Raw genomic sequence first — 144,179 nt, forward strand, 5'->3', positions numbered from 1 at the left:
CCGTTCCCTATAATACCTTTGCATAAACAGGGAGAAGTCAAAGTTTACATGCAGAATCTTGCATTAGCTGGTAGATCTTGGATCCACTGTATCTACCACAAACTCTTCTTCCTCAATAAAACAACAAATCCCTTGGAGTAAAAAGATCATTTCTATGTTAAGGATTTCAAAATAGGCATAAGAGGTAACCACATGTGAACCTGACAAGTTGACAATTTTCAGAAAAAGAAATACCATTTTATCATGGGATATTGCTCCAGTGAGCTTGCTATGAGAAATAATCTGAGCATTTCCGGACTGTCCCAAACCAGAATGGTTGTTCTCTGTAACGCAGAAATTGGTACAGTTGAAGCTCAAGCCTGTAGTATCCCTGACCTTTTAAAATACTTGCATGTTTATGGGCCTTTTGTTTTGCTGATATAGAAAGGGTTAAAGTATAGAGCCTATAAAAGTTCAAATAGATCATTCTCCACCTTTCCTTGAATTACCCTGATACCCATTAAAGCCTGAAGTGATTCAAGGACTCTCATCAATAGTAGAAGACTTGATTAAACAAAGACTTATAATTCTGTGTACCAGTCTCTGTAACACTCAACCCTGCCAGTTAGGAAAAACAAATGGATGAAGTTGGAGATTTGTTCCAGACTTTTGCACATTTAATAAAATCGTGATTTCAAGGTTTCCTGTGGTTCTAAATGCTAAGGCTTTATTGTCGAATGCATCCACGGACTCAAAATGGTTCACAGGAATATATTTTTTTTGCTCAGATTTCTTTAGCAAAAATGTATTTCCGGCTGTCATAGAGAGTCAGGACTTGTTTGTTATTATTTGGAAAAATCAGCAGTGCACCTGGACTGTAATGCCACAGGGGTCTCCTGAATCCCCGGCATGTTTTTCCCAACCATTACATCAGGACTTGACCTCCTGCAATTTCCCTGAAATTCTACTCTCATTGGTTCATAGATGGTCTGCTGCTGGCTCTCCCACCAGAGAATGCTCTGAATGGACTCTCTTTCCCTCTCACAGCAACTCACACTTGAGGGTCAGAAGGTTTGGATGAAAAAACTTTGACTTTAAAGGGAAAAGTCCAGTATTTAGGACATGACCTGATCACTCAAGGGATTTCTCTCTCACTTGAGAGACTAAAAGCTCTTCCAAGTTTCCCCCAGCCTACAACTAAAGGACAATTAAGAGATTTTCCTGGACTTGCAGATTTCTTGGATTCCTTGCAGATCCTGGACTCCAAGTTCTTCCCTAATGACTTTGCCCTTGCATGAACTCGCTGCGAATGCAATACCAGAGAATCGGAGAATTTACCCTGGGAGGACAGATTTGGGTGCTTTTTTCTTTTCTTTTTTTTTTTTTTTTTTGAATCTTATACGACATTTAGTTATTTATGACAGTTCTGGAGGCTGGAAAGTCCAAGATCAAAGTGAGTTCCCGGTGAGGGCTTTGCAGGTAGCTGCCTTCTCTGTCTTCAAATGAGGAGGAGGAGAAGAGGCTTCCTTCCTTTCCTCCTGAAGCCCTCTCATCACGAAGGCCCCACCCTCATGATTTCATCTAGCTCTAATTATCCTGAGAAGCCCCACCCCCCAAAGACTATCATATTGGGGGCTAGTGTCTCTGTGTTCGAATTTTGGATGGACACATTTTAATTCATAGCTATCTGATTTGTTCCGCTCCTAGTATATAATGTGTCTTACAAATCTCTATATAAATGTCTATGGATCTACATGTGTTTATGGTAGGATATTTTGGTCAACCATGGACCACAGGTATGGCAGCAGTCCATACAATTGTAAAGTTTCTAGAAAAGCCTTATCATCTCCTGATGACAGTCTGCATGAGCAGACTTGTAATCAGTTAAAGCTACCTTACTATAGCTACCCCCCTCCACATTTTAAGACTTCTGAATTATGTTGAGCCTTTTACTTTGTTAAGGAGCCTAACTAAAGGCTTTAAGTGTTCTTATTCAAGGATATGGAAAAACATAGGTTCTTGCATATGATATCTTGCAATTAGACCCAGTAGCTAAGCTAATATCACGATTGTTTAAAAGCAGTAGCTGCTGCAGCCAGATCAGCAGAGGTCTCATCTGAGCTGGCCTTAGGAAATGAACTTTTCTTGCAAGTTCTATATTCTGTGGAAAGTGTATGTCAAAGTCAGCATTTTTCAGCAGGTGACTATCATCTAATGAAACTCTTCTCCTGCTTCCATCCAATCTCTCCAGAATGTGGCAGATTTTTTTTTTTAACTCTTCTACTCTAGTCCCCTTACCTGGCAATTGTGAAGACCAAAACTGTGTATAGGTGGTATTGCTGCTATCGACCCATCACATTGATTTATAAAATGCTTTATTGGATAATCCTGAGCTAATACTTTCTGTTGATATAAAGCAATCAAATAAATATGTTTTCCTTTCTGGTACCAGGGATTAAACCCAGGAGCTCTTCACCACTAAGCCACATCCTCAGTCTTTTTAAAAGTTTTTCTTATGTTTTGAAATGGGTCTTGCTAAGTTGCTTAAAGCCTCACTAAGTTGCTGAGGCTGGCTTTGGACCTGCAATTCTCCTGCCTCAGCCTCCTGAGTCTCTGGGATTGCAGGCATGTGCCACCACACCTGGCTTGTTGATAGATCTTGGGTTAAATACACAGAATAAAAACACGAAGCAGAGTATGTTGTGACTGCTCAATGTGAACTCATAGAAAGGAAACACTTTCCCAGTTTAGGTCAGCTCAAACTTCAGAGCTTTTTGCTCCCATCTGACCTTATCATGTTGCTAAAGACAAATTAGTAAATATATACAGGGAACAGATATGATTTTAAAGTTGTTCAAAGTTTTGGTGAAACAAAGGGCCTCTTGCTTCTGGTAGGAATACCATCAAAAATGGACTCCAGGTAGATGAACTCCTTTGTGTTATCTCTTTGCCTCGACAAATTGTCACTATTAAAATTGAAGCTCACACTCATAAAAGTGAAACTGAGCAGCAAGGAAATGTCCTAGTAAACTTTCATACTAAGACAGCTAGGAATGAATGTGCTCGGGTGTGCAGTTCAAATGAACTTCATAAGACTGATTCAGATCAAATCTCTTGAGGTAATTTATTCAATAAACAATACCATAGAACTGAATTAGAAAAGCAAAATTGGCACCAAAATAAATGCAAATTTAGTACTAAGTGTGGATTTACAGAGAGTCCAGATGGTCACCTGGTCCTTAAAATCACTGGTATTAAAGGCTTTACACTGTAAAACTCATCAAATTACAAACAATCAATGGTGGAGTGATTGTTCTCAAGTTTCAAAAATGGTTTATAGCCAACCAGTGTCTGACTTTTCTAACTCATAATCTTAGAAAAATTATTATGACTTTAGGTGTTACATTTGGACCTTCCAGGCATTTGAATAGTGACATTCACCTCATTCCGTTGTCACCATCATTGGGTGATCAGTGTGTGTCTGTTTTCAGAATGTAGAGGCTTTCCCGTGCTGGATGACAAATGTCACAATAATAGCAAAACAATGTATAGAGAATGTATTTCCTTTTGGGGAATACCTGGAGAAATTTCTAGTACAGAGAAACACATTTTTCTGGGAAAATTATAAAGCAACTACATAAGGTTATAAAAGCATGATAATGGTATTACCAGTAATTATTTATTTATTTTTTATCACCCTCAGTATTCTGGAAAAGTTGAAAGAAAAATGGCATTTCATGACCAAAATTGGCAAAATTAACTGGATTAATTAATCACAAATTTTACAATGGCTTAGTTGTAATTAGATCTACCTTCAGTGTAAAGCATCAGCAGACACCCTATGTGATAATCATCCATAGGCCACCCATGCTCCTAATGACCGAACCTCATGTATCTCCTACACTTTTGACTTCTGATATGACTCCACATTGCAAGGCCAAGATACATTTTGCCAAAGTTTATTTATACCAGGTAAAAGAAGCTTTTTATGACCCACAATTCATGATCAGATTATCCATAACCCATGCATGACCTGGGGACTGGCTCATCAGGAAATATAATACTAGCAAGGGACTGCCCTTAAGACCCATTAGAGGGACAATATCAAGTTCTCCTCACCACTCATACCACAGCACAGCTTTAGGATCCTGAGTCTTGCATTTATACCTCTCATCTCAAGAGGTCCCTCCAGACTTTAGAATTGCACATGGGTTGGGAATCTTAAGGTAGGGTTAACCAGGGGGATTTTTTCTGAGAAGCAGATGGCATGTTGAATGTAGACAGCTTTCCCAAGATCACACTCAAGAACTTCCTCTTATTCTCATGAAGCTTCCATTCCTGTAGCTCTCCCATTTCTTGCTCTTCCTTTTTATCTACACATGGTCTAATAATGGTACAATTAGAATTTCACAGTCAATAGCTGATGCTGGGAGATTAACTGAATTCTGGACTTGCTGTGCTAAACCAAAATCCTTCCATGACTTTAGAGATCCATTAGACCACATGTGGCTGATTTTACCAGAACCCCAAGTGTGAACATCTTAGCTGGTCCTTTCTATAAAGTTAAATTTTTGGAACCCTTTATTCTCATTTTTTATTTTATTCTAAACCAACTATGGACTAGAATGACCAGGTTCACTGACTATATTAAAAGGAGACTATGCTGTAAAAAAAGATAACTTACACAGTGTTCTTTGCAAGAATGCCTATCTACGTATGCATTTTGGCAGCCTTCTGTTACGTGATAACTCAGCATCAATCTCTTGGTTAGAAACTGCCAAGGCCTCTATTCTGACTAATGGCTCCATAAATGAAATTGCCCAAGGAAGAGCCTTATGTGTATCCCCAAAGTACATCTTTATCTGTAAAGAATTTAACTCTCGGCCTTATGCTTGGGCCATTCCATGCCTTAATGAATGGAAGGAAAATGAAGAGGGATTTTGATGGTGCCATTGTCATTCCATAGCCAGCCAGAAGCTAAACATTGGGCCACTTCTCTAAACCTATATTTTAGTTACAAAGAAACGTACAGGAAATGTCAACCCTGGGTGGGCATCATCCCTTAAGTTCCTTTTCCCATGACTTAGAGTGAGTACAAATGAAATGATGGTCAGAAGCTTGACTTTGACAGTAGCTGCTACATCTAAGGGTATAGCTGCTCCATCAAAACCTAAATTCCTTTGCTCAAATAGGCTTAGAGAAAGGACTGCAGTGGACTATGTATTGGCTGAGAAATGTGGAGTTTGTGAGAACACCAGCACCCTCTGTTGTACCTGGATTAACACCTCTGACATTGTAGAGAGTCATTCATAGGAAATTAACAAACAGGCCACCTGATTGAGCCAGATGAATCCCCTCTGGTTCATTCTTCAATTTGTTTGACTTTTGCTGATTTGGCTCATACTCTTGTCTTTTGGTATTATCCTCCCAATAAGCATCCTTGAGATCTCTCTGGTACTCTGTATTTTCTTGAGAATCCTAATTTTGTGTTCAGGACCATCAGTGGCACACCAGATGGTTTCACTGTGATTAAAATGACAAAAACGAGATGAGCAACAAGAGGAATCTTTCTTCAATGAACTGAATGTTGCTACTTACTCATTTCAGCTGCGACAAAGAGACTAGCATGATGGTCGCAGGGAGTGGCGCTTATGCCTGGGCTTTGGTTAATCTCTCATAAAGCAGAGGCTGACCAAAAGTTAGAATAATCATTTTTTAAAAAAATACTAAAAGGGAGGCCATTAGATGGCAATGACCCTGGAGCTTTAGGTTCCTCCTCTGCAAACCAGGGCCCAATGTAAACAGTGAAGAGAAACAAGAAACTGCCAATCAGAGGCCCTCCACTAGCCTCTGACCAAGGTGTCTGTTCTGCATCAGTTGAACGCACTTTCTTTGTCTTCCCTGAATGTGAAAGCTGGTTTCCAGGCTTCTACACCAGTGTGTTTGGGACCACTCTATTTCTGGAGAGCTGCCTGGCTTGTGAACCTTTTTCCTGCTCAATTAAACTCTGTTAAATTTAACTTGTCTCATGGTTTTCCTTTTAACAGTCCTATTTAAAACCAAGGCGGGGTGCTCTGGAATTTCATTCTCTCTGACTTTTCTTTCACTGAGCATCTCAGTCAGGGTTCTGACAGAAGACAGAGAGCACACCATGGCTTTGAACAGGGAACATTTCATATAAAAAACTATCAACAACTTAGAGCTGGTTAAGTACGAAAAGAAGTTTCTATAGTCCACGGGATACCAAATTCAGGAAGAGCAGTGTTATGATTTTTGTCTGGAAGGTCCCCCCAAAAGCTCCTGTGTCAGACAATGTGGCAATGTTCAGGGATGAAAAGATTGGATCAGGAGGGCTCTGACCTCACCAGTGGATTTATCCATTTGATGTATTAATAATTTGGCTGGATTACTGGGTGGTAACCACAGGTAGATGAGATGTGAGGCTGGAAGAAGTAGGTCACTGGGGTATGGCTTTGGAGACTATATCTGTCCCTGGCCCCTTCTCTTTCTCTCTCTCTCTCTCTCTGCCTTCTGGTTGCTATGAGCTGAGCATCTTTCTCCACCACACCCTTCTGCCATGATATTCTGCCTACCTTAGACCCAGAGCAATGAAATAAACTGACCATGGATTGAGATCTATTAACAAGGGTTCCCAATAAACTTTTACTCCTCTAAGTACTTCTCTTCAGGTCTTTTGCGAGTGGTTAATACAAGCAGCCACTACCTCCGAATTTGAGGGAGAACGCCTCAGCGATCCATTCCCCCTGCCCCGTCTATATCCATAAAGATGTGGAGTCCATGGCTACTGCAAGACCATGCAGCCTGGCTGGTAGTGAAGAAATGTTTTAGAGGGCTCAGGATGGAGCTGATTGTAGGAATAGCTTCCTGGAGGGCTGAGGGTACTGGGGGTCTGGAGTCTTCACTACAGAGCAGGAAGTGCTAGAGCTGGTTTGCAGGGAGTGGCTTAAGGGGATGCAGAAAAACTTGCAGGGGAACAAAATACACCAGTATCAGCAAGGAGAGGTCCTTCCTTTGCTGTGTTTGGCAGCTGGCCAAGGAGCAAGGTTTCACAGGGTCCACTTCCAGTATCACAAAGTGGGGCAAAGAAAGCTGCATCTGTAGCTTAGAAGCTATCAAATGGATAACTGGTACATTCACTCAAACATAAATAATAGAACATGAGGTAAAAGGATCAGCAAGGTATGAAAAAATGTGCTCTAGGCTAAAGGCACAGATAAATGGGTAAGCTTTGGAATGTAACTGATTGTTCTACAATTGCTTTTATTATTTAAAAATATGCTATGGACATCTTTCCTTGTCAGTGGATTAGAGCTCCTCTTTCATAGTGTAGCTGTGAGATAGTACACTGTATGGCTGCCCAAGCATTGAATTTGCTGTCTTCTTACTCTTTTGGGGTATTTAGGTTGTTTCAAAGTTTATATTTCAACAAAAATTTAAAAAAATGCTGCAATGTACATTCTTGCTATTTTATTAAAAAATCAATGCATATGTATATAGAAAATTCTGGAAGGATATACACCAACAAATTTACTATGGCTGTCTTCAGAAGTGAGAGAGTGGAGAATGTTCGCTTTTTACTTTATTCATTGCTGTACGGTTTAAATTGCTTTTTTTTTATGGGCATGTATCTTTTTTTTTTATAATTAGAACAAACAAAGGAAAACGTGTTGCAATGTTTAAAAGAAGTGTAATTTAATTGAAATTATATACACCACTGAGATTCTGTTTCAAAGCCCAGGTGTTTGGGTGACCAACGCTCTTTCAGCTTTCTTGGAAGGAGCAACAGTTGGTAACTGTATGACAGAGTCTGATCAAAACCTACAGATATGTTTTCCTGGGCTCAGAGTCTGACATCAGAGGAGGAATATGTTTCCTCTTATTGAAGCATCATCCCTGTATTCAGGATACTGGGCTCTGGGGATGAAGGCTGAGTTGACTCCCATTTTCTCAGTTGCAGGGCAGCAGATTGGAGGGAGCGTCTTTTGTTTGTTTGGCTCCGGTTCTGACCTGAGGTTTGCCATCTCCACATCCTCTCCTGAGCCGAAGGCTGTGGACAGGAAGGAACATCCTGAGCAGCCCTCCACAGAACTCATGTGTGAAGGGCTGGCGACAGTTCTATCTCCACACTGTGAGCCTTTTAAAGTTTCATCTTTCTGAAAGGAGTATTAGATTTGAAAAGGCTTAATAATCGATCAAGAGCTCTCCAAATCCTACAGCTAAACCCCCGTTCCTTGACAAGCTGCAATAGAAATTCAGAATCAGGGCAGAGTCTGTGACCAGCTTTGAATGCAAGAGGCTTCCTTCTCTTCCCCAGGGGTGATGTGGGAAATCAGGGCTGTGTGTGTGTGTGTGTGTGTGTGTGTGTGTGTGTGTGTACATGTGTATGAGCATGTGAGAGTGTATGTGTGCACATGTGTGAATCCTGAAGGAACTAAGACAGGTGTAAACAGGTTCAGGAGCTGAGACCTTGGTCCAGTGATGCTCACCTTTGCTGGGTATGTGGGGAGGTTTCAACAACTGTGGGGTTTAGGACTTACAGGTAAAGTCTACTTTATTTCCTCTTTGAACAGACTACTGTGACATTCAGAGAAGGGGCAGACCTCCCTCCTGCACCTGGCAGGGAGAATGGACATTAGGAAAGAGGACCACAGTAGGAAGACTAAACCAAAAATCAGAGGCTTTATTATTATTATTATTATTTTAGGATAAAAAAATAACAGCTATAGACAACACAGGCAAATAATAATCATCATTTTAAGACAGCAAAGTGGGCCTTCAGGCTGCCCTTTGCTTTCTCCTCCATCCTGAAATTAGTCCTTATTGTGGGGCTTCCGGGATGAGGTCTGAGCATCCTGAGGCTACCAATAGGAAATAATCTGCCTGCTGGGTTGGACCTGTAGCCTGTGGTCTGCCCATCACCTTTGTTTGAAAAGAAAAAAAAAAGTAGAAAGAAAGAAAGAAGAGCAAGCAAGCACGCTTATTACTGTCAGAAGCATGAAGAGAGCACACTGTTCAATATAAATTAAATGTTTACTTTGGAGCCAAGTCTCCACGAGTCAGAAGATTTCAGGGATTGCCCCTGTTTACTCCTCTATGTTCTCGCATGGGTCACCGCTGATCATCTTTACAGAAACACAGCGTAATTAATGTCTGTGCACTCGCTGGACTTGGCCTTTGCAGCATAACTTAAGGGCAGCATTATTTACAGAAGATAATGGACCACCCCAGGGTGGGAAGGTGCACTGGGCAGATCGACCTTCTTCAGCAGCCAGAGGCCCCTCTGTACTGACATCTGAGAGCTCAAAGGAGGCTTTGGAGAATTCACCTGTGGAGCCTGAGACAGTAGGAAAGGTAGGTGGGGAAGGGGGTGAGCGTGGGGGTGGGGCGCTGGGGATCTGCACATGATGCACTGTTTCAGGAACCCTGGCCACAGCAGCAGCTCTGAGTCGGCTGTTTTCCCATCCTAGAGGCAAACCTTCTAGTCCCCTTTCCTGTCCCAAATTTGGCAGGCTCTTGGTTCAAGTCAGACTTAGGTTGTGCAATCAGTTTGGTTGTATTGGCTCCACCTCTCTGCTCTTCCTGGTTGGGTTTTGGGCTAAATAGTTTCTCCCCAAAATGCCCTAATTGTGATGAATCATAAACTTAAATAAGTACACTGTTTTGTCTTAAGGTTCAAAGCTCTGTGGTCTTTATTTATTTATTTTTCAGTTTGGAGACTTAGAGCCCTGTGAGATCAGACCAGCATTTTTATCTTCATTTAATAGAAATAGAGGTTCACCAAAAGGTTATGTGAAGAGCCCAATGCATAGCCAGGGATTAGCAAAGGAGAAAAGCAAAGCTGAGTCTGTCTGACACTTTAAGACCACTGTCTGTCTGTCTGGTCCAAGCAGTAATGCCCTATTACATTTCCACCGTGCTATGTGCTTTACAATCACCTTCTCCCTGCGAACCCTCAGTGGTTGTCAGTGAGAAAATCAATTCAGGAACAGCCAGTCAGCAGCAGCCTCAGGACCTCAACCCACCTCTTCTGCAAAACCGAGGGCTCTTCCTCCTCCCCTGGCTTCCTGTTGGGAAGCATGGGGGCACCCTGATTGTGTACTGACTGCATTTCCCAGAGTTGACTGGGTGGCTGTCCTGATAGTGGAGCCTCCTGCTTGAGGCTGCTGGCCTCGCACACAAGGAACATCCTGGCTGCAGAAGGCCAGGGGTGCTTTTTAGCTGATGGGGCAGTCAGGTTGTGCTGCCCCTGCCCCTGCCCCCTGAATTTGTGTGTGCCTGAGGGAAGAAAGTGGGTGCTCTGAATTAGTGGCATAAAAACTGGAAATAAGGATCATTCTGTGACATGATAATAATGATGAATGACATACATGGTTTTGGTGTGTGTGTGTGTGTGTGTGTGTGTGTGTATAAAACTCTTTATATAATTTAACATTTCCCATGAACCATGTGATTTCTTCCCATTTTACAGGGGAGGATATGATGATACTGAGGCTCAGAGAGGCTAAGTAATGACCCAGAGACACATAGTACCAGAAACAATATTTGATTATGTTTGTCCACATCTTTGTTTTTCTTGTTAACACACAGGCCAGTTTCAGGTTGCACCCTCCAGAGCCACAACTGACCCCCACCTGTTGTCACAGCACACCTATAGGGTGTGGGGTTCTCGCCAAGATAATGAATTTTCACACATAGACCTTTCCCTTCTTTGGAGGATTCCTGTACAGCCGCCAAGAGGGAGCATTCCTTCATTTTGTTACCTATATGTTGGTGGCATGAGTGGTGTGCAGGCAGAGATTTCTGAAATTGATAGGAAGGGGAGTGACACAGAACTTACCTTTTCCTTCGTTTGCCACTGAATGTTTTCAGAGTAAACAGGAGGAGCGATGATAAATATTTCAAAGCTTGGATACGAGTTTTAAAGCACCATGGCCGTACAAATCTCTTATGGGAGTACATTAAGGTGATTCATAAGAATAGAAAATTCTTCCTCGTCAGCAAGGGTTGAGCAGGACAGATCACAGTGGACACACTGTTACACCTGTTCTTAGCACTTTCAGAATTACATCTGGCATTTATTTCTAATAAGCGATAGTGAAATAGGTGAGACAGTTTATCTGTGCTATAAGATAGAAAAAAAAATTTATTTTTCTTGAAACTGCATCATTTTCTGTGGGGTTATAATAGATAAACCTCTCAGGAGAGGGACTATTCTATTAAAGGAGACAAGAGAATGTTTGCCCTGGGGTGTCAACGCAGCTTGATGACAAATCATTACAGGGGTATCTGCCTCCTTTAGGTAACCCGTACTCCAGAAATGCAAAAGGGTACTGCCATTTTCAACTTCAATTCCAGAAAGGAATTGCAGAGTTTCTAAAATATATGAGAAGGCTATTAACTATGTAGCTACTGAATGTCTCGGAAAGATTTTGCATGTGTGTGTGGGTGGTGGTGGTGGTGGGGTGGGGAGGGTGTCTTCCTTATCTTGGCCACTTCTCCTAGAAACTTCCAAACAGTGTTTCCTTTCCTTACCCTTGCTGGGCACTTGGCTCAGAATCATGCCCACCCAGTGTGGTTGATATGTACCTTTCTATGTGCTAAACTGACTTTCTGAGAAGGTCAAATGGAAGCAAACTAAATGGCCCATAATATGTCACTAGATGAATAAAGTATGATTCACCCATATGATGGAGTAATATACAATTGAAGAGGAAGACATAGGCTTGTATACAGTGATTTGAAATGACTTCTAAGATACAGTGTAAAGTATAAAATGGCAAGTTGTGAAATAGTGTACATTGTTGATTAACTTTTATGTATAAGGAGAAATCAAACACATCTTTATCCGTCTGTCTATCCATTTTAATATACTGACTATGTGTAGTAGAGATCTTCAAGGAAGCTGTATTAGTTTGCTAGGGAAGCTACAACAAAATACCGCAGATTGGGGAGTTTAAACAAAGAATTTTACCTTTTCACAGTTCAAGTTCAAGGCTGGCAGTTGAAGTTTAAGGTGTCGGTGGGGTTGGTTCATTCTGAGGCCTCTCTGCATGGCTTGCAGATGGCCTTCTTACTGTGTCCTCCCTTGGCCTTACTTTTGTACACAAGTCTGGTGTCTCCTTGAGGGTCCTAATATAATCTTTGTGTGAAATCCCAATCATATCAGAGTTGGGCTCATCCTCATCTAATCACAATCAGAAGTTCTGGAGGTCAACACACAAATGGTGGTGGTGGTATATATATTGGGAGGAACTCAGTTCTATAAAGTGTATAACGGAAGGCCGAATCCCATCAGCCACAGTTACCTTTGGGGTAGGGGTTTGTGTGTCCTATAAAGAAGTGATATAAATTTTTCATTGTGCATCTTTTAAAAGTGTCAGATTAGATCTCATTGCTAAACTCAGATTAATCCTTTTTTTTTTTTTTTTTTGGTATGTGTGTGTGTGTTTTCATACATGAACTTAGGGTAATGATGTCCATCTCATTCCACTGTCTTTCCTACCCCCATGCCTCCTCTCTTCCCCCCTGATTAATCCTTTTTAATTTTTCTTTTTGAATTAGCTCTTTATAGATAAACATAAGGGTGATCTTCACTATGGTGCATAAGGTATTTTGGTCCATGGAAGCCGCCCAGATGCCCGCCAACTTACACAATGGAGTTTTACTGAGCCATAAAGAAGAATGAGATTTATGGCATTTTCTGGTAACTGGATGGAAAGTGGAGAGCACCATGCTAAATGAAAGAAGCCAGCCTCAGAAAGCTTTCTCTCATATGTTGAACTTAGAACAAAATAAGGAAAATAAATTGGGGAGATTTCGTGAAAATAGAAGAGAGATCACACTAATCATTCCTGGTCTCAAAACAACATATTTCTGAATACTTCTGTGTATCTCCTCCCACCTGCCGACTCTGAGTGAGCCTGGTCAGCTGTGCTGTGATTGGTGGCTTCCTCCCCTTTCACGGCACCATTGCTGAAGTAAAACTCGCAGGGGTCTAATTTATTCCTGGCAAATTATATTCTTTCCCATAAGAGAAACGAGTGCCAAATCAAATATGGGCCATTTATCACCTTCTCAAAATCTTTCTTTCCTTCTCACTTCTCTATTTATAAAGTGGCTATTTAAAAATATACATTTTTTTGTGAGAACATTATTTTAAATACAATTCTGATTTTAGCTCCTGGTTACATTCTCATTTTAACCTGGTGGCCACCTATTTGTTCTCAAGCATAATTAGGATTCTGCCAGGACCCAGAGGGCACCCGTATGGAAAATGATTCCTTTTATTTTCCTAAAGAATCTCAAAATAGCTGGATGCAGTGGCCCAGACCTATAATCCCAGTGGTTCAGGAGGCTGAGACATGAGGATCGCAAGTTCAAAGCCAGCCTCAGCAACATAGTGAGGCCCTAAGTAACTTAGCGAGACCCTGTCTCAAAAGAGAAAGTAAAAAATGGGCTGGGGATGCTGCTCTGTAGTTAAATGCCCCTGGGTTTAATCCCTCAAACCCCTACTCCCCCCCCACATACAAAAAAATCACAAAATAGAGAAGGCAGAAGTTTTCCTATAATGCCCTTGACTTTCCAGTGACTGCTCATTTTACTAACATTATTTTTATCGTAAGCACTTTCATCTCCTTTAACTTGGTGTGTGGGTTACTGAGAAACACACAATGGTTCATCACCACTACCATTTGCTATATGTGAATGAGTGCATGTGTACAATGTGTGCATTATAGTGTTTTCTAATGATACTTTATAACTTTAAATAAATAGGGCCATGTTGGTATGCAAAGTCCAGATGGGCCTCTGCCTTCTGGTGATGTTATTCTTGGTACCTTCTTGTCCCTTGGTATTCAATGCCATGTGTTGCAGGTGGTGGGCTGGGGGTACCTGCTAAGTTCTGGCTGAGGGCTTTCAGTTGGCCCCAAGGGCGCACACAGCCAGTAGGCAGGGCAAGCTGGTAGGCCCTCAGTGCCCCAGCGGCTCTTCTCGAGGAATGACAGGTGGGGAGCATGCACAGCCCAGCCTCTCGGCACTTCACTGGGGACAGCTGAGCATTTGCTCTGCCCATGGTGGTGACTAGTTCCTGACACCCTCTTTACTGGTTTTCTTCTGGACTACTCAAACCAGATCCCTACTTCCTGCCATTTCCAAATGCTCCCCCATTCAACCTAACAAATAACAGTGACAAAAAAAAAAAAATACAGCTTATCATACTCTCCTGATTCCTGCTTTGGGCACATGTTTATTCTGAAACAAAAAGATGTCATACCCAGAAAAAAGAACCCGTGGGGACGGTGTCCACAGGGATGCATGCCAGACAACCAAACATCAGGACCCTGAGAGGGCCACACATTGCTCTGGAGGATGCCAGGCCACCTATGAGGAGACCCAGCTGGAGACATGTCACATGCTGTCATCTTAAGAACCCACCGGGACCTCTGTGGGGAAGATTCCACCCAAAGCCAGGTTCTTCGTCCGGCTCTTGGTGGCTTAATCCTTAACTGTAAATTTCTTCTGCTCTTTGAATTTGGCCTCCAAGTTAATTCTGTCTAAATGCAGCTTTTGTGAGGTGAACTTCTTTTTCTCTGAAGGGATATTCAGAGAGAAAAGAAAAAGGCCAAATCGGTTTTTTTTTCCTAGTTTATCTTTCCACAGTGATTTAGTCCCCTGGAAAAAGCTTAAGCTCAAATGTCATTTCTGGTTCTCATTGTGGCCCCTCTTTGAGCTGGAGGACTCGTGGGGAGGGGGTGAAGGACTCAGCCCCAAGGTCGCACAGGTGGCCTGGGTCTGGTGCCAGATCCAACCTCTCTTGCCTGCTGTGCTCTGTGAAAGCTGGGGGCTGCTATTTGGTACAGGGATTAGCCCTGGATCCTGGGGACAGGCTAACAAAGGACACCTCCTCAGGGGTCATCTGTCTCATGGTGGGGCATGCAGGGGACAACATCTGGGGTCCCACAGTTGCCCAGATGACCCTCAACAAGCTCCTGATTGCCAACTGTGAGTGCAAGACAGTACTCAGGCCACATCTAACGTCGTCCACACCTTCGTCTGGCAAACTCATCAGATGTCAGAGACACATTTCTCTAGAAACTGTCACTCAGTAGAGAGTCTCCTTGGGGAAGATGGCATTTCACAGAGAGCCAGAAAGATCCCGTAGACAGCTGGCTCATGTGGCTGAGAGCATGGTGACCTTGTAGCTGCAGGTAGGGAAGGGACCTTTATCTCTTTCTTCAGATGTTCCAATCTTTGCACACTGAGAACCCCCTTTTGTGGCTAAAAATAAACTGGATCTGGAAGTTCTGCTGCCTTGCAGTGGCTCCAACATACATGAAGGGGGATGTTGCTTCACGAGGGAGGGGCGTGAGAAGTGGCGGGTTCCAAGAGAGAATCAGAACGCCTGGCTGCTTGGGAATTTCAATCCAGATGCCTCTCCCTGCTTCTACCATATCGCACGTGGCATGCATCACTGAGAATGTGTTTTTGTGTAAAAATAAAGAAAGAAAGGGAGGGAGCTCTCACCCTGATAAGGACAAATGGCCTCTGCTGTCAGTCTGTTCGCCCTGGTCCTTTTCTGGTGCTTAGAAGCACAAGGGGGAGCCGGCAGTGTCCTCCCTCAGGAGTCCTGGGTGCATTTGTTCTTTTGAATCCAGGAGCTTAGAAACCTGCCCCTGGAGAGGCCAGCTGGGTGGCTTTCAAGGACCTTGCAGCTTTGTGCTTTCACGTGGGTGGCCTGTGCGCTTACACTTTCAAGCTGCGCTCTTGGTCGTTTTCCTTGCTGTGGTAACAAGGGGCCATCAGAAACTGGTTTAGCTTCAGCCTGTCTTTGCCATGAGTGGAAACCACACTCAGCTTCCTGTTCCATGAAAGTATGGATGTCACAAAGGGACAAAATCAACCAGAAGTCAAAAGGATTTATGTGGAGAATTCATCTGTAGTGAGCATGGGTGTTCTGTTTGGACATCTTACCACCATGAACTGCATGGTCCACATTTTCCAGGAGGGACAGGAGAGTCTAGCAACAAGGGCATGGGCCTTCCCACTTCCTGATGACTTTGGCCAAATAGCTCATCACTGTTTCTTTATCAGTGAAACAGGGACAATAATAATATCACTCCCTGGGTTGTTGTGAGGATTGAATGAGATACATATATAAAGTACTCAGAAGAGTTCTTGATACAGAAGGTAATTAACAAATGTGTGCTAATGCCAGTCTTTCTTTCAACTTCTGTTATATACGGTCATTTCATCAATTATTATTTTTTTTAATTGGTACATCTATCTCAATAACACAGAATGATGGGTTTCATTATGTCATATTCACCTATATTTAAAAATAAAATTTTATCAGTTTCACTCATCAACTAATTTATTCTCAAACAACAAGTCCATAAGGGACTATGTTCCTCCACTTCTCTGCTGGGATATCAGATGGGCGCTTCAAATTTATATTGCTCAAAACCTAACTCTTGACCTTTCCTCTATTCTTACCCATATTAGAAAATGACATCTTCATTTTTTTCCTCATTTTTTTCTCTTGTATTCTATTTGCATTTCTTCTTTCACCCCCACTACCTCTTCAACCCATCAACAAAATCCAACAGCAAAAATTTGCTGTTTTACCTTCAAAATATATCCAGGGCGAGCCACCCCTCAACACCTTCACCTCTAGCCCCTGGTCCTGGATTGTCAGAATGGTTTCCTAATTATTCTCCCAGCTTCTAACTTGTGGCATCCTCTCCCAAGTCCATTGTCAACAAAGCCTCTGATGATTTCTACTCTTAAGCTATATAGCTCTTACTATAAGCTAAGAATTCTGTTTGTGTGCAGCCCTGCTCCCCTTGCCCGAAGCACACACCTGAGTTTGTCTTTGGTATCATGATCGTCTAGCTCCTTCTCAAGCACGCCAAAGACACAGATACAAATGCCCTTGGCTGCAATGCACTTTCCGTTGCTGACCTTGGGCTGCTTCCTCACCCTTAAGAAGTCTTTGCTCTGATATCTCCTTCCCCAGGAGACCCCTGTGGCTGCCTTATTTTATACCATATCCCCGCCCTGCTTTTCATTTTCTCCTTTGCTTTACTTCTCCGAATAGCACTCACCACCATCCAGGAGACTTTATCTGTTTATTTCTGTCTCCCAAGCTAGAGGATAAGCTTAAGCATTTCCTTGCTGGGGTTGGGAGTAGAAGGAAGAATTTCTGTCTGCTTTGTTGGTTGCTGTACTTCGGCACCTGGAACAGTGGCTAGTAAGCAGGAGGTGCATCTCCAAGATTCACCGAATAGGTCGCTTCATTCATTCACATTGAGAGCCGAGGAAATTAGGTCTCAAGGAGCTAATGTATCGTAGGGCCTTGGTGGCCACGCGTGGACGTTAAAGGCATGATGTTATACATGGACAAGTAGACGGCTGGTTTGCAATCCCACCTACATCCTGGGTCTTTTTTTTAAATCATTTCATTGTGAAACCATATAATCTTATTCACACTGCTTCTATAGCGAAGGACAAGTGTTATGGATGGACCTGTGCCTTCCAAAATTCACATGTTGAAGTCCTGCCTTCAAATATGACTATGTTGAGAGATGAGGCCTTTATAGAGGTAACAAAGGTTAAGTGAGGTCATCAGGGTCTAGTCCAGTGGAACTGGTGTTCTTATATGAGAAGTGGGGACACTCCAGGCCCAGGAACGCTCAGAGGAAGCAACATGTCACAGAGAAGGAGACCCTCGGCCATCCATAGAGCAACCAAGCTCTTGACATCTCAGTCTTGGACTTCCAGGCCCCAGTACTGTGGAAAACAAACTCCTGTTGTATCTTGTTATGGAGGCCCCCGAGCACACTAAGACAGGAGGTAACAAATTTGAGAGCCTACTATGTGCTTAAAAGAAAAGGGAGGAATCCCTCAGAAAACTTGGAATAGAGCCACTATTTGACCCAGGTATTCCACTCCTCGGTTTATATCCAAAAGACTTGAAATCATCGTACTACAGTAATGCAGCCATGTCAAGGTTTATAGCAGCTCAATTCACAAGAGGTAAACTATGAAACCAATCTAATGTCCTTTAATAGATGAATGGATTTAAAATATGTGGTATATATATTCAATGGAATATTACTCAGCTTTAAAGAAGAATGAAATTATGGCATCTGCAAGTAAATGGATGGAGTAGGAGAATATCATGTTACGAATCTTGTTGTGAAGAAACCTTCTTGTGAAGAAGTGAACAAAAAAGAGAGAGAAGCACAGAGTGCAGAGAAAAGAAGACAAAGTGGCAGCTCCTCTACGTGGCTGCATTTATTGTACCCCCAAATTACATAGCTCTCGTTATCAGGACTACATTTTAACTTAGTACTTCTTTAACCCTGAGTGCTAGCTAACCAAGATAAGGTACAGGTTAATACAAACACAATGCCCCTCCTCCCCAAGGACATCACCATAGAAACTAGATAGTGCACCTGCATAGTTATCTTAATAGCTTCAGGGAGAAGCTGTGGGGCATTCCAATCATGGGAATCAGGTGCCAGTTACCCCCACAGGAGTTTGCTCTCTGGGGAATACTTCCCTGTCCAGAATACCTACAATATCATGCTAAGCGGAAAAAGCCAATCTGAAAACACTAAAGGCCCAACGTTTTCTCTATTATGCAGATGCTTATTCACAATAGGGGAAGGGGCACTAGAGAAGAATAGTGTTACCTTAGATTAAGTAGAGGAGAGTGAAGGGGGTGGGGAGGAGAGAATATGGGGATAGGAAGGGTAGTAGAATGACACAGACATTATTACTTTACGTATATATATGACTGAAAGGAGAGTGACTCACCCGAGACGGAAATTCAACCAAGAGATTTTATTGGGGGTGTGTGGGGGGGCTTGCCTGAAGGGTAAGAAAAGGAGAGGAAGAGAACAGCAGCATGAACCTGCAAGCTTCACTTAAGAAGAGTTGCTTTGGTGACATGGCGGGTGCTGATTGGCAGGGTGACTCTGGCATGGGCAAGCAGACACTGTGTCCCATGGGGATTAGTCGAGAAAACTTTTGACTTTGGTGCCCTTCGGAGACTGAGACCCAGAGGAGGGGGAGGCGTAGGGGATTATGTGATGTTCTTCTTGAGAGACAGAAACTCATCTTCAGCGGGAGAAACCCAATGTGGGAAATAAAACCAAAAGGCAAGGTCTCCCATCAGCAATGACTGCATGACCAATACGATTCTATAACATGTACAATCAGAAAAAATGAGAAATTATACTCCATCTATGTATGATATATCAAAATGCAAAACTCATTTTGTCATGTAAAATTCATTTTGTCTACTGTCCAATTAAAACAAAAAAAAAAAATCTGAGAAGGCAAGGAGAGATGTCTTCACTCTCTCTGGGAGCAAAGGTAGTTATCATAACTGAGTTGCTGTGATCCATGTAGAATGATACCACCCAGCCCCCCCCTCAAAAAATAAATAAAGAAAGAAAAAAAAAGGGAGGACTTGGAGAAATAGGTCCAAAGAGAGCTAAAGGCTAGCAGCTGCCACCCATAAGAAGAGACTGGGCTACCACACAGCAATCGTGTATTTGTGGGATCCACAGACAAGTGCCAAAGGGCTTGCAGGGTGAACTGTAGGAGGCTGCTCACAAGGTGCCCAGTGTCTTCTGTGAGCATGGCCTGGGAAACTCACAACACGTGGTGAAAGTCCAGGCCTCTGGCCATGGGTCCCTGTGTCCTGATTCTGTGATTCATGACTCTCATCCTCTGAAATGCAAGGTGGCAGGCTGTGGGCTCCTTTCCAGGGTACCCATAATGCAGTCAATATGGTATTTGTTGAAAAAGAAAATTTATTGTTTTAACAGCTGTACTTCTACTTTCTTGGATTAAAAAAAAAATTACCTGTACCCACAAATGACTTACAGGGATTGGAAAGAGTAGCTTTAAAATTCCCAACTTAAAAGATCCTCCAGGTTTTACAAAACTGCCCCAAACCACAGCATTTTTCCATTCTAACTTTCTCCTTATTCCTGGAAGGACTGGAGACGCCAACAGCAGTTTTCGGGAGCCAGAGTTTGGCTGGGATTTCAGTCAAAATTGTGCTTGTTCTTGGCAATTCCAGCAAAAACCGGTTTTCTTTGGATAGCAGCTTATCTAGGGAGAGGCAGTACCTGTGAGATTCAAAACTCTTTGCAAATTCTCATTTAATTTTCTTTAAGGTATTTGTCTTCAAAGAAAGATTTGCTTTTGAAAGGCTGCTGATGATATTGCAGAGCTAAGCTCTGTGGGTTATTTGTTTTTTAGATTGTATATAAAGTACTAACATTATTATGACACAATTACCAGTAAGTAATCATCCAATTGCCATAAACATGTCCCTCTCAAAATATTGCAAATTAATATTCATGCTTTCCTTGAATCTACCATTCTGAGCTAATATGTGCCTACATACTTTATCAAAATGCACATTTTTTTTTTCCAGTGAAGGAAAGAATTATTGTTCAGTTCTCCATCTTGAAGTATGTGAAGGCTCTTTGACTGTAGCATTAGTTTCTTTGGAAGAGAATTTTCAAGTTAGGGGACAGCCACCAATAATAAGCTATGTGATAACACATAAAGCATTTCCACTCTCTTGGAGTTGTATCATTCAAAAAGGTATTCTAACCATTCAGTCTTGTCAACTGCATGTCATATGTAATTGTGAATGTACTTCTAGGAGCTGATTGTTTAGTCACCTTTAAGGAAAGATCCTGGAATCTCACTATGAATAAATGAATAAATAAATACAGACTCTTTCTCCCAAATCTCATAAATTTACCCAAAGAAAAGTAGCCCTCAAACAAGCCATAACTTAGAAAGACAAAACTCACAAAAGTGATTGGAGAAATTGGGACTAGCAAAGCAATCCTGGGACATATTATTACATTTTAAAATTGTGAGTGTAAAAAGATTAATTTTATTGTATTTATAAATTATGATGATAATACTTATTTCTGCTAATCCAACAGATGACATCAATGACAATAAAAATATTTTATACGGAACTGAAACTTGGTTCACTCACATTGAAGTAATTTGAAAGTCCTTGGTAGACTTTTGTGCATATATATTTGTACACAGTGGTAGGCAACTGGCTCTCCTAAAACATGCTGACTGAAGCCCTAATTTATGGTTTATCTCAACTTCAGTGGGGTAAATACTCTTACTATGGGCAGTTTCAAGCTACCAAGGTGCTCATCACCAAATGCAGAGCTGGGATGTCGTACATACTGGCTTTTAGGAGTTGGTCCTACGTGTATTCAGTACACCATGCCAGTGACTGTACAACAAAATACTAAGGTTCAGAGAGGAGAGTCATGAGTCATAGGACTTTGACTCTCATAGATCTGGAATAAAGAGCAACGTACATTGTTACAATATCATACTGAAAGACAATGGCTAAAGAAGAGAGTTGGAGTTCCAGTTCCAACTCTGTTGCACATGGAACCTTAGAGTGCCAACTTGTTCTCTTTGGAGGCAGCAAATCTTTGTGGGAAGAATATGAGATTTTCAGTCAGACAGGCCTGGGCTTTGGTTTGGCTTCTGCTATGAATAGCATGACCTATGGGTACATATCTTCATTAAGTGACCTACAGGTGCTTCCACTGCTTATTCTTGGATGGTATCTGGCAGCATGTCAAATCAATGTTGTAAGGAAGGCACAATTGCAGGGTGGAGTTAGAGAGAAGCATAAGTGAAAGGTTGTCAGCACATTGAACAGTGGCCCACTTATTCCAGATGCTGAACATCCAGAATTGTTCCAGGGGAGATTTTGCATGATTGAGTTTATTCACACTCACATGTACACATGCTTTCATGATCACATTCTTTAGTACATGTTGCCCTTAGTATCACTCAACTACAATGAATCTTGTAACGGGAGTGATGGACTTGAACTTGAACTTTGGGGTCAGATTTGAGTTTGGGCTCTACTTGAGTTTGGGTCATCTTGAGTAAATCACTGACTTTCTGTGAGATTCAGTTTCCTTATCTACCACCTACCTTGTGGATAGTCAAAGGGTGTTGGTGAGTTCCTATCTATTCTCTATCATCTCTCTATCTACCTATCTACCTGTCATCTATTTATCTACCTATCAATCATCTATCAATCTATCATCTATTATCTATCTACCTACCTGCCAATCAATCATGTATTTATTATCTATCAATCTATCACCTCTCTCAACGCAGCCTCTGGAATTCAGTTTGTGCCCAATAAACTTGAGCTTCTCTTATTTTCTTGATGAGATGTGGGCCCTCCCTCTTTATTGCCTGAGGTTTGTCTTCATTTTTTTCCTCTTTCAAGTCCTCAATAAATTCGCCCTTGTGTATTCCATAACCATCAGACTGTTAAATTCTGTTAAATACTGTGCTGTATTTCCTTATGGATTGGGCATGTGTGTCTCTGCCTGAGTGTTTGTGCTCCCATGATTTCTTGTCTCAATCAGACTTCAGAGATTATATTTTATTCATTTTAGAAATGTCTTAAAATGATTCAGAAATAAATGTATCAGTTCTTATACCAAGAAATAAAACGATATTTGATTGATGTTACACTCCATAGTGGGTCAGTCAGTAAGGTGTTAACATTTCAACTCTTGGATGTATTCAAATAACAAACCATAAATTCTACATAATCTTAGTACTAGATCAAATATGCAACTCTTTTATTTATTTTTAAAATTGACACATAAAATTGTATCTATTTATATACAATGCACATATTTATATATTATATGATGCTTCAATACATGAACACACTGTATAATGTTTTAATCAGGTTAAGTGTATCTATTTATTCAAACATTCATCATTTTTTAAATCATGAAAACATACAAAATCCTTTTCTTCTAGATTTGTTGAAATATGCAATACATTATTGTTGTCTATTGCTACCCCACTGTACTGCACATCAGAACTTATTTCCCTTATATAATGATAACTTGGTACCTATGGACCCATACCTTCCTTCCCAATGGTCTCCTCAAGACTCTGATAGCCACTGTTCTATTTCTTGGGATGATACCATATCAAAACAAAGAATACTCTTTGCTCATTTGGTTCTTCATTTGACATCTCTATGCCAGCTGCCCTTTGATTATAACGTAAGTTTTATATATGAAAGGACATAAGCATGATTGGTAAGGCCATCGCACACCCTGATGCCCATTTTTTAATATTTATTTTTTAGTTATAGGTGGACATAATGTCTTTATTTTACTTTATGTGGTGCTGAGGGTTGAACTCAGTGCCTCACGCATGCTAGGCGAGCGCTATGTCTCCGAGCCACAACCCCAGCCCCTAATGTCCATTTTTACTTCATATGTGTACTTTCTGTGTTTGGAAATTAAGTATGGCCATTGAGGAAACCATAATGTAGATTTGTAGTAAGATAGTGCTATAATCAGTGGATGAATTTAGATTTCATAACTATTTGCTAATGCAAGTCAACACAGTCATCAGGAGCTATGGAAAAAGAAGTCACCTTTTTTTCCTTCAACTTGACATTTTCTTGATCAGACCTGACATCACAGAATCTCAGATGCAATATATTTTAGGAAGAATTTGGCCCCTTCAGCTAGAATGGCAAAAGGAGGGAGCCCTCATCTGAAATATCTGCCTATGATTATTCGAGGTACAGAGCTTTCTGTATGCATACCAAATGATATTATTAAGGCTAACCTTCTCACCCAGCACTTAATAGGTAATCAATTTTCACTCCCAACAGTGGAAGGTCAAAATCAAGAAGGCAATGATAAGGCGGCTCCCTTACATTTGTGAAGGGTTGTCAAGTGTGCAAAATGATCTTACATGTATTATTTCATCTAGTTTTCATAGCAACATGAATTCAGCATGAATGAGCATGCATGCCATGCATCCATGTGGAGTTATTGAACATATATCATAGATGCACATTCTATAGGCCAGCCTATGTGATAAGCACAGGGACAGAGTGTTAAGGAAGGCAGAGAAGCTTCCATTGTCTTATTTAAGTGTGGAGGAAATGGACACACTGTAGTAGGGGTCAGCCAGGGTCATAGGAGGACAATCAGTGTGTGAAATCTAGCAAAGTGGTGTGAGCCTCTGTCCATACCCACAGGTGCATGGTAAGTGGAGCTGATTTTATTTTCTTCTACTCAACTTCGATACAAAGCTCCCGTCTTCGTTTGGGGAAGTACTATAGCAGGGTTTCGGCTCTAGCTTTCCTCCTGTTTCATTTTGAAGTTCCAGAGACCTTAGGTAGCTCCATATCCTTGTGGAGAACCCTCTACCTCTGTTCATTTGTCGTCTTCCTGCAGAGGTTTCCTTGTGGTGATGTCCCCAGTGCACTACAGCCTTCCTCCTCTGGTAATCCCTCCACCTTCTTCCCTTTGTCCGCACCATGCTTCTCAGAATCCTGTTCTCAGGGAAAGCTTTATCCTCTCATATGTCTCCAACATACTTTTCCTAAGCTCCCATAATTTCTTCACTCTCGGGCTTGAGGTTGTACACAAGGATGTCCTTAATATGATTGATCTCATTCTTCTGCTGAGGCCAAGAATATAGAGCCAAACACTTTGTTGGGAAAAAAGGAAAGAGGCAAATGGATGGAGGAGCAGGTATAGGTTATTATAACAGAGTAGTCTAATGACACATCATGGAAAAACCAAGTTAGGCAAGTGCTTGGTGGAAATAGACCAACCTGTGATGAGCTTCTCTGCCTATGATGAGAGCAAGAACTACAGAGGACCCGAAATGGCCCCAAGAAGCCACTGGGTGTCTCCATGCAGTGGCAAGGAAGAGCATCTGAAATTCCAAGTTCAGCTCTACAAGACAACTTAAGGCTAGGGGAAATGTTAGCATTAGGGAAAGAATTCAAAGTGATTAATGAGATGAAGTCCTGCCTTATGGTTTGAAATTAAAATAATAAATGTGCATAGGTTTTCCAACCAATTATTAAATGGGAAAGATGAGAAGTGCCAGCGATTGAGGCCGAAGGGTAAAATGAAATAAGTAAAGGGAAACTTTATATGGAAAAAATCTGGAAACCTTTCTCACAATTGGAAACTTTCAGCTTCTGGAATGATTTCCTTCTAGAGGGAAGGAGGTCAGTTGTGCAAAAGTTTTATCAAGAGAAATACTTAACATGATATGATGTGCACATTCCAGGTTTCACCAGCTGTTTTAGAAATGTTTGGGGACACATTAATACTAATGTACTGATTGTAATGGCTTTTAATCTTCAACTGTTAGACGGTAAGGTGTCAGACTCTCTCTTACCTTCCCTCAGTTATTTTTGTAATCATTCGCAAGACAATTTCTGTGTACATTCCCAAAGGGTGAACTATGCACATGCTTTGAGTTTTTTTTCTCCCAGTCTCTACTGAATCCACTGCACTCAAGAGTTTCCCCCCAATTGCTGAGGACCACTACCACCCACCTTCACGTGGTTTCATTAAGGGGTTCATTCTCAGAGTGGGTATTAAAGGTTGAGTAGCCCAAATCTGAATATTCAAAATCCCAAGTGCTCCAAAATCTGATGTGTTTTGAGCATTGACATCACACCACAAGTGGAAAATTCCACATGTTGACCTCATGTAATGAATTGCAGTCAATGCACAGGCACCCTAAAAATACTACATAAATTACCTTCAGGTTGTCCATATAAGATGCGTATGGAAGATGAATGAATTTCACACTTAGATTTGTGTCCCATCCCCAAGATATCTCATTAGGTTTATGCAGATATTCTAATATCTGAAAGCATTTTAGATACGAAGCATTTCTGGTCCTAAGCATTTGAATAAGGACTACTCAACCTGTACTTGGCATATGAGCAGAACTTGTTAGTTCTCATCTTCCCTTCTTTTGAAACGTCTTCGTGGGGCCTCTAAGACATGACAACTTCTTAGTTTTCTTCCCACTTCACTGGTTGCTCCTTCTGTCTCTTTTGCTGGTTTCTCTTTGTCTCCCTGAATTCCTACTAAGATGGGGCATTATTTCTTGGACCACAGACATCTTAATCCGCTTGTACTCACTCCCAGGATGATAGTTCAACAATCTCCCGGCTTCCCATTTATAGCTTCAGCTGAAACTGTCCCTTGAATACTCCTGACTCAAATATCTGTCTTCTTTGTGTCTCTGCTCCGTCATATCACAGTCATCTGAAACTCTAAGTGTTCAAAGTGAACTTCTGAGCTCTATGTGCTCTCCACTGCTCGCTCTGTGTGCCTGAGTGCACGCTTACTTTCTCTCTCTCTCTCACACACCACACACCTGTTCCTCTTGCGATTTGTCCTAATTAGAAGTGAAACAATGATCATTACTCTCATGAAAACATGCAAAAGAACAAAATTCAATACTAGAGCAGATATACAAAAGAGAAAGGGAAGATAGTCAATCTTATCAATACAGAAAACCACCAAATCACACAGATGAATGGCCATAGAGGGAAAAAAAAGAACAAAGGATTCACAAAACAACCAGAAAAAAAATAGAATGTAAAAAATCTGCCTTTACTTATCAATAATGACCTTGATAATAATAACTGTAAGCAGTTAAATTCTCTAATTAAAAGATAGAGACTGGCAAAATGGATATAAGTAAAAAATAAGACCCAAAGGTATACTGCCTATAAGAAACTCACTTCACCAGGAAAGACATGTAAAGATTGAAAACGAAAGGATGGAAACTGATTTCCCATAACCAAAGGAAACCAAAAGTGAGCAGGAGTAGCTACGTTTATACCAGATAGAGGAGACTTTGATACAAAAACTGTTTAGAAGAGACAAAGAAGATCACCGTATAATGATATAGGGACAAATTCAACAAAAGGAAATAAAAACTGTAAATATATATGCACCTAATGCTGGAACACTCAATTATATAATCCAAACAGAGGTTTATTCGAGCCTTGCTGTCCCAAATCCAGTGTACTTAAAATCCATTCACTTCCTGTTACTGCTCATGGTCCTCCTTTGCTTTATTTTTCTGCATATACTTATCATCATAGGACATACGATGTGATTATTAGTTGTTAGAATAGAAGCTCTGTGACAATAAGTTGCATGTGTTACGTGGGTGTCCTTGGTTCATTGCCTGGCACATAGTAGGCTTTCAATGACTATTTGCTAAAGAAATGGAAGGACGAACGTGTCTGGGAACAATCTCTGTGTTCCTCTGCTCCTGACCCCTTATCAACTTGGCGCTCCTGATAACCCATCACAAAGGCCTTTGGTTAGTGGCCACACTGGGCTGTTGAGATCCCATGTCTGCCGGATGATCTGTGGTGGAATGGGCTGAATTATGGGATAGCAGGGGACAAGTCCTCTGAGAACCATCTAGCCACTCACCCCATGGATTATTCTGACTTCCTCAGAGGATTTTGTGAGGGGCTTCTCCAATGGAAACCTCAAACTTCCTCCTCTTTTCAGTGGATTCAAAAATAGCCCAGAGCCAGGCCCGAAGGATGGGATACAAATATCACCTTATCTCTTTCACTATTTGGGGTGCCTGAGCCAAAAAATGCCCTTTCTCCATCAGTGTGAATCAAGTGAAGCTTCTATGCTTATTGAGTCAACTTACAAACTACCTGGAGAAGTCAACCCAACCCAATATTACAGGGTCTGTATTTGCAATCTGTTAAATCTCTCATAGCATTTTGTAGCTGGACCAGCCAGACGAGATGGGAAGGTGCAGACTGGGATGGGGTCTCTGAGGCAGAGGATGAGTGAGGGATTTGTTTCTGTTACTTTCAAGGAGACAGTGCCTCTACTTCAAGACTCGACCTCGGAGCATCCTAGTTTACTAGAGACTTGCGCATCTTCTTTCCTGTTGCTCCTTCTGTCTGTTCTTTGCTCTGATCATCAGAAGATGGCAGCAGAGATCGCTGTTCCTTCTGCTTGCCTGTGATCCTCTATCTCCCATCTGCCCAGCAGGACACAAATGCTTACCGGTGGAATGTAGGGCAAAGTCCTTTGCAAAAACATATTGATTTCATTCGAGGAAGATAAATTCATAAACTGTACAACTGTATTCATCAGTTCATTTGGGGGGAATGTGATATAGGAGTTGTGCAAAAATAAAATTCCCAGTAGCAGACATCATCCGTATCTCTTCCATATGCGAAGACTGCAATGCTCACAAGAGGGAGAAAAGCTTCTGAAGCTGACAGCTGCCTTTCCAAGTATCCTTGCTTAACCCATAACCACTGTGTGGAGCCAGGCCAGGATTTCCAAGGATGCTTTTTTCCCATGTAAATCACATAGTCCAAACCTCCAGATGCACTCAAAAGACTGCATGGGCTCTGCCCACATCTCTCAGTTTATTTGTGTCATTCTGGCCCTCAGCCTTGTCTTCTGTCCTGGTTCAGAAGCTAAAGGAATCGGTTCCTGCCAGATTCTACCTAGATAATATGAACGTGTGTATGTGGGGGATAGGGGTGGGGGACATGGAATGGGGGCTTGATATTCTTTCCAAATCTCAAGGAAAACTTCACCTTGAATTTTGTTTCTTTCTCCTCCACCCTTGCCTTCCCATACCTATTGCTCTCAAAGCCCTTCAAATTATGCAAAGCTACTATTCATAAGTTATATATAATGCTCTTATGACAAGGCATTTGGAAAATTAAAATATTATCTTTAAATTGGTAACCAGTTTAGTTGCAACTTAATACTAGGGTAAATTATTTTAAAGATTGGGAATTATTATTCTACATATGAAGAAGAGGGTCAGTTGTAAATTTGGTTAATTCAACAGTGCAGTGATATCTGGACTCTGACCAGCTTTTATCTACCTTTTTTTGCATTCCTCTCATGGCTATCAGATGGCTGCCATAGCTCCAAACATAACTACTTTACATTTTAATGTCCAAAGAAAATATAAAGTTCTCTATTAATCCTGTTTCTTTATTTATCAGGAGAGGAGACTCTTTCTTCTAGGTCCCATCAGCCAGGAATGGGTCACATGACCATCACTAAATCAATCTCTAGCATGTAGGAGTGATTTGACCTGATGTTAGTTATACCAATTATAATTCTTAACCTGGTGCTAGAGCCATCTTTCCTGAGCATACTGCTGCTAATATCTGAACAATATTAGGCTTCTTTTAGCAAGAAAACAAGTGTGCAATGACTGTAGGGTAAGCAACCAGTCTGATTTGCTAGTGTCTCTGAGAAATGCAAGACTGTAGCAGCAGAGTCCTACTCAAGAGTATCCCTGGAGCATGATATGAATGGGGATGTGTGCAGGGCTTTTCATCCATACACCTGGCTGGAGCAATGGCCAGTGGTATGCCACTACAGTGAATCCCAGACAGTGGTGATGCCTTAGTTAGTGGTCACAAGCTTGGAGTCAGGTTGGAATATTGGTGACAAGGGTTTTGGGGATGAATATGGGTATGGGCCTCTCAGAATAGGTGGACTGTGAGTGTATTGGTGCACTGACCAAAGATCAGCTAAAACTAAAGGTCAACTATTAAAGAAAAGGTGTTAAACAATCAGGAGGCTATACAATACGAGTGTCAGACCCCACAAAAAACTGAGACTGACACTGAGCTCCCGATAAACCTCTGTTCCTTGGAAAAATGTCATGGAAGAGGTTGCAATTTACACTCTTCACATGCTTCCACCAGCATGACCTTATGTGGGTTTTTGAAATGCTTCATTTATCACGACGGTATTTCCCATATCTTTTGATCAATAACTCCCTTTAGAATGAAAGAACATGGTAATGATTTTATGCCCATGGAATGCATTGGTCTTATTCATACTTTATCACTCCAAAGAGTTTGACCTAGGACAGCAATAGAATGGCCAGTTAAACATTTGGTTGTAACACTGGTGGACTGCAGTTATGTCCTTCAAGAGGCTGAATATGCTCTGAACCAATATGTAAGTATATTTTCCTTTTTTATCTTAAGTCAAAATAGGTGGTTTTGGGAGCCAAGAGTAAGATGTGCTAGTGGCTAATGATCCAATAAAAAAAGTCATTCTTTCATTCCTGCAACTTGAACTCTGATACTCCAGAGGTCTTAATTCCAAAAGAAGTTTCCTTATTCCCAAAGTTATAACAAGAAACTGGAAAGTAAGATTACTACTTGGTCCTTGGGTTTCTCATGCCAGTGAACCAACAGGCAAAGAAAGGATTACTACCCTACATTGGCTGAAATGATGATCCTGGTTACTAAGTGGAGTTAGGGTTGGAGTTATATAATGGAAACAGGAAGGGTGTGCTTGAAGATTCTCTGGGGGTGCAGCTTAATGCTCTACTTCCAGTCTTAATGCTCTACTTCCAGTCTTATATGTTAATGTCAAACTATATCAATTAAGGGAGCCACAGATGCTTCAAAAATGCATCCTGAGTCACCCGGACAGATAGATTTGGTGGTGAAATAAGTAAGTTTCAAAATCATACCAAGGCCAAGCAACCAATTGTAGAAATAAGGACTATGGCTAGTGCCTATTTCCTTAGTTGCTTCACACTGACCTGCTTTGATATATTTGCATTTATTAAAAAAAGTCTCTTCCCTTTTCTTATGGTCTTTCTATCAAATATGAAGTATTAACCCATATTTTGATATGTAAGCTATGCGATATCAAAATTGGATTATATCAGTTCTGAACTAGAGAAGGAATAAATTCTATTTGGAGACAGATAAATTGGCACATGGGATGCTGTGTCTCCTCTTTAGGGAAAAGGATGCATGCATCTTCAGTTTTACAGGGAATAGTTTGCAAAGCACAAGAATTATATTGTTATTGCCTTTATTCAGAAATTAAAAATGGGTAACATCGGTGTGCGTGGCTGCTGAGGAAGCAGTCAGGTGGGTATCTGTTGTCACCTCAGCACCCTCCCCCACCTCTTCTCACCTCTCTTTTGTATCAGAGAAGCTCACAACTAAATTTCCACTATTTTGTAGTTTGGGGTTGGAATTTTCCAATCAGAGGAACTCAGACAAGCTTTGTTAGGCAGAATATAAGGAGGGGTTATTATGCTTCTGTGGCAGTTGCTATCCAAATAAATGGGAATTTACAGGAACTTAGCAGCAAGCTCTTGAGAACAACTTTCTTTGCTATTGTAGATTAAAAACTTTGGTGGGAGATTCCAGAGGACACTGAGAATCCTGGAGGCTTCTCAGGAGCCCTTGCATTCCTGGGGCTTCCAGCTGAGATTGCCTGTGGATCTCCCTTGGCTGCCCCTGACTCTTTGGTAAGCTTGATTCTCTGTGTGAGAGCTTTAATTTCTGGAACAAACAAAATAGTTTCTGTTTTCCTAATCTGATTTTGGCTTGTTTCAAAGTCTATAAAAGTTTAAGTACTGTATGAATGTGGTTACCTTGTGTGTGTGTGTGTGTGTGTGTGTGTGTGTGTACATGTGGGTGTGTGTGGGTGTGTATACATGTGGGTGTGTACACAAAATGAAAAAAAGAAACCCATAATTTTAAATTATAAAATAAACCTATCATCACTGTGAAAAATAAACAATATATAAGTATGGGAAAAGAAGTCTCTCCTATAACCTCCTCCTTTTTCTGTTCACTTCTCAGCTTTGGCCATTGTTAAAGTTTTATGATGTTTTCTGCTTTCATTATTTTCTGAAGACACATTGCTCTCTCCTTTTTGCAAAACCAAAATGTGATTGCACCATGTATATTTCTTCTAGCATTTGCTTTTCTGGACTCAGTGATGTGTCCTACCAGTCCTTCTAGGTATGCGTGTACAGGTAGATACACCTTACTCATATTAGTGTCTTTTTGAGTGGGTGGGCCTTCGCTTATTTAACCATATTTACCACTAGTGGTTACTCAAGTCTACCTCCAATATTTTCCTATCACAAATTATACCATGATGAATATTCTTATGGGTGTAGATTTGCATATCTGCATAAGAAAAAAGCTATTTAGAAGTGGACTTGTTGGGTGAGACAGGTTGCCTGTGTCACATAGTGAGCATAGTGCCACACTGTCTGAAGGAAATCTTCATTTGTGATTCATGAAGATAACTGGAATCTTATAAACAGCCCTGCAATCATACATCGGTATGGTTCCTACCAAAACCAAGGAATAAGCTTTTGAAATTGACTCCTAACAATAGACACTCCAAACCACTATCCATGCAGAGTCTGAGTTGGGAGGGGTTGAATTGCAAAGGAGAGTTCATAGCTCCCTGAAGGTCAAAGAGGCCCTAGGAGGAATAAGAATGAACTTGGCTCTGCCCTAAACTCCTCCATATTGGTTTAGTGGTGTCTGGCCAGGATGGTGATTGTATTACAGTATATCTGCCTCTAGATCCTTGTTTTCACTTAGGTTTAACCATCCTTGAGACCTTTACACCTCAAGGGTCTTTGAACTTCTCAGCTCATTAATGTGGAAGTGATCTGAATATTTAAGCATGGAAGTTTATTTGGAACAAGTGGGCACAGTCCAGTTCAGTTACTCCTGTAAGCCCCAACTGAACCAGCCAGATCCCTTGGAGAAAGCAAATATGAGCCAGGAATCTCATTAGCAGATTTTTTTTTTCCTCATTAGCACTTGTGGCCTCTTAGTAGAGTTTGGCTAGTTTCAAAGCACCTAGCTATAAGATCTAGGCTTGAAGTTAAGAAGAGTTTCCATTTGGATGGGTGGAAACTGGCAATTACTGAGTGCTTATACTGTGCCAGAGTTTATATAGATGGTCTAACTTGATTCCTATAACAACCCCGTGAGGTAGCTAGCCACACTCCTACATCCTCCCCTCTCCTGGCAAAGAGAAAACTTTAGCAGGAGACACTGAAGTTAATTTGGCTAGTGCCATCCAATCAGCCATCAGTCAGCTAGGATCCAACATGAGATCTGTCACCAGAACTAAGACACAACTCACTCACCTTACATGCTTCGGTACTGTGACTGCGGTGTGGCCCGCGGGAAAGAGATGAATAGCAAGGATGAAATCTGGGACCAACATTTAAAGTTTATGTTTGTCACCATCTTTATTGTTTCAGAAAAGTATTATCTTCCCAGGGTAAATTACCTTAATCTTTGGTAATCAGTTTGGCAGGTTTTAGAAATCTGGGCACTAATATCTTATTTATTTAAAGCAGGGTTTTTCAAACTCAGCACTATTGACATTTTGGACTGGATGAGTCTCTGTTGTATGTGTGGGTGTGTGCATGTGTGGGTGTCCTGTGTCCTGTGAGATGTTCAGGGACCCCCCAACCTCAACCCACTAGATGCCAGTAGCACTCCCCTCACATGTAGCAATCAAATATGTCTCTAGACATTGCTCCCATTCGAGAGTCACTGATTCCAAATAGAGGTAGGTCAGGAGCGGAAAAAGAGAGAAGAAATCCCCCAACGGGAAGTGAAATCCATAAAGAATTGGCAGCAAGTTCCTAGTATCCAGTTTATATGTCTAAACAGATTGGAGAGAAGGGGGACATTTTCAGTTTGAAATACAGAAAAAAAAATGGCTTACATTGACTTGTGGATCACAAATCAGAAAGATGTATGTGCAGTTAGTGAAAATGTAAATGTGTGATTCTGACAGGGACTCCAGGTAGGTGTTACAACTTCGGCTTTTCAAATTGAAATCACGACCTCTCAGAGAAGTGAACTTAGATGAATGATTTCTATGCTGAATTACTGAGCTATTTTAAATGCTCTGACAAGGTAGTGGCACAGATGTAAGGCTGCTCATAATTACACAATATGATCACTTGGATTAATGACAGGGATTTTAGACTGTTTTACTCCAGGCCTCTTGGGGGCACAAGAAACATAGCCCTTTGGGATTGCTGGCTTTTAAGGAGTCAGAACAGTAGAGTAGAAAAGGCATTGGATTTGGGAGTCCAGAGACCTAAATTCTGACCTGCAGCTGTTGCTACCAAGTTGTGTACCCTAGGACAAGTGACATGAACTACATGGGGCACACTTATATAAAAAGGAAAGAGGAAAACCAAAATCTAATCTTGCCTTCTTCTGCCTAAATGAAGATAGACTAGATTGGTTGCATCAGTAGCCTCCCACTCTTGCTCCCATAGACACACTTTCCCATATGTTATGGTTTGGACATGAGATGTCCCCAGAAGCTCATATGTGAGACAATGAAAGATGGTTCAGAGGTGAAATGATCGGGTGATGAGAGCCTTAAGCCAATCATTGAACTAATCCCCTGATGGGATTGACTGAGTGGAAACTGCGGCAGGTAGGGTGTGGCTGAAGGAGGTGGGCTTGGGGGCTTGCCTTTGGGGTATATATTTTGTATCTGGAGAGTGGAGTCTCTCTCTCTACTTTCCGATCATCAGGTGAGCTGCTTCCTTCTGTCATACTCCTCCTCCGTGATTCCCTGTCTTACCTTGAGCCCCAAGGAATGGAGCTGGCTGTCTATGGACTGAGACCTCTGAAACCATGAGCTGCCAAATAAATTTCCCTCTAAAATTGTTCTGATCAGTCTTTTAGTCACAACAGTAAAAAAGCTTACTAAAACACCATGTCTGTGGGTGTGTGTGTGTGTGTGTGTGTGTGTGTGTGTGTGTGTATACACCAGGGATTGAACCCAGGGGAGCTTAACTACTGAGTCACATCGCCAGTCCTTTTTTATATTTTCACATTTTGATATAGGGTCTCATTAAGTTGCTTAGGGCCTCGCTAAGATGCTGGGGCTGGCTTTGAACTTGTGATCCTCCTGCCTCAGCCTTCTGAGCCACTGGGATGACAGTTGTGTGCCACCACACCTGGCTGCCATGTCATTTTGTAGTCCCCCTCTCTTATCTGGAATTAGCCAGGTAGCTTGGTTTGGATGGCGTGATATTAGCAGGCTTGATACAGCAAAGGCCAGGAAAAGAACTCAAGTGTTTTTGCTTATGCTTCCCTCTGCTGTGGCTGTGGCAAGGACACATCTGCTCACCCCTGGACCAAGAGGAGAGACACATGGAGCCAAGTAGCCTCTTCATCCCACAGAGGACACCCCAGAACCCCAGACAACTGAACCCCAGCCTCTTCCCAGGTCAGCAGAAACCCCCAGGTGGACACCTGGGCTGAGTAATCAGTAGACTCTTGCTTGCCACTGTGGTTTGTGCTTAGTTGTATACAGCACCATGGTGGCTGATACGGTGGGAGACCATCACCCTAGGAGAAATGAGTCTGTATCCAGGAAAGGACCTCACTGGCCTTCCCTGAGTGGGGAAGTTGAGTCTAACCCTGCCCTAGATAGAGTCTAGAAGGGGAAGGTGAGAAAAGTTGAATTCTTACTTTATCTAAAAAAGCACGTGTGCGATTCTGAGTTCCTGGGTGAGCCTCACAGCAAGAAGATGGATGATAGAGAAGAGGGAGGAGAGGATTTGGGGGAGAGAAAAAAGACAAAACAGAGGCTGGCCTGAAGAGGACTCAGCCCTTGACAGAGGCTGCCTGACCCTCGGGTAGGCTGTGCTTTACATTGTAAGGCATAACAATCTTCATCCAATAGTTTGTTTTTCTGCAGTTGGTGCCATCATCCTGAAAGGAGCCAAACCTCAATAAAACTCAGCAACATGCATGGTTTTCACTAGTTCCCCACAGCCCAAACAGGGGATCTTAAAAACAGCACGGATCGGAATCCTGGCCTGCTGACAGCCCTTCCTGACCACACCACGCACCCTCTACCTGCTTTCTCTGCCTGTTGCAGTCGCTAGCTGGGGCTGGTCCTCAATTCCCAAAGGCCTTCCTACCGCAGTGTCTTTCCTTCGCATGCTCCCCATATCCCCCTACCTCTCACCCTGCACATGCTCTGCCCGGGTACTTCATGCTTAGTTTGCATCTCAATCTAAAAGTCAGACTTCCAGGGAGGCTTCTTTACCTAGGCTCAGAAGGGCCCTGGGTGCTCTCCCTGCTCCTCTTTTCCTCTCTCAATTCTTGCAGTCATTTGTAATTATAGGAATGTTCTTCCTGTGCACACTTGCTTCAAGGCTGTCTCCTCCTATTCAGCTGTGAACTCCAGGAGATAGAGACCCTGCTGTGTCACTTTCCTTGTAGACCTTGTGCCTAGCTCACTCCCCCGCCCCCATAGATAACTGGAACTGTTTTTAGTGGGACAACATGTATATGAACATGTTGGAGGTTCGGTGGTAATCACGGAAAGATGCCATGGTCTACAATGAACTGGGTGTGAGGAAGAGACAAGACATCTACAGCAGGAGAAAACCCCAACAGGCCTGAGTTCTCTGAGGATTGAATGAGTGAGCATTTCCTGGGAACCAGCAGAATCCATAGGGAGGACACAGGACAGAGCATCCACCCATGGGGGGCTTGTGAACTTTCTCTCAATATTATTCAGACACCCAATCCCAGAAGGCAGAGAGAAGGGGGGCTATTCAGTGCAGACATTGGGATCTCACAGGAGTTGCATTTGAACAGTGAGGATCTGGAGGGTTAAACTACACGATTGCCACCATCTCTGCCTTCCACAGGTTCCTGTTGGGCACCTGGACAGGCTGGGGGCATGGTGGAAGGGTAAACGTGGATGAGAGGGAGACTTTCATGGATTGAGTGAAAGTATGGGGAGATGAGCAGGGAACCCATCCCCCCTCCTCCAGATGGTGATGGTGAGTGCCTCTGGGCAGATGTCTGGTCCCAAGCTGATCCTTCCCTCCTTGGGGCTCTCCCTGACAGATTAACTGGCTCCTTTATTTGCCTGGTGCTCAGTGATTCCCTTTGTAAATTAAAGGAAATTCGATGGCTGCTAAATGGTGGGAATGCATTTGTAGCTTAAATATGTGATATTTAACTATGATGAATTACCCAGGCTAACGAAAGGTTGACAAACCTCAGCCGTGCGTGGCATGCTCTGAAATGAAATAGAAATCAATGAAGCAGCTAAATGCCCCCTTAAATGCCAATCCCCTTTTTAGTCAAAACCCCCTTCTGATTCTTTCATGGAAATAAATGGAAGGATTCTTCATTACATATTCATTTTCTGAATCCATTTTGCTCATTAGGTTGAAGTAAGGGGTAGGTGAGGGTTTATTAGGGAGTGAGCATATCTGATCAGCATTAAATTACTTCTGATGGCTTTATGTATCTAACAGAGTTAGCAAATTAGCTGGGTCTTTGATCTAATGGAGCCCATGTTGATGAGGACTGAGGATTTAACCCTGCATTTAACAGAATGGCGACCTGGGAGCCAGGTGGGGTGTCTAAAGAGTTTATCCTTGCTCCGTGTTCTTGTCCTTGGGGGTGTTCCTGTTTTGCTAATTGCCTTGGTTTAGGTGCCACATCAGTCCTGACTCTCAGAACATCCTCAGGACGCCTCCTGCAGGATGGTGCCTGACACCTGTGTTTCACACAACCAACACATCAGACTTCTACTCCTTTCTTCTATTTTTCAAACTCCTCAATTTCCGCCACTTGAATCCCCATCCTCCCCCAAACTGGGATTCCATGTCTGATTGCTAAAACAACTCTTTCCATGTTGTGCTGGGTTTTTCGTTTCACTCCCTCTTATGACTCACCTTGGTACTGTTTTTTTTCCTGTTCTCAGAGAGGAGAGCTTCTAAATCTAGTCGGGTGCTGTGGCCACCAGACTGTCAGGTAGGCTCTGCACCTGTCATAGTCAGGATGGAGCTGGGTATGTCAGTAGGTAATTACCATGTAATATGCATAAGTTACTCACAAGGCGTATTGGGGTGAGGAAAAGTAATGAGTGAGGGCTTCAGAGATGAGGTGACATTGGCTCTGACCTAGAAACGAGGAAAGGTGGGCCAGGTGTTAGAGTTGAGGGTGGCAGGATGGTACAAGGGCTGTTATAATGACTCCTATGGTTCTCCCTGTGCTAAAGGGCACTGTGAGTACAGGAGTCGCCCTCCCACTTCCAATGACCTCTGTGGTTTGTATCGCACCTTGAACATTGTGACTGTAGAGATGCAAACACAAGATCTTGCCCAGTGCAAGTCACAGGTCAGATGCAGGATGTATCAGGGTTATGGTAGGAAATAGCCATTTCTCAAGAGATAGTCTAACAAAGGGAATATTTGCAGGGCGAGGGAAGCAGGGTTTAGGAACTCTCAAGGGATAGAGTCTAGTGCCCAGCAATAGTGGGAAGAGCTGGAGGAGCAAACAGAGGAAACGGGGCCTAAGGAAACAAATTTCCCACAGGTGTTAGGCCATAGGTTCATTGTAGTTAATTGACTTCAGCTTCTGGAAACCGAGTTAAGAAAAAAGAGGGAGAAAATACTCTTTCAAACTTATGAGGCAGAGATGGCTGGTCCCCCACCTCGTGCACTGTACTCCATTCTTTCTTAGAATATCTTCCTAATCTTGTTTCCTGAGGCAGTGGGTTCAACTCAAGGACATCGCGTCCCCAATCTTTCTTGCTTTAAGGGGGGCTGTGAGTTGTAATTGAGAGTCATTGTGCCCCTTAAAGCAGTTCACTCGGCCAGGAAGGAGCTTCTTTTGACCCCTCATGCTTCATTGCTGTCGTCTGTGAGTTCTTCAGGACGCGTGGCTGTGTCCATCTGTGCACTTGATGCTGGAGCCTCAGCTCACTTCCATGTGTCTCTGTCGCTTTCAGCCAAATATGAATTCCAGTGGTTGCACACGTTGACCTGAGTCAGACACTCTTACAGCTTCTTGGCAGAATATGGGACCTGGCGGCAAAGTCATCTTTCTTTGATTCTTTGATCACCCTTGCATATCACTTATTGACGGTGTAAAAAGTCCATTTTCTGAACTAAAAACTGGGATTCTTCTGAAGAGCCTCAGCACACTTACACAACAAATAGGAAATAATATTTGAAGTTAGGAATGTACCAGAAACAAAACAGGCATCCCAAGATCACACATATGCTAATTCCTCAAAACAGAGTTTGTGTGACCCTTATACCTTAGAAGTTTATCCTACTGAATCTCTTGTCCAGGGATCCACCAACTACTGACCTAGGGGACACTTCCAGCCTGATGCTTTTTTTAAAAAATAAAGTTTTATTAGAATGTAGCTGTGCTCAATCCTTTTATGTTTGTCTTTGGCTCCTTCTGTGTTTCTGTGGCAGGGTTGAGCAGTTGCTGGTTTTTTGCTGAAAAATTTGCTAACAACCATTTCTTGTGTTTGGAAACTTGTGATCACTTGAAGTTTGGTTATGATTTGGCAGCTTACATTCTAGAAAATAGCAGTATGACTATTAGTGGGCTTTGTTGAGTATTTGGTTTCCTCCTCATTCTCCCTAAGAGGGGGATCGGAACATTTCAATGATGGCTCAGGGAGTTGCTGTATTTGTAACTGATAATCATTTTAAAATGTATTTTAGAGATTTTTGAGAAATGGATTATTTGGACAACAGTAGGGTATGCAGTTGCCTTGAGGCAATGCATTTGAAGGTTGTCATTTTCTACAAGGCACAGATTTGAGACAAATGTACTTGAAGAGGTGTTGGAGGAGAGGCACAGTGAACCCAATAGAGGTAAAAATTCCTTGCAGGGACTAGCACAAAGTAATCAAAGTATCTCTGATTCATTCTAACTTACCACCAATAAAATTGATTAAGTACTAAATTCTGATAGAAACCAGATTCTACCTGATGGGTGATAAAGCATTCAAGATTTCTTGATTAACTGATGAGATTTGAAGCCTGTTTATACTACTACTTTGCTGTGTTACTTTGGGTAAGTTACCCTCTCTGTGTGTCTTTCTTCTAAAAATTTGTAATATGGGAAAAATAATGGTATCTCACTGTTAGGACTATTGGAAGGATCAACTGTGATGTGAAGTCTGTCTGTCTCTCTATCTACATCTCACTTATGACAGAACCTGACACATTTTAAGTGCTAATAACAGTTAGCTATTATTATTATTTGAGTCAATTTCTTTTTAACGTCCTGAGGTCTCTGGTTTCCTTGCTAGCCCATGAAGCCAGCCCGTTTATAGGCAATGCAAGACATTTCATTAGGTAATGTAGGATATGTTCATACATTATTTATTTACGCATCAGAAACTCAATCAAGAGCATCCTGCAAGGTAAAGTCATGTTCTGGATATCCCCTCCCCATTTAAAAAAAATTACAGCTGTGTGTTTATAAAGTTGCATGTATATCTATTCATTAAACGAACCTGCAGTTTCAGTTAACTTGGGGAATAGAATATTGATTTAAACCATACTTTAGGAGGCTTATCTATCACTCTGAGCAAATAAAAACTTATATGAGATTGGATTTCATTGCATGAGACAGGAAAAAACATACTCCACTGAATACAGCTTGTTGTTGTAAGGCCAAGTTGTAGAGGTATCATCAATATATCAGGTTCCTGCTTTCACTTTTTAATGATCTCTGTCAACTCTGATAAAGATACGCTCACTTTTATTGAAGTAGAATTTACCCTGTCCCCCTCTTTCTTTTATTTAACATACCGACTATACCTTCAGCCTGTCACTATCCCGGAATTGACATATCTACCTTCAAGATTTGTTAGTGTTGGGGAATCAATATGTTTCTCACAAATTTTGTCTTTCTTTGGCTGTGGGGTTAGGCTCTCTCTGTGAGAAGTTTGACTCATTTCCTACCACTTGCCTAGAAAAGGAAGGACTGCAAACTACAAGTACCAAATTCACAGACTCCATCTTGCTTGCTCTTTGTTTCTTAGCTCACAGGCATGCAACTAGACAGTTAATGAAAAGTTTTCTTAAACTTTATCCAGTTATAGAGTCAACTGGTCCTCTGAACCCTACAAATGGTCCCCAGTATCCTTTTCCCCATTCATCCTTTAGTAATACAATCCCAGAATCCATGCTTAGGTGGTTAAGACTAGTTTCCTAGCATCCTTCAAAACTGGGGGATGTCCTCTTGACTTACTTCTGGTTTAACCGGCAGTGAGTAGAAGTGATGTCAACTTCATGTCATGTCCCCCTTTCTGGTGGCTGGAATGCAGCAACTAACAAAGCGGTCACATTAGACCACAATGTAGAAGGGGTCCATTAAGGATTCAGAACAACAGGGCAGAAGGGCTTGGATTCCTCAATGGTGCAGAGCTGACAGACTAGCCCAGGTCTAAGTAAGCTCAGCTCCCTCAGAAAGAGAACAAAACCATTGGGTTTAATCCACTGTTGCTTTAGCTCTTGCTAGAACAGTTGAACTGAAACATCCACTAATACAGATTTAGACATGGTGTACTTCTATAATAAGACACAAGTTATCAATGAGTGGCCACCATACCCATAGGCAATCTAGGGAGTTGGTGTTACTGGTAAGGATTGGCCAAATATTTGGTAAAACCATCACCTGCACATCTAAGAAGACAAACCTGTGTCAACAGAGCCTGTGATTCCAACAGAATTGGTTGGAAAAACTTAAACTGTTGGTAAGCATTGGATAATTCTTTCTGCCATTTGAAAGATCTCCAAAGAGATGAATTTGAGTGGATAAGAAAGTAGCAATAGCAAAAGTTGTTATGGTGGCCCTGCGCCTTCCTCAGGGGCTTCCTGGAGTGCTTTTTGCTAGAGCATGGGAGTCATTTCAGTTGTGAAATCAGATTCTGTGTTCCCAGAATCCATGCTTATGTAGGTTCAGGTAGCCTCCTGAAAGTCTCCATAAAGAGTAAGGAAGAGATAACAGGGGAGAACATAGAGGCCTATAAATAAATACAAGAATTTTCATTCACAAATATGAGTCTAGATGAGACTTGTGGTTATGGTTACTTAACCTTAGAGGTGTACACTTGGGGTTGAATACATCTTTAAGTTTTTAAAGAAGTTTTATGTACAAAAAAATTGCAAGCCTGGTCAGTTAATGTCAATGATCACTCAACTTCTACTGTAACCTTGGAAATTTTTATGCATCAGAAGAAGTAGACAGCAAATCTGTGTGGCCCTGAGAGAGAAGTGGAGGACAATAGACAAGGGTTTTGGTCCCAGAAAGTTAAGAACTGTCAAATAGGCCATTCATGGAAAATTTTTTCCTTCCCAGTGAGAAGGAACAGTTGTGCCAGCAAGGAGCTGCTGTGTTTTCAACGCATCCCTTTGCTCAATGAGTTTTTCCATTGCAGACTGTGCTCTACCATCGTTTGCAGGTGGCTCGGATATTGGGAATTTGTATCAGACCTAGTAAGGAGAACTGGGAGATACCCAGAACCACTAACTTTAAGCTGCATGCAGAAAGTGGGCACAACTTTAGGTTGTTTCTTTTGAGAATAATGGTAAGGTGTTCCTGTCTGGTAGAGAGAGTATGCATCAGTATTTGGTGAATAAACAGGAAAGGTTATATTAGAGAATGCTTGTTTCCTTCAGTATCTGTTGATTTTTATTGTTTTCAGAACAAGGTTTATAAGATTTACCAGGTAAAGACTATACCTCCTAACCTCCCCTGTGTCTTGAATAAGCTCTGCCCAGTGGCATATGAGTTGAGGTCCAAGGGCTAATGCTTTGTTGATGCCATCAAAAAATAAATAATAAATAATTGAATAGACATGTTCTCTCCCTCAATTTCCCTCCTCTCCCATTCTGCTGTCTGGAATATAAACATGGTGGTAGAAGCTGGGACAGCCATCATGGACCATGAGTTAGAATCTGCATGTTGGAGGTATCAAAAGTACCAGATGTGAGGTGCCTGGTTCCCTGACACTGAGGAGCCCCATGCAGCCCTGGATTGGTCTCTATGGACTCTTACATGTCAGAACAATGAGCTACTCTCATCATGGCTTCTATTGCAGTGCCTGACATGGTACTCTCACCAGGGCAACTGAATGCTATTTTTTCTAAAATAGAGATCAGAGTTGCTGACAGCTCCTCCTTCAGATTGGAGCCGTGGGAACATTAATCATGGTTTCAGAGATTCTCCTGTCTACCCCTGATTGCGACACAGCAAGTTCTGCAGCAACTATGCAGTGACTCATCCTCAGACCCCGTGGAGGTGGCAGGAAGTCTGGGGGTGTTATTGCCTGACCTCACCACAGAGAGGCTGATAGGAGTGTGTGTGTGGCTGTTCTCAGCAACTGGACCCAAACAGGCACCGTCTGTCTTAACTGCAGTGGTACCAAGAGCTGGCAGAGCTCGGGTGATCTAATTGAAAAGAGGGATGTGACCTCTACATCCTACTCAGGAATCCCTGCAGCTGCCACTGTACCTGCCAGCTGAAGAGGTCTGCCCCCTGCTCAGGTGCCATGCCAAGAAACATCATCTCCAGGTCCCCAGCACAGCTTGGATATAAGCAGTGGGTCGCTCCAGAGACACTTTCTCTGGCCACCATAACTTTGGGAAAGAGAAAATATCTCCTCTTTCAGAGCCAGGACAACTGTATTAAATTCTGTAGTGTCATCCCATGGATTTAGAGCATGACGTGTTGTTCAAGGGGAGGTCTTGGGAAGGGCATAGGATTTGGTATAAATGATTTGTATTCTGTCAAGCAAGTAGTCTAACGGTGGAGATTGAGCTCTGGAATCCATTAGCTTCCTGGGTAATTTCTGGCTCTTCACTGTGCAACCTGGAACAGGTTGCTTACACTCTCTAATGATAAACCTCAACGGTATCAACTGTAAAACAGGGATTTTGTGTTAAGCAATATTTACTTAGCTCTTATGCAGTGCCTGGTTCAGATTGAGCTCAGTAAGTGTTGGATATTATTGATTTTTTTAATATGCACTGTCCATGCATGTGACTGACTAACCATCAAATTCGGTTATGAAAAAGCTCTTGATGGGGTTAATGATCATGACTGAATGGCTGATGCTGGAGTGGGGGCAAGGAAGGAAAGTCACACAAACAAGTTTGAGATAATAACCTTAAGAGAGAAGTGGCAGAAAAGAAGTTCAAGATCAGACCACTAAAAGACCAATTCTGAGCTAAGCTTTGCTCAAAGTTCCTTTTGGGTAGGGACTTATATTCTGGTGGGGAGAGCCTTTCAATAAAGAAGTAATTATATGTAGCAGTTACTTTTGGCTAACTAACTTCTCCAAACTCCTATGGCTCCCTAATTGGTGGCCCAGATCTGCAATTTGATTTTCAGTGTGTGAGTGATTGACGCTTCACTCTGACCTTTCACTTCTGTTCCTAGAAAATGTGCTTGAATGGATCAATCTTAGGGACCTTTTGGTTAGTGCTCACGAAAGCAACCACCATGTGCTGAGTCCCTGTTCTAAGTTCTTGACAGACATTGTCATCCCTACTCATTTCAGCACTGTGGAGTTGGAAGCCAGCGCTATCACACCGTGTAGATCAAAGTTGAATCCCCAACTCAGCCCCTGTGAGCTGTGTGGCCTTGGACAAGCTGTGCATCCTCCCAAAGATCAGGGCAAAATGTGGATAATGGTACTGATGTTGGGAGGTGTTAGCAGGATTTTCCTTCTGGCTTTGTGGAGCCGCCCAGTTAACAGCCCAAATGCACTTTTAAAAGCGGGATGAGATTTGTTCTAAATGGCTAGTGGAGTCTGTTTGGAAAGTATTTGCTGGGCTTGAGAACAGGGGCAGGGACTGGGCACATGTCAAATTGCGTAGAAGCAATCAGCACTTGGGGAATGGCTAAGAGGTTGAAGGGAGAGAGAATGCAGAAGACAGCAGCACAGCATTCAGGTAAAAAGGCTCCGAAAAGGGCTAGGGATTAAAAAGCTATTAAATGGATGGAAGGTTAATAAAAACACTCTTTTGAAATAAATGGAAGATCATTCAGACAGTGAAGGAGATAATTAGAATGGGATGTGATATAATAGTGGGTAGAATTGGGAAGAGCAAACTAATGGAAGTGCCGTCAGGTTCTGAGTCCCCACCTGCCTTAATCTCACCCATGGGTGAACAGAGCCGGGAGGGATGCTGATGATTAGAATCACAGCTTGCAGGAGAGGCCTTCGAATTCTTATCCAGATTTGCAATTATGCTGCTTGTGCCTGGAGTTCAGTCTCCCTTGGTTCAGATGTGAACGCCCAAGTTCTCGTAGTCATGCACACCTGTGCAAGTGAATGAAGGGTTGCTAAGCTTTCTCTAATGCAGTTGTGTTTTGCTTTGCATTACGTGCCAGTCTGCAAGCTATTAAAATTCTACCTCAGTTCCCTAAAATATGCTGAATGTTTGTTTCTTAAGAATCAGAAAAGCAGAGAGACAGAGAGGGGGAGCAGATTCCAGATCTTACAGACCTAGATTTCCAGGTGTGGCTGTGTTGCTAAGCAGCTGTGTGGCTTTGGGAGAGTGATGCAACCTCTCTGAAATCCTCTATCTCATAGGCAACATGCTGTCTACCTGGTGGGGTTATTATTGGCTTTGAGATTACAGACAAATACCCAGCGCAGCTTATATTAGGCACTTGAAAAATATCAATTAGCTTTAAATTTAGCTGATCATAAAACACAAGGCAAAATGAGTGTTATTTGGCTTAGGATCTATTTTATTCTTTCTAGTTTTCTATACTCATTGAATACTGTAAAAAAAATGCCACTGAGTCCACCATGATTGACTCCACTCTGCCTTGGTTTCCCCATTTGTCCCTTTTACTGTCACTCAGAGACATCACGAATGAAAGTTGCAGACTTTAAAACGTTACGAAGTCCTCAGAGACATGGCACCTAGTAACAGCCTTGTTTTTAAGTGAACCGTTTTAGTGGCTGGAAACAGGTTTCTATTAAGCAAGTCCAGCTTTGACTGATTCAATCTCTTTCCTCAATGAGCACTTCCTACCATGTTCGAAGTGCAGGGTGAAGGCACATTACTTGCACATCTAGTTCAAACAAGGATGCTGAGCAGCCTGTGAGGCTGGAGATGCCTGGGGTTTCCCACCATCACAGAGCTCGGAGGGGAACAGCAGGTGTACCCTTGGAGGCCTGGCCCAGAGCCCTCTCACATGGCTGACATTCAAAGGCTCGCCTGTCCACGATGTGGTTAAGAGCCATAGTTCGGCCTGGTGAGCATCCTCTGTTTTCCAACGGGTTTTGAAAGTGCTTTTTACAGCAATACCCTTGCTCTATACAAAGCAAGAGGCCATGAGTACCACAATCAAAAGGAGGCATTGTGGGGAGACGGGAATCATACCAGCTCCCATTTCTACTGGGACCTGTGGGGAAGCAGACGCCTCTTCCCAGGGTCCTGAAGGCGTGCAGGCTCTCTGTGCAGGATAATGGATGCGTCCTGGCTGCTATCTCTTGCTATGACAGTCAGCCAATCACGTCAGTGTCATCACGCCTGATCCGCCCGTCTGTCCACATATCTACGTCTCCCTTCCTTTCCGCGGTGGGAGAAAGAAGAGCAGGAGAGCAGAGCCTCTGGCCTTCAAGTGTTTGCACAGGATGCCTGAGTGGGGTGAGGCAGTGAGATAAGGGGGATTTCAGGCTGTTTCTTCTGCTTGTGTGAATAGCACATGATTGATTTCAGAGAAAGAAATTTATTTCCCTGCAGACATATTTTTATCATTTGCTTGAATTCCTTGATGCCTCACTCACCATATGTATAGAGGAGCCGGGTCTCCTTCAGAGGGGGATGGAAGGGAAAATGGATAACACTTTAAACCTGAAAATATATATATATATATATCTATATATAAAAGGCACTGCCAGATAAAATGTTCTGTGACCTATAAGCTTTGGAACAGGTCAGAGGGATTATACGCAGGCTGACATTTAGAAATGATGAGATCTGTTGGCTGCTGCGTTTGCATGTAGCCACGCCAAAATACCTTCCAGAACTCCCTTCCAGGCGAAGCCTCCACTGAGATCCTGTCGAGGAGCAGGCACTTTAGCCCCATGGGTGAGAGCCAGGCTTAGAGGGTCACTGTGTGCCACCTCCACGGGGTGAGATGGCTTTATTTAAAGGGACACATTCAATTTAGTTAAACTCCCAAATTTATGTACTCTGAAAAAAGAAGGCTTAGGTGAGGCTAATATAAATGGAAATTATTTCAGAAAGAATGGTGGAGGGAAGGCAAAGCAGTGATGGCAGTAGGGGACGGACAGGTGGGTAGGGAAATGAATTTGAACACGGTGAGCTTCTTGGTTGTGTGTGTTAATGTGCATGTGTGCGTGTGTGCGTGCGTGTGTGTGTGTGTGTGTGTGTGTGTGTGTGTTTAGAGCTGGCTAGGATGGGTTAGTTCTGAGAAATTTGGCAATTTGGGCAATTTTCAGGACCTCTTTGTTCCCTGGTGTAAAGTAAGTGCTTAGGTAACACATCCACTGGGCTACAGGCACTTGGGCCTGCACCCTTTGAACAGGGAAATAAATAAGATAAGGCAGTTTTCAGACCATGGCTGGCTCATGGTGATTTGCACATGTGTAGACGGAGCAGCAGCTGAGCAAAATCCTCACATCAAGATTGGTTTGGGAAGGCATTTCTGCACTCATGTGTGAATACCAGGGAGTCTGACATTTGGGAATGCACTTCAAAGCACACTCCAGAGAGGCAGAGGTGTCTCTGGAATGGCTAGAGGCTGCACCGCTACTCAGATGGCTCCTTCTTCAACGGTTGTCTGCTTTTGGGGTCCTACTGGGAATAAAGCAGTTAAGACTGACCCATGGCTCATCCCCTCTTGGACTTTAGCAGAAAGAGGGCTGGGCAGTCGTTCCAGGGGCTCATCTGTACCAGAGGTCGCTGGAGCAGTGTTAGAAACCGCAACCAATGCAAGTGAGTGGAATAATGGAGAAGCCTGTGGTCGATCAGGATGAGTGCATTACTATGTGTTTTTGTTGTTCTCTATGCATTGTTTTCGTCAGCTTTTGCATCACTGTGACCAAGAGACCTAACAAGAACAACATAGGGGAGGAAAAGTGTATTTTGGCTCATGGTTTCAGAGGCCTTAGTCCACAGACTGCTGACTCCATTGTTCGGGCCCAAGGTGAGGCAGAAGGTCATGGGGAAAGGGCATGGAGGAGGAGAGCAGCTCAGGGCATGACAACAGGAAGCAGAGAGCGCTGTGCTCACCAGGGACAACATATAAAGCCCAAAGGCACACCCCAGTGACCTATCTCCTATGGCCACACCCTATTTGCCTACAGTTACCACCCAGTTAATTCATCTCCATGTATTAATCCACTGATTAAGTCACAGTTTCAGATAGGTCACAAGTCCCATATCATTATTCACTTCTGATGGTTCTGATCATCCATATCTCCCAGTCCTTTTTTTTAAAAATCTTTATATCACTTTAATTATATTTAAAATTATAAATATAATTAAAGAGATATAAAGAAATTGCTCTGCTTTCTCAAGTTTTTTTTAAAACCCATTATCTTTTCTCTTGCATCTGGGGACTGTCCTCTGTAGTGGACCATTTCCTTGATCTCTCCTGGATACTCTCCTACACCTTCCTCCTTTGCTGACTTTAATCTGCATCCTTCCATGGTGATATACCTCAACAGCCAGGATAGCAGCTTTTCTGAGTTCTGTGGGTCTTCCTACCTAACCACTACCCCTGAGGGGATCTTGGGGACCCTGATGCAGGAGGGGACACAGTTCCAGCTCTGCCCTGTGCACAGGTCTCCCGGTGGGTATCACCACCTCAGGATTTAAGCCAAAGGTCCAATTTTCTCTAGCCACTTTGTTAAACACCTTCCTCATTGACCTCTGCTGCTGGTTTTCTGTCCTTATATGTGCGGTTATTTGCCACAGAACACCTTTTGAAAGATGGATCACACTTGTGACCGTGGTCCTATAAGATTATAATGGAGCTGAAAAATTCTTATCACACAGTATGACAGCAGCCACTGTAACGTCATGATGCGATGTTTTATTCCAGTGTTTGTGGTGATGCTGGTGTACACAAACCTACTGTGCTGCTGCCAGTTGTGTAAAAGTAGAGCATGTACAATTACGAACAGTACACAGTCCTTGATAATGATGATAAATGACTACATTACTGGCTTATGCATTTACTATATTATACTTTTTAGCATTATTTTAGAGTGTACTCCTTTGACTTATATAAAAACAGAATTTACAATACAGCATTCTGGTAGCACATCTCCTGTTTACTGTGTTTCTTTGTAGTATAATTTTCTCTTGTGCTTTATTTAATATTGGGTTTTGTTCATCATGGCCTAAGGAACCATAGGCTAATATAGATAGGTTTTTATACATAAATAGGCCACACGGTCTAGGTGTGTGGTGAGCTCTATCATCTAGGTGGGGTAAGTGCCCTCCCTGTTTGTACAGTGACAGAACTGCCTGAAGACGTAGTTCTCAGAATGTATCCCTGTCATTAAGTAATGTGTGACTGTACTGTGATCTGTTTGGGAGACATGTTTCTTCTCCAGGACATTTACAGTGTCATGCTCAGGGCTGGTTTGGAAGAAACAAGCATGAGGCCCAGGAGTTATCTGGCTTACATTCCCATCTTGTTTTTCTGAGGCAGGAACATTTCATTGCCAGATGCCTGTACACCTCTCCTGGCGTGTAAGCAGCCCCCCTGACTTCTTGCTTTGCAGCTCCTGTGTCTACTGCAGATTAATCTCAGTTTCTAAGGCATGGCCATTTTTGATCAATGCCTGCGTTTTTGTCTGACCACTCTGAGCTTGGCACATAGTAGGCTTCCAGAAGATACTTGTTCATATTTTTTGTGTGAAAGCTCTTCATTCTTTCATCCTGTATTTCAAATTATCTTTCTTGTCTTTCTTCCTTGTGGAAAGGATTTTCTGATTTAATTTTGTGGTCAGAGACTTTGGAGCTGCAACGGGAAGCAACAATGTCTCTGTCTCTGCACAGGATGGACAGTTAGTCACTGACTTTAGGTGACCATTGAACTGATCGAAAACATGTTTTAAGCAGGTGCAGTGGCATGTGCCTAACATCCCAGCAACTATGGAGGCCAAAGTAGGAGGATCACAAGTTGGAGGCTAGCCTGCGCAGTTCAGTAAGACCCTGTCTCAAAATAAAAAATAAAAAAGGATGGAGAAGTAGTTGAATGGTAAAGCACTCCTGGATTCAATCCCCAGTACCAAAATAATTCTAAAAAACACACTTTAGATCACCCTATCATATATGTGTGTAAATAGACCACTGGATCCATTAATTAAACATTCATAATGAAGAAAGTGGTATTTCATCATCTTCCAGGACACATGAAAATAACCCTGCATGAAAATAACCCTCAGTTTCTCTTTTACAAATTAAAGAATGTCACTCTTATAGCCTATTGTCCACCCATGTAATCCCATTCACCATTCCTTCCTGAGCCCTCTCTGTGATTCTCTACAGCATGAGAAGCACTGACATTCACACACTGCATGTGAAGGACTAGAGTAGAAAGAGTCCTAAGCATCTCTCTTGGAAGCATGTGATGGAAACCGACAACATTAGGCTCTTAGGCAACATAGATAATTGAAAGATTTATTGCAAGGATATTTCAGAAACGTATAGAATCAAAGGAAGACTGTGGGCAATTGCTTATAAGATTTTCCCATGTGGCAACTCCAGGTCTCCTTTTTTCCTACCTCTCAAGAGTTTAGGAGCCTTTCTGGTTAGATTTCTTTTAGGTAATTTGCATAAAGAACTCAGATTGGCTGAGCTAGAGTCATGTGCCCACATTTGACTCAATCATTTCAACTAAGAATATAGCGGGATTGGATCACATGCTCCTCCCTTTGACTTTGCCTGTTACCAGAAGAGGGACAGGGCTGTAATGGGTGGCGAGGAGGGGTGGTTATTACACTTTTGACATGATAGTGGATGCTATACTCCTGATTATTTAGAGAAAGGTCAGAGTGGGTGCTTTTCTTCTTAGTGCTGTGTTGCTGACTTAGAGATCCATGTTACACAATAAATCTCATCTTCAAAGGTATAATTTGCTCTTGCCGGTTATTCTATGTGTAATATTGTCCAGGCTTGCTTTGAGTCCCTATTGAATTGCATCATATTTTGTTAAATGAGTTTCTTTTAGCCCGTCAAATACTCTTCTAAAGAACTGAAAAGAAAATGCAAATCCCCTAAAATTCCTCCAGAATGAGAATTTGATGGTCATTTAGTTTTCCCAAAAGTCCATGTTTCATGCTAAATCCATTCTTACTGCTGTCACCTGATTGTCTAAATTGGAGAAACCTGCCTGCCATTTTTCACAAGGACATTTGTGGGCGGGGGACTCAGTTAACACTCTGCTTGCTTATCACATCACTTGATTTATCTGGGGTAAAGGAGTGAGGTAGGAGTTTTGACAGGCAGTGATATCTCAGGCAGTGAGGCTCAAATACCTCTGCAAGAGGATAAAACTGTTAGCCAAACAGACCTTCTAAATACCACCAAAAAAGCAGGAATAAACCATGCAGACAGGAATAAGGCTCCCTTCCAAGCATTACAGAACCTGTCACACTCCAGCAAACTCAAAACACATACGCGAATATGTATATATCCTTTACCGTTATTAATGGTAACCAGAGAGCTAATGGTGTAAGTTTAGCATCACACAAACTCAGCTGCTGACAACTTATTTTTATAGAGCAGCCTTGAGAAATCTAACAGAGGTAAACCAAGGCGGGGGGGACAAATCATAAAGGAGGTGAGGGCACATAATTTAATCCTTGCTATTGGTACTCACTGGCTTCTAGAACTCACTTTTTTTTTTCAAGTATAAATTTTTCTGATAAAAAGAGAAGTCTAAACAGGGTTGGATAGGAGGACTAAAAAGAATACTGAAGCTTATGTGTGTGTGTGTTGGAGGTTGCGGGGTGTGGGAAGGATGCCGATTAAAGTGTTCGGTGATGATCTCCTGGAGGAGTGGGAGGTTCCCTCTTTCTGATCTGGTCACCTCTGTCCCATGAGGAAAGCAATCAAGCTGTGTTGCCAGAGTCCTAAAACATGACCTTCCAGGTTTTCTGTCAAGACCACATAAGTGCCCTGATATAGGGTTTTCCCTGCCTACGACAAAAATTACAACCCATGTTGTGCTCACATTGCAGCTCAGCCATGTGGAAAGAACACTGAACTTGGTGTCAAAGATCTGGATCAAGTGCTTGCAGTGTTCTTATTGGGCATGTGATTTAAAATCTGGGGAGCGTCCCTCCTTCCGCTGTGAAATAGGGCCAGAATAACCTCTTTCATAAAATCACCAAGAGAACTTGACGCAGCCGTGTTCAGGAAGCCACTTGTTAAGATGTCTAATGCCTTATGAACACTGGTGGTATTATTATTCGTGGTCTTTTGTTATCTCCTGGTTCAGTCTCTGATAAGGAGACACTATTGGCAAGAACTCCATTGGAACTCTGCCTGGCCGTTTACCTGTTCTTTTTCTTACTTAGTTTTATATCGTAGCTCGAAAGTGTTCCACAGGCCTATGGGAGAGTATTCTAGAATGTGAGAATGGACAAATCCTTTAGACCAAGTGAGGTGGGGCGACTGTAACTTCCCACCCCTTGGAAAAACACTGTTGATTTATTCCAGGGGTTCTTAACCAAGGATGATCTAATTCCTACTCCTACCCAGGGCACAATTAACAATGCTAATTGTAGTCCTGCTAATCATGCATATTTATGATCATCACAACTGTAACTGGCATCTACCAAAGCCAGGGGTGTTGCTAGACATTCTACAGCACATAGGACAGGCCCCAATAATAAAGAATGATTCAGTCTGAAACGTCAGTAATGGTGAGTCTGAGTAACTGCACCTTGTGTGGAGGAGAAAGCTTCCTTCCTGGGCTTCCAGATGGGTTTTGCCACTGTGAGCTTCCGGAAGGGAAGGACCGCCACCATGCCCCTATTGCATTTCCTCATTTTCTCATCATCTCTGTTATAAAATCCGTAGCATTTTGAATGCTATCCTAGATCAGGTGATATAATTTACATGTATTTCCTCTAAATTATAATGTTTAAAAATGCTATGGTTAGCTGGAAATGACTACTTCAATACTTTTCCATCTCTTGATCGTCTTTTTTAGAAATGTTTTATATCCCATATCTTTAAATAAGACCTTGCATACAAATATACTCTCTGCCTTTCTTTTTATTTTTTTTGCTATTTTAGACATGTATTTGCTTGAGATATTCTAAATCTTTTATATACTTCAAATGCAAATATGACGCCTAGAGGAAAAAAATCATGAAACCGTTATAGAGTAGCCTAGTCTCAGAAAGTATGCCACCAACAGTAACTTCCGATTTTTAAAAATTTGAAATAATTGAAACTTTATAAAATATTTGCAAGATTACTGTTGCATACCCCATATTCAGATTTCCCAATTATTACTAACATTTTATAACATTTGCTTTATCAATATCTCTCATTTCCTCTAAGCACATAAATGCACATTTTTTTTTCTGAACCACCAGAGAATAAGTTACATAAATGATTCCCAGTAACCCTATATACTTCCAAGAATATTACCTAAAAATAAATCTGGCTTCTGTATCCCTTTGACATCATTTTTTTTTAATACCAGAGATTGAACCCAGGGGCACTTACTCACTGAACCATATTCTGAGTTACTTTTGTTTTTATTTTGAGACAGGGCCTCAGTAGTTTACTTACAGTAAACTATATATACTTACAGTAAATTGCTGAGTGCTGAGGCTGGCTTTGAACCTGTGATCCTCCTCTCTCAGCCTCCCAAGCTGCTGGGATTACAGGCATGCATAAATGTGCCCTGTGACATCATTTATTTTTAGCCCTTCTTTACTTTCTGTTCCAGACTCATCTATTGCTTTCCATGCCCATCCTTGGTATCAGATATTTCTCCAGAAATTTCTGGTTTCTTTCAGTGGAGAATTGAATTTAGAAACTACAGTCTCAGATCATGGTGTGCTCATTGCCAGTGGGCTGTCTTTGTTTAGGTTCTAAAGACACACTTATATCCATATTCTGATTGAATATCAATCAATCAATCAATCATCTTACCATGAGTAGCTTACATGAACACTTTCAGTTTGACTCTAATCTCAAAGATCCCAAGGAACTTATTCTATTTTTTTTTTCCTTTTCATATTTGTGCTCCTTTCTGACAGTGAACACCTATGGTTCTCAATGTATTTACTTGTTTTCTCACCCCCAACCCCCTTCTGTACCCAGGCTCCCAACTATCCTGGCCACCCCTTAGTAGTTCTCTGGGCCACTTTGTCACTTGGCCACTTCATCACTTCTTGGCAGAGACATTTAAGAAACAATTCTCTGCTTTTAAGGGAGATTATAGATTTTCTTTCACTTTGGAAAAGGAAGGATAAGACCATGCTGAGAGGGTAGGAACTGTGGCCTCAGCCAAGGCATAGGAGACTTGATGTTCATTAGCCACATTAAATATATTAAAATACATTAAAATATTCTCTTTACAAAATAGACATGAGAGGGCATGGGAATTAAAAATAATATTTGATCTTACATTAGGTTCTGGATAAAAAATTATATAAAAGATATATTAGTATAATTGGAGAAATTTAAATATGAATTATATTAGTAGAACTATAATTATGACATATATACTTTATCATATTGCAGTTGTATGAGAGGATCTACCTTTTCTTGAGAAATGCACAGTGAGGTATTTAGGAATAAATGGAGATGATATGCACATCTTTTTCTGAAAGGGCTCAAAGGTGATATCTACATAAAAAAATGTGAGTTTGAATCCTCTTGGCAGTGGATGAACTTAAAGAAATTAATCAACTTTCCATTCTCAATTTCCTCAATTTAAAAAGGGGATGTTAATCATTACTGATTCTTGTGGTTATCTTAGAAATCAGTAAGAATATGTATACAGTACATAACTTGGTGCCAGACACCAAGTTGGGACTGAGTGAGAATTTGGCAAGTTATATACGAATGCTAGAGACCTGTGTTCCATGAGTAATTGTAACAATAACAACAACAATGCCTGTTTTTGAGAACTTGTTCCCAGTGTTGGGTCACATCTTTACAGCAACCACGTGTGTGCTTTCACTGTCGGTTAATTAGGTTATGTTCTCACACCTAGACCAAAGATAAAGGTCAGTGAGGCTGGTGAAGAGTCATAGAAAAAAGCTTTTGTTTGCACATGGAGGAGGGAAGATTCATTCTCCAAAGGAGCAAGGAATTCAGCATACAAAATAATGAACAGCCATCAAAGTTCTCAAAACAATCTTCAGGAAAATTTGGAAGATATAGTACTTCTATTGACGTGCAAAGAAAGAACATCTTTGGATAGATAACTTGTCCAAGGTCAGCCATATGTTTCCAAAGCAAAAGAGCAAGGTTCAGATCTTGCTTGGAGATTTGATTGACACATACCATGCCATCAATGGCTCTGCTATTCTTGGGACGGATTAATGTCATTAATAGTTTTAGCCTTTCTACCTCTTTTATCAGTTTACTATTTGCTGAACTCAGTGCCTCTTTTGTGCTTAGAGAGGCACAGAATCCCTTAGAGTCCTGTGGTTTTCATGTATCCGTTTTTTCCCACTTCTACAGAATTGTATTGATTGTCTTCTATATGCTGATTTAAACATAACTGAATATTACATCGTTAGGAAGACATAGTGTATCTATTTTTAATGGTATCCAATGGCTTTGTGACTTTGTAGACTTTAATGATGTCTGGGCTACAGACAGCATGGGTCTGTGCAGGCAAAGTGAAGTACGCATGTTCCCTCCTCCCCACACCTTCCTGAGCCTTATTTTCTGCTTCCTGTGCCTGAACCTCTTAGACCCCACCCACTTCTCCACCATTCAGATGCACCTCTTGGACAGCTTCCTTCATGTTTCTTTATCAGAATAAGATACTTATCAGGTGTCAGTTGGTATTGAAGTGACAGAGATAAATGCTATCTAGTGTCTACTTTGATGAGAACATAGTCTAATTAATTGTCCCCCATCATCACAGTTACATTTGACTTCTGATTGTCCTGGATATGTCTGCTCTCCCTCTGCATTTTATTTCTTTCTTTGAAGAGAGGGACAATTTTAGTTTTTCATATCATCTAGCATGGAGTGTCAGACAATGTCCTAACTTCACTTTCACTTGGTTTACATAGGAAAGTCTCTCAGTCTTCCAATTATTTATGCATTTATTCATTTATTCTGTTGCACATTTAGCTTCTATTTATTGAGACTTTACAAAATGCCCTGTGTTACTGTTCGCATTGGAAGCTAGTTGGAAGGACTGGGTAACACTTGTCACCCTATAATAATTTAGATTAGTGGTTCTTACCTAGGGACAATATTGCCCCCCTTCTCCAGGGGACATGGGGAAATGCCTGGAGATATTTGATGATCACGACTGAGGAGTGGTTCCTAGTATTTAGTGGTTAGAGGCCACAAATGCCACTTTAAAAGATCCTATAATGCACAGAATCTCTCCCCTGACCCTCCACCCACTTCAAGAATTATCTAGCCTAAAATGTCACTTGAGCTGAGGATGAGAAGCCTGATATGGATTTTTATAACTCATAAAATTGGACATGGTCCCCCATTTTAATATCAAGGATCACCTAAATCTCTCTAGAAACTGAAAACATAGAACAGAAGTTTTTTCCACCTGGAAGCTGTGAAGCTTTGATGATTTCAGTTTCTCCTCACAACACCCCTGAGAGACAGAGGACATTCCTGTTTTACTGATGAGGCAACTCCGGCTTGAAGAGGTTAAGCAACTGTCAGAAAAAAAAGTGTTCACTTTTCCTCCTTCATGAAGTATAGCAAAGAAGTTATTGAGTTTTCACGGAAAGGCTTGCTCTGGGCAGCTGGGTGTCAGCACTAGCATTTTTGGAAGAAATTCAAGTCCTCCCTGTATAGAGCTGTCAAGTCATGACTCGTCCTTAAAGGTGGGCCAAAAGTCCCCCTATAGTTTTTCAATTATGTGAGAACAACAGTTAAGGAGTTATCGATCTCCAGGGTGCACACTGGCACAAGGATGTAAGCATTAGCCAAGAAACAAGACAACTGTGGTCACTGGTAATTTTTCCTATTTCCATTTGGCCTTATGCAATTCCGGCTGCTTTTGAATCTCTCCTCCATGTCACTGTGTCCTTATCGGAATCCAAACTCTCCTCCCCTCCTAGTCTCCTGGGCACATAGATAACTCTTTTGCCCTTTGCAATCTCCACACATTTCTATATTGCTTTGTAAGGGTTTTTGCAGTTTCGTTTATGCTTAGTTTGTATTTATACACTGATTGTAAGCATCTTTGTGAGCCGATAATAAATGCTACCAAACAGCAGATATGCTCTCACAAAGAGGATCACCCTCCATTCACTGCATTCTTTCACTTACTCTATTTCAAAATAATTTATTAAGTGTCTGGTATATACCAGGTATCATGCAAAGGGAATTTATACACAAAGCTATTACTTTGCACTGGAAGACAAAAGATACAGAACCATGGGCAGATTCTATGAAATAAAGCAAGGAAATCATGTGACCTAGTACTTGCCACTCAGATAAATACTAGAGATCATTATTAGTATTCTTCCCAACACTGAGAAGGAGGCTATGAAAGTAGTTGATGTTTTGTACAAGTTTGTTGTGCGATTGAAGGAGTCTACGCTGGGACCCCAAAATAAGTGTCAAGATGCTGACAGATGTATTTGTCGTCCTTAGTGAAGAGTTTGGGTGAGCAGACATGTTTACAGATGTATCATCTATCAGCTGAGTTAGTACAGGGACTATTTGACAAGCAAATACGTGTTTACAAGTGAAGTAAACTACTGGGTCTGCATGATGAGGTGGAGCCGGATTCCAATGTCCTCAGCTCTTACACTAAGAGGCATTTGATTTAGTTGGAATCTGTCGGCCGCTATATACCAGACTCAGATTCCATGGTAGGATTCTGGAGAGTGAGATTTCCAGTATATCTTATGAGAGAGCGCCCTTGTGATAATAATAGCTCTAGTTACACATAGGGGAGTCAGGGAAGCTCAGTAAACAAGTCTGAAATGTCAGAACCCATAGTAGAAGCAATAAATTATTAAATTAGGAAGAAAAACGGTTTTACATGTACTTCCATTTGAGATGTGTTTATTCAGAGCTTATCACAAATGCAGAGGGTTGAAGGAGGACAAAACATGAGAGTCTACCTCTCCCTGACAGAAGAATCCCTGTAGCTTCATTCCATGCTGAACAACGTGGGTCTTGCCTTTGCAAGAAGGATGTGGATTGCCAAGATGGCTCATTGCCACCAAAGGCCTGCATGTCCTGCAAAATGGAGATAACAGGTCCTGGCATAATCCAAATTACGGAATGGATGTTCAAGTCAAATGATACACTCTTCATGAAAATCCTATGACTCCTGAATGAATCTATGTTATCTCATTTGAGTTATTTCCCTAGGTTATTTCCCAGACTTCCATTTCTGGTCTTAGCTCAAACTGACATGCCAAATATGCCCCTAAACAAGGTCTTCCTTTCTAAATTTTGTTTTTCTTCAGTTTTAACCTTTTCTATTAAGGGATTTTGCACAGTGTTCTTTGAGAGAAGGCTGGATTCTTTTCTCTGTCACCCAGCACATTGATCATTGGTTCCTATACTGTTCTGTGGTCCATGTATAATGCCTGACACTTAAAAGTTCTAATCTACCAATCACTGAGTAAATGAAAGAATGCATCCAATTTATTACTACTTCCTTTTCCACCTTAAATTTCAACCTGACTCATGTGTCTTTTGCATTTCCCCTACGGCTTTATTGAAGACATCATCACACCCAACCTTGATTATTGCGATGAACTCCTATCTGGGTTTCCCCTTCCTGATGGCCTTCCTCCCTATTATTATTTAATCACCTAAAATGAAGTCATGTCCCTGCTTTACTCAGAGACTCCATTAGTCACGGTTGCCTACAGAAGGATGCTAGGACTCTCACTGTGCATATGAGATCCAGGCTGTGTATGCAAAACATGACTGACTTGGGTTCAAATCCTTTTTCTCTTATTCTTCCTTCCTACCTCCCAAATTCCCATAACTCAGCTCTTGCTCCCCACCTGCAACTCTATTTCAGCTTATATCATATCTCCCAACTTCTGTAAATACTCCTCTTGATTTAAAAACTTTGTTCTCTGTATCTCTATTAATTTATTTACATAAATAGAGTATAATTTCTCATTCTTCTGGTTGTACATCATGTAGAATTTCATTGGTGGTATAATCATATTTGAAAATAGGGTTATAATGTCAGATTCATTCTATTATCCTTCTTACCCCCTTACCCATACCCTCCCTTCAGTCCCTGCTACCTAATCCAAAGTAACTCTATTTTCCCCTAGCCCTAGCTCCTTATTGTGAATTAGCATCTGCATATCCGAGAATGCATTTGGACTTTGGTTCTTTGGGATTGGCTTATTTTGCTCTGCATGATATTCTCCAGCTCCATCCATTTTCTCACAAATGCCATAATTTCATCTTATTTAAGGCAGAGTATATTTTATTATTTATATACTCTACATTTTCTTTATCCATTCATCTGTTGAAGGACACCTAGGTGGGTTCCATAGTTTAGCTATGTGAATTGAGCTTCTCTAAACATTAATGTGGCTGGGTCACTGTAGTAGGTTGATTTTAAGTCCTTTGGGTATAAACTAAGGAGTGGAATAGCTGGGTCAAATGGTGGTTCCATTCCAAGGAATTTCCGTACCACTTTCCATAATGGTTGTACCAATTTGCAGTCCCAACAGCAATGTATGCGTGAGTGTACCTTTCCCCCCACATCCTTACCAACATTTATTGTTGGTTTTATTCTTGATAATTGCCATTCTGACTAGAGTGAGATGAAATCTTAGAGTAGTTTTGATTTGCATTTCTCTAATTGCTAGATATTGAACATTTTTTCATATATTTGTTGATTGATTGTATTTCTTCTTCTGTGAAGTGTCTGTTCAGTTCCTTAGCTCATTTATGGATGGAGGGAAGGGTTTTTTTTTTGTTTGAGTGTGTGTGTGTGTGTGTGTGTGTGTGTGTATGTGTGTGTGCATGTGTGTGCATGTGTGTTAAGTTTTCTTAAGTTCTTTATATATCCTGGAGATTAGTGCTCTGAGATGCATGTGGTAAAGATTTTCTCCCATTCTTTAGATTCTTTCTTCACGTTATTGATTGTTTTCTTTGCAAGAAGAAGCTTTTTAATTTGAATCCATTCCAATTATTGATTCTTGATATTACTTCTTGCACTTTAGGGGTCTTGTTAAGGAAGTCAGATCCTAGGCCAACATGGTGAAGCTTTGGGCCTACTTTTTCTTCTATTAGGAGCTGGGTCTCTGATCTAGTGCCTAAGTATTTTATCCATTTTGTACAGGATGAGAGATAGAGCTTTAATTTCATTTTGTTACATATGGATTTCCAATTTCTCCCAGCACTATTTGTTGAAGAGACCATTTTTTTTTCTCCAGTGAATGTATTTTAGTGCCTTTGTCTAGTATGAGATAACTGTATTTTTGTGGGTTTGTCTCTGTGTCTTCTATTCTATACCACTGGTCTATGTTTCTGTTTTGGTGCCAATGCCATGCTGCTTTTGTTACTATGGCTCTGTAGTATAGTTTAAGGTCTGGTATTGTGATGCTTACAGCTTCACTCTTCTTGCTAAGAATTGCTTTGCCTATTTTGGGCCTCCTATTTTTCCAAATGAATTTCATGGTTGCTTTTCTAGGTCTCTCTGAAGAATGTCATTGGGATTTTTAAAAAAATATTTATTTTTGAGTGATAGTTGGACACAATACATTTATTTATTTATTTATTTATTTATTTATTTATTTATGGTGCTGAGGATTGAACCCAGGACCTCACATGTGCAAGGTCAGTACTCTACCGCTGAGCCACAACCCCAGCCCCTGTCATTGGGATTTTAATAGGAATTGCATTAAATCTGTATAGCTCTTTTGGTAGTGTGACCATTTTTACAATATTAATTCTGCCTATCCAAAAGCATGGGAGTCTTTCCATCTTCTAAGGTCTTCTTCAATTTCTTTCTTTAATATTCTGTAGCTTTCATTATAGAAATTGTCTACCTCTTTTGTTAGATTGATTCTCAAGTATTTTATTTTATTTTTTTTGAGGCCATTGTGAATGGGATAGCTTTCCTAATTTCTCTTTTAGTGGATTCATCACTGATGGTATAGGAATGTGTTTGATTTATGGGTGTTGATATTATATCCTCTTACTTTGCTGAGTTCCTTTATTAATTCTAGAACATTTCTGGTGGAATTTTTTGGATCTTCTAAATATAGAATCAAGTCAGTGGAAAAGAGTGATAGTCTGAGTTCTTCTTTTCCTATTCGTATCCCTTAGTGAACTTCTGCTCACCATTCAAGATCCAGCTGGATTGTTATGTCTGCCCTCTGCCTTGAAGCTGCTAGTTAATCTGTCACCCTACTTTGATTTATTGCAAAAAATGTTAAAACTTTCCATGAAAGAACTTACTGTTCATTCCATTGTTTTTTTTTCATGTTACATGAAGTCTTTACATGGTTCTATTATCAACCAAATTGATTTTGGATGAAATATCTAACAACCTCTTTGTGGCTCAGTTTCCTCATCTGTGAAGTAAAAGTAATGGTAGTAAATTATTTTAGAGTATTGTGAGGTTTAAATGCATGAATCATGGTTAGAATAGTGCCTAAAACACACCCAATAATAGCTACTTCTGTTGTATCAGTTCTCCAACAACTAAATAAGGCAAGTATTATTAACTTTATTTTTACAAATACAGATGCTGAGGTTAAGCAAGATTAAAGAACTTGACCAAAGATGTGTAACTAGTAAACGGGAGAGCAAAGATTTGACCCTGTAATCCTGAGATCCCACATACATAGTTCTGTACTTCATAGTTAGCAATATAGGGTTGCAGTAGAGGTATTTGTTTCACTATCTGGTTTCTTTATTGGAATGGACTTTTAAGGAACACTTGCTTCTGGAACATTAGTATCTGGCACAGTAGTCAGCACATAGAAAACCCATAATGAATACATGTGTGAATAAACATGATCAGTATGCCATTTAGCATTAGGATTGGCCATCAGAATTTTCCAGCAAAGTATGGTTATTTTTTTTGCTTTACCATGCACATCTATATTAGTAAATTTTCCATTGCTATAAAAAATACCTAGGCTGGGTTCTTTATATAGAAAAAAGGCTCTGGAGGTTCCAGAGCATGGTGAAGACTTGGGGTAGGTTCTGGTGGAAACACAGCGGATGCCATCATGTTGTGGGAGTATATCGAAGAGGGGAAGAGGGGGAGATCACATGGCAAGACAGGAAGTCAGAGCTTGCCTGGTGTTTCATGAGAACTATGTTAGTCCCTTCTGAAGGCTGCCCCCAGGGATCTAACAACCTCCCACTAGAATCCACTTTGTAAAAGTCCCACCACCACTTACCATCACCACACAGAATGCCAAGCTTCCAATTCTCACACCCTTTACCCTCAACCTATATCCAACCATAACAAGATCCTAAGATGGGGACCACCTTTGCAAGTAGGTGGAGCTATAAATCAGTCTGAAGTCCCTATTCCCTCCCCTGGTGGCTGCTTCTAGCATGGGCCATGAGGCATTATATGTGTCATTTGTATAATTTTTAGTCCATAACTCTAGAGGGCAAGAAATGTCACATTCTTTTATTATTTCCTTAAATCCATTTTATTCTGCTCTTAGCCTCTTATCACCTGGCTGGTGATAAATTCAATTTCAGTCATTATTGGGGTTCTCTTTGTTTCTCTGTGGGGTCTAAAGGAATCTCAGGTTAATAAGGTGTTAAAAACAAGGAGAAGCCCAGAGATCCCCTTGTCTGGGTTGTTCTTCACCTTTGCTATTGCTCCTTATATTTGTGGCTATCAGGATTTCTACTCAGAGATACTCTGCTTAGAGGCCAACTCTGGTCTGCACAGTTGCATGAGGGGATAGCTGCTTTCCTTCTTCTGCACCCTGTGCAGCCATTCTATGGCTGTGAAATGTCATGGAAATCCTCTTCCCATCCCTCTGTCAGATGCTCCAATCCTCCTTCTGGTCTGAAAGCTCCTTTCTTTAACCTTCTTTCTCCATTACCTTCAACTGATCCAGAATCACTCAGCACGATCTCCTTCTGATGGGTTTTAGAAACCCACTACGGGACTCTATATTTTTCCAGAATGTTGTAGCAGAAAGAGATGCCAATACTGGTTATTATTTCACATTGTAACAGGCTTATTTATACAGGTGCTTGCGTTGCTGTGGGCAGAGCAGGTAGCAGTCAGTAGCAAAGGGATGGAAAAAGGGAAGGAACCAATCCCTGGGAGTTTCCCTGTATCTTCCTGTCTCTCCCAGATTTCACCACCTTCTCCCTTTCTCATTCTCACATGATTCTCCTCCTCATTTTGCAGAAAGGAAGTGTGAGTTTTCTTAGACTTTTGTGACAAACCAGGCCTGAATTCTATTTCCTCTTCTCCAAAGGCTTATTGAAAAGAATAAATCATTTTTGGTCTGCATGTTACCTTTGAGTTTTCTTTTGAAATCCCACGTGTAATTTTGCAGACTCCAGAGCCTCTGGCATTTCTTATTTGGCAGCCTTCTTGCAGTTACTTCGGTATTGGAATACAGCAAATAATTTAATTTTATCTCTTTCCTTACATTGCTTTTAAGTTTTTTTTTGCCCAAGGTGCATGTTGCTTTAGGTGAGTTTTATAGGGCTTAGCAGACAGTTCGTTTTTCTTTTTATTGACCTCAGACACAAGGTGGAATAAACACACTTGTTAATATTTGGAACTTAAACAATGAGGCCACGGCTGCGTCTGCTAGGCCTCCCCCTTCTGATTTTATTCCTTATAAAGATGATGGATGTTATTAATGAGGGGCTTTGCTGTAAATCAGTGGAAACACCTTCACTGTTCAACAAAGTTTTCATATTGGGAAGATTTCTGTTTTATAGTATTTCTGCCTGATAGGCATCTATTATAAAAAGTTCCCTTAGGAAAAGCCTCAAAGAAAAATCTCCTTTAAAAATAAAAATCTTGGACAAGGTGGAGGAAGCCATGTGGCTCAGGGTAGCCTCCTTCTCAGACATTTAGTTCCAGTTCCAAATGCTTGGTGACTTCAGGCTGGGCTTGCAGTCAAACATAAAATCCTTATTAAGGACCAGGGCCTCAAGGTTGCCAAGGTTAGTTGCTTTGGTGCTTGGAGGATGCTGACTACACCAATAATGACATCTCACCTAATGAAACTGTCAATGAGAGGGCAGAACCCCTGAGTATAGGCTACATAATCAGAAAGAGTGTGGGACATGGACTCCTGATTTCTCTGTGTCACTTACAGTTTTCACCTGGTATGAGCTGCCAGTGGGCATCTATGTACATACTAGGTCAGAAACTACCTAGTTAAAATTCTGGGCCATCCCTGATAGAAAATCACAAACGCCTAACTTGTGTGTAGTGCCAGACACATTATAGACACTGATTCTTGTAATTGAGTTAATATTGGTAAGTGCTTAGGATACTGCCTGCCCTGTCATGAGCACTTGGAGAGTAGATTTATGATTGCTTTTGATTTTCATGATCATATTAAAAAAATCAGATCTACCATCACTCTTCTGCCAATAAGAAACCTGATATCTGTTGGGGTTCAAATCTGGCTATAGTCAAAACAAGGTGATAACATGTCACAAACCCATGAGCCAATCTGAAACAATTCCCAGTTACCAAAGCTGGGTTCTTTTACAGTTAATGTATTATTTTTTAAGTCAATAAAAATGCAATGTTTTTGTGTGTAATTTCTTCTTTGAAAAGGCCTATGTTCTTGCCACACACCTGAAAGCAACTGAGCAGCTTCTGTCTGCATCTCCTTTGTGTGTGCTGGGAAGGCCTTAGCTTTCATCAGCCAGAAAGCAGCAAGTTTTTATTGTTTAACTTCATGTATGTCTTTCCTGAAAGAAGCCAAGTTTCTTCTTTGGAAGATTGAATCCATCCATTTGTTTTTCTCCATGAAAGTTGGTCAAGTCCTCCTTCTAGATGGAGCTTGAAGGAGTTGCAAACAGCAATTTTAGTAATTATTTTTTGGTACCAAGGCATTTGAACAAATGTGTAGCACCCTGTACTCTTAAGGCGAATGGAGGTAGAATCTTTAGGGTTCAGTTTAATTTGTTTCTCAATATGCTCCTAGTTAGTGTAGGCATTTGCAAATTTTAATATTGACGGCTTCATAATCAGCAACGTTATGCAGCTAAATCTTTCTAATGCAGATTGCAGCAAAACTTGACTCACTTTTGTTTTCTGTGTTCCTGTTGCATGCTCTAAGCCTTCATATACATAGAGCTTTTTTCTTTTTTCTTTTTTTAAGTCTTGTTAAGTTATATCACTGTGATGCCCAAACCAAATGCCACAGGCACACTACACCTTCACTTTTCTTGTATGGGGTTGGAAACTGATGTTTTCCTCTTTCCTTCTCTTCAAGGATTTCTTCAACTTTGGCTGTGGCATGAACCACAGCAGCCTGAGAAATGATAAGTTTCAAAACCCAAATAAGACAAGGCTGGGAATCAAAGGTCTCATTGGAAAGTTTCTGAATTTCCTTTCAACTTAGAGCTGTAGAATCACTGGGGCTGTTGCCCACGGCTGCCCCAAACCTTCCTTGGGAGTTGAGGTCCTGGGGTAGCCACAAAGGGAAAATGCACCATAGTGTGAAGGCCAGCATCATGATCTGTGCACAACTTCTCATCCTGACTCCACACACCATGTGACTGCTAGGTAGCAGGGTGAGGAGAAAGGCCTCCCAGTCTTTCCTGAGAGAGGTGCCTCCTCCCGCTTCCTGGCCAGCACCTCTTCCCAAAGCTGGACAATGTGAACAACAAAATCGGTAATATTGTATTGAATTTAACCCAAAGTGTAAAATAAATACCCATGAGTCAGTATTCATATAAATAAATGATTGAACAAGTAAATATATGGGAGAGAAGAGACAAATCTGTACAGAAGAATTCCAAATAATTTATGAGATGCTCTTCCCCATAGGAAGTGCAGCTAAATCTTTCTGCATTAGCCAGCTTTGTGTTACTATGAGGAAATGCCCACGGCAGCTAACTTCCTACAAGGAAGTGGTTTATTCAACTCTCAGTTTTGCAGGATCAAGATTTGGGCTGCCCTATTGGTTTGGGCCTTTGTGGGGAGGATGCTGGATCATGATGACAGTAGTGCATGCTAGAATGAGTAAACACATCTCCATCCAGGGAGAAGAAGAAGGAGAAAAGAAAGAAAGAGAGAGAGAGGATGGGTGGAGTCCATATGGTCTTTGGAGTACACACTCCCAACATGGCTCTCCTACAAGGCTCTACCTCCTGAAAGTCCACAGCACCTCCCAATGGCACCACCATGGGGACCAAGTTTTCACATAGGGACGTTTAGGGGACACTACCTATTTCAAACCTTAAGACTTTCCTTTCCTCCACCGTGTGATGTGGACTGTGTTTAATGACTAGTTTCCAAAATAGAATATGGAAAATGAGGAAAGGGAATTTTCCATATTCTGTTCTGGCAAACACGTTATTTTGGCCAGGTGGTGATGGCAATTTTAATACCGTCACTGAAAAGTCACCTCTGTGGATGCACCATTGGGATGGGAATGATGTGATGTGATGAGAATGACACTTTTGCAGTTTTCTGTCTCAAAACCCATAATTCACCATGATCTGTGCACAATGTAATTTTAGTGGAACCTTAAGAAATACATCGTAGAAGCTTAATTAAGAGGTAGTCAGCAAAATACCTGAGCAGTACTGTTAAGGTCACTAGAAACTAAAGTAGGGAAGAGGTTGATAAGTGGCGCACTGGAGATGGTTAGAGCGGTGAAGCTATCTGTACCATATTATGATAGGTTATACTTGTCATTATAGAAGGTACAATACCATAAGTGAAGCCTAATGTAAATTGGGGGTTTGGGTGATAATGCTGGATCAATGTAGGTTCATGAGCTGTCACCAATGAGCCCTCTGGTGAAGGATGTTGAGAATAGGGCAGGCTAGGTATGTGGTGGGCCAGGAAGTGGATAGGTAATCTCCATACCTTCCTCTCAATTTTGCTGTGAACCTAAACTACTCTAAAAAAATAAAGTCTAAAACAAAAGAAAAAAGAAAAAAATTGCCAAAAAAAAAAATCAAAGAAAGTCTGAGAAAGTATCACAGACCAGTGAAGCCTAAGGAGATATGAGCACTTAATGTAATATGGTATTCTAAATGAAAGCCTAAAACAGAGAAAGACCATCAGGAAAAAAAATAACAGATGAATGGAGTGTGGAGTTTAGTGAATGGTAATAAGCCAGTGTTGAATTCCTGGTGATAACAAATGTCCCTTGGTGATACAAGGGACTAACTACTGGAGGAAATTGTGTGTAGAATATATGAGAACTCTGGATTATCATGCCAACTTTCTTTTGAGGTCTCCAAAATTTTCTAAGGTTCCCAGTTTGCCTAGAATGACCTTCCTCACCGCCTCTGAGACTGGACCCTCTGAGCAGGTTCTGAGACAGTTTTGTTGGGAGGACTGTCAGGCGCTGGCTCCATGTTGAAACCTTCCTAAAAAAAATAGATTAAAATAAGACATTTTACAGACTACCAGAATTCATGTCTCAGTCTTTGTGTATATAGCCTAGGTTCTTTCTATTTATTTATAGACCTATGTTTATTGAAATTCAATTTTTAAAATGTATTTAGTTATTAAGCCAAAATTTTCAGAAAGACAAAAGCATGGTTCTTAGATAAACAAAAATTAAACATATGTCAAAGATTTTATTGGATTCATTTAATTAAGGAAGGAACCAAAGAATATTTGTGAATCTAGGAATGCATAAGTATCTTAAAAGAAAGCTCGAATAAGACTGTTGGGTTAGAGACAACACTAATTAATATCTCTCACAGGTCGATAAACAGAGCCATTGGGGTTTTCTGTTTAACTGGCCAGAAATTATTTGCATCTCTAGTTGTATAAATCTATAAATTAATCTCTGTTCCTACAGAGGTGTAAAATAGAAAGTCAAGCTCAGGAGTACATAGAACAAAGCCCAATAATCTCTTTTGTTTATCTTAAAGCTTGCGATATTTTGGTTATAAGTCTTTCTCTCAACCTTGGTGAGTAAATAATCTTCAACAATTATTCTCAGTTGTATGAAGAAGCTGATCTCCTTCTGTTTGGCCTAATTACTTACAAAGGTACAGCAAGAGTGTTAATTAACCATGCAGACCTCCTTGAGTTGTTTTTGAAAATCCAGAGGTATATATAGCATTGGGATTTACTAATACTTAAATATTAGCTCAGACTAGAAATTTTCATAATCAAACTTACATTGAAATTTTAAAGGCCCAGATTATTGGGTCTTGTATCTCATGGCTAGTAAATCAAGCTAAGATATGTCATCATATTTAATATGCAATTTCAAAAATCGGAATCAGTTCTTTTGAGGTCTCCTAAATTTTCCAAGGTTCCCGGTTTGCCTAGAATGACCTTCCTTATCACCTCTGAGACTGGGCCCTCTGAGCAGGTTCTGAGACAGTTTTCTTGGGAGGACTGTCAGGCGCTGGCTCCATGTTGAAAGCTGCTCCTTATTCCTTAATGAGGACTGGTGATATCTGATTCAAATAGTATCAGTCTCAAATATGCCACTCTAGGTAACTCCTGGCTACATAATGTATTTGTCCAATATTATCCTGGTGAAAAAAAAAAACAAGATGGATTTATATTGAACTTATTCAAATAACTTTATTGCCATGAAAAGCAAAGGAAAAATAGTGAAAGTCTTGGTTTCTGAATTTTGAGAAGCAAGTAAGAAACAGTTATCATTTTATAACGTTTCATTGTAGTTTACAAAAGTAGAGTCTATTAAATAGAAGGTCAGTGGGGTGGGGGGGCACAGGAAGATGATGGGGGGGTGAATAATATTGTGATATGTTATTTCTATGTATGAATGTGCTGTATTATTAAAATGTGCTAATGAAAATTGAAGTTCAGAGGTAGTTTAAGGAAAAAAAGGGCTTCCTTAATATCCATAAAATTTAAAGCTGCACAGAATTAGTCTGACTGCCACTGTTACTATTATATTGTCATTTGGGTTTTCCAAAAGCCAATGGTAGGTTCCTGTTTCACAGCTCCAGAGGTACAACTCTCAGAGCTTAAGGGGAGTGCTTTGGCTCCTTCATGGAAAAGTCAGGAGGGAGATGAGAGAGAGAAAGAAAGACAAAGAAAATTTCTCAAAACTCTAATGAGTGTATTAACAGCATGTAGGGTGTGATGCATAATTATTTCATGTTCTGCATGTGTGATAAAGAGACAGACAACATAAAATGTTTATTTTTCTTCAATGCCTTTCTGTTCTGTTGCTGATAAGGATGCCATAGAATCTGATGGAAAATGAGCTCTAAAAAAATCTCCTCAGCTCCCCTTAGTTAACTCAGTGTCAGAGTTGAATTCTTGTAAATCTGAGGTATATGCGGTTGTTGGAGATCATGATCATGTTTTCACATTTTTTTACATTTAAAGCATTTCTCCTTCCCTGGTGCATGGGAAAGCAGTGAGGCTGGATGGAAGGCAGGGAGCTAGAGAAAAGCATTGCAGAGCTAAGAGGTCACTGTTGCCTGCTGTGACAATGAGCAATAAAATTGCACAAAATAATCTCACTAATAATACAGAACACTGAGCCAGACAAATGATCATGTACCTAATGGAAGAAGGATATTTGTATCTGTTCACTTTATTTCCACTACATTTCCAGGAATCAAAACTCATCCCAGATTTATTTCCTAAATAATTGGATTACTGGCCTTACTCTAAAACACATTTAAATATTATCGAAATTTAAAAGTGCCCATGTTGGAAAGAAATCAGGACATGTTAATGGAAAATCAATTGACCAGTGGGACTTATTGGAGTGGAAGTGTGTGGCCACCTCAGTGGTACATCTAGCATTTTGGAAGTATTTTGCATATGCAGGATTCACTCAAATTTACTAGATTTTGCTATTTTCTTTGCACCATTTTTACCCTGATCTATTTACTTTATCTACATTTACTATCTGGGAATTAGTTCAACTTACTTTAAGACAGAGGCTGCTGTTTAGTTCCCTGTATTCATTGAAATACAAAGCTGCCACTGGTTTTTACAGAACTGCTGTGTGTAGTTTCTGGGGCTTCATTCATTAATACATTTATTGCTTTTGTGGCCTGATCCATATCAGTGTTCACAAATATTAGCATCTTTCTTTTTAGCTATGTGATTTTATAACTTTTATTTTAAAGTAGATAAGAAATCTTTCTGGATTCTAATACAAGATATTCTCTATTTAAATAAACAGTACTCCATCTGCATATAGAAAATCACATTACCATCACTTTCAATGGAGCTACAATGAAAAGCACATTACTTCTCTTTTGTTTTTTCCCCCAATTTCCTTATGAGATTGGAATATATCTTATTCACACCTGTGTCCTATACAATGTTGCTACATAAAATAAAGATTGAATTTCTTTTTTGTTTGCCACTACCAAAGAAACCCAAAGATACTTGATAACCCTTGATCCTGTCTTTTCCCAGATGTCTTTGGAATGATGAATTAGAACACCCTTCTCTAAAGCTTACTATACTCCTGGGAAACAAATGTCTCTACCCCAAAAGAGAGCCACACAATGACTTCCCCCATGGATACCTCTCTGCATGTAGTTTTTACCTCTTGCATATGAGAAGGACACATGATAAACCTACCACTCCACTGCCAAGCCAGGGAGGTACTCAATCTCTCTTCTGGCCCCAACTCTAATTAAATGTGGATTTCATGGAAACCACAACCCAGACGTTTTATGAATTCAGAATATGCCGGCTTCATTATTCTTGTCAAAAGGCAAAACTAGACCATGACAGATGAGTTTCTGAGCATTTGCTGATCATTCATCTACAAAACATAATAGTTTGATTCTTTCACTTAGGGCTATTTACAGAAACAGAAGTTGATTAATTGAAGCTCTGGCACTGGGTAAATTCTCATTCTCTCTCTTTCTCCTGAATCCACTCTCAATGTATCTCAAGGAAATCATCATTAATAATACATTACCTAAGGAGGAACACTGTGACTCATTCCCTCTAGAGAAATTGTGTAATTTCATGAGCCTCAAATAAGCGTGTAACTATTTCTTTAACTCTATTTTATCTTTGTTAAACATATATTTGCATATTATTAGAGATTGTACAGAGTTTCAGATAGATAGATGTGTCCATACTTAAAAGTCCCATGAAACATGGGGTCAATAATAATAATAATAATAATAATGCCCAACATGTATTTAATACTGAATATGGTATTAAGTATTAAATCATTTACCCCACTTTAAAGAAGAGGAATTGGAGAGACAGGGAAATTAAGTGATTTATCCATAGTCAAAGCACTAGTAAGAGTCAGAATGTAGGACTAAGCATAATCGGCTTTGAAGCTTGTGCTCCTAATCACGGTGCTATATCATACTGTAGGCGAATAAAATTGGACCACAAACAGAGGATCCAAAGAGTAGATGGACGGTTAATGTTATAATTAATATAATTATTAAAGATATTTAGATTCCTCACTATTTGCAAAGGTGTCTTCTGAAATCACTTTTTACTACCACATTTATGGGGAATAAGAAATAGCTGCCTCATTGAACTGCTTCGGCCTCACCTCAATGAGCTGTGACTTCCAGAAAGTCACATAAGTGTCAACTTGGAAGTAATCATGGAGGTTTAGCTACAGTGCCCAATTCTTGCTGTGGGAAATGGGAGCGGGGAATTGACTCCTTTTTGGTTATTTTTCTATCTGTGATCATTGGCTCTTAGCAGCCAATCTAAACTTCTAACTCAAAGTTTCTTTGGCAAGGACTAACCAAGTTCCCCCCACCCCCTCTCACTGCATGGCTCACAAAGCATCCCATGTGCCTAGACCCGGGCCTACAGTAAAATCCTCTGAAGAACTTTACTTGTGACAAAGCAATCCTTTGGGCTTTTACAATGATACTCAGAGGACCAGGGACCCTCAAAGGAGGGCTGTAGATCTTTCTTTTCTTCCTTGATCCTTTAAAACCAACATGGCCAGGGTAGTAGCCCTGCAGAGCTCATGACAGGAAAGCAGGAAAAAGCGTTCTTCAGGAATATGTTGCTCAAGCATTCAGTGTGTCTCTTTATGGGGCCGTTAGTGTACTGCATGCCCGGTCCTCACATCTCTTCCTGAAATATGACAGCGATGGGGACAAAAAACATGCCCAAATGAGTCAGGAAATCAGACTTTGCCTCTCTCACTTGCCTTGTGACCTTGGGTTTCTCACTTGACCCTCTGGGCACAGTTTCCTTGTCCTCCAGGTGAGGGTCCTGTGATGATGGTGGCATTTGGTGCTCTGTGTGGTGATGGTGGCGTTTGGCTACAGGCCAGCCCCCAGGGCCAGAGGTCTGTGGCTTAGGAAACTCTAAGTTTACTTGGTCTACTTCTCAGCAATTTTAACATTTCAGACTCAACTTTTTCATCCTTGTGTCTAAGTTCTGTAAAATCCACATCATTGCATGGGTCTGTGCTGCCTATCTTCTGGATAAGAGATGGGACCAAACTGTTATCCTCTGTAGCTCACTGGTATATTTAGCAATGAAATAAATGTGACTTTATCAAGCTTCTGGGAACAAAGCGATGCCACCGTTTAATTTAGCATTTAATTACAATATCCTGCTTCACTGACAAGTTGCTGGGCTCTGACTGAGGAAACAGCAGAAAATGTATGTGACAGGTGTGCCTTGAATTTCAGAGTTTATTTTCCCCCGAGTTGTTCCCTTTAGCTTCAATCCTGCCACGTGGCTCTAAGAGGGATGTGGTATGAAAAATAGCAGGAGGGTATGAGAATACAGGTCTTGAGAATCACAAAAGTCAGTTCCTTGGCCTTCTGCTTTCCTGGTTTAGGTCTATGTGGTTGATGCCTGCTGAGCAAACCCCTGGGTTCTCTGCTGTATGTGTTTCCTCTTGCTGCTGTAACAAATTATTACGAACTTTGAGGCTCAAAATATCACAGATGATTTCTCTTACCCAATTAGAAATCTAAAAATAAATCTTATGAAGCTAAAATCAAGGAATTCGCAGGACTTTTTCCCTTCCGGAGGCTTCAGGGGAGACTATTTCTGTACCCTTCTCAGCTCCTAGAGGCTGCCTGTTTTACTTGTAGACATCATGTGGGGGTTGGGAAGGGGGATTCTTCTGTCTACCACACCACCTTCCTGGGGCACTGGATGCACTTAAAACTCACTGCTGTGTCTAATTTCCAACTCGCATCTGGGGTTGCCTGACATCTGGCCTCCTGCAGACCCTGATCTCTCTGTAATTTTGACCTGAATATTTTATTCTTTGACGAGCTTATCATGGACATGCAGTCCATCTTGTCAGTTGTCAGGACAACCCAATGAGGGAGGAACTTCCTTTCTCCACAGTTTGTGTACCTTGAAAGTCACACACAAAGGCAATCATGCAGGACCTCACAAATAGTGGCAAAATTGAGATTTAAAGCCAAAGGCTTTTCTCACTCTGGACATATTGCCTCTCTGTCAAGAGGAATTCTCTCTGTCTCAAGAAAGGTCTTCCCTCTGTCCAAGAGTAAGCGATACCCCAACTCTTCTGGTTATCAACCCTGATCTCAGGATTTCTTCCCTTTTCCTATTCTCTGGTATCTTAGACCATCACTTTTTTCTTAAGTCTTGTTGATTTCTTTATCACCTTTAGCTCATCCTCTTCAATTTATAATGGGCTCACCCCAAATATATCTTCTCCAAAATTGCCTGTACATTCCCATGGTTTTACCAAATACATGTGATTTACCATATATATGTTTAAAGAATGGTTTACGACCAACATTTCTCTGTTTTGTTCCTGTTTTCCTACCATTTGAGTTATGTAAAAAAAAAAATCCCTCTTACCCAACCTATCTGCAAAATGTTGCTGTGTTGGTCACACATTGCATCTTGGAAACTTTTTTCTTTTTCTTTCTGCAACACTGCAGTTTTGATTCTTTCCCTACTTAGTTGTCAGTTTTGTAGTTGGTTTCTGCCTGGGTTTGAATGTCCTGTCCAAAACTCATCCTGAAATTTAATTACAATTTTAACAGTGTTGAGAGGCAGGATTTACAAGAGGTGATTAGATTATGAGGACACTATCCTTATAAGTGGATGAAAACCATGATTGCGGGAGTGAGTTAGTTGTCTCAGGAGTGGGTTAGTTTATAAAGAGGGAAGTTTGGTCTCCTTTTCCACTCTCATGTGGTCATTTTACAACCCGACTCCATCATGGGATGATACGGCATGAAAGCCCTTGTCTGATGCTGGCACCATCTTGGACTTTTCCAGTGTTCAGAATCATGAACCATAAAAATCTCTGTACTTTATAAATTACCCAGTCTATGGAATTTATAGTAGCACAGAATGGACTAAGATGACTTGCTTTCATCTTTTGGATCTTCTTTCCAATTATAATTATTCCATCCTCCATGAACGTAGCCATCACCTTAATACTGATGATTCCCTAAACTCGATTTCCAAACTTGAACTTCAGTTCTACATACCATATGCTGATTGCATATATTCCCTTCAAGCCCTGCCAAACTTTCAAATGAAATATGTGCAAATGTGAACTCATTAACTCAGTAGGATGGCTTGAATCTTTACCACATACCAAATGCTTTGCTTGAAAGACCTGCAGACTTTAGGAAATCCAGGGGAGAAGAATGGTATGGCTACATTATTGTAAGGAAATTGTATAGGACTGATTGTAGAGAGACATGCTTAAGAGCATAGAGAAAAGTTCCTCAGCCTAAGCAGAATGTTAGCTCAGAGGATAATGGAGGAGGATGGGTAGGGGAGGAACAGGGAAGAATGGCCCAGGCAGAGGGGAAAGTGTAGACCAACACACATGACTGAATGCAGGAGGATCTATTCCCTATCCTGAGACAAGTTCTTCTTCCTGTCTTCCCTCTTTGGGTTAGTGGGACCTCCCTTTTTGTCTGAGTGGTGGCATGAAGCATGTGAAAACCTTCACAGCAGCGCCTGACCGAACCTAAGTATCCAGTGAATATATGTTGACGGGGAGGAGGGATGAAGTATAGAAGGCACTATCCGTAGAGCTGGATGACTGCCCAGATCATAGATAAGAGGTCTGGGTTAGGTGGAGTCTCTATGAAGGTCTCTAGCATGGGCCTTTCCTGGAGCCCCTTACTCCTGGCCTCAGGGAGTTGTGACCCCATCTGCTAGCCTTGTACCTGCTGTCCTCATGTGGTACCTGGAGTCCTGTTTTCTGATTAATTTCCATTTCAAGCTGACTGCAAGCAAGGATCCGAGTACAATCATTGGCACTGTGTCTCCTCATTGTGGCTTCTTCAGCCTGTAAGTCCTCTGGCAATTTTGAACAAAAACATTATATTCTATTAGAGAATTCCAGACCTTTGAACACAGGGTAGTTTTTAAAGAGGCAATGGCCTTTTGTCCCCCCAGAAAGCCAGACCTGCCTACTGCAGATGTTGCTCAGATAGGTGCTGTTTTTCTCTTCCCAAGTTCCCCAAAGGCCTCAGTCTCTTCCACTTAGCAATCCACTGGGGAAAGTTTGTTTCTCCCCAGAATCCAACGTGTTAACACCCTCATCCTAGTGTGTGATGGGGCATGGATGTTGGTATGTAATTAGGTTTAGATGAGATCATGAAGGTGGGAGGTGTTCCTGATGGTTTTAGTGCCCTTATAAATAGAGGCTCAAGAGGCGGCTAGCTCTCTTTCTGTCATGTGAAGCTACAAGTAGGAGTTGGCTCTCTGCAACCTGGAAGATAGCGCTCATCAGAAACCAACCATGCTTATCAGAAACCAACCACTGAGCTGTGAACTACTTCAAGCTGAGATGAGCCTTATTCCTTATTCGTTTTCGTGTCCCGGCCTAGTGCTGTCTATATAATAAGTGCTCAGTAAGTTTCTCTGGGATAAATGAATGAATAATAAAGTGGGATCTGTAACTACTTTACTCACCTCTGGGGCATTGCAAGGCATCATTAGTTAATGCATGCAGAGCTATCTGAACCTTAATTATTAGCATTATTTTATCTGCCAACCTCCTATGGCTTATTTTCGGTCTATGATGTGGCAGTTCAGCTTGGAACAAAATTCCCTGCCATCCGATCCAGGTTTCCACTCCTGGATGAAGTCCTTTGGGCTGCAGGGATGCTGGAAGGGCAGCTTAGGGATGTGCTCCCCAGAGCACTTTCAGAGGAAAGTTCATTGGTCAAAGTAGCTAAGCATCTGGAGTGGGCCAGGACCTCACCCCCAAGGAGAGGCAGAGGGCATGTCTCTGGTGTGGTCTGCCATTTTTCAAGTTGGTACAAATCAATGCCTGCCTTTCTTTGTTATTTGGGGCTCTGTTTGTAGGAAAGTAACTTCAGGCCTCCTGGGACTCTTCTCTGCCTTATAAAAGGAGTTTCACTCCTTTTCCATTCCACCAACAGCCCAAATGAGAAATGCTGGAAAACTAACCTGGATGATCACAAAGCAGTTAAAAACCTGGATGATCACTAAGCAGTTAAAAACCTGGATGATCACTAAGCAGTTAAAAACCCAGGATATACTTGTGGTGACCTGGAATTTCCTAGTCATTGATAAGAAATGTTCTTTTTCTCTCTTCATTAAGACATCTCTCCATATGAAGCAGAGTTAAATTTGTTCTTGAAATTTCTGATGGTGAAATGACCCTGAGAATCTGTGTGTGTGTGTGTGTGTGTGTGTGTGTGTACACGAGTGAGCGCACCCAGGGAACACTTAGGTCTTACCATTAAATGTGCCTGGAATTTGGCTTCCTGAATTTTTATTACACTGTTTCATTGATGGAAAAAGATGTTTGCTGTCTAGATAATTATTTTTTTTAACTATGCGCATGCACTCACAGGCATGTACACTACACTGTTGGTAAACTAATTGGCGAATAACACCTGTATATGGAAAAATTAATAGTTCATGACTTTGATACTAATTAGTAGATAATTGGCATGGTAAGAAGTCCTGGAAATTTGTGCATAGTATCATATCAAAGGCTGCTTTGGTAACTGGACAGTTCCTCATGGAATTATTCTCAGCTTCGTTTTTTCCTCCCTCCTTTATGGTAGCTACACTGAATCTCCCCCAAAACTTTTCTTCTCAAATTCTCTTTCTGGCTCCTAGGCACTGGCAGCCTATCTGTGGTTTCTCTGTGGGTACCCTTCAGCTGGGTCAGTTTGTGTTACATACGTGTGGGGGTACTCCATTATATTTGTACTGTCACTAGGGTCTACCAACTCAGATGTCCACAGAGCTCGGCAGAAAATATAACTGAGAGTCTCCTGGGCCATGAGAAAGTCAGCAAGGGTTCTAAGTACTTTGGCAAGGTGGGATGGCGTGCACTGCCTCAAGGAGATAGTTTCTTTTAGCCTCTAGCCAATTAAAGCCTGTGAGAGCCATTATCATCAAATCCACTAGTAATTCCAGAAATCAGATCTCTGTGGGAAATCTCTTCAACTTAAAAAAAAAGGTAGAATCTGCTATGTTTTTAAAGAAAACATTGCACAGAGCAAACAGCACACCTCTGTGGGCTACTTCCTTCCTTCTGGCCTCCAGTTCACAACCTCTGACACTTAGCAAATGAGAGTCCAAAGTTTAGCAGCAAATGTGTTAAAAAATCTCTCACATTAAAAGCACTAAAAATGACTTGTTGGAATGAACCAGAAGATGACAACATGAATACAGCCATTGCCAAGGCTCTTTGCTCAGATAGGAAATTATCCAAACTGCTCCTAGTACCAACAGGTCCTGTAAGACAAACCAGTGTGCGTCTAGAATCCATATTATCATTAATTGATTACCCATTCCTAGAACCAGAGATCCAAAGAGGGAGGTGGTCAGCATTACATCATGGAGAAGGGAAAGCAAGCAACACCTGGACCACTTTGGCTACTGTCTAAAACGAATACTATTTTGGGAGAGGTCTGGGAAATGACCATTCAGAAGTGTGTAAGTGCCTTTCTACCCAGGACGGTGCCATGGACAAGAAGTAAAGCATAAAACAAGACAAATCCCCACTGTGGTCTCTCCAGAGCTGCCATGGAACATAGTGGTTGAATTTAGTCTTTTCATTCTGGAAAACTCTGTTCTTACAACCAGTGCCCTTTAACACTGCAGGCTAACATCACTGTTTGAAGAACCTTATATTGAGATATAATGCATATCTGATTTAAGAATTTTTTTTTGTAAGATAATATACTCTGATTCTTGAACCAAATTCAAAATGCAGAAGACCGCCTCCTCCCGCAGGTGCAGAGAGCAGGGTTGGCACCAGAGGAACTCATCTCTAATGCCATTTTCGTGAGTCCCTAAAGTTGATTTCTTCGAAATATCTTTGAAAATTTCTTACACTCAGCTTATCTTATAAAAATAATTACTCTAAGTTAGGGATCCCTCTGGTAAAGAGTGTCACTGAACATAAATTATGCAAAAACCTTGATTTGGGTGAAATACTTTGCCTTTCAGACATTCTTTCCCTATTTTTGCATGTCAAAAGCAACTTACATCTTTTAGCCCAATCAATGCAATTGATTTGTTTAGAAAGCTCTTTGAACGATTCAGTTGCAGAACTCGTCTAACTTCCAGATAAAGGATAGCCTGTGACCTATAGGTCTGACTTTGTTTAAATGTCAGTTCTGAATCTAATTGAGTGAGGCATAATGTGTTCATTTAAAGAATCTTCCTGGGCAGATGTCATATTCTCTCTCTCTTCCTTGCCTTCCCTTCTCTTCTATTAACTTCAGGATCTCTTTAGGACTTTAAAAAATTGCCAATGGAGAACTTAGCTCTGGCTAAGTAAAGATGAAGAATATTTGTTGGGAGGTTTTCAGTGGCTCAAAGAATCAATAAGAAGGTAAAGGAAGGTGACTTGGGAATGAGACAGGGATCAAGGTTGATTTGAAGGCTCCGTGTGGGGAAGTTGTAGCAAGAACACTCAAAGTGACACTATCACTGCTGGGAAGGAAGAGAACAGCCCCTCCTTTTCGTTCTTGGGTACTTGTTCAACGGGATCTAACAGCAAATGGAGACGTTAGATGCAGTGAAGATGAATGGCTTTGCTAAACCCATTTCCATTTAGGAACTGGACGTTGAATGAGACTATTTCCTAGCCTCCCTTGCAGATAGATTCAATCAGGTGACCCAGTTTGGCAGTGACCTGGGAAGAAGGGATGGATAGTACTGGGCGGTGTATAACCCTCTTCTGGGCGACTGCCCTTTTCTTAAACCAAACTGAGGACAAAGTGCTGAGGACTCCAAAGATACAGAGCAGAGCTTTATCTGGCTGTGAACCTGTTATTTATTGATATTCTGTTAAATGACCTATGTGCTCCTGGGCCGTTTTGCCGGGGAAGTTTGACCGCACCTGAACTGGCCTATGCTTTGTTGAGTGAGAAAAAACCCAATCATGACAGGCTTAGGTAAAGCAGCAATGTTAAGTTTCTGAAGTTTCTAAATGCTTCCCTTCAATGTCGGCACTTACCTCCTGGTAGACTGCTAACAAACAGTGATCCTGCACTGGCAGCGATCGATGGACGGGCACTGGCCTTCAGATGAGACTTTGAAGAGCACTCATCTAGAGAAATTGGGTGTCACAGCAGAGGGATGCTGAGCACTGAACCACTGCTGTAAATACAGCCACACAGGAAAACCACCCAGCCAGGGACATCAGGGGTTTGCTTTCATCTACATTAAAGAAACCTTTATTTTGTTTAGCCTCTGAATATTTTGGGTCCGTCGACAGATCCCAACTCATAGAGCAAATTATAGTTCAGGGCCAGGGTGCTTACTGCTGTCCTGTCTGGCCATTAAAAACCAGAGAGCAGGATGTGTGCCACTTGAAGGAGAACCCCAAATGGAAGAGTTTGAAAGCAAAAATAAAATGAAACAGTACTCTTTTGATAGCCCATTTCCCCCCTAATTACCCAAACAATGTACATAGTCACCCCCACATCTTGGCATCCTATGGAATGCACTGGTGAAGATGCCCAAGAGCCTTTTAATGCAGATCTGTCTCTGAGCTCAGGTGTTATGGCCAACCTTGCACGAGAGGGTATCTCTATCCCTACCTACCTGTCTGTTGATCGATTGACTGCAACTTATGGAGGAGAAGAAACAAAAGATGGCTTTAGTTACTCTCTTAAGCATGGAAAACACAGGCACACCATCAAACATCCTATCAGCCTCCACGGGCACAGCTGCAGTACCTCAGGGACCCCTCCCCAGCTTTCCTCACCCCTCTGCCCACCAACCACAGAATTTCCAACGAGATTCTTTCAGGATTGATCTCCAGGTAACTTGGACCAATCTCTCCCCTCCTTTCTTTCTTATAGTTCTCAAGAACAGTTATAGAATGTGCTAAGAATGGTTCATCCTCAGACAGGGAGGGGCTGACGGGAATGGCCTGGGCTGGGCTCCAGTCCTCCCTAGAAACATGATGTGCTTCTCTGGTTTAGCCCAGCATGCCATGTTGCCCCAGGATATAAAACTCAAAGTGGGCTACTTTCCTGGGTCCCTCAGCTCTTGTCCAAGTGAAGCATATGCAGATGAGACCTCATTTTCTCTGGACTGGCTTTCCTGAGCCATGGAGCCCCAGTTTGGGATGGATCCCAGGTTCTGTTTTCCCTTGCTGCCTATATGGAAGAAATTAATCCACTTCCTTTACATCATTGCATAGGAGTGTGTTCTGTCTTAACAAACTCAGACAATTTGGTAATCAGTGCACAGCAAGGACTACTCCACATTGTAATGTGTGCTCAGGACACAATCTTATCCTCTTCACCCATGGTTCACTCTTGAGGTTCACTGGCCACATACACTTGAGGCATCCATGATTTCCATGAAGGTTAGCATGACCCACTGGCCAGCAGGTACCATGCTGGACACATACATAAGCACTTCTGGTCACCAGCATAGGCTTGGACAGTGGCTACACTACACAGTGGTCTGTGGTCAGCTGGAGGGAATTGCCTTTTCTCTACTATTCAGTAAAAAAAAAAAAAAAGCCTATAATGTTGGATTCAGACAGAATTGCTTCCCTAACCTTAAATCTGACCGTCATTTGGAGCAAGTTATCATCTTTTTAAGCTTCAGTGAAGCCAGCTATTAAAAATGGGTTATAGCTCTGAAGCTATAGTATACGTGTGAAAATTAAATGAGAAAACATATGTAAAGCACCTAGAAGGATGACTAGCTCCTAGTATTCATTAAATAAATATTAGCCACCAGAATCATTATCAGTACCACAATTGAATTACGAGTCATTATAAATAATTATCGATGCCATTAAAAATAAGTATTTCCTCTTCTATTGAGTTACCAGTCCTAGACCAAGATTCCTCTTAGTTCTACGATAGTAATTTTTCTTTTAAGCACCTCACTGTCTTTGACTATGTGTAGATAGTGACTATTTACACATCGTCAGTGAATGGTTATGATGACATGTGTTTCACTAGCAAGTGGGGCTCTATTTACTGGAGAAGATGTGGACATAGAAAAGAAAAAGTGTTCATTCCTTTTTTTGTTATATGTATATTTTCTTACCCAAACACTGCGATTTATTTATTTATTTTGACATGAAGGTACCTTGCCTACTTCTCCTACTACATAAGACATGTATAAGAAAGCAGTGTTTTTTTTTGAACATCTAAGCCAGCCAAACACTTTTTGGTGATAAATTGTGCCCTGGATGAAAAGGCTCATGGCTTATTGTGAAAGGCTGTAGCTGCCCATATTGCAGATATTAGCATATAAATGCTCGTCTCTGTCAGGGGTGTGTGTAATCCTGAAATATACTACCATCTGCGTAGGATCCTGTAATAGATGGCATTGCAGAACATGATAGCATCTTATACTAATGTAATATTTATGGTTGAATGATCTTTTTCAATATAACCAGGTATAATATCTCTTCCCCAGTACTATCAGGATAAACTTTATTAGACTTGGTCAAAAACCAGCAATAGATGAACTGCTGACACACGTGGACAATCTTAGCAATCCTCCCACTAGTATTTATGCATTTTATATATTTATACTTTAGATATTCTAGCTACTCATACCTACAAAGCTGTCTGGATGTTTTTGACAGAATGAACTGCTGGGACAATAAAATATCTGAGGATTTCCTCTTGAGATTGGAAGAGGCACTGGCTTGCATCTCATCCTCCAAGTCAAATGTAAATGATGTTGGTGTAGATATTGTACATTGTGTTTCATCTTTGGTGTAGCTAAAATTATCACGAAGGTGAGGTTTTCTTGCAAATCATTGCATCTTCAGTGCCTGGGGCTTGTCAGTCAACCATTCATTGAAACAATTGATGGCATTAGTGAATATTGACAAGTGGATCCTCTAGAATCTTCTATCCCCTTCAATTTTGTCTCCTGAGTTTGAGAGCTCCAGCATCCTGTGGGGCCTTGCTTTGCCTTTCTCCTCTCTCTCTCCTTTTCTCCTCACTCTCACCTCTTCACATAAACCTGCAGCATGCAGCTCACCGGGATACCTGTGCTGTGGATATATCTGCAATTAATAGAGGGAGAAACATTAAAATAGAAGGACAGTGAGCTGATGGGTAAGCCTTCAGGAATCAGCCAGTCTGATATGCAAATACAGAATAATGGTTTTTTATCATAGAATAACAAGTTTAATGGTCCAAATGTACTACCACTTCCCAATAACATTTTCACTTGCAGACAGAAGTGGGTGTTTTTAATATTGTGAAAGCATGGACCGCACTGTGCATTTTCATGTACAACCTTTTTCAGATATTTGGCTTTTGATTATTTCTTAATGAAGTGTCCCATTTCTACTAGCAGTATTAGTGTCAACATTTGAACAAGCATGTTGTAATTCCTAGGGTTTTGTTTTTTTTGTGTGTTTGTGTGTGTGTAAGATGCTGCTAGAGTTGAACCCAAACAAAGCATGTTATTTTATTTACTCTTCACTTCAAATATATGTATGCATTCTAAAATTTAAAAAAGTCAGAATTAAATAAATTACAATGAAATAAAAAATCTGCCACGAGCAATAAATATTCAAAGAATAATGGCTTAAATAGAAATTTGTTTCTCTCTTGCATAAAAAAAAAACCCAGAGTTAGGATTGCAGAGTTGTTATAGTAGCTTTATGAAGTGGCCCAAGGTCCTGACTTCTGTCAATAAGTTTTTCCCTCTTGCATGGAGCTGCCTCCCTCAAGGTTAAAGGTGGCTGCTGGATATCCAGCTACCATAGCCTCATTTAATGCAGCAGAATGAAGTGATAAAGAAGGGTACAAACTCTTACTTAGAAATGCTTTTAGAATGTCCCAGAATTAGTTGTACTTAAATTTCACTGAACAGAGCTCAGTCATATGTCCACCCCTCACTTCATATACATTTGGGGACAGGAGTTTTTAGCTGGGCAACAATGTTCTAAACTAGAAATATACATTGCTTTACAAAAAGAGAAGTATGTATTCATTTCCTATTGCTGTCTTTCATGCCAAAACAATAGAGTTTCTATGGCCCAGAAGTCAGGGCATAGCTTAGTTTAGTTCTCTGCCCAGGAAGAGAACTGAAAGGCTAAATTCAAAGTGTGAGCTGGGTTTCATTTTCATCTAAAGTGTCAACTAAGAAAAAGCTTGTTTCCACATTCTCTTAGGTTGTTAGCATAATTAATTTTCTTCTAGCTCTTGTGTTCATGGAAGCTTGCCATTTAAAGTTAGTAACAGAGGAACAGTCTTTACTACTTTAGGTCTCTAGTTTCAGGGATGGTCTCCGTCCGCTTTAAAAGGGATCACCTGATTAGGTCAGGTCCACTCAGGTTAATCTCCTTTTTTATTAATTAATTAACTGATTATGGACCTAATGATTTTTGCAAAATCCCTCACTCTAACATATTATATTTTTTTTAGATGCAAATCATAGGCTCCATCCTCACTCAAGGGAAGGGCATCTTTGTGGTCCACCCCAGGATGCGTTTCCTATAGGTAAGCAACTGGCAAGCTTTGCCTCACACAGTAGTTTTTATGCAGCAATCTTCCATCAGACAATAGTGTGCCAGACCCAGAAAAGAGCTGCCTGAGAAATTACCTGATGGATTCATGCAAGATGTTTTAGATACTCATCGCTGCATAAGCACCATTTAGCAACTGCCACTTAAACGGATGGATTCCATCTATTCAAGCTAATGGTTTGTCTTGGAATTTCAACATACATTCGTAGTGTTTCATAAAATGATGTATTTCTTTCTATTTGTCATTTCATACTCCCAGGAATTTTTTTTTAAAGTTTTTTTTTTTTTTTTTTTGCTGCTCAACTGAAGTGTACATTATAGTACAGAAGCATTAGTTCATTATTAAAAAATTATCATTCAGCTGGATGTGGTGGTGTGCATCTGTAATCCCAGTTGCTTGGGAGGCTTAGGCAGAAGAACTGCAAGTTTGAGGCCAGCTTCAGCAATTTAGTGAGGGCCTAAGCAATTTAGCTAGTCCCTGTCTAAAAGTAAAAAATAAAAATGGCTGGGGATGTGGCTTGGTGGTAGAGGCCCCTGGGATCAACTCCTGGTACAAAATAAATAAATACATAAATAAAATATAAATGTGTATGTGTGTGTATATGTGTATATATATATATATAATCAGCATGTAATTATATATAGAGAGACACACATAATTTAAAATACATCTATGTCAAAACCTTTTGAGAAGTACTAACCTTTGTAATACAGACACATTATTTAAATGAAGGTGGAAGTGGATTAGAGTCTAATTCTTTCTCTCAAAGATGGTCTCTAGTGTTTTCTCTTAAAGATAATTATTTAATTAATTGTCAGATCTTCAGCAAGAAGATGATTATTAAGCATAAGCAGTGATCCACTGAAGAAAACAGGTAACACTCAGGAATCCCCAGGTGTCCTGGCTCCTGTCTCTATCCAACAGGAACCTGTAGTTAAAAAGAAAAAGCACCAGTGTGTGAATAGATAGTAAAAAGTGTAGTACCAATGTCTGTGCTTACTTTGCTCTTTGCTTTGTAGTTCTGTTAGTTTGGGTACCTGGCTGACCAGTCCTTAGGAGAGGTGTATAGAAGAAATGGACTCTTGGAGGCTGAGACTCCAGGAGGACTCCTCAGTGACCCTCCAAAGAAGACAGAACACACAGGAAACAGAATCTCTTCAAAACTCTGTAGAGAACTGTGAAATCATGTAGTCCAGGGACATATGGCACCAGCACCAGGTGTCACTACAACCATCGTCTAAAGCTCACACAACGCACTGGTAATCATAATGGTGACTTTAGGTTACCCAAAGCACTGAAGATTTCAAAAGTGTGCTTTAAAATTTCTTTTCAAAATCCTTTCTCACCAGGCTATAAAAAACCCCTGATGTTTCCTAATATGCATGACGGAGACACAGAAGCATAGTAAATCATCAATGATGTTGCTATTATCCATAAACAGTCATCACCTATAACTATGACTATTTATATATGTAACTAGTTAATACGTGTAAGTCTATTACCATTTTGTGCTGTGAAAACAGAACATTCCAACTGGGAGTTTGTAAAGTACAGAAGTTTATTTCTCACAGTCCTAGAGTTTGGGAAATTCAAGGTGAAGGTGCCAGCATTTGGTGTCTGAAGACAGTCTTCTCGCTGCGTCCTCACAGGGTAGAAAGCTGTGTCTTCAGATGGCAGCCTTCGTACAATGACACTAACCTACTCATGACTGCAAATCCCTGTGACCTCCACACCTCCTATAAAGCCCTCCTCCCAGCACTGTTGCACTAGGGAGTCCGTTTCCAGCATGAGGACTTCAGTGACACATGAAGAATGTGTCATCATTACTTCTGGACTTGCCTCAGCCTTGATCATCTTCAGTCTTGACTTCTTCCATTCTTAGCTGCCAATCCTGATCCCACTCCTGAGGCACAGTGAACTTTGGGCTTTAATGGTAGTTGTGGATCTATGTTAGCAGGTGGATTCTTACCCTCTTGTTTTTGTAAATCAGAGTCTTGCAGGAAAACAGTACAGAGATTCCTCAAGATATTAAAATAGAAAGTGTCAATCCCATTTCTGGAGATAGAGTCCCACAGAAATGAAATCCATATCTGGGAGAGAGATTGGGTCCTCCATGTTCATGATGTACCTATATCAAATCATCATGTTGTACTTTGTATATACAAAATTTTGGTCAATTAAATGTTTTTATAAACAAGGGAATATTTTAAAAGTCTTGCAAAGGAGATTACTGTAAACATGGGACTAAACCACTTTAATTTCCAGAGCCTCATGTGACCTGATTACTGAATCTGCTTGGTGATTGCACAATTATTTTTCTAGCTATGGAGCGGCTCCATGTGCAGACATACAATTCAACCAATAAGTGTACAAAAAAAACAAACAGTGGGTTGCTATGGAATCTGGTAATAAAATGCTCATCGTCATCTAGATCTTTGACATTGGTGCATTAATTAGATGTTTCAGCTGTTAACGTGCTCTGGGAACATGTGTACATGTGAGGATATGAATGTTCCTTTCTTAATATTTAAAATAAGAATCTCATTTTGAGGTAGTTACTTTGTATATCACCATATGAGATAAAATTAAGATGGATATTTTCTCTGTGCATCTTTTGTTAAAAAAAAGAAAAGAAAAACAGATATTGCAACTGCATCACTTTATAGTTCTTGTTACATATCCTGTGGGTTTAAGAATAATGGCCCTGTTAGAGTTTTATGTATCTCCTGAACCAGGGAATGGTCAATTATTGGCAACAATCACATTCCCCACACCTCACTAATGGCTGGTGGCCCACACTGTAAATTAAGGAGGAGACATAGAACAAGCATAAAATGTGGACCCCTGCTTTGGCTAATTTAAAAGGTGTTTCATAACATTAACCCTGCATGGAGGAATCCCTGCCAATTGCAATGGTGCCATAGGAATATGTGTAGAGTATGGATTTCAGGTTTTTTTTGGGTGCTGTGTTTTGAGACTGTCATTAACTATCTGGATGGTGACCAGGGCAGTGAAGAATGTGGGATGCACACTGAATGGTTGAATGAATGGTTGAAAGAAATGGGATGATTTTTTCTCAGACAAAAAGAAATTCGAAGAAGTTTTAATAGCTATCTTCAAATATTTTAAGCCTGTGGAAGAGAACGTACATAATCTCTTTGAAGGGGTCATCATCTGAACCGTGGTTACACATCACTGGTGTTGAGCCTTGTTCAGACCCAGTTTAAGGAGAAACTTTAAATAATTAGAGCTATCCAACAAAGCAGTGGTCTATTCCTCAAAGTGTCCTTTCATTGAAATATTTTAATAACCCCCAATAAATCTGGCTGTACACAGGTGTTCGTACAGCAGAGTGAGAGGTCCAGAGGACACCTGCAGTTCCTTCTATCTCAAGTTTGCCTTCCACAAACATCCCGTGCTTCTGCTGTCTTTGATTTTTTTTTTTTTTTTTGTAAATCCCAGACCCTTTAAAAGGAGGGGTTTTTCAGCAAGGAAACTCAGAGATATTGACAAGAACATTTCAATCATCCAAGGGTCATAACCATGCCCTTGACATCTGCTAGCCATCTCTGGGAGAAATGTGTGGGGCCCCTGGATGCTTGTTTTTATGGGTTGTTTCTACAACATGATACTGGAATGTTGTCTTTATGTGCAATGATGATGGAAGACAGATTGATAAAAACATTTCTTAAGCTGATACCAAGTGTTAACCAAGTGTTATTCTGCCTAAGGAGGCTTTTGCTTCCTACCATACAGAGCAGATCAACTGCTGCTATATGTAGCTGGTCACCTGGTCTGTTTTGTGACCCCCACTTAACTTCAGCTTGGTACACCTGTTGATAGAAAGGTCTACATTATCTTTTAAAAAAAAATGCAGTACCGAAGCTTTCCAGTGTGCATCCTTTTAGTTATTTCAGCCTAATTTCAAACTTTTGGGGGCTTGTGAGTAAGATTTGTTTTCATTGAGAACGTCATAGCGCGCTGATGAGCTCCCTTAATTAAAAGTGTCAGCGGTCACTCATGACAGAAGGTAGAACCAGCATCTCTGCTCTGACGACGGGATAGATTTGCTGTTCAGTAACTACATCTTCACATTTGGTGAAATCTCCATCTGTGGCCTCAGGCCAAGCGCTCTGAGTACTCACTGAAAGTGAGTTGGCAGCAATGATTTGTTCAGAGGCTATTTTTTTCCACATAGCAAGTTCAGATGCACTCACAAATAATTGGCTTAGCGATTTTTCTACTTAGGCTCTACAGAGGCGCTCTCTGAGATGCGTGGAGATTAAGGAAGGAGACTGTATTATGTCTAACTGTGTTCCAGTCTCCGTTTCTCGGCTGATATCAGAAACTTTGAAAATTTCCCAAAACATCAAAAAAAATGTATTGTACAAAATTTTCTAATTAAATTCACTTCCACTTTGGAAAGACAAAGGATGTTTTACTTAAAACATTGGGGGAGAGCTTGAAGCACTATGAAATATCAGTGAAAATCGGAAGAAGGAACGGATATTCATTGAGAAGTTAGGAGGAGAAATATGGTGGACAGAATAAATCTTGAGGATAACCAATAGCAGCAAGAGCCTCCCTGTTCCTTTAGAAATGAAGAGAAAAGAAAGGGGAAGCAGGTTGCTGCCGCCCATGTTTGGCCTTTTGTTGAAATAGGGAGTTGAGGAGAGAGACAGCCTTTGCTCTGTCTGTTCTTTTTAACCAGCAACACAGTCCAGGAAGCCACAGAGAGGGTGTGGGAATGACATTGTTGGAAGTGTTCTTGGTTCCTGTCAAGAAGAAGGAAGTGTGGCAGAGGAAAAGCTCTCCAGCCCTGGGTTATTTGAACACAGACTGCATTGGTGACCCCATGGGGTGTGCTTTCCCCTCAGTGCGGCCAGATGCTGCCTTTGTGGGTCGTCCATAGGCAGCTCATGGCTCTTGTTCTCCAAACCAAAGTCAGTGGCTGTCAATCCCCTTTCATTTCCAGCTTTGTGTGAAGCTATTCCCTTCATTATTTTTGACACACATTCTTAGATTAGATCCATATGTTTATTAATTCCAGGAGAAATCCAGTAGAAATCAGATCTGGGCAATTTATGACCCCTCAAACCCTGGGAAGATTATAGAAATCTTTTAATAATAAAACTCAATATGCAGTTATTCTAGCAATTTTTGCTCACTTATCTTCATAATCGTAAATTGTTTCATACCTAATTACAAACAGGCAGACTGAATAATTGTCTTCATTGAGGGATGTTTGACACTGAGAAAATATAGCCTTATTTTATAAACCTTTTAATGTTCAGCCTATAAATATGTCACAGCTAAGGAGTACTGCATCTTTAAGTGTATTAAAGTCACTCTTGTGTAACCAAACATAATGGGATTTTTAAATGAATTATAACTAAAGTAGTTAACAAACAACTTTTTAAACTTTCAACATGTGTAAAGCTATTTGAAACTGTCCGTTTCATATTAAATGCCCCGAACTATATTTCACTCATAGTCATTTGGCAAAAAAATTTATATCAGTGGATGCTTTTTTAAAGATATAGATTTAATAGAAAGAAAAAGATTCAGTGGGAAATTTAATACCTGTCCTCCCTCATAGGTGCAAGGAATCACACCAACGAAGGGTCAGAGCTCTGCTTACATTTCGGGGGCTTTGGAACAGGATCAGTGCATGTGCATTTCATTTGGCTAGAGGATTGTCCATCTGTATTCTGGTGCTTGGGAATGAAGTAATGAAGTTATAAAAACAAACCCTTTCCTTCTGTTTGAGATCTCAATTCACACCACAGACTGGCTAGCTGGCCTTTCAAAAGTAAGAGTTTGAATCTTAATCCATTCATTCAGTCACTCACGGCTCCATGTATCTTATTTCATCATTCTAATGACAAATTGTAAGGAGATTGGTTTATATAAATCTTCAGTGGACATCCATTTTGGTCCTTAACTTCCAGGAGAATGAGAACTTTATCTGTGAGCAGCACTACTGTGTCCCCAGAGATAGCAGAAGTTCAATGAAGGTTTTTTGAATGAATGGATGCACACATAAGTGTTCATTGAATTGTTGCTTGTTGGAGTTTGAAGATGCAAGGTCAAGCAAAGAGCCCTGCTCTCCAGGAGCTGACTCTTTGAAAGAGAGAATGAGAATGGTTCCATCCACTTGTGAACTTAGAGAGTAGAGGAGACAAAACAGCTGGTCAAAGCACTGGCTGTATTGCGTTTGTGTTTCACAGGAAGCAACGAGGTTTAGTCCAAGATGTTTGGCCAGAGCATCTGATGGCAACATTGGAAGGCTCCAGAGCTGTGTTGACCAGTCTTAGTGCCTGTCTGATGGGCAGAGGGAACCAGAGTGCTACATTTTTAGGAATCTGTGGCACTATAAAGTTCTGTTGGTAGCAGACAGAGGGTGTTGCTCTAACAAAAGGCAGGTAACATGTTGGATCTTCTCCCTCGAAGCATGGTGAAGTGGAATAGTCTAAGGGGCATAAAGGGCCATGTGGATGACTCTATGAGGGAATCATTTTGAGTACTGAGCCCTAGTCTCAGATTAGAGAACTTTGTATTGAATCCATTGCAACACCAATAGCATCCGAGGGGTGTATATTCCAAACCCAGACTGAGGTCTCTTACAAGTTGTTGAGCATGACAGTCCAGAAGTCAGCTGTGATTTCAGTGGGGGAGCAGAAGCCCCAGCTTCCATTGTGATTAAATCCTTGTCCTTACACACCATTCTATTCCAACAGTGAGAAATATTCTGTCCGTTTCATATTAAATCCTTTAAGCAAATTCTTCCTCAGGAAACCCTTTGAAAAGGAAAAAAAGTATTTCTCTCCTTCTCTGCACCTTCTGATGATACACTCTAAATTCAGTGTAAACATCTGGATGGGGGGTCAACATTTCTACAAGGTAGTTTTGTAGGATAAGAGGATCCTCAGCTAATGGAAGAAACTAACTGAGGCCAGAGAGGAGGATTTATGTTGCCTTCTCCCCTCTGCTTAAATGAGGGCTAGAGATCTCTCATAGTCCAGTGGTGTTTTCTTCTCATCCGCAGAATCAGGAAACGTAAGAATGAGGTGAACTGGGTCTTGTCTTTTCACTTTATCCTCCTGGGATCACTTCCGGGCATGTGGTTATTCTGAGAATAAAATTCATCCTTGGGCTCAGAAGGTGGTGATAGCTGGTGCTTACTCCAGCTATCTGAGATCCTGGCTTGTTATCATGGATTAGAGAAAGATCACAAAACGGAAGAGAGCAAAACAAGCAGGGCAGGTGGTGCCGGATGGAACAGGGGACTGCTGAGTTATTTCAAAGGAGGACTCCATGGGGACATTTCATCATACAGAACAGCTTTGCTGTAAAATACATGCTTTCCCTTATCCTCCCACCCACTTTCCCCACTTATCTCATCCACTCATTTCCAATAATGTTGATGGTCTGCTGCTGCTGGGCTTCAGAAAAGCTAGAGACGGCAGTCTGTTTCTCTTTTTGCCTTATTCATGATAGCAGGAGCCGGAACATGCAGGGCCTTGCCAGTGTATCAGTGAGAAGTCAAGGGGAGTTTATTTTATACCAAGAAGAAAGTAAAGGTCTTCATTATTATTATTATTTTTTTAAAGAATGGACTGTTTTTCTTCTTATAAAACTCAATGGGAAAGAAGTAATGTGATTGGATCCAGTGGGTCTGGAGAGGCGAATGCATTTGAGAGACACATTGTTATCAGTGGTTATCATTTTCATCTGTGCATAAAGACATTTCTGCTCAGAAAGAGGAGTGTGTAAGCCGTGACATCAAAGGGCCTCATGATAATTCTCACCCTTGGGGAGGATCACAGAAAGCCCCCATTGGCTTCAAATTTGACCTAAAGTTGATCACTGATGTTTTTCTTAATTCACTATCTACTGAAATGTTAAGCAGAAAAGGCCTGGTGAGGAGGCGGAGAAGCTCTGGTACAGTTGGTTCCCTTAGAAGATCTCTGTAGCTCTGTCAGAACTCTGTCACAACGGACTTTGCATGTTGATTCATTTTCTTTGACAAATCCTGTGAAATAGGTCTCTCCTGCTTGCTTTCTTGGAGGCACAGTGACAAACACAGAACCGGCTGAACAACCTTTCTTGACCTCACACAGGACGGTGCGGGGTTTGGAGCGTGGGGTCGGATCCAGAGCACAGGCTCCCAATTCAGGCTTTGCCATGGACCATGGTCAGCCTGAGGTGCATTTGATTAACCCCTGGGTGCCAGAGTGAAGCTGTGGGATAATGATCAGATACGTCTGGAACAAAGTAAGCACTGTAGTCCTCAGAGCCGGTGTAGTATTGATATTAGTCTCATCCACTCCGTCATCCACTTCTGAATTCAATAAATACACACTGTGTGCCAACTACAGGCAAGGTCTTATGTTAGGATTTTAGGCTCCACTGGTAAAAATCAATAGGCCTGCCTTTCTTAGTGATTTCAATCTGGTCTGAGGGGATCATGCATGAAAACTAACTATATTTTAGAGACAAATTTCAGATTTAATAATGGCTAATGACAAGTGGTAAATGTGAAAATGAGGGGAAAACTGGGTAACTTTAAGGAGTATGTGGTGGTCTGTGACTCCTGGATCAAGGTGCTCAGGGATGCTCTGTCTGGGGATCAGAGGCTGCTTTACCCCTAAGCGTAGGGAGCCTGAGACTGGCTGCCCTGTGTGGTTATGTGCTCTTTTTTCTTAGAGTTGTATAGGTTTCAGGCCCCACCAGACCTGTGTGTACCTCTGCTCAGGGGGTGACAGCAAGAACAGCTTAAGGGTAAGAGGCAGGACAGTCATGAATAGACCCAAGGGAGTGCTTTCCAGGGACAGGCACATGTACAGAGGCAGCCAAACACCTGATAAGCTTGAGGGAAAGAGGACTGGCCACTGTGGCAAGGGCCAGGCAAGGTGAGGTCAGAGGGATAGGCAGAGGTCACATCCCATGGGGACTTGCTCATGGTAAACGGGTTTCTGGAGGCTGCCTCCACTGATGTTGTGAGTCCCTAGAAGGGACACGTTGGAGTCCTAAATAATATCTATGAATGTGATCTTATTTGGAAATAGACTATTAACACTATCAAGTTAAAGCCATGCCATTAGGTTGGACCCTAAATCCAGTATGGCTGGTGTTCTTACTAAGAGGGGAGATTTGGGCACAGAGACAGATACCCAGGGACAGGAGATGCAGGCAAACACAGGATAGAGCCCTCTAAAGCTGAACAGCTGGAGTATTGTGTCTACAAGCCAAGACACATCAAGTCACCAGAAAGCTGGGAGAGGCAAAGACATCTTCCCCTGAACAAAGAGATGGGAAGTCATTGGAGAATTAAGCCTGTGGGCAGAAAGACTGAGTTTAATGTAAGGTGACTTCTGACTTGAAAATACTCCAGTGAAAGTTAGTAGAAATGCAGATATTCTGGGAATCACAGAGATCTGCATCTTGGATGACATTGGTAGGGACTGCTGTGGTGACAGAGAAAAGTAGATAAAGGATCCCAGGTGAATTTTGTGGATCGACCAGGTGGAGTTGCTTGAGGATTGGTCGTAGGGAGTAGGGGAAGAGAGTTCAAGGACAACCCACTCCTGAAGATTCTCTATCTGTCCTCCCTAGGGTGGTCTGTGTCCTAGCAGAGAAACATCCAGTGCTGCTGAAATCCTAGCTCACCAATTCCATGGCACCATTTCACTTAATAATCTCTCTTGTTTATTAACTTTAATAGTGTTGTAGCATTTAGTTCCCATGCTACAAGGGAAACTATTATGCCAGATGGTTCCACAAATAATTATCTTCATACTTACATGAGTGCTCTATTTATTTTTGCCGATTACTGGTGCATTTTTGAACCCATTAAAGGCCCTAAAGCTTTACCAATAGGCACCTAAATAAGGCCCTATAATCTTCAAGAAGAATTTAGTATGTGCTTGTTGAGCTACTAAACTCTCCCTAGCTACACTGCTGTTTCAGTCATTGAGAGTTTAACGGAGGAGAAAATCAGAATGTATTGATTTCCTCTTCTGCCCCTCGGAAGAGGCACTCCACGTTGTTTTTATGATGTTTGGAAGCACGTGTGACAGTGCCTTTCAAAGTACTTGAGGAAACCTAAACCTGCTAGGTGAGCACATAACCAACTTTCACGTGGGATCTGGCTCTGAATTAACCTGTGGCTGTATGTTGGGGAGGGCAGGTGGAAAGAGATGGGGGCAGCTATTCTCTCCTCATAAGTGTGCATGCTAGAGTGTGTGTGTGTGTGTGTGTGTGTGTGTTAGTATGCACGTGTATGAGTGTGTGCGCATAGGTGTACATAAGACCACAGGTCAGAGCCAGCCTTGAGTTTTTCATGTCGGTTCTAAGGACTGTGACCAAGTTCTGTTCAAACCTTTTCATTTTTGCATGTGAAAATTCTCTGGATACAGTACTTTATGGATCCACTATCTTTTCTCTCCTCCTCTCTTGTCTACTATTTTAGGTCAGGACATTATACACGGAGGAGGATGTGAGTACTTAAGAGTGCAGAAACTTGCCCACATGATAATGTCTTAGCCATGCATATGTGTCCAGTGGTCACGAGGCACATTTAGTAAGAATTTTCAGTTAAAGACCTGTTGTTGTATGGGACAATGGAGTGGGAGTAATAGGACCTGGGTTTTATTTCTGACTTTTACAACTTCTCTGGCTCTCAGATTTTTACCTATGGAGAAAAATGTGGATAATGATTTATATAGTGAAAAATCATATGAAGTAATATATATGTGAAATGACTTTACAAACTGTAAAGTGCTAGATTTGTGTGAGGTATTCCTACTAGGCATATCTAAAACAAAACAAGGTGGATCTCTTTATGCTGGCTTAGAAGGAATTGGAGGATTTATTGTTAAGTAAAACAAAACCAAGAACAGTATGGATGGTGTGATTTGCTTTTATGTGAATGTTCATTCAATAAAAAACAGAACCATAAGACAAATGTTTGTATTTGTGTCCAGTGTATAGAAAAAAAGAATGGGAAGGGCCAACTCTTTGGTGATGTCCTGGACAGCAGACGTGGCTAGCATTGGGGAGGGGCTGGCAAGAGGAGGTGAGGTGAGGCTTTTCCATATTGAACTCCCAGGTTGTGTAACAAGATGTTTTATGTATTGCAATGTTATTACATAAAACCAAATAAAGCCTTTATAAGTTAAAAGTATGTAACTATTAAGGAACTATAGCCAACAATGGAGATTATGACAATAACAGTCTGACATTATAATTTATTGGGGTCTGATTTTATTTATTTATCTTCTAATAAATGCTTCTTCAGTACTTTATATAAGTTAGACACTATTCTAGGCGCTGCTTCTCACTCAAGATACAAAAAGATGTGCTCTTTGTAGTTGGCGTCCTTGACAATGTGTAAACTCTGGTGATGAGGACGAAACTACATTGAAAGATAAGAAGTTGGGCAGCGTCTCTGGGTTACCTATTCAATATTTATCTCACCTCTTTGCTGTGAGAGTGTCCTGATTAGGGTCAGGCAGAGACTCTCCCAGCCACAGGTGGAAGATCATGACCATGAAATCCGGCTGTCTTCTTTCTCGTTTTTTCATCGAGGTATCCATATGACATGGACCAATCAGGTGATTCTTCGAGAAGTGCTGGCTTTCCCTGTCAGAGGACAAATATGGCTGGCACCTCTTCTTCCCCTTCCTCCTGCTGGAATACAAGATTGAAGGTTGGAGCCTCAGCAGCCGCCTGGGTATCACCAAACAAAGATCCAGAGAACAGCAGGAGAGTTGACCTTAAGCTTGTTGAACTACTGAATCAATCCATCTGCATTCTATCCCCAAACTTGTTGTCATGTGAGAAAATAAGTCCCTAGTTGTTAAAGTTGGGTTGTTGTTAGTTGCAGATTAATGTTTTCTAATTGGAATAGAAATGCATTGAACATATCTGAACATACACTTGAGGGTGATAAGAAATAAATATTTAACTTATGTTACATAATTTAAACCTGATTTTCTATATACAACCCCCAAAGAACTGTGATAAACTTGTAGAATACTGATGTGAAATCTAATTTTGGAGAAAGCCTCTGATAGGAAACTGGGAAACAGACAGACATAGTGCCAGAGACCTAGGTATGGTTCCAGAATAAATTTTGGTTGGGAAGATGGACAAGAATGTTCACAGAGTGTATAGCAGAGCCAGGGTATCAGTAGGAATCTGTGGGGCCATCTATGATAGTGACTGAAGTGGGTTGTTAAATGTTTCCCATTTTCCTTCTATACAGATAGGGTTGTTAGATATAAAACATACAAATGCAGGATGTTTAGTTGAATAAGAATTTCAGACAAACAATGAATGGTTTTTGAGTTTGAGTTTGTCCCATATATTCTTTGCGTTTTCAGGAATAATGTAATATTCGTAATACCTAGTTCACATATTAGCTGATGCATTTCTTCCTAAGCTTCTGGTCTTCCAGGAGTTCTCTGAGCCCTGATCTGGAGAGGGCTCAGATTCTCTCTCTGGTCCTTCTTCCGTCCAGTGGGGAGACATTAGAAGCGACTCCACCATCCCTGCCTTTCCTCTGGTTTCTTCACCTGGATTGAGGCTAGTTACAACTCTACAATTATGATGTGCAAATCCTGAGTTCACCAGCCAAACAAAATGTAAATCAGTTTATAGGGACCTACATTTGGGTTCTAAGTAAGTCTTACGAACTGTTTCCCCACTAAGGGTTCATTAAATGTGAGCAGGTTCAGGTTTCACAAGGTATCCGATGAGGCAAGGGGAAGGGTCCTAGGGAACAGGGTATTGTTATGACAGAGGCATGCAAATAGGTCAAATTAAGGGAACAGATGGGCTCAAAACAGGACCTATCTTCTCCAGAAGTAGGTTATTATTGCTTGTGGATTAGTTTTCTCTTAGTATGTGTGCTGTGGATTCTCTTTTTTTTTTTTTTTATCGTTTCTCCATATACATTTGAAGAGAAAAAAGTGAGTCCTGGCCTGTTAGACTTACTTAGACCTACTGTGGATTCTCAGGCCTGTTTCCTGTGATCCTTTCCCTACACTCGGGTGCAGATAGAAGCAGAGAGAAGGTCTCCATGGGAGGGGCTGGCTTAGGTCAGGGTTCTTCATACCCACCCCAGGAGGGTCACGGCTCTGCTGCCGGGCTCAGACAGCACTTGCCCCCACTTGATGCCACCAAGCTTGTCAGAGTAGCCCTGGCCAGCACTGTGCCTGAGGTAGTTTGGTTCCCCAGATCCACGGAAGAAAATCCCAGTCTAAATTAGAATGGGAAGAGATATTCAGCGTCAGCTTTCTGCCAGGCTTTCATTAAATCTCTGGATACCTGCAGGCTCTGTCTTGCTTTTTCCTATTCATTGCCAGAAAAATGACACTTAGCGAAGAAGCTACCTTCGAATACGCCGGTACATTCCTGACAAACTTTCATAAATATGCCCAGCTGTTTCCCCAGCCTCGGCTCTGTGTAGCCTGCAAATCACTGATTAATTTGCACACAGCTGCTACACATTCGAGGAAGACAGGCTCCCGAGAAACATTCAGTGTTGCTAGTATTAAGCCTCTAATTTCCTTAAGTGAAAAGTTTCTAAAGATGTTCAAATTGTCTGAGAAAGCTGCAAAGCCAAGGCTCCTGGGCTTCCTCCCTTCTCATCTGACAGACACTGCCATGATGAAAAACCCATTTAACCATTGTATGCCTGTGTGGCTCTATAGTCCTCCAACTATCAAGCTGCCATTTAGCATCCCAGACAAGTGTTTCGAAAAGCTATTTTATGCAAGCTGCAAAAAGGAGGGGTGGGTGCATGGCTGTGGATGGGACCCTGAGTTTTAAAATCCAACAAACAAACCTGCTTCCCTTCTTAGCCTGGACCTGGGGCCCTGTACTTATCTGAGATAACTGAGTCCACATCCACAGGCCCTTGGGGGTGTTTAAAGAGATAATGTATTCAACAGAAAAGATTCAAAGAGCTTTTTTCCTTACTTAATACCCAAAGGAAATCCTGGCTCCTCCTGTCTGCTTTGGTTGAGTAAATGGGAGTAAGGGGTAGGAAAAGCAGTTTGGAAAGATCTCAAAGATCTCAGAGATGATCTGAAATTACCCTGGGAAGGGCAGACACCAACCCCCCCCCCCCCAAGGAAAAGTCTAACTGCAGGGAGATGAGAAAGAAGAATGAAAACAGAGTGGAGTGGCCTCGGGGGAAAAGCATTAGGGAATTAGGCAAGAGGGGGAGGAATAGATGAACCATCTCTCCTGTGCTCTGCCATGAGAGGGGTGGCAGGAAAGCAGGGCGAGAGAAGAAAAAAAAAGAAAGAAAGAAAATGTATCAGTCGACCTAATGGAGTTTTTCAACTCTTTGGAGCCACTGAAGAATTTTGGGTATAGGAATGACATGGCCATAACTTTGTTTTATGATCATTATAAGGTGGAGTGGAATATTCCTTGGGGGAGGAGAGCTGAGAAATGGAGGGAAATGGGAGGATTTCTAGACTGAAGCCGATGGGAGGGGATGAGGACTTCTTACGATTGATCATTGCAGGGGCTGGAATGAGTGAATGGGGTCTTTCCACCGAAGACTCCTAATGAGGATGTTTCTCCCTTCCTCTCTGCTCTCCGCATCTGGGAACATCTCAGCCAGGTTCTTCCATCCTTTCAGAGGCTCTCCATCACGCTCAGCTCCATCACTTTTGAAATTCAGATTTCTGAATCACAGTCTGCCCCTCCATCTGCATGCCTATTTGACACTGTGAAATTATTTCCTGGACCTGATTGCTTTTCCAATTAGATTGTAAGCTCTTGGAAAGCAGTGGCTCTGTTTCTCTTTCATCCTTGATGCCAAGGATATTGCAAACAACAAATAACTATTGAACTGGAAAGAGTTGAGTTTGAGGTTATCAACCTAGGGAATTGCAAAGAGGTTAAAAATCAAAATGAAATCAGGCTTATTTTGGAGTCGCATTGCAATGCGGACAGCAAAAGGTTGCAGTGGGATTGTGCATGTCATAATTAAGCCATGTGTACCCTCAAAGGGTCTGAGGCAAGGGGATAATTTTCAAGGCAAAAAAATGAAGAGGTCGACTCGAGATATTTTGAAATACTAATCTTTGGCCACAATAATTAATAGCAAGGGTAATATCAATCTGAAGTAGAACAGTTGCTGAGCAGATTGTGTTCATAAAAAGTACATTTTTTATAAGGTCTCAGTGTCCTTTGCAAGCTTGTGGTTCTGACAAGGTGTTTTGTGATAGTTGCTATCAGGAAATCATGCATTGGAACCCTTCACAATGATCTACCTCAAAACAGGCCCAAAGCTGTGGGGCCAGGTGGCCATCAGCTGCAAATTCTGAAACCATGAGCCAAAATAAATCTTTCCTCCTTATAAGGAGAAGGTGTTTCCCAGCAATGGAAATCTGACTAATGCAGAGAATGTGTATAAGAAAGCAAACAACTGATTTGGCAACCATCAGGGAATGTGGTCTGTGTGGTACTTTTTAGGAAAACTTCAGAGAACTTCAAAAAGCAGAAGAAATTCAAAGGTTGAGATTAGGGGCTGGAAAATTCTAGTTTTCTCAATTACATATTGGTAAACTGAGACTCAGCAAAAAGATGACATTTCAAAATAACTTGTTAAATGATACTGATTTGATCCATCGGGGAATTTGCTTTGAAAATATTTGTCATATAGAAACTTATAAGATCTATGCATGAAGGACTGTCTGGCAAATGAATCATTTGCTTTACAGATGGATTTTTTTCTGAAAGTTTCTTTAAAAACCACTTCAGTGAACTTGAAGTCAGATTTGATATTTAGGAATTTGATTTACCCACAAGTTCTTGAGATCACTTCAATTGCATAAAAACATTGAAACCTTGGCTAAGTAAGGCCAATTCAGTTTCAACATGAATTTGAAGTGACCAAAGTGTCTAAGAAGGTGCTATTTCTTCAAAATCAGCTTAAATTTAACTTAATTTCCTTACAAAACTGGAAAAAAAGGGTTTTGACTTCTGTGACTTTCAAGCATAGATATATATTCTTAGGTATGATTCAATTTTATCTTCTATTTTCTTATCTGCCTAAGAAGCTTCAGTTGTTCAAAACCAATTTACTTGGCTAATTCTTTCCTCTGTTATTTTTGTAATTATTTCTGATAGGCTTTGGCCAAACAATTCATTCTCCATCCTGTGGTTTCATCTCGGCTGAAAGTTTGTGTCCACAAAGTCAGTTGCCATAGCAACAGCTGGGCTGTTACCAGCTCAATATTATGACTCTGCTGCAAGAAAAGGAAAAGGGAAATGAGTGGGGGGTGGAGAAGAATATGTGGCCATTTCCACATATCTGTTTTTAAGTAATTTATCTTATTACTGATATGGTTAACTCTTCTGCATGACTCTTTCCCTTTAAGGACCTTGAGTTCTGCTCTGCCCATTTATAGTTTAATTAATATTTGCCGAGAAGGAACCATGAGGTGGTGTAGTCTAGGATAAGTGCAGTAATTGATTTATTTGTGCATGCAGTTCATTAATAGGTATTGAGCACCTACCCTACACCAAACTAGGTTTCAGGAACAGTGAAAAAGTCAGATGATGGCATGGCTCTCCTGGAGCCTATATCCTAGGGGCGAAGTCAGGCAGCGAACAAGTGAATGCACAAATAAGATGTGTTTGGATAATTATATGTGACATGAAGAAGATAAAGTAGAACACCATAATGAAGTGATGGAGGAGCATTGTGCTCTTCCAGTAGGGAGGGCACATGCAGAAAGGTTGATGAGTTAACACTGGAGCTGATGCCTGAATGATGAGTGCAGAATGTAAACTTTGTGAGGGAAAGACTTTGCAGGCAGAGGAATCAGTAAGTGTGATGAAACGGAGGCATGAAATCGCTTAAAAAATTTTAAAGAAAAAAATGGCCCGTAAATCTAGAGGATAGTGAGCAAGGGAATGAGGAGTAGGAGATGATATTTCAAAGGGAGATATGTCCAATGGGCAGTGGTGACAGCCAGGGTCAATTTCATGTGCCCAAGGCCTGGAAAGCAGATGGATCTTATACTTGGTTTAATGTTCCGCTGTGGAGATCTTGATCATGTTTATTTCTGAACAGGTGTTTTGTTAAGTGAATTCTGATGGTAGAACGGAACATGCACATGGGAGGGAAGATAGGCACAGTGCACAATATGTCTGCCATTTCTCACCACCCCATTTGCATATAGCATTTCTGATGCCCCATGAATGTAGATTTATGATGGAACCATGGTGTTTAGTTAGCTGTTTCATCATGATGATCAAAAAAATCTGACAAGAACAGCTAGAGGAGAAGTTTATTTTGGCTCATGGTTTCATAGGCTCAGTCTGTGGCCAGTCAATTAAACAGCTCTGGGCCCAAGGTGAGGCAGAACATCATGGTGGAAGGGCATGGCAGAGGAAAGTAGCCTAGTAACAAGTTCAGGACAGCAAGGAAGCACAGAGAGCTCACCAGGGACAAAATATAAACTACCTGCCTACAGTTACTGCCTAGTGAGTCCCTAGCACCCCATTAAACCTCGGATTAGGTTAAAGTTCTCATAATCTAATTTTCCACCTCCGAAAATTATTTCATTGTCTCCCACATGGGTTTTTGGAAGATCTTTAAGCCATAATGTTCTACTCCTGGTCCACAAAAGTTCATGCCCACCTCACAATGCAGGACACGTTTATTCTATTTCTAAGAGTCTCACAGTCTTAAAGAGTTCCACCATTACCAAAAAATCCAGCCCAATGTCTCCTCTGAGACTGAAGGCAAACTCTTAGTGTGAGCCCCTATAAAAATCAAATACATAGTGGCACAGAGTAAACATTTTCATTCCAGAAGGGGGGAAATTGGGGCACAGAAATAAGGAATGGGACCAAACCAAGGCCAAAATTTGGTTGGGCAAAGAAGTTCTATGGCTCTATTTTCAGCATATGGTGGCACATGGCATTGTGATGTTCTCTCCAAAGAACTTAAGTTGCTCCATCTCTGTGACTTTGCTGGTTGCAGCCCCTGTCTCTGCTGGATTACAGCTTTCCATGACAGACATCCCACTGGCATCCCTTAATATCAGGGGTCTGCACTGAAGCTTTGGCTTTCTTTTCACTTCTTCACACCTTATCCTCTTAGGGGCAGCCTGTACTTTGCCTACTGCACTTAGCCTGGCCTCCCAGGCCTTTCTCTGAAATCTCACTAGAAGCCTCCATGACTCTATAACTCCAACATCCTGCATGCCTGTAGAATCAGAATCAGCACACGGTTGATACAAAAGTCTGCCACCAAGTAGTAGCCAAACTACTCAAGTAGTAGCCCAACCTCAAGGGACCCTGGCTGCATCAGCCTCTGAGTGCCTGGCTGGCTGAGTACAGTGAAAGTATGGTAAAACAACTTCCTAGTCCTCCCACCTCATGTATGGGAGGATGGTTTCATGGTTTCTTATCAAAAGTATTTTTTTTTTTTTTTACTTTTGTCCCTTTATGCCGGAGATGGATATGGTCCTGCCAATGCCTGAGATTCCCTGAAGCCATCTTTTTCTATTGTTTCTGATTACAGTCCTTAGCATTTATTTAGTGACTATAATCTTTTTAACAAGAAAAACTTTCTTAGCCCCAGTTTTGTTCACAGTTTTCTGGCCAAACCACAAGTTTTCAAATCTTTCTGCTCCTTATTATCACAGTAAATTCAGCTAAAAGCTTCCCATGCCACTGCCTAAATGCTGCTTTGAAAATTCCTCTGCCAGATTAATTAGCTATCACCTTTAAATTCAACCTCACAAAAAAACTCAGGACATGGGCAAAATATAGACAACTTCTTTGCCAGCACCTAATATAAATGGCCTCTAGTCTAATTTCTAGGAGAGTCCTCCTGCTTCTCTGAAACTTTATGAGCTCAGTCTTTACTGTCCATAGTCCTATCAACATTCTGGCATTCTGAGTTCCCCAGAATTACCCACTTATTTCTGCTTACAATATTCTAAATCTTTTCAAACTTGCATCTCTAAATTTTTCAAAATTCCTCCCCCAAATTCTAAAAATCTCCAACAGCTTTTGACCTACATGGTTAAGTTAGTCACAGCAGTGATCCCACATCTCAGTAGCAATTTCTGTTTTATTCAGGTCTTGTATTGCTGTTACCAAAAGACCTGACAAGAATAACTGTAGGAGGAGAAGTTTATTTTGGCTCATGATTCAGTCAACTCCCTAACATTGGGCCTGAGGTGAGGTAGAAGAACATCATGATGGAAAGGCATAGGCTCTGTGGACATAGCAACAAGCAACAGAGAGAGTTCCACTCACCAGGGACAAAATATAAACCCTGAAGGCATGCCCCCAGTGACCTGCTTCCTCCAGCCACACTGTAACTGCCTAAGTTATCACCCATTTAATCCCTAACAGTAGATAAATTCACCAATTAGGTTACAACTCTCATAATCTGATCATCTCACCATAGAAACATTATTGCATTGTCTCACACGTGAGCATTTGGGGGACATCTCATATCTAAAGTATAACACATTCAACACAATGCAAATTGTGAGTTAGTTGTGCTTTATGAACCACTAAGAAGAGGAAATTATGTCCCTGAGAGGCCATATGCTTTGTTTGAATTAGAACTTAGTTTGAATGCAGAATAAAGGTGATGGAATTTTAGAAAACACTGTGGACCAAACAACTATAACATACCCTTTCTGCTTCCTGTTTCTTCTCTCTAGTAATCCACTTATGATTAAAATGACAGTGTAGAAGGAAAGGGGAGTGACAGCTCAGAGTTCTTTTCATTTCAGCCCTTCCTTATTCATCAGTAAGCCCAAAGCAGGGAATGTTGTATCTAGAAGTCAAATAAAAATAGTTAAGTGATTCTGCTTTGATGAGTATAAATATATACATGGACAAATTCTCAAATACAGATTTTGGAATTTCTGTGATTTCACATACAAATCAAACTGCTTATATTTGCATTTAAAACTGGCACTGCATAATATAAAAATAAATGGGAAAATTTATGCTAATAATTTAAATTCCCTTTACTGAAAATGACATAAAATAGCACATGAAAAGCAGTGTGACAGGTCCAGGTAGTAGAAGAAAGGAAAGTTTTGTATTTTAGTGCACTTACAAGCACATATTTTTCTGCTTTTTTGAACTAACGTTCCTGAGGTTTAATTTTTCACTAGGTTCCATGAATTTTGTGGCCAGCTCAATGACAACATAAATTATATGACAACAGATATTATTTAACAAAAGAAATTGGGGAAAATTATTTAGCAAGCTTGAACCTCAATTTCCTCTGCTCTCAAATGGAGATAAGAATACTTGATGAATGACATTGTAATGAAAATCATTTCACAAGACATTGCACATTCTTTGCTGGAAGAATCCTTTTTATTTGGCAGGTATTCAATAAGGAGTAAATGTGGTACATGTAAACATGCCCTGTAAAACAGGTGATTCTGTATGAACATGATTTCTTTTAGGGTTGGAGAAATGAGAAGGCCATCTATTTAAGACAGGCTTTATATCTCCATGAAGAAATATTGCTTTAAAGGAAGAGACTTGGGAAAGAGCACACAGTCATGTATTGGTGATGGCTAATTTTATGAGTTAATTTGACTTGACTAAAGGATGCCCAAAGAGTCAGCAAAACATTATTTCTGAAATGTGAGGGTGTTTGTAAGGGTACTCAGCATGATTACCAAATATGTGACTAATACCACACTAGAAGGAAGAGATAAAATTTAAGGAACTGGTGAATAATTGAAATTATTTTGATAAACTGAAATCATGAAGTAATTATAATCAGATGGAATTTAATGTGATCAGAATTCAATTAAAGCAGAATGCAATAGCCTAGGATTACAGGAATTTCCTGTATCAAAGGACCACAGGTGATGATTGCCAGTGAGTCATTCTTTTGGGAGGCTTTGCTTAATAAATATTGAGTACCAATTTCTAGACTGGTTGTTATAAGGAATTTGAAAGTGTTAGAAATCGGGAATACAGTGATGACTTTGGCCAAATACAACATGACTCAGCCATATGAGGTGACTGGAATAAAAGCCATAGATATTGATACAGGCCCAAAGTGTAAACTTTGTTCATGAAGTACTTAATTTGAATTAAAAAAAATCACACACATGTAATTTTATTGATTGTGGGGATTTCATTCCAGGAAAATCATCTTTAGTTCTAAAAAGAATATTGCAAACTGTCTCCAAGGTGATACAAATAATATAAACTTAAAAACTCTATCACATGAAGAATGAGTGGAATAATTAAGGGTTTCTCATTGATATTGCAAATATAACAGATGATAAGTGATTATGTAAAAACCAAATCAAAGAAAAGGTTCTTGGAGTCAATCAATCCTGTATGTGTAAGCTAGAAAAAGCATTGGGTAAATACTTAATTTCTAATTTTAAATAGTTAACAAGCTCTTATGTGGAAACTAAGATTGAGCTCTCTTTGTTGAGCCTTATTTAAAATTAGGTCAAATGAGTGTACATTAAAGCAAGACGGACTTGAACTCAATGTGCAGAAGGTCTTTCGATGGAGAGTTGATCTTCTCATCACTAGGATTGTCCTTTTTAGGCATGAATGACCATCTTCCAGGCATGAATACAAAATTAAAGATTGAAAGATACAGCATCTATGGTTCTTTTATAAGATTCCATAATGTTATGGGTTCACTTAAGTTCAATAACTATTTGGCCATTGCTAAGTGGCAACCATTTCACTGAACACTTCAGATCTACCCAAGACTCAGAAAGGATTTTAACTTTTCCAAACTTACAATTTTCATGACCAATCAAAAATATTTTATCAAAAATTATCCTAAAACATTCAATTTGAATTAAATCTTGCATGAGACAAGGACTTGAATTTCAGCAATAAATGGGGGGAAATAATGGGAAAATATGGAGATACAACATTTTTATAAAAATTGGCAGATGTGGAGGTAAAAGATTAGAGGAAGGGCAGGCTTTCCAGTTGTTTAGTGGCTTGAGATTTGAATAGAAAGTGTATTGCTTCTTGGAGTTGACTGAGGCAATTAACTGAAATTCAACAATGGACAGTAAAATCATCATTGAGAATTAGAAATTCAGGGGTTTGGAACACAAAAGTCAGGCACAAAACTGTGACAGTGACACCAGCAGGGCCCATTCTTCACAGAGAGGAGTGGTAACACCGACAGAGAGTGAGAGGAAAGCACTAAAAATACATTTGGCATGAGAGAACCCCTGGAACAGAGAGGCAGTGTGGTCTTAACTGATTCAGAGGCAGTACAGCAAACTGGCAATCTTTCAACTGGTGAATGGGGAGCTGAGGTGGGAGACATTTTGAAGCAGTTATGCAGCAGCTGCCTACGTAGGAGCCTGGGAGTCTATAAAAAGCATTGCCAGAATGTCTCATTGCTGTGGGGTCCAGAGTGTGGCTGAGCATGACTGAAACAGGCAAAGGCACAGAGAGGATTTGTATTACACTGAGCCTAGGTGTTGGAGCCACAAGATAGAAGACGGGGGATATGGAAGGGAAAGAGTCTTACTTTCCCTTTGTTTCTGGGGGCTCAAGGAACCAACTTGGGACAGTCTAGAAGTTGGATGGGTGGGCACATTTGCATTCAGGGTCTGATCCTGGGAAGACCTCATTCACAAATGCTGAAGTATGTGATACCAGGGGAAGGTTAGTTTCTCCATCCTATGAATGGAGTTCTCAGGAGGCCTCTGAGATCCAGATGTCCATGAGAGATTGGCATCTACCCAGTAATAAGGAGTGTGGATCTAATCTCTCTAGAAAAATACCATGTGTCAAAGTTTCCAATGTTGGTTGGAGCTAAACACCAGCTGCTGGAACTTCCCATTTAGATCTCTGCACCAGCCACACTCTTGGAGTGCATTGAATTAAGTCTGTCTGGATAAAAATCCACTTGTCAATTCTTCCCATCTGTCCTACCTTAACCTGATGAGAATGGAAGCTGAGAGCTATTACAATCATCCTCTGTTCCAGGCCACTTGATCTTGCAGCTTGGTGAGAAACAAAGAGATCAGGTTTAACAAGCCCCAGTCCTTAATGTCTCTAAAAGGGTACATAACTCAAGAAGAAATGAAAGAGGGTACAATGGCATAGGCAGTGAACATCCATTATTATCAATAGTTTTGACCACAGAAATGGAGACAAGCCCTTTATTTTTTATTAATTTTTTCCTTTTTGTCTTTATCAATTGTGTGTGTGTGTGTGTGTGTGTGTGTGTGTGTGTGTGTTCTTGCTGAACTGATTGATGGAAAATGGATATATGTATATTTTTCTTTCATTTTTCACCCATTTCTTATTTTACCCTGTTTTGACTTTGGTAGATTAGGATTTTTAAATTTGTTTTGGTTTAATTTTTTGATGGTTGTTTTTGTTCCTCTTATTACTCTTTCTCTCCTTTCTTCCCCCTTTAATAGGCAAACTTTCTTATTTCTTCTATTGATTTATTATCTTAGATATTATTTACTCATCCTTTTTATAGCTGTCACCTCATACCTCTTCTTGAACAGAGAGGATTGTTCACTTTTTGAATATTTCAAATTTGTTTTGCCTTTGTACCCTGTTTTATAGTCTCTTAAGGAACTATTATGCTACCATCTTTTTTATTTTTTTGTATTGGGAATTGAACTCAGGCTCACTCAACCACTGAGCCACATCTCCATCCCTGTTTTATATTTTATTTAGAGACTGGGTCTCACTAAGTTGCTCAGTGGCTCACTTTTGCTGAAGCTGGCTTTGAACTCGTGATCCTCCTGACTCAGCCTCCCGAGCTGCTGGGATTACAGACATGTACCACTGTGCCTGGCTGTTACTATCTTCTAAAACTATTAATTTATATAATTTCTGCCCCCTACCCCCACTCATGTTGTTTTGGTTATTAGTACTATGGATGGCACAGTTGAAATCTGCTGTTTTCTTTAATGTTAGATTTTATTTGCAATTGTTTACTCTTACTAATGTTAAATGTCCACCCCACTATTCCCCTTTGTTTGGTAATTAGTGTAGGAAATGTCATAGTAGGCTCCTGGCATTTATTTTAATGCTGTGTATTGTTTGCTACCATTATTGCTATAGATCACTTCCCATTTTTCTAAGAGAGGTTGGGAAATAACTGGGAAATAACTGAGACACTCCAAGGTCATGGAGTAGAGATCTTGCTGCTTCTTTGTTAGAGCAAGCCTTGCTCTACACACAAACTAGCTCCATTTCAGCTCCAATAACACTTTAACACATAGAATAGACTTGAACACTCAGTATACATTAAAGAGAAAATTATAAAAAAGAAAGAAAACATAATCAGAATATACAAATACTCTGTGACAATGAAGGACAAACTTAATTATCATGGGATACAAGTGGGCATAGGTACATAGGCCAGTGGCCTTCTCAATAAAACAGTAGCAGAAAAATCTCCAAAGCTTAGGAATGAGATGAACATTCACATAGAAGATACATAAGAACCATAAATAGACAAGATTGAAAAAGAATCTAAGACATATCATAATCAAACTGCCTAATAGAGTGTAAGCATATAATATTGAAAGCCACAGAGAAAAATGTCAGATCACATTTAGAGGCAAACCAAGAAGAATGACTTCTGATTTCTCAACACAGACTCTGAAATTCAGGAGGACTTGGAATAAGATAAAGCAAGATCTGAACGAAAACCATTGCCAGTCACGGTTTCTATATCCAGCAATATATCTTTCAAAACTGGAAGAAAAATAAAAAAATTTCATGATAAGAACAAACAAAAAGAATGAATAACCAGGGCTATAGATGTAGCTCAGTGGCAGAGTGCTTGCCTAGCATGTGTGAGGCACTGGGTTCAATCCTTAGCACCATGTAAAAATAAATAAATGAAATAAAGGCATGCTGTCCATGTACAACTCAAAAAAAAAAAAAAAGTATGACCACTAAGCCAGCACTATAATAAATTCTTAAAGAAATATTACACATAGAACTCAGAAACCAACCCCAGAGCTCTCAAATAGATGATGCTCTCTAGAAGAGCAATTAAGGAAATTAAAATTAAGATCAAATTAAATATAGAAAACAAATTAAAATGGAAGGAAATAGCAAACACCTCTTCATAATAACTCTAAATGTAAATGGTTTCAACTCTCCAATTAAAAGACATAGACTGATAGGATGGATGTAAAACCTTGACCCAACTTTGTGCTATTTGTGAGACTCATCTCATAAGCAGAGGCATTCACAGACTGAAAATAAAAAGATGAAAAAAATATTTGAAACAAATGGAGTACAAAAAGAAGTAGACATAGCTAGTCTCACGTCTGACAATTCATATTTCAAAAATTTATCAGAAGAGACAAAGAAGGTCACTACATATTGGTAAGTGGAAAATCCAATAAGAAGATATAATGATACTAAATATTTATGCCTCATGAAACAAACACTTTTTGACATTAAATCCCAGATAGACCCAACACAATAATGTTGGAGGATTTGAATATACACAACTCTCAACAATAGAAAGGCCATTCAAATATACGATCGAAAAAGACATTTCCAACTTAAATAATACATAAAATGGGCCTAACATCTATAGAGTATTCCATCCAACAACTGTTTAATTCACTTTCTTCTAAGCCGATCAGGAAACCTTTTCCAAAATAGACCATATGCTAGGTCACAGGCAAGAATGGGCAAAGAAAAAGCAACAATAAAAACAACAAAGTGACATAATCCCAATCATCAGGTCATATGGAATGAAATTAGAAGTCAACAACAAAAATTATAGAAAATACAGATTGAATAATGCCCTTTCAAAAAAGGAATGGATCATAGAGAAATTTGAGAATTTCTAGAATCAAGCAAGGATAGTGATACAACATTATAAAATCTCTTAAACACCAGAAGACAGATGTAAAAGGGAAGCTTATAGAATTCAGTGCTTACATTTAAAAAAAAAATCAGAAAAATTCTGATTGAACAATCTAATGCTGTACCTCAAAGCTCAGAAAAGCAGCAACAATCTAATTCTGAAACCAGTAGAAAGAAGAAATAATCAAGTTCAGAGCTAAAATTCATGAAATTGAGAATAAAAAGCAACATGAAGGATCAATGCAGCAAAGGGTTGGTTCTTTGAAATGATAAGCAAATTAGATAAACCCTTAGCCAAGCAAATCAAAAGAAAGATAAGAGGACTCAATAAACAAAATTAGAGATGAAAAGAGGTATATCACCACAGATATTTCTGAAATCCAGAGGATCATTTAGGGTCATTATTTTGAAAACTTATATTCCAGTTATTTGGAAAATCTAGATGACATTGACACTTATGACCTACCTAAATTGAAGCAAGAGGACATATAAAACTTAAGCAGACAAATATCAAACAAAAATATCAAAGCAGTAATAAATATAAATATAATATCCTCTTGCTTCAACAAAGAAAAGCTCAAGACCAGAAAGATTCTCAGCTGAGTTCTACCAGACCTTTTTAGGAGAATTAGTGCCAATCTTTCTCAAATTATTTCATGAAATATAAAGGGACGAAATATTAGCCAAACTCATTTTATGAAGCCAGTATCATCCTGTTACCAAAACCAGGTAAAGCACATCAAGTAAAGAAAATTACAGACAATATCCCTAATGAACATAGATGCAAAAATCCTAATAAAATATTAGCAAAGCATGTCAAAATCACATTAAGAATATCGGATACCATAATCATGCTGGTTTTATCCCAGGGATGCATGTTTGATACAATTTATATAAAATCAATAAATGTGATTCATCACATAAATAGAATCAAGGCCAAAAATACATCAGTACCTCAATAGATGCAGAAAAAGCATCTATTGGGCACCCATTCATGCTGAACACTGAAGAAACCACATATAGGAGGAACTTACCTGGATATCATAAAGGCTGTCTACAATAAGCCCAAAGCCAGCATCATACTGAACAAAGAAAAATTAAAAGCATTTCGTCTAAAATTGGGAACAAGACAAGGATGTCAGCTCTCTCCACTCTTATTCAACATAGTTCTTGAAACTCTAGTGAGTGTAACCAGACAAAAGAAGGAGATTAAGGGATGCAAATAGGAAAAGAAGTCAAACTGTCTCTGTTTGATGATAACAGGATCCTATACTTAGAAAACCCAAAACCCTATCAGAAGATGTCTCTAGAGGAAAAGGATGGGGGGAGAGAGAGAGAGAGAGAGAGAGAGAGAGAGAGAGAGAGAGAGAGAGAGAGAGAGAGGAGAAGGGGAATAGCTGTGTATCTCACAAGAACAGACAGGAGACCAATAAAGTAGAGGAAAGGGATTGAGAGGGATGGAGGAGGGAAGTGCATGGGTAAGTTATTAGGAAATGAAATCTACCAAATTATGCTGTGTCCCTATATGAATTCACCACAATGAGACTCACCTGTATGTAAAATTATAACACATTAAATAAAGTAGCAAAAACAATAATAGAAGGGACATGAGAAGTGTAAAGCAAGGATCTGGGGAAGGAAGGGTGGAGAAGGAAAGATATTAGAGAATGAGACTGAAGAAATTATGTTACGTGTACGTACGAATATGACATAATGAATACCACTATAATACTAATAAAATACAGATGAATATAAATAAATAATTAAGCCCACATCCAAAACACATTGGTAGACATTTTTTTTTTTAAAGAGAGAGAGAGAATTTTAATATTTCTTTTTCAGTTTTCGGGGGACACAACATCTTTGTTGGTATGTGGTGCTGAGAATCAAACGCGGGCCACACGCATGCCAGGCGAGCGCGCTACCACTTGAGCCACATCCCCAGCCCACATTGGTAGACATTTAACTTCACTGATGACTTGGAAGTAGGTCCAGAGTTTGCTGCCATTTAAATTGACACAGAATTGCCACCGATGCTGTCATTGGAAAATAGAAACCAGAACGTGCACTCTGGAATCACAGAGTGAATTTTAGATAAAATAAAAGTGTGTTTTAATAGCTATTTCCATAGTGCCTGCTGGGGGCATTGAGGAGATGCAGGAGGGTCAGGAATTGTAGACTGGGCATCAAGGACACTGTTCTGTGGAGGATCTGAGTGTCTAGCACACCCCAGCCTTATCTGAGGCACTCCTTCCACATAGGTCTCCGTTTGGGGCACCACATGACTCTGGCATCCTGGTTTTGGTTAACCAGAATGAAGACAAGCAGGCAGGGAGCCAGGGTGGCCTGGGTGGACTGGTGTGTAAGAGTGGTATCTGGTGTGGGCTCTCTGTGGGGAAAGGACTGGTGGACCCACACATTTGTTCTTGTGGCAAGTGTGAATGTGAAACTCATAGGGAGTCATGGAAGGATGCGGTAAAAACCAGAGTACAGAGAAACAGCATAGAAGGGAGTCATGAGGTGACAAGCACAGAGTTGTGAAGAGAGAGATCAGAGAGACCAAGGGGAGCAGGCAAGAGCAGCAGAGCAGAGAGAGATGGTTATCAGGACATGACCCTGGCCCGGGAGCTCCAGAGGCTGAAACAAGGGACGCCAGGGAGAGAGGTGTGCACCTGAGCGTCAACGTCTGTGCTAAATACTGAACTCTGCGGAATCAGAGAAGGGAGAGGGGATGGTGAGCTGGGTAATGAGGAAGGGCTTCCTAGGAGAGCTGAGGTTTAAGGTGAGCATCCACAAAATTTGAATTGCCACAGATGCTGTGGTTGGAAAGTGGGACCCAGAAGGCATACGGGGTGGGGACGCAAAGATCAGCATATCTAAGAAGAAATAGCACTTGGGAAAACGCTCAGAGAAGGCAGAAAATATTCATTTCCCAGAATGCAGTGCTGCCTCTCAAAGTGTCCAAATGGCTGTGGTGGCACCTGCCCATGCGACCGTCCTTTACGGAGCAGATGAGGAAGGGAGCATCGCTGGTGTCAGACCCCTCCGGCTTGAGCTCTCAGTCCTCAAGGTCCTTTTCACAGTCCCGTGGAACCCCTGGCTGCTGCCTTTGGCTCCGCTGTGACAGGGTGAAAGGTTTGTTCTGATGGTTTAATGCTTTCTGCCAACGAAAGTGTAAATTGTGAGGATGATTTGGGGACCGTGGACAGCTGACCACAGGACCAGGGTAGAAGGGCTTCTAATCATTTTCTATAAATAACCGAACATTTTCAGCGGGTAATGATTTTCTGTCTCTCCCGGCAAAGCCCGAACTTGAACCAAGAAGCAAATTGTTCTGACTCCTTCCACAGGTCTTCTGACCACAAAAACCCAGCCGGCTTGTCCCTCAGTATGGGGTGGTTAAAGGGAGAAAAGATTGTTTTTTCTTGCCCATGGGTGAGTTTTAAATAAATTTGATTCCCAGTCTTTAATAAATTAAAGATGCATCTCAGGGCAGGGGGTGTGTGTGCATTGTTCCTTCTCTGCCTCCGGCTGAGGGTCGGGGAAGCTGTTTCTGTGCTTTTCTAAATAGAAAAATGGAGCAGAGTCAAAACAATGGTGCGAAACCTCAGCAAAGGCACCAGGCACAAAGCAGAGGCCTGGTCTATTAAAATCCTATTAACTGGCTCACAAATTCCTCATTTTCACAAGAAACTGCCACGTTTGCCTGTTGGTTTATTATTCATTACATGGAGAGAAGCTTGTCAGAGGAGATCATAAATACAATTTCTATCAGCCAATCGCACCGAGGGTTTCTGATGAAGTGGTAAACACAATAGAATTCAGAGAGGTTCAGAGATGAGGTGGAAAATGAAAGTTGTGTTTCTGTGTGTTGCCTTGTGTGAAGCAGCGGGAGGTTCTGGGGAGTTAGTTACAGGATAAAGAACACATCTGCATAAGTGCACTTGGAGTAGGACCGGGACTCCTGATGCTTCAGCAGCAGATGACAGGCCCTCTAGCACAGAAGAGGGGATTAATCCATGGCAGCTAAACCACGTGGCTGCCCCCAAAGTCTGTGGGCTCCATGCCCTAGGAGTTCAGTCTCATCCTTTGAGTGGACTTTTTTTTTTGCAGTGAATTTTCTAGATCAGTTAAGGCTTAAGAGTGCCAGGTGGGTGAATCTGCATTTGAATGAAATCACTCTGAATTCCAGAACTAAGGTAAGGGCAGGAGCCACAGGATCTTGAGTGACTTTCTGGAATGGCAAACTAGAAGCCTGGAAAACACCTAGTCTAGGGCATTGGATCACTGGGCACTAGCTGGGGTTTGTGGACAGGCCAGGGAGATCCACTAGGAAGAGCTGAGCTTTCATGTGATGAGGTCTAGCAGGGGATTCTGCGACCTGTTTTGGAAGGCTGTGTGTGTGTGATTTTGCTTCCTGAAGTGATCTTTGTGTCTAGATACTTCAGAGGATAGCATGGTGATAATGACTGTGAAAACCCTGACAGGTCTCCAGAGGAGGGTCTCCCTGGGTCCCTCTTGCCTCCTGCCACAGGGGCAGGATACTAAACTGATTGGTGAACATAGCTTTGCAACCGGAACACCCCTTAAGTGGGGGATACTTGCACCTCAGCTACTGAGTGTTAACTACTAACAGCTCACAGGTATGTCCTTCCCAGTCATGTGCTTCCCTAGGCACAACCTCTATCAAGTGACTTTCTGGACCAGGCTGTACAGGCCCAGGTATCTTGCCTCAGTTCAAGACATGGCTGAAGGACTATGTCAACTCCAGGCACCACGTGGAATCCACTGAGCTGCACAGCATTGTATAGTTCATCTACTTTTCTTTGTCCAGTCTTGCTTTTTTTTTTTTGTGCTATTCTTCTGCCAACACATCCCCAGGCTGATCCTGAGATGCTTTCAGTGAATCCAAGCCATGAGAGTCTTTGTCTTAGAGATGATGATCTAGGAAGACCAATCGTAGAGAGTGAGCATCTAGGGTATTGATTATGATTCATTTATTATAGAGCTTGGTCTGGTCTTTACACAAGTTATTGAATTTCATTTGAATTTTTAAATATGATTAAAGGAAGTCTCGAGGGATGTTTATTGTAATGGGTCATGAGTTAGAAAAGGCTTGACCAAGTTCTCCTAAACTTTCAGCAACCAGCGTGTCATAGGAGATGGATTTTGTTTGGACCTGGGAACATTCTAGAAGAAGTAAAATCACACCTATCACCTCGAGGTTGTTAGGTTGCCTAAATGGGTATGTCTGCTTTTTTACTGATGGTCATGTCAAGTTTTTTAACTGCCTTGGCTGTTAAAGATCAGGGAATGATCCCATTTTTACCTGGAACATCTGGGAATTCTAATTCCCCCTATGTGTTCTGCGCCTTCTCGTTTCTCCACAAAATTTTGAGGAACTTCATTTCCTTTGCTGTCTGTCTCTTGTCCTACGAGGAGGAAGTGTGGCTGTTCCCAGGGAGACTGTGAAAAGGAAAAGTTAACTCAAGTGCTAGGAAGTGAGGTGTTGGTAAAGTACAGGAGAGGCCAGAGTTTTAGAGGGAGACAAAGTGTGCTCAAGGAACTTCAGAACTTTCAACAAATTCATAAGGAATATTCAAAGGTCTTCATCAATGCAGAAATATATTTATTTAATGATTATAACATGGATCAATATTTATCATCAGGGAGATGGACACTTCCTAGCTGTAAAAACTCCTAAACATCTATGTGCAAGAAGTGAATTATAGGCAATACTTTTTTTTTTACTATCATCTGTCTTGGACTAGGGTCGAAAGTGACCCATCTTTTTCAGTTCCCATCCATCAATGTAATACGTCTGTAGAGGTCACTGTGCTATTCTCCTCAGTTCCTTTGATTTCCCTTATAAAGTTGCAGAACGTTTGGACACTTTGGAAGAGATCGAAGATAGTCCTTATGATCAACTGCCGCTGTGTTCCTTTGGGTTTAAATCAGAACAGGAAGAGGAGGTGGTGTCTTAGGACACAGTCTAAAACCACTATTGAAAACACAACTTCAGGAATCACAGGGATGTGGTTCAGTATGTGAATGGGCAAAGAGGCAGAGAGGGAAGGAGATTTCATGAATCGGAAGTCTGAACTCATAGGAAGTGGAAAGTCCAAATGGCACAGCAAAAACATTTTTAGTCAACTGAATGTGTTCTACGAAGTTCAATGGAAAAGGAAGAAGCAACGTTGGCTCCTTAAACAACTGCTCTTCTTAAAACAACAAAGGACCAAAATACTTAATAGTGATGAGGGAGACAGAAGAAATGATTTCTCGTCTATTATTTTGGTGAGTGTATATTTAAACAATAGCTATTGTGCATCCAATCCACTAACCCTGGTCAGACACAGGGACCATTCTCCATTCAAGGAAAACCATGCCCCCAGTGGCCGCTAGAGGGAAGCAGAGAGCTAAGAACAGACCCCATACTCCTTATCAAGGGGCTTATCAAGTGGACCTTCCTCTGTCCACCCCAGGGCCTGAGAGGGGCCCTTTCTGGGGCTAGGGAAGGTATTCTAATCAAAATGCTACTCCCAGCATTGGACTCAGGTGGGTTACAATTTAAGGAGTTGTAGCTGTGAAGCCTCTCTAAGCCTCAGCTTGCTCATTCGTAAAATGGGGATAATAATAGTGCATCACTTACCTAGTTGTGAGCACCAAGCACAGTAGTCACTCAATAATCAGTGTCATTGCATAAATAATAATTACTATTATACGTGATTGCACGTTTTCAGAGAGTTTTGGGTTAGGATTTCTGTAGTGATGTTTCCTTTGAGCTTAGAAGTGGGTTCCTAGTCTGCCCTGTGCCTGGTGCTCCAGCTGCAGACAATGACCCCCAATTGTCCTTTCACACATGTGGATTCCTGACTGCTAAAGATAAACCACTTGGTCAATAGTAGAACTGAGGAGAGAATGAATCAAGGTCTCAAAGAACCCTCTGCTTAAATGGGGTCTTCCCTCCGAGAGTAGGAGAAGCCTCTTTGGAACAGCAAACTTAGCATATATGATTTTATTAATTTTAAGCCCAATGCCTAAGTGTATGTGGATTAGAAGTTTGAAGGTCTCAATGATTCCAAGAAGTTGATCTTTAAGAAGGTTAACATTATTGTAATAGAGGTAAGTTTCAAATTGGCCCTGATTGAATGCTCTCGTAAAATCAGGGCTCATACCTGTTCTTCCTTGGGGACTTTTCTGAAAAGAGAGATAGCTGAAAGATGTAACTCACCAAAGTCCTCCAAATGATGAGTCATGGGGTTAAGACTGGAGTCAGAAGCCAGAGCCGTCTTTCGTCTGTTCTCACCGGGGGAATGTCATAAATACTACCACCTATTGACTTTTCACTACCTGTTTTTTTCCTTTTTTTTTTTTCTGGTTAATGATGCATCCCACCTGGCTTAATGGACAAAGTTTCTCACTAATCACCAAGATAGACAAATAAACAAAAATGATCTATAGTAAAAGCGTCATGTGGGGAAAATAAATTAGGGTTTTGGTTGAAGTAAGCTAAATATAAGTCAATGGTGGGATGTGGCAGGCAAAGAGGCAATGCAGTCGGAGATAACTGATGCAGGGTGAGGAAGGAGGAAGTGTGAGACCAGGGGCCCTCAATATTTTTAGAGGCCCTGGTTTCTTTGAAAATACGTAAGCTATGAAACTCACCTCAGAAAAAATTGTGTGCGTTTAACCATTCAAATAGTAAAAATTCTTACCTGATGGCTATGTATTGGCGATATTTAATTTCATACTCGGTACTGGGCGCGGTAGGTACATGTCCATGAAAAAATATTCACTCCTCTGCCATCTACGTGAGAATAGGTAGGGGAGTGGATTCATGCAGCACAGTGAGTCTAAAGGACTCCAAGTCAGGGGCCATCTTTGCCCATCAACCTTCCTTTACACTCAAAATCAGAGGCAGAGGTGAAGATGGAATCTAATAGCTGCCAAGTATATTGCATTTAGTAGACACAGAGGATGTGGGGGTTTCACTGGAATTCACAAGTTAATGAAATGCATGCTGAAATGAATAGGAGAAAGTATACAGATGTCCACCATTCACTTTGAAATGCATCAAAAAAAATGAAATGGATTGATGGATGGATAGGAGTAACTGGATAGATAAATGTTAAATAAATTTTAATAAAATCTTCACGGTCAAATCTAAGTAGTGTACACCATACAATTCTTTCATGTTTCTGTGTGTGAAATTGTTCATAATAAAACATCAGGAAAGAAGTAATTTGGAATTTCTTAGCTAGATCTGTCCCAATGGCAATCACTGATTCAATAGAAATATTTTATCACTGTACTATTTCTAGGAAATGAAAATTAAAGGATGATGATTCAAACAGATCGTCGTTGTCGTTGGTATTTTGGGGACCCACTTACCCAGTTTGGCTGATAATAATTCATGAAGGTATTGGATGGGTAGAAGGACACGTTTTCCTCACATGGGCTTAATCATGGCAGTGTGTGGTTGGTGGTGGGAACTAGTCTGTGAGGAGGGCATCTGCTGGTGTGATTTCCTCCAGGGGCAAAATGTGGTGGAAATGTGATGAAGCAGATGTTCCCGGAGGTCAATGGTGGAACGACAGTTGTGTTTCTTGATAGCATTAAACTATTCATTTCTAACCAAGGTAAATAAAACCAACCCCTCCACATTTTAATAATTCTGTTTTTTTTCCTTCCCTTATCTTGAACATATTAATTCTTTCATGTTTCTGTCCTTAGGTCTCTTTTGGAAATACACTGTGGACTCTTTTGCATTTCTTTAATTTCTTGGCCAAAGTGTGTGTTTGTGTGTATTCATGTGTGTTTGTGTGTGTGTGTGTGTGTGTGTGTGTGTGTGATTCCATCTCCATTACCCTGAAGCCTGTGATCTTCACATTTAATTTTCATTGCAGATATTAGCAAAAGATAGTTCCTTATTATTAAAACATTAAATAATTTCAGATTTTGCTTTACTCTATGACAGGTTTTTAAGATTTTCACTTGAAAAAATATTTGGGGTGGGGAATAAATTTAAGCTTGTAGAAAAGTCACAAAAACAGCACAGAAGCTTTTCAGATGTCCTTTGCCTGCTCTCCCTGACGTTGACAAGTTAGGTAGCTGCTGTCCAACATTAGCAACAGCAAACTGATATTGTTATAACGACTTTATTTGTATTTCACCAGTTTTTTTTTACAAGTATCTTTTTTGTTTGTTTTTGTTTTGAGCATTCAGTTGCCACGTCTTTTCTATACTCTGTGATTGTTCCTCAGTCATTCATATTGTTCATGACCTTGAGACTTTGAAAAAGGGAGGGACAGTGGTTTCCTGGTATTTCTCTCAGTTTGTATTTCTCCAGTGTTTTCTCTTGACAGTTAAAGTCACTGATTTTGGGCAAGAACATCATGGAAGTGACACGTCCCTTATAAGCCATATCCAAGTACGTGACATTGATGTGTCTTCTGACTGGGGACGCTCACTGTGATCCCTTGGTGGTCAAGGTCTTGCCAGGTTTCTCAGCAGTGACACTGCTATCTGTCCCTTCATCATTCATGAATATCTCATGGGAAGGCACCTGAGGAGGATGCAGCGATCGTATTTCTCACGATACTTTTACCCACTAATGTTCGCACCCCTTTTTGGTTCTGAGCTGCGCATGATCACTGCACAGTTTGCCTAGTGGAGATTTTCTCTTTCCGTCCTGCCTTCTGGGCTTATTACTTGGAATTCTACTGTCAGGAAAAGCTGTTTTACATCCCCCATTTTTTAACCTGGGTTTAACGTAAGAATGGACTCATGGTATTTATTTTTGGTCTCTGGGTTATAATTCACCACCATCATTATTTATTTTGATACTTAAATATTTCCATATTTGGGGGTTGAGGGCTCCCTTCCAGTTGCCTCTTGTGTCCCTGTTGTTCTTTGAGCACTCCCTCAGTTCCTGGCACCACAAGATGTTCCACGTTTTCTTGGCCCCAGCTGCGGGGTCCATGATTTTCCCAAGGATCCCTGGTTCCATTAATCTGAGAATGGAATCAAGAAAGTCAAATCTGGATCCTGTTGTGCTCCTTGCTCTCAGGTGCCCCTGTCTCTAGGCACTTGCAGCCCACAGAAGTAAACACAAGCAAAGGCACATCTGAATTTCTTCCTCTGTCTGTCTGTGTGTGTGTAAGACCCTGAGTTCATGTTGCACCTCTGGTTTCAAACTACTCCACAGGCTTCTTTCCAACCCCTCTTTTTGTCTAATTTGTAACTCTCCTTTTTGTGGTAGTAAAAACCAAAAACAAATATTTAATTATAATCGTTAACATTATTATTGATTTTGATGCTCAAATGTTTCCAGATCTGAGATTGATATTTTCCTTTCAGTTGCTCTTATGTCCTTTCAACACGTTAAAACACGTTTTACCTTTTGCTATTTCATCTGGTGTTTCCCCAAACAAATGAAAGGATGAGCTGAACTTAATGGTTTATTTATTGGGTATGGGAAACACAGCCTTGGTCAGAGTGATACTAAAAGAAAACTCAGAGCAGTATCACCACCTCTTCATCCCTTCTACCCATTTCTATCTCGCCATTTTCCCACCTTTCTCCCACCTACTTTCTGTAGTTATTAAACCCATTGGTTTCTTGTCTGTCTTATATTTTCTTCTCTAAAGCTGAGTAGACACACTAAATGTTTTTATCATTTCTTACTGGGCAGTGTATATTATAGCTATAACTTTACTCTTTTTTTCCTCATTTAGTAAGAGATTCTGACTATCATTTCAGATCAGCTCATAGAGCTGTTTGTTATATTTCCTAGCAGTATAATATTCCACTGTGTGAAAGTGATGCACACTATGGAGGTGGTTTCTACTGTTTTACTAGTTAGACAAAAGGCTGAAATAAATACGTGCATATATATAGTCTGATATTACTGGAGACCTATTTTCAGGGTAAGCTCCTAGAAGTGGAATAGCTGGGTCAAGACATGAATCATATGTAGATTGGTTAAATAATGCCAGTGTACTGGGAAGATTATACCAGTCTATATCCTCTCCAGCAGTGGGTGAGTGTGCCTATTTCCTGACAACCTTATCGACAGAGCTCCTTTCAGACATTTTAAGATCTTAAGTTTTGTCAGTTTAATAGATAAAAAAGACTTATCTGTGTTTTTTGAAATTTGCATTTCTTTAGTTATGAGTGAATTTCAACTTTCTTATGTATTTTAGGACCATCTTATCTCTCTCTGTCTCTTTTTGTGAATTGTCTGTTGATATGATGTCTTTTCTCCTCTTATCAGGATTTTAGTTCTTTGTTATTTTTTATTTTTAAGAGTTTTTTAAAGTTCAGGGTATTAGTCTTTTATGGGTGGTGCCTTTTCAGATTTCTTTAGTGGGTCAGTTTTCCTGCTGTTTTATCTGATTATATTTGTCAGTCTTTCCTTTTATTTGTCTTTGGACACAGTAAGCTTCTTTCAGGTTGCTGTTGGAGGGGACTTCACTCACTCCGTTCCAGGTTTGCAGAGCTGTCTCTTCCTCTCACTAGCTCACCCTCTGTTATGGTGTAAACATGGTGTCCCCCAAAAGCTCAACCACACAATGCAAGAAGATTTGGAGGAGAAATGAATGGGGCATAGCCTTAACCTGATCAGAAAAAGAATCCCTAATGGGATTAACTGAGTGCTAACTGGAGGCAGGTGGGTGTGGTTTTGGGGTATACATTTGTCTCTAGCAAGTGGAGATCTTTCCCTCTGCTTCTGATCACCATGTGAGCCGAGCCGCTTCCCTCTGTCATACTCTCCTGCCGTGATGGAGCAGGCTGTGTATGGACTGAGACCTCTGAAACCCTGAGCCCTTACATGGCCTTTCTCTCCTCCACAGTTGTTCTGGTCACATCTTTCAGTCACAGCAGCAAAAAGCTGACTAAAATACCCTCTTTCTCTTCTTTGCCATAGATCACAGATCCACTTGGAGTTTATTCTTGTCTTGTTCGTGGTGTGAAGCGTGGCTCTTTTTCTAAGTGAAGACACAGTTGTCCCGGATCCACTTCTCTTAGGGGCCATCACTGTTCCAGTGAGTTCCGCTCAGAGCCCTTGGGGTCTGTTTCTAGACCGTATTCCACTCCACCTGGCTACGTGTGTGTTTCTGCACCGGCACCACCCTGCCTCCCTCCTAGAGGCTGTGCGCCACGTTCTAATGCCTGGCAGGTCAGGGCCCCCTTGAGATCTTGTTCAGCTGAGAAAAATGTGCAATCTTTTTATTCCTTCTTCTTCCTTTTAAAAATCACAGTGCTTTTTTTGTCTCAGTCATGCTTTTTATATTAAATTCAATTTTGCTAGCTGTGATGACTACATTATGACTACATTAAGTTTGAATTTACCTTTGTGTGTGACTTTTACCCTGACATTGAAGGAAAAATCCCCCCAAAACCCAAGTCATGCATTCCCCCAAACAGAGTGCTAAAAAGCACATTGAAAGCAAAACAAAACAGAGCAAAATAGCAGCAGCCGCAGCCCATCACCTGGGCCCTCCCTGCTCCTCTCTCGTGTATCAGATGTAACCCCCGCTACTCTTTTTCCTAAAAATATTCACTTGCATATTGCTAAATAGCATCATTATTAATAATGGTGTTTATCACTTCTTCCTTTTTTTTTTTTGGTATCAGGAATTGAATATCCAGAGGTGCTTAACCATTGAGCCACATCATCAGACTTTTTATTTTTTTTAGTTTGAGACAGTGTCTTGTTTTTATTTTTTTATTTTAAGACAGCTTAGGGACTCACTAAATTGCGGAGGCTGGTCTCCAACTTGTGATCCTCCTGCCCCAGCCTCCCAAGCTGCTAGGATTGCAGGTGTGTACCATTGTACCCGACCATGATCATTTAACCAGGACAATCCTCAGATCGCAGCAGGCACTTGCTTCCAGGAGAGGTGCATTCTTTTCCACATTTAGCTGGACTTCATTTCACATTATATTTTTCCCTTCCAGTAATTTAAACATGCAAATGATTTTTTTTTGTTCTTCTTGTAATTGATTTGAATACTTAGCTAAAGTACTTAAGCCATATTTATCAGTGTTTGAAATTATTGGTGATTATTGACTTCTCCCAGGAACGATGAGAAAATCAGTCACTTTCAATGACTCACAGAATATTGCTGTTCCTTTCTATTTTATGTTAGTAGACTCACGAGTTTTTGTTATAGCTCATTATAATTAAAATAATAAATACTTATAATGAACCCTAATAAAACTTTAATACTATAATAAATACTATAATAAAACAAAATACTATAATACTAAATACTAAAATACCATAATAAACCATAACATAATATTATAATATAAAACTACAATAAATGTCTCTTTATTCAAGAATTAAAATATTTAAATTTGGTTTTCTAAGCAGGTCAAAATAATTAGACTGAATTTTTTGGCAAAATTGTTGAGTCTTTCCATTCCTTTTATAGAGACAATTTACTGTTTGAATTTATTTATTTTTTATTTGATTAGCAGGATTATGTCTTTATGACAGTTTAAGAAGTTTATGTATTATTAGATATGCTTCCTGAATTCTTGCATACTTGAGAATTTCTTTCCTTTTTTTTGTAATTAAGAGTAAAAGTGAGCTGGAAAAAAATTATTGGATTATTCTTTTTTTTTTCTTTTAAAATTTAATGGACGTACAGTATTGCTTTTGGCATCTACATTTGTTTGAAGAAATGTAGGGCTACTTTACAAATCTAATGTCTTCCTTAAGAACTAAGGTACGCTCTTCAATGTAGGGTGTTAGGCAGTGCGTGATGATCCTTTCAAGTCTCATCTCTGAGGAAATTCAAGGTCTTAGTCTGTTTGTGCTGCTGTAACAAAACATGCTTGACTGGGCGATTTATAAACAGCAGACATTTATTTCTCAGAGTTCTGGATCCTGGGGATGGAGAGTCCAAGTTGTCTGTGGAGGGCTGCTGTGCACTTTCAAGATGGTGCCATATTGCTGTACCCTCCAGAGGGAAGGAATGGTGTGTCCTCAAGTTCCGGAAGGCAAAAGGGAAGAGAACTGAATGCCACGTGGATGAACTTTTAATTAAGAGCCTTACTCCCATTCATGAGGAGGATCCCTCCTGGTTTAACCCCATCTTAAAGATTCTGACACTTAATTTTATCTTTTGGTACTAGGGATTAAAACCAGGGGCACTTAACCACAGAGCCACATCCCCAGCCCTTTTTATTTTTTATTTTGAATTGCTTAGGGTCTTGCTAAGTTGCTGTAGCTGGCTTTAATCTTGCAATCCTCCTGCCTCAGCCTCTGTAGCCTCTGGGATTACAGGTGTTCACCACCATGTCTGACTTGAGTCCTGCCACTTATTCTTATAGCACCAGCCATTTCACTTCAGTATCGGAATTTTAAAGAGGACACATTCAAACATAACAGGGATATTCTATTCCATTAGGTCTTTAAATACTGTGTGTGCATTGGTTAGTCTGTTTTTTCTTTCTCCCCTGATAGGCCAAATATCTGTATATTGGTTCCACATGTAGATTTTCTGAGTGTTTTGAATTTTTCCATTTTATTTTTATTTGGGTTTTTCATTTTATTTTTAAGCTAGTGCCAAAATTTCTTTCTGCAATGCTCATTCAGATTTTTACTGCTGCAATTCTGTTTAATTTCATCTACTAGACACTGTTTTGTTATTTTTTTCTTTTATTTAAATCACAGGGTATATCTGCTTTAATTTCCTTGAGAATATGAAGCCTTTCCCTCCAGGTATTTTTCCTTCCTGTGAGAACCTTTCCCAAGGCTGCCTTCTTCGTCGTTATTTATATGTTATTTTCTCTTTCCTTTTCTCTTGTCTTTGTAGACTCTTTTTTTTTTCCATATGTCTCCTCTCCCCCATTTAAAAGCTTTTATATTTACTATGAGTGTTGACAGTTTTAGTCAAATCTTCTTTTTGATCCCTCAAAAACCTACAGAGATTTGTCTTGATGTACGTCTTTGATTTTATGGGCCGTGTTTAAATATTTTCTTAGGGAATAAGCACAGAGGGTGAGAAACCATATTTGATAAGTCCCACCCCACCCTGTGATTTGGCTGCTTCTGGTTGATATGAAAAAAAGCTAGGAGTAGAGACAGTGGCCACTTCTGGAAGAGGAGGAGGAGGAATGAGGAGAGAAAAGTCAAAGAGAAAAGAATAAGAGAGTGTCTACCTAGGTTATAATATTCTCTAGGTTGAAACTATCTTTTATTTCTTTATGTATATTCCATGTGCTTAACTCAGTGATTTCTTTAAAATAATTGTATGTTATAGTTTAAATCTTGAGTGTTCCCAAAGGCCCAGAGTCTAAAGGCTTGGTCACCAACCTGTGGCCCTATTGGGAGGTGGGGAAGCCCTCAGGAGCTAGGGCCTTGTGGGATGAAGGTAAGTCACTGGGGAGTGGTCTCAAAGGGGGCATTAGATCTTCAGACCCTACCTCTCTGCTTCTTGGCTGCTTGTGGTGAACAGTCTACTTCACTACACATTCTTGCCACCTTGCTGTACTGTCTAACCACAGGCTTCAAAGCAACCAGACCAACCATGGACTGCAATCTTGGAAACTCTGAACCTAAGTTAATCTTTCTTTCTCTAAGGTGATTACCTCTGGCATCTTGTCACAGCAATGGAAAGCTGACTAACACAGAAAATCAGTACCAAGAATGGGCTCATTGCTATGACCATGCCTGAGAATGGGATTCATACATTCTTGGAAGTGGCTTGTAGGAAGAATTTGGAAAAGTTTGGAGAAGAAGACTAGAAAAAATCTAGAATACTGTTCATGATAGTTGAATGGATGAGTGATTCTGATGGGGACTCACAAAACAAGATATCTGATAGGAGTGTGGACCTTGAAGGATGTATTGATGAGTTTTAAGATGGAAATGAATACTCTGTTGGAAACTGAACTAGAAATCATCCATGTTACATTCTGGAAAAGAACTTGGCTATATTTTGTCAATGATCTCAGGCTTTATGTGAAATTGAGTTTAAAATTGATGGACTAATTTTTCTGGTAGTGGTAATTTCAAGTAACTCAGCATGTAGGCAATGACATGGGTATTTCTGGGTTCTTTCATCTAGATTTAAAGTGAGGACTATTAGAAAAACAAGCAAACAAGAAAAAAAAAAAAGCAAAGCAAAGCAAAACAAACAAAAGCCAGAATCAGAGTAGAAAGATTTGAAAAATTCTCAGTTTGGTTAGGAGAAAAAGAACAACAACAACAAAAACATGTGTGAAGTTCTGGCCAAGGAAGGGCTGCTGGAGAGATTAACACTACTAAAAAGAAGTTAAGTACATTATCACAGAACAATAAGAAAAAATGCCTTCAGAGCATTTGTGGAATTTGCAAGACCCCACCCAAAGTAGGCCCAGACATGAAAAAAGATAGACTCTTAAAAATTCTTTCCTTTGAGAAGAGAGCCTCAAGGAACCCTGCTTACACAGGACCCTCTAGAGAGTTGCTTCCCTTGGATTCATTTCCTGATGTTCAATGAGTCAGACATTCAGAGGCTGCTGTAGCCATGGTCCAAAGTGGACCCAGGTATGGATAGAGCTAGTGTCAAACTTTGGCATTACTCACGTGACACTGGTTTTGCAGACATGCACAGTGTAAAGAGTTCTGGGGCCATGGAGCTTCCGCTGAGATCTCAAAAGAAACCCGGAGGTAGTATATGACAGGGTAGTGTATGACAGGGTCAGCATCCCAGCAAGCAGCCTTGGTCAGGGAGGGTGATGGGTAGAAAGCTGTGAGAGTGGTGCTGAAGCTGCAATGAAGCCCCCAGAAGATTGAGATGTCAAAAATATGAACAACTTGCTGAGGAAAGCTGCAGGCATCAAGCAAAGCCAAACCGAGGTAGTGGCCACATGGGCTGCATCCACCCAGGCCCTAGGGGCAGAGCTCCCCAGCCCTCTGAAACTGCATCATGCCACTATGTGCCCCAGATCCAGACACAGAGACATAGGATGCAACATTTGCCACGTAGGGTCTGGTCTTGCTTTGGTCATATCCTTCCTTTTTATGGCCCTACTCTGCCCTTATAGAATGGGAATCTTGACCCTGCGCCTGTCCCACCCTGTATGTTGAAAGCTTGCAACTCTCACTTGATCTTTAGAGGGGCTCACCGCTGAGTTTGCCTTGAGTTTCAGAGGAGACTTTGAACTTGGACTTTGGAATAGTGCTGCAACTATTAAGGATTTGGGACTCAGACATGGACTAAATGTATTTTATGTTGTGAGATGGACTTGAGCCTTTGGGGAAAGAATATTATGGTTTGGATCTTAAACATCCCTCAAATGCCCAGACACTGGAGGTTCTGTTGCCAGCCTCTAACACTATCGGAAGGTGGTGGAGCCTAATGGAAGAAAGCTAGGTCCTTCTGGGTGTGCCCTTGCAGGGGGCATCGCAGTCCCAACCCTCTCCTCTCTCTCTTTGCTTTCTGGCTGCCCTGAGGTGAGCAGCTCCTCCCCCACATGCTCCCACCACCCTGATGGATGGGGCTTTGGACCCAAAGCCAGTGCACCAAACATACCCCCAAACCTCAGAAACTGTGAGCCAAAATGAATCCTTCCTTCTTTGACTCTCTCAGCTGCTTTGTCACAGTAATGGAAAACCCAGTTACACACCAAGATTATAGTCCATGGTTGGTCTGGTTGCTTTGAAGCCTGTGGTTAGACAGTACAGCATGGTTATACACTTATAAGGGCATTGATAGTACCTATATGTGGCACCCTGACTATACGGATGCTTTTATAGAGAGCGTATTATTCCCCACTCAACAATCTGGATGAAATAGCCACCATTTGGTCCGATCTCATATAACAAACAGACTTACCAGAGGCAACATTGTCAGTAAATAGAGATCCTGGTGACCCCGAGGCTGAATTGTCTGACTCCAACACCCATCCTCTCCACCAGCATACGTCCCCCTTAAATCAGGGGCCTCCAAGCCATTGTTTGGATGCTCCGAGGTCCTTCCTTTCAGTTTTGTTCCAGAACCTTCGTGAACCCGCCCTCCAGCGTCTCCTTTAGGTATTGCCCAACTGCCTCTCAGGAGCCCCACCTTACCAGATGCTCTCGCTTTCTAGTTTTTCTTTGCACAGAGAGCCAGATTTATGCTCCCTTGATGAGACATTTAAAGATAATCCATACCTTCTTAGAATTTTAAATGGCGTTACCCATCCAGATTGTTGGTGGCCAGGAGCCAGCTGTGGGAATTGCTGTAGGAGAACGGGATGCCTGTTGATGGTGGTGGCATTGCTCTGGGAGGGAGGGAGGGGTCCTCGTCACCTGACTGGTAGTCCAGTGAGTCAAGCATTACCTGGCTGATTGGTGGACCCTGCCTGTTGTTGATTTCTGGTAAGGCAGACTATATTGGGCCCACCCTGTCTTGGCCAAGAAAGCCAACGAACAGGGAGCATGTCTATGCTTTAGATTTGGTGGCTTCTTGCTGAGAACATATCCCATGTTTCCCAGGCTTCGGTTTGCTTCCTTTGACCCTCCTGTTGATTTGGATCTCAACATGACACGTGAGGGTGGGAGGGTCCCAGCATCTGCAAGGCATTAGGCCTTGCCAGGATACTGATATTGAAAGGTAGATGGGGCAATATATGTCTTTAAGGGGACAAGGCATTGAAGAGGTAGAGAATCATTTTACCTAAATCCATTTTTTTAAAGGATAAAAATGAGAACTGGAGAGAGAGAGAGAGAGAGAGAGAGAGAGAGAGAGAGAGAAGGAAAGAAAGAAAGAAAAGGGTATGAGGAGAGGAGAGAAATGGACTTGGACTTTGTCCCAAGTTGCTTTTAAGCAACCTTGGGAATGAAAGTTCTGTTCAGAATTGTGCATAGCTGTGGTGCTAGTAATAAATAGTCTTTCCTCCTTTAAGTTGACTTTCTCATGTATTTTGTCACAGTAATGGAAAGCAGATAGTAACAGAAACAACTAACACTTTTCTTGTACTTACTAGGGGCCACATCTCATCCTCACAGTAGCTCTGTAGTTAGGTATTATCATTGTCATTCCATTTTGCAGGCAAGGAAATTGAGGCACACAGAGAGGGAAAGCAGAGCTCTCCATGCCCTGAGGGAAAGAGTGTGACCCAGTTCCACTTGTTGCTGACTGCAACAGAAGGCAGCACTTCACTTGAACTGACATTATCCATAGTGTACCATTCCTTGAGCTGTGAAATTTGCAGAATTGAAGTCCTTCTGTCTGCTGCCAATATGGCCTGAGATTCCACAGTGGAATTTCACAGCTCCAGAGGACTTTATAGTGCCATGTCACTCAGAACCGGGGACCAAGATGTTAGATGTTGTCATGGTCATAAGGTCACAACTGCCCTCAAGGATCAACTTTTAACAATTCCCATACACTCCTCATCCCTTTCACACGTGGCTCCATCATTCTCCTGCTCCAAAAGTAATTGAAGAATCTTTTTTTTTTTTTTAAATCAATGTCATAGTTCATGCTTTGATTTCAAAATGGCCACTTTCTCCAGTGGCAGACGGATTCTCAAGTGGGCCAGCGTGGGCACTGACGAGTGGAGGTTGAGGGCTATGGTAAGGATGTGAGCTGTCTGACTCTGCAGGAGTGACTGGGAGACCTCCGCAGGGTGGAGAGGGAGAAACGGAGCTGGTACCCTGGTTCCCACCAGTCTCCTCTTCTCGAGATCTTAATACTGCAGGCTGCTGGGTGCTTAGTAGCCAATGCCACGTCTCAAGTGAGATGTCCTCCCAATGACTCGGGATAGGGGCAGTTGTCCTCCTAGTGGTCAGGCAAGTGTGACATCTTTGTAAAACTGGGCAATGGCTGCAGAGGAGGGAAAACTATTCCATAAAGTGCTCACAGTTTTTTGGAGGTTTCACCTCCGAAACCCTCTATGAATCAGGATACTCCTGGAACCACTATTTTGGTTAACTGTACTTTTAAGTTTATGGAAATTTAAGCAGAAAACTATTATTTCAATGAACACTGAGGTCTTTTTTTTTTCTTTTTAAAAATCAGGAACAGTATAAGAACGACAAGTGGGTTTTTGTTCTGTCCCAAAGAATTAATGGTACCTGAGGGCCATGATGCTGAACTTGATTTCCACCATCTAATCATGAATACAGCTATGGAAGGCTTTGCATCAATGGTGGAATGTGCACAAACCCCAGGTTGTCCCTGACATCAACCTGTTTTGCTGCCATACAAAGCTACAGAACAGGGAGTAACTGAGCAAAATAGTTTCATCCACATCAGAAGTACAGACAAGCCAAATCTGGGAAAGTAGATTTCTAGGGGCAGGAATTGTCAAGCAATTGCTGGGAAGACATGGGGAAACAGGAGAGCAGGGGACATGTTGAGAAAATACTTATGTGTGTGTCTTGGAAATGTAAACCCTCTTTTCCGCTCCTCGAGTCTTCAGCAGAAGCTGCCATTGGCTTTGAATGCCTTTTATATGTTCAGCTTGTGTCTTCCTTGAGGATCACAGCTCTCCAAGACGGGCCCCCTTATAGCTGTGTAATTACAAGTTTTGCAAAGCAGGAGCGAGAGAAAGTGGGCACGTTCAAACCCTCAAGAAACATTCAAACAATATCTGTGTTGTACACTTCTAAGTGTAGGCTTCAAGGAAAATGGAGCTGAAGGAAAATGTTGAATTACGGAGATGGGATGAAAGTTTGAAAATGAGAAGTTGGGGGAACCAGGCATTAGCTGGTGGTGGGGGAAAACAAAGTTGGCTGCTGCTAGTGCTTTGCTTTTAAAGCAGATGTGATCTTTAGATGGCCCAGCTGCCTCATTTAATACCAAAAATTCTTTCTCTGGTGATCACACGCCAACAGAGGAGATGCTCCCAGGAGTGATCGGCAGGGAACGGATGACAGAGTGATGCAGAGATTGAGCAAAGGCAGAGCTGGTGAAAGAGCTCTGTGGTGGCTGCAAGGCTCCCTGCAAGATGCTCAGAGACCGGGGCAGCTGCTGTGCAGCACTCGCTGCAGGAGGAGCCCTCTGCCACCCGGCTGCTTTTCCCCACAATATGTTGGTGCACAGCAGGAAAAAAGGAGGCATCCAGTGTTTGTTTTTTTTTTTCTGCCTTGTTCCTTTTTGGGGGTTCTCTGGTGATTTGAAGGTCCTCTCCAGCTGTGAGGATATCTAACCTGGTTAAAAACTAACAGATTGCTGAGAATGCGTGACCAAATTAGATAAAATCATTTATAAACATTATTCTAAATAAAGATGCTCCAGCTGCTGGTGGCTTGGGCATCAAATTCCCAGCCAGAGTGCAAGGGTTTATTTCTCTGCTTTCAAGTGTTCTTCTAACTAGCTCATTACTCTTTTCTGGAAGCTTTTTATTGCACTTTTTTTTTAAAAAAAATCTGCTTCTGAAAGTTTTATTTGAGATAGGAAGTTTTATTTGAGATATTTACAAAATATAGGAAACTTGTAAGAGTACAGATTAGCAGGATGTATGTCCTTTGGTTTAGAAATTATTGTGGAGAACATTAAAATCTCCCGCACATATGTTCTCAGATCAGAAACAGTCAGCAATATATAGCTATTCAACCATGTGGGTCTTTCTGCCCAAATATGTCACTGAAATTAAAAACAAACACAGTGTTTTTCAGATATGTGTGTGTGTGCTGTCAAATCTTTCAGTTTTGTCAAAGTATAAATATTTACCAAAGGCAAAACTGTAATAAAATAGAAATTAAAAAAAAAAACTGCACCATGACTGGCCGCATAATAAAAATGGTTATTAGTAACCACATATTCCATTAAAACAATTTTTCTGGTAAACTTGAAATAGCGATTCTAGCTCATCTTAGATGCATAAGAAAGATATAACGAGTTTTTTGCCTTTTAAAAACTATAATTTATCTTTTCTACCATCCTGTTGACTGTAATGCAACTCCACACCGTGAGAAAATCTCCCAGGATAGAAGATATATGAAATTTCCTATCTTCTTCCCTGGCATTGGGCTTTCGCGGTTGAGTTGATTCGCCCACATATTATAACCTCTGCTTTGTAACTAAATTGAATGTGCTCTCCGCAGAGCACTTACCAGATAGAATTTTGCAATTTAATAGAGTAGGTATAAGAGAATCCCAGTTGTTCATCTTTAGGTAAATACTGAGATGTTTGGAAAAGCAAAGCTCATTCTAAATGTACAAATGTATTCTCCAGGGCTCTGCCAAACCCTCGGATACAGCCTCTTGGTAGCCGGGCGGAGGGACCTGGGAGAGAAGAGATTTTTCTGGATTGGGGCACTCTTTGGGGTCTAATTCCAAGGCAGGCTCTAGAAACTGGGCACATGAAGAGGCATGTCGACAGGCCAGTAAAGAGAGTGAGATCATGGAGATGAGAATAAAGACCCGGAGGAGCGCTCTGCTAGGACCCTGGGGGTGAAATGTGGTTGTAAGCATGGAATGACAGGCAAGAGAGGGAAGCATGCTGGGATGGAGAAGGGCTGAATGGTCTAAAGAAGATGTATATGGGAGCAGAGTGGGGATTTCACAATTTAAATTATATATATATATATATATATATTCTGTTTATAAAAGTGCTACCTTCTTATTCTAGAAAATTTACAAAATATAGGAAACTTGTAAGAAGAAAAGGGAAATTGTGTGTGCTCTGCATCCCTACTTAACGGAGTTAACCACTTTCAGCATCTTATTCATGGTCCTTCCTTTAATTCCCTTTCCTCAGTAGCAACACCTAGCTAAGGTCACATTATCTACATGTAGTAATTACGTATGATTCTGTTTTTCTCTTAGTGTAGTTAATTTATTCAACATTCAAGAAGCATCTCCTCTGTGTTTGCCCTGGGTCTTGAGGTTTGACAATGTCCTGTGCAGAGCTCCATCCCTCAGGCTACCTCCACTGGGGCACAAAGCAAACCGCCAGGCTGTGGCAGTGCGGAGGAATGCAGGGCGGAGCCATGGAAGGGCGTGATCTAGTTTCCCAGTTCTGAACTTGGGGCCTTAGGAACACTTTTCCTAAACTGAAGCTGTGCTCAGTGGAGGGCCTACCCCAGGTGGGGAAGAAGAGGAAACAGCACATGGGAATTTGGGGTCTAAGAGAACACAGGACCCTGAAACAATTCCCTTGGGGGTAGGGGGCATGAGGACCCACGTAGGAGCCTGTAGCTCTGAATAACAACACTTGCTCCTTATGGAGGTTGTTCTAGGTTCTGTCTGGCTGAAGATGAGCAGGGTAGGGGAGAGGTGTGCAAATTACAGGTACCTCCTTTTGAGCAGCTTATGTACAGTTGGCTGGTCAGAATGTAAATGCTTAACTTAAAGCCAGTGCGGCAAGACCACCATCATCTCCCCACCCCCCTGCCTGTCAGCCCAGATGGATTCTCCTGTCACTGGTGGTGTGGCCCTGCTCCTGTGTGGGGTCAACAGTTACCTGTGCTTTGGAACCTCTCTCTCCCCTCTGGAGCTTTGCTTTGTCTTTTTTCTTGATCCCTCCTGCATCATCTGTTTCTCCCTCTGTATAGGACCATTTTTATCAGCATAAGAATAAGTTCTAGAAGTATCTGTCTCATAAAAATGTCTTGACCCCACTGTTCCTTTCAGGCATGGATTTTCTACCCCATTTTACAACATTATATTTTATTCATGATATTTCTCTTTTCTTCTTGCTTTTCCTGCTCTTATCCGCTCTTCAATAAGACTTTGGTTACTACCACTTCTTTGCCACCAATGACCTCTAGGTAGCCAAACCTGTGGTCATGATTCCATGCTCTTCTTGTTAGAAGCCCCTGGAATTTCCAATCCATAGTTTCACACTTATCCACACTTTATATCCAGAATTTTCAGGACAGCACACCTACTTAATATTCCTGCTACCTCTCAGCTCTGCCTGTTCTGCCAGATTTCTTAAGATGGGGTGTCACCACCCAGGGCACTTGAGGTCCTGGGTCATCCTGCACTTTTCTACTCCTCCTCTACTCTGCCCCCTTTGATAAATAGTTCCTCTGTCCCCCCAGTTTCTCTGGCTACTGTATTCTTTCCCATGGCTCACATTCAGTCTAGCTTTAAAAATATGCCTGAAGTAAGGTGCACATCTCTCCAGCTTCAATTCTCTCTTCAGGTGAAGCAGCAGCCTCTCTCATCTGGATCCTTGTAAGCCCTCCTACCTGACTTCCCAGATCCCACACATCCCATGCCCCTGCAATTCATATATTACATTTTTTAAAAATTTAAGAAACATCATGCAATTAACTTTCTTTAAACTCTGTAATGACAATCTCTTGCCCGTAGAATAAAGTCCAAACCCTGCACTATGCTCTTACAGTCTGGTCCCTGCCTCTCTCTGACCCCATGCCCACCATTCTGCTCATGAACCCATCAGCCCCTCTGGCTGCTGCCTGTTCCTTGTCTGCCAGACTAAGATGATTTCTTTCCTAGAGCATTCATTCTCTGTCACCTCGATTGTCTCTGATCCAGATCCTCATGTGTTGATTCCCTTTTGTTATTCAAGCTTTTTTTTGACATCATATTTGAGTCTTATCATTTTCAGTTGTATCCGTGGATTCCAGTTTTTTAAAAGCTAATGTTTACTGAGTATTTAATGTGCACCAGATACTAGGCTATTTTTAACAAGAACCCAATTGTTGAGAAACCTACTTTCTGAACAGATTGATGTGTTTGCAACACGTGTGTCATGTTCACCATAGATCCTAGAGGTACAGACATTTCAGACCTTTACAAGCACATGTGAAAGTGTTTCCCACATGGTCAAAGGGGATGGTAAACTAGAGGTCAACAATTATGGGTGCTAGTGATCTGCTAGGTCCTGAGCCAAATGCTTTGAACTTATTTAACTATCTTTGCAATCTCAGGAAGTAGGTTGCATCCCTGTACCCATCTTAGAGATGAAGACACCGAGAATGAGAAAAGCGAAGTAATTTCCCAACGTTATATATCTATTAAGGTTAGCAGAAATATTTGAATCCAGCAGTGAATCCAGAGAACACATATTCTCATTTTGCAGAAGTATGTGCTCAATGTGATGCCATTTATGATTTAAAAAAAAACTCACACACACACAAAACTACTGCAACAACAAAAAATAACCTCTTTCCTAAAAACCTCTTTAGGGATTGAGCCTAAACTCTAAGGCTTGAACATTTTGTTTTGCAAGGAGAACATATCCATCTTTATAGTATGATTTAAAAAAAAAAAAAAGCTAAGGAGCAGTCTTATTTTACACTCTATTGTGAATGAAGGAGTGATCATTCTTCCATGTATGAGTGACCACCTGACAGCTGACTGCTTCTGGCCCTCATTCAGCTTTTATAGTCTTTAGAATATTCTTATTTTCTCTTATTCACTCTGCAAATCTTGTAAGCTGTAAGGAGCATAAGTGATTCCATTCATTAGTAGTTTTTGACGGAGAAGTGTTTCTTCCCACTTCTGTGTGTGCATTTTTGTTTGTGATATTTAATATCTGATGGGCAAGCTTTCATTTAACCAAACAAGGGGCCCAGCCTCCTTCTCCCTGCAGAATTGAAAAATTGCAATCACATTTCACAAAGAATCAGAGCCCTGGTGATCCACAGTGATGGTGATGGTGTTAATGTGAAATAGAAGGTTTTGCCTTATTATATCAAGGAGAATAACACAGAAATTTGTTTTAAACTGGGTGGGGACTTCAATAAGTGGTTACCTGGAATCATATTTGCATTTCATATATTTTCATACCCATACTGTCCTTGGATGACCCAGGCTTGATAATGAAAGAAGGGCATAAAATATTTTAAATCCATCTTCCAGAAGAAAAAACTGAATTCGAAGAAGGTGATGTGACTTTCCCATTGTCATAACCCCTGTGAAGTTGAAATTTAAAGCCAGGTCGTCAAAATTCAAAGACTCTGGGATTTCCAGTATATTGTGTTGCCTCTCCAATTCCTTTAGGGTTCACCAGATGCTCTTTTGTATTTATAGACACTATAAATTGCATTTTAAACATTTTATAATTTGCAGTAAGACTGAAGAATAACGAGGGCACCCAGTTTAAAAGGAGAAAAAGCTGGACTCCAGTGAATGAACTGTATGGCAAGGAAATGTTTTCTGGCACTTCCAGTTAAAGGGAGCTTTATTACCATTTGACTTCTGGTGTTTACATTGGATGTGAAAGTAAAAGATCAACACCACTTTGGGGAAACATTAAAATGCTACAAGCAAGTTTCATTTTATTTAACTAACTGGCACCATTTTTTTTTGTAATCCTATAAAAGTTCTCTTTTTTGCAATTTAGGAATGCAAAAATATTTTATTTCCCTTCCTGGGACATGACAGGTGGAACTCTGCAAAGCATTTCTGGGTTTTCTTATATGTTAGAAAACAAAAACAAAAACAAAGAAACTTCTGCTCCTATAATATCAAAATTGGAAGAAACATCCAGAGGTCAACTTCTTTTATCCAATTTCTTACATTAGGCCATGCTTCACCCTTCTCAACTAGATATCCACCTGTCTTTCAAGGTGGAACATACTCCCCTCCAAAATAGCTACTTTAGTTGGGGATTTCAGGAAAAAGCTTTTTGTTAGGTGGTTTTAGGTATAAAAACAGCAGTCTGAACTTAAGAGTCTATATCCTCAGGTTTCAGAATATGTTTACATGTTGTATCATATGTGTATCTACACAGAGCTCAAATCTGTGACTTGATGACTTTCACCTTTTTTTTCCAGTTCTGTCCTTCAGAGACACACAGATGGGAGCATGTTTTATAAACAATAAGGCACCATCTATATGTGAGCTCTTAGAGTAGCACAAAATCCATCTAATCCTCCTTCCACTTAGGCAAGTGATCAAATGATTGGAAACATTAAGGTCCAGCTTGGAGAAGGATTTTAGCTCCCCCAGTATTGCTATCTCCTGCCATGTCACTAATGAATATACATTTTTGGTTTAAATTGAAGCGTGGTATGCAAAAGCAGTTTCAAGATAACCCAAAGGAGCACCACCTTGGTTAGAACAATGAATTCTCAAACATGGAGAAGTCACCTCTGTCAGACCACAGATCCTTAAGCCCTCACCTATAAAAATTCTAAAGCATCCATTGCTCCAAATATTTGCAGCTATTTATCCCACCTCTGTTAGATATTTACTTCTGCCATAACACATTATCACAAACTTGGAGGCTTAAACAGCACACATATTATGGGTCTATAGATTGGAAGTCCACTTTGAGTCTCATTCAGGTAGAATCCTTTCTGCATACAGTAGGGCCACCTACATTTCTTTCTGAAGGTTCTAAGAGAAAATCAGTCTTGCCTGGTGTGTTAAGGTTACCTATATTCCTTGGCTCCTGGTGCCATTGCTCCGTTTCAAAGCCAGCTGTGAGGCATCTTTCAGGTCCTGTATCCAACATCACATCTCTTTCTTTGTGTCTTCTTCTGCCTCTTTCTTCCACATTTAAGAGTCTTTGCGATTGTGTTGTGTTGAGACAATCTATTGGAATCTCTCTATCTTAAGCTCAGCTGATGAGAAAGCCTCATTCTATCTTCAACCTTTATTTCCTCTTTGATACATGACCTAAAATATTTACAAGTTCTGGAGATTAGCACATGGACATTGGGACAGAACCGATCGGATGAGAGCTGGGTACCCACGGTGGCCATCTGCATGCTGGAGAGCCAGAGGAACCAGTACTGCTCAGTCCAAGAAGCTGAATAAGAGGAGGCAATGAAGCAGTCCCAGGATGAAACGGAAGCCTGAAGTTTCCTGAGGAATTGCTCATGAACATCCATGGAGAAGACTGAAAGGGCTGGGATCCTGTGTCCACAGGTGGCAGCACCAGCACTAGATGCACACAGCTCAAGAAGAATGGAATCTGTATCTGCTGTGGCTTCTTTCCTACACTTTTGGTCTCATCCAGTCCGCCAATTTATTAAACAGTGCTGTCCACATGGAGGGCATGTCTCCCTCCTTAGTTTGATGATGAGATGCCAATAATCTCTGAGAATCCCCTCACAGACACACCCAGAAATTTCTTAATCCCAGTTGTTTCTTAGGCATCTCTCCATCCAATCAAACTGACATCCAGATTAACCATCAGACTTTTTTTTTTTTTTTTTTGGAGGGGTGGGAAGCATTATTCTGTCTACCACACTGACCTTTCCAAACTTTTCCCTTTTCCTGTCTGTCTATTTCCATTTTCCTTCTTCATATGGTATTTTTCTTATTGCTTTTCCCTGGGCTTCTATTAACTCACTACACATTGGGAACTACTACAAACTAGGTGCTGTGTGAGGTGCCTTGAGAGTTCACACCCAGCCAAAGGTAATTATTCCCGAGAATGACTAAGGCAGGGATGGAGATGTGTAGGAGAGGCTGACTCTGAGGTGGACATCAGGGTGCAGGGCTGTTGGGACCAGCACCTGTGGAGGAAAAGGGATGGGAGCAGAAGTGAGCAGAAAGAGAAGCCAAAGCTGTGGGATCACCTTTGGGAAGCTCAGGTGATCCTGTGGTCTAACGTGGCACGAGCCTTCACAACTGTTCCAAGTTGGGGCCAGAGGGCAGGTCTTTCTATATTCCAAATAATCTATCATTGGGTGATTCTCTCCAGGAAATAGGTATGACTTTGGCCAAGACCATACCAAGTTAGCTGAGGAAATCCCCGAGGGGTACCAACAGCAGATGGCTATTAGCTGGTAGTAACATAGGCAGGGGGAAATCTCTCATATTTGTGAAAGGGGAGGTAAGCATGGATCACAGCTACCATCTCAGGTGCTATGGAAGCTTCTAGAAAAGGCATCTTTCCTTGTGTGTTAACTTAATGCCAAGGAACTGGCCTGGCACTCTCAGCTGGGACTTGATGTTGCTAAGAGCTGACCTGGCAGCTTGGTCCTGGTTTACTTCTATTGAATATAATCTCATAGAAAAGTAACATCAAATGAGGCCACTGCTACTGTGACAGAGAAGACAAAAATAAAGGCAGTTGTGTTAATCAGCATTCGTCACTGTGACACACTATCTAAGAGAAACACTTAGAAGGAGGAAAGGTTTATTTTGGCTCAGGGTTTCAGAGTTTTTTTTGTTCCTGTTGCATTTGGGCCTGTGGCAAGGCAGAACTTCATGGAAGAAGAACGTGGTGGAGGAAACCTGTTCCCGTCATGGCGGCTGGGAAACAGAGATAGGAGAGGGGGAGGGACTGGGATCCCAATATGGCCTTCAAGGGCACATCTCCAGTGACCTAACTTCCTTCCACTGGACTGCACCAGCAACTACTAGCATCATGGGCTAACTACCAAGGATTCAACATATTGGCCATTGGGGGACATTCTAGATCTAACCTATAACATGCTTCTTTTGGCCCCCAAAGGCTCATGTCCACTCATTATGCAAAATGCATGGCTCATCTCCAAGAATCACCAAAGAGTTCTAACACTGTACAAAAAGTTCAAGTCCAAATGGCCTTTAGAGGACACGAGATCCAAACTCTAACACCACTCTAATCACATGATAGTCAGGCAAAAATAAGAACACTGTGTTGACTTCAAAAATGACTGATGCTGCTGTACTTTCTGAAATCAAATAGAGATTTAGCCTTGTTTTGCTCTTCCTGTTTTATAAATTAGAATTACAGTAATTCCACTTATGCCACTTATGGGCTGTTTCTATTTTCATGGTTTCAGTTACCCATAGTTAACCACAGTCCAAAAAATATAGCAAATGGAAAATTCCAGAAGCAAGCAACTCATATGTTTTAAATTTAAATCTAATGCCATCCTGCTGCAACCTGCCTGGGATGAGAACTACCCTTTATCTAGCGAATCCACACTGTATATGCTACCTGTCCATTATTTACCTAATAGCTGTTTGGATTATCATATACAGTGTTACTGTACTCAAAGAAGCCTAGCACTTCATCACAAAACCTTTATCATTCATCTAACTTCATCTCCTCATGTGTGGTCACTGTATCATCTCACATCACCACAAGAAGAAGGATATGAGGGTGTGAGGGAAGAGAATATGAATGAGAGGAGAACATCCATGTAAATTTTATCATAGCTTAATATTATAGTTATTATATTTTATCATGTTTTTGTTGTTGATTGCTTATTGTGCCTAATTTCTGAACTAAACTTTATCATAGGTGGGTCTGTATAGGAAAAAATACAGAGTATTAAAAAAAAAAACATAGGATTGTGTGTTAGGTATTCACTGTGGAATGTATTCTGTGTGGAGAAGACGGGATTACTACATTGAGATACTTTATAATGATAGAATTACCTCCAATTTATGAGATCATCCAGTCTTCAGCAAAGCCTAACTGCCTTTAACCCTCTTCCAGAAACCTCGCGTAAGTCCAACTACAACAAGTGCCCCAGCACCCTTTAAAGATCTTTTAACCACACGGCCTGTACAGTTTATGGTAGCTTTCACATTTGTGCTGTACTGTGGATGAGAGGATTCTCTTAAGGACCAAACACTGTCTGGGGATGAGGATAGTGCAACCTCTGCCATGATCTACAAGATTCAGGTAACCCCTGTTGGTCTTGGCTTGCCTCATTAGGCTGTCAAGTCTCAGGAGGGTGCAGAGCTCTCTGACTTATGGACAAACCTGGTAAATGGTGTCTGTCCCTGTTTTCTCTTTGACAGTTCCCCCTGGAGAGATTTTCTTGGAAAGACTAGAGAAGGCATGTCAGGTGGCCCTGGAAACCATGGATAATTGCAGGACTGAGAAACCCTCAGGGAAACCTAGTGTGCTTTGGGGTCCCAGTCCTGGGGGTATTTTTGAGTCTTGCAAATACAGCATGAGAGAACCTCCTTTTTTTTTTTTTTTTTTTTGGTTTGGATGCTGAGGTATCACCTGAAAGTTCATGTGTTATGCAATGCAGAAATGTTCAGAGGTGGAATGATTATGAGAGATGTAATCTCATCAGTACATGAATTCTTTTCATGCATTAATAATGTTAATGGACTACTGAGCTACAACTCTAGGTATGTGGGGGCATGGCTGGAAGAAGTAGGTCACTGAGGATGTGCCCTTGGGAATTGTATCTTGTCCTGGTTCCTCAAATCCCCCTCCCCTCTGTGTGTGTGTGTGTGTGTGTGTCTGTCTGTCTGTCTGTCTGTCTCTTTCTGTCTCTCTCAGTCTCTCTCCTTCTGAACTGTCATGAGCCGAGAATCTGTCCTCTATCATGCCCTCTGCATGAGGTTCTGCCTCATCTGGGTCCCCAAACAATGGACTCAGTCAGCCATGGACTGAACCTCTGAAACTTTATGCCCCAAAGAAACTTTTTCTCCTCTAAGCTGTTCTTGTCAGGTATTTTGGTCACAGTGATGGAAAGCTGACTAACAGGCTCCACTTTATCTAGTTCTGTAGGCACTTTGGAACTGAGGTGCTGCCATTTTCAGGGAGTGTTGAAGCCACCTGTATAGTTTTAAGGTACTATTGTCTGTGGTGACCTCATGAGAAATCACAGGTTTGCCACCTTGTTAATTCCATGTGTCCCTACTTCCTCCTGATCATGCTTAACTGCAGGAAATGGATTTATCAGGTTAAACCCAAGATAAAAATTAAGAAATGGATTAGGTTACCTCACATACTCCCTTTTTTGTTCTGCATCCATGTTCCAGTTGCCTGACTGATACCAACTCTGAAAAATGATCTGTGAAACTCATCAGTACTGTGAAAATTACTGATCAGATGACATTTCCAAAGGAAGTTTTCCCAGGAATCCAGAAATAGATGACTGTAGAATTTAGGAATTTCAAGTGGGTAAGAACATGGGTAGGTACAAAGTCTCAACCTTAGTTCTCAAGACTCTGCTTACCATGAGGGGCGAGAGTCTATGTTCACACAGGAGATAGACTTTTTAACAAGATTACTTCATGTCATACTTAAATCATGTTTGTTTAGTGGACAATGACAGGAACATTTTTTTTTTCTGATCCTCACATTCTCACAAACCAGAACTCATAAGAACTTAAGACAAAATCTGGAATTTACTCTGTACAAATTGATTCTGCTATTTTAACCTCCTTCCTGGGGTCATTTTAATTATATTTGAAAAATGAGTTATGAGAGGCAAATGAATTAAATTTCCTTTTATAAGTAATTACAATGCAAATTTAAAGCCCTTATACCCAGTTTCCTAGAAATGACTTGCACAAAGATTTTCTTTCTCAGTCTCTTCTTATTTTTACTTTCTCTCCCCTACTCATTTTGTAGAAGATGTAATGATTAAGTAGAAATGGAAAAGCAATAATAGAGAGTTAAGTGTAAAAAGCAACTTAATTTCCTTGTTGCTCTGAATGTTAATAGTCCTATGTGGGTTTCTCTCCCTGTCTTTTGTCAAAGTAGCTTTATAATGGAAAACATTTCAAAGCCTAGCTGAATATTCCTTTCTTTCATTAAGATGAACTAATTTCAAAACTTTTGCTCCTTGACATTAGGCACTTAAATTCAGGTTCTTGTTTGGTTTGGGTGCTGCAAAATGAGGTTGCTTAAATATTTTGTTAGCATAAACAACCAAGAAAAATGGCACTTATTTCTATCGTGGCTCTGAGAATTGAAGACTTTCTGCATTCAAGTCCACTTGATCATCTGGCACATGAACTTATTATTTTATGACTGAACAAAACTTCTAGACATTTGCATCTTCATTCACAGAAGTAAAATATATAGAGCTCAGTTCTAACATGAAGCCATGTCTCCACACATGGCCCTAAAATGGCTTACTGAGGAGGGGCCCTGTGATATCGTACCATAGATACGTAGTGTTCATCCCTATTTCCTGGCACATAAGTGCTAAAATCCTTATATTGTCTACAGTGATGAGTGCCTTTTGTAGCCAATGAGGTGGCTGGTGGCTGCAACCCCCAGAAAGCTTCTGGGTAGGTGCTGGTCACTGGAAAGACTAAGGCAGGATTAGAGGGTTGGAACTCTCATCCCCTGTTGCCCTAAACCCCACTTCTAGGGAGGAGCCAGGGACTGAAGCTTGAGTTGATCACTAATGGCCACGATGCAATCAGTCCTGTGTGTGTGTGTGTGTGTGTGTGTGTGTGTGTGTGTTTGATGAAACCTCCATAAGCCCCCCATTGGACAGGACTTGGAGAACTTTTGGATGGTGTTTTCTGGAAAGTGACATTCCTGGGCAGAGTGTGGAAACCCCACTCCTTTCCCACAGGATTCTCCCTTGGCCTGTCATCTCTCTGGCTATTTGTCTGTATCTGTCCTTTAAAAGGAACCAGCAAACATACACGTTTCCCTGAGTTCTGTGAGCTCCTCTAGGCAAATTCACTGACCCCAAGGAGGGAGTCCTGGGAACCTCAATTTATTTCCTGTTGGTTAGAAGCAGAGGTCACAGTGTGAGATGCAAAAAGTGTTGTGATAGGATTGCATAAGCACCTGCATGTGGGTGTCTGCTGGAGAACTGCTTGTTGTGTGGACAAATAACCCCCCAGAGCTGGTGTGGGAAGCACCGTGTGGTGAGTAACTCTGTGGGAGTGAGTACAAGTGACAGTTTGGGGTTTTTGACTTCTATGTCTTCATTAGGGACATAGAATACCGTTCTTGTAATATTTGCTTCTTAGAGCTCCATGACATACAATATGTGTCTGTGGATCAACAGCACCAGCATCTCCCGGGAGCTTGGTAGTGCAAAACTTCAGTCCCTTTCCAGACCTGCTGCATCAGAATCTGCATCTTACCAAAAATATTCCCACAAATATTCATAGGCAAGATTAATGTTTGTGAAGCACAGGTATAGAACATGCTAGTCTCCAATAATTTCTCTTTTGCTTTTTGCTCTATTCTAGTAAATGGTATTATCTTACCCAGGATTGTCATCTTCCCTTCCCAACCAAAAAAAAAAAAAAAAAAAATCAATCAATCAATCAATCAATCTTAAATCTCAGGGAATTAACAAAAAAAAAAGTTTATTTCTCACCTCAGTCCACTGTGGGCTGGGCTTGGGGAAAATCATCCATCCCTATGCAAGTATTTGGTGGCCAGTGTCATTCTTTTTTATTCCTAGGTGCCACATAATCCTTTACTGATTCTGGTCTTTCAAAAGAGAAGGCCAAAAACATGGAGTTGTTTGTAAGATCTTTTATGGGCCATGCAAGGAGAGAGCCCATCACTTTTCCTACATCTTATTGGTTAGAACTCAGTCATGTGACCACAACGTGTTGAAAGAGTGGTTGGGAAATGTCATCTATTTATTTGTGTAGAAAGAAGAGGAAATAGTTAAAGGAAACTTTTCGTCAGTTTTTGCCTTATTTATTCATTCTCCAGCATCCAACCAAAGTCTTCTCTTCCCGAACTGCTTCAGATTGAGGAAAGATCTTCTAAATTACTATACGACCCACTTGTTCAGTCTTTTCATCTGCATATTTCATAAATATCCTGGTATACTATCTATTCAGGGGTATATGTCTTATTTTCTGTTTACATTTTTATAAGGCCTTATAAGGCAGTAGTAAGACTGTACATTTTTTCATAAAATCCACAGAGCCAAGATTAATTCTATG

At 41.0% G+C, this 144,179-nt stretch overlaps 1 pseudogene; it reads right to left on the bottom strand.

Annotated features, from left to right (window-relative positions):
- Window positions 1–15,741: 15,741 nt before the first annotated feature.
- On the bottom strand, window positions 15,742–95,393 carry LOC144255410 (regulator of microtubule dynamics protein 1-like; annotated as a pseudogene).
- Between the last annotated feature and the right edge of the window lie 48,786 nt (window positions 95,394–144,179).

This window comes from Urocitellus parryii, chromosome 6, assembly GCF_045843805.1.
Source record: "Urocitellus parryii isolate mUroPar1 chromosome 6, mUroPar1.hap1, whole genome shotgun sequence".
In the NCBI taxonomy this organism is placed as follows: Eukaryota; Metazoa; Chordata; class Mammalia; order Rodentia; family Sciuridae; genus Urocitellus; species Urocitellus parryii.